This window comes from Ictalurus furcatus, chromosome 11 (genome assembly GCF_023375685.1).
Source record: "Ictalurus furcatus strain D&B chromosome 11, Billie_1.0, whole genome shotgun sequence".
Taxonomy (NCBI): domain Eukaryota; kingdom Metazoa; phylum Chordata; class Actinopteri; order Siluriformes; family Ictaluridae; genus Ictalurus; species Ictalurus furcatus.
In genome coordinates, this window is record NC_071265.1 from 19,938,551 (window position 1) to 20,082,729 (window position 144,179).

Here is a 144,179-nt window from a genome sequence, read left to right on the forward strand (position 1 = left end):
CACTCACAGACCAACATGTATACACGCTTAACTCGCAAAGTGTTCTCCCACAGTTAATAATAATAATAATGATTTATTAAATATTATTTTTTAATGAAATTATGACTGAAGTTCAACCCCCCCCCCCACCCCCCTTTCACACAATTTCTAATTCATCACAGACCGTAAAAGACAACTCCAGGGAAATTATATATCTATTTTATATATATATATATATCAATAAAGCTCTGTAGCACTATGTTTTAATTTCATATTGGTAGTCAGCTAAAGTTTGTAAAAGTCCAGTTATATAAAATCCATTTCCTTGGAAATGTCTGGGAAAGCAACTAATATGACCAGGATGTGGATAGAAGTTACCCTGATTATGAAGTTTGATCGTTAATCGTTATTTTATGGCTATAAATAAGACAATTTGATGTGGTTCGGTTTTGTTTTGTAGTAGCACCGTACATTATGAATTTGACTAAAGCCGAAAGTTTAAAAAGAGACTTTCCTTTTAAACAAGCTACGTCAGTATTTCACTAATCAGACCACCGAGGCGAAATAAAATGACAGATCTGTGGTAATATGAAAATCCATCCCTTTCTAATGTTTCTCACTCCTGTAGCTAGTCTCTGATCCCTTGAGCTGGCTTCGTCGAAATAATCGACAGAAATGACTGGATAAACTGCGTCGGAGGATCTGATACACAAGTGGCGTGGTTCATGTTTGGGAAAACAAAGGTCATTTAACGTCATGCTGCGATCATCGGCTCTGCTACTGTATCCGCCACTTAATGACCCCTGGCCGGTGTCTCTCTCTCAAAAAACTTCTGAGCGGACTTTAGATTTAAGTCGCGAGGCTTATTTGATTACCCGGCTGTAAAAATGTGTCACTGTGCTTGTTTATATGGCACTAAATAGTGAGATAACAGCATGTATTAGGTGTTGTGAAAGTATTGTTTTACTATGCTTGGCAGCAGTGAGAGGTACGATGGTGGAAACGTGAAGCAAGACGGAATTTGTCCAGCAGTAGAGATGCTGAAAGGGCATTTCTGCTGTGGGTGATTGTGGCTGAGAAAATGCCTGATGATAGAAATATTCATCGTTGGATATGGTTCTTCTTCTGAAACACAACAAGCTGTGATTGGTGACTGCGTATATCTGTGGAGTATACATGTCTGTCTATTCTCCTGTGTGAATTCAGCCATAGCATTGAGAAAAATAAGAGAATAAACTAAACCAAACTTAAATAAAGTAAGAGGATACGCTAAACTGTAGTTCTGTGTCCTTCCTAGAACCGTGATCCCAGTTGCATTCTGCCACTCAAACGTTCTTACTGATATGTTTTTATAAAGTGTGAGGTATTGCCTTGCTGCCCAGCCCTTGTGTCACGTTGTATATCAATTGCAGTTTGACGCTTTGTTCAAGATGCACATTATATCATTTTTAAAGACAATAAAACAAGCCAAACCTATACCGAAAAAGCCATTTGCTTTCCACGGAAACAATCTTCAAGAACATGCTTGGAACAAAAATTGAAAGACCTTTTTTTTTTTTTTTTTTTTTTATAAAATTCCAGTCAGATCAGTGTGTTGGTGAAAAGTGTGCTGAATCAGACACAAAACCAGCATGCTGTGTTGTCTGTGATTTTCATTTTCAAAACCCTTTTGAACCCCTTTATTTGTGGAAGCGATAGTTCTCTAAGCTTTCTGTGACCTGTTGTTGTTTTTCCAGTATAGATCCAGTGGTAGATCACAGCTGTAGTGAAACGCGACTCTCCTGATTGTTAGGACCGTGTCAACCCTCCTATGCGCAGTGGAGGAAAACATTCCTGGCTCTTGCCCAGATAAATTCAGATTATTACTTGCTGTAAGTACAAGCACCACCTCCATGAATAATTTAGATCAAATTGATTTTCTCATATTTCTTCTTGTTTGCTAAAATGGTGAGTCCCAGTCTCATTGTGGTCAGCTTCTAAAAGTGTTGTGCTTAATGTACGACACGGGCTCGAGACTGCACAATAAACTACTTCATATTGCAGTTAGGTTTTCAATGGCATGAGATTGACTTTGACTTGATATTAGTTTACATTATCACATTTTCTCCGACTCATTTAAAGCTGCTTTTTTAAAAAAAACAAAACAGTTATAAGTGAGTCAGTATGTTTACATGGACAACGATAATCCGATATTAACCCGATTAAGAAACTAGCATGTAAACAGCGATTATTGATGACCTTAATCCAATTAAAGTCATACTTGAAGTAAACACAAATGGAATTAAGACATGTGGAGTATTCCTGTTTTAGTCGCATTATCGAACTGCATTACAGAAATGTACACACCTTAATCACACTATTAACATCGTGTAGGAGTTTTCACCGCATTTTGCGACAGGACACGATCACACACGGCAGTGCTCAACCGTTTGATGGCAAACGAGTGAGGCTGCATCCGAAACCGCGTATTTACCTACTATAGAGTAGGCGAAATACATGTATTTCTATATATTATATAGTAGTAAGTAACCGGTTTCGGACGCAGCCCACGGCTTCAAGCACATGTCTCTTCGCATGACAAATAATTAACTGTACTTGAAGCTTTCATAAAATGAAAAATAAAAACACACAAATCTGTATACGGTACCATAACGAAGACGAACTGTATGTTTGGAGGGAACGTCGGACGGCGTGGAGTGGGGACGTAATGACGTGTGATGTTAATCGAGCTATGTTTTATAGCATGTAAAACCCGAACGTGAAAGGAATATTCTAAACGCGACTCATGTAAACACCTTAATCACAATATTGTCTTACTCAGAATAAGGTCAGTAGTTAGATTATTGTTGTCCATGTAAACGTAGTCAGTGTGGTAACATGTAGGGTTTAAGGGTTTCAAGCGAACTGCTTTCTTAACTTTTTTTTTTTTACTTTACTTCCTTTCATTTTGTCACCATGGCCAACCTCGATGAGCATAGCACTTACCTTGCGTGCACTCTAGCGAGCGACAACGCGACAGGCAAGCGCTCAGGTTCTACGCACGTGTGCGTAAGAGCCGTGATTTCAGCGAAAACGTGATGAACGGTTTAACACGCACTGCTCTCATCAGCAAAAGAAACCCAAGGAGGTAAAAATCTGTCTGGATGACATTTTTAAGATTTGTACCAAAATACGTTTTGCATTAGCACGTGTCTGTTTTCTCCTCCTGATATATTTGTATTTCCTGGAACGTGCACGTGCAAAACAGCAGATGTACATGAATGCCTCCATGTGCTATATAATAACACATTAGGTTCAAATTTTGGTGTTATTGGCCAGCACGTTGGCTGGGACGGTCACAAAGACTGGACATATTTTGTTAATGGCTTCTCAGATGCCAAGAGCATTTCCCCCACATGTAGAAATGTAAAAACAGTAATATTAATAATAACGACCTCTCCGATTGGTTTCACGACACCAGAAGCAGTCTTTCTCCTATTTGAGAGCACCCAGCTATTTTCTCTGATATTTGGCCATGAGAGCTTGGTGTCAGCTATAACAATGTGCAGCTTTATTTGGTGCGGTCCTCCCACATACAGCAGTGAGTCATAGACGCCGGTGATTCTGGCTCATATTTAGCAGGAAGCACTGCTCAGATATTGATGAGGGAGAATCCACAGTATTACGTCTTAACGCCGTTTGCACCTAACAAACTCGATCATTTACTCAAGTTAAGCATAAGCTATATAAGCACTTATTTATTTATTTTTTAAGGCCAAACCAAGCAAGAAAAAATCCCCCAAGGTTTTGGTAAAGCTGATTTTCTTCTTACTGACATGTCGATAAATGCCACGTAACCGTGAAGTTCCGGAGACGCACACTGACTCTTGGTCATTTTAAACGGCCGGCGTTTTTAGTCATGATTTGAACTTGAAATAAATAAGCTGTTTAAACCATATAATCTGTATCTAGAATTACAGTGTGTCGTGCCAGTTATATGATTTATACGTATCAATCAATTCACATTGGTGAGCTTTTGTAGCACGTTTTCTTTTTTTTTTCTTCTTCTCCAAACTAACATGGTTTTCATGAATACTGTTCCTGTGTATATGCTCCTGCAAGTAGATTTATGTAGAATTGCATTTGCTTCGTAATTGGGTCACTGCCGCTCTAAACTCTTGATTGATCTTACTGTAACATGCATATGCAAATGGAGACGTACATTATTCGTGCACATTCTCTTCATGCTTATTTTCTTATGGTTTGGTTTACAGCAGAAGCAGAATAGCGCTCTTTTTTTTTTTTGCTTCAGAGATTGGAAGTGCTATTTATAGATACCTACTGGAGCACCAAGTGTGTGGTGCTGCTGCATCTCCCTCCTTCTCTCTGTCACGCTCACCTCCAAGCTTTCCCACTTTCCTCCCATATTTACCATGCTGTTCTCACCTCTCAGAACTTCATATCATTTGATCGAGTTCCTGTCTGTATTTCTATTTTGGGTCTTCTCCTTTTGTCTTCTGCATCCTGGTCTATTTTATTTATTATTATTTTTATTTTTTACTTTGCTGTCGTTTTCTGATGCTTCCATGCTCTCGTTCTATGCTGTTGTCTCTTTCTTTCCGCCATGCTCCATTCTTCTGTTCTGCACCTCGCAGTCTATCGCTTTCTTTCTCTCTCGCTCCTTTTTTTTTTTTTTTTTCCTCGGGATTGTTGAATGTTAATTATTGATGGTTGCTGGAGGGTGGGGATTGCTGTTATATATCAAGTAAGGAGCCTGGTTTCTGATTGGACATACAAGCCTTTTCACACATCTAAAAATAAAGGTGGCCAAACTCAGACAAGATTGTCTATGTAACTTTAGGATCATTTGGGGGTGGGGGATGCGTTTTGCAGATGAATATGACTGAGAGATGTAGAGACAAGCTTATTGAAACACGAACACGCACAGCTCCAGTTCTGTTTAATCTCCACTAAACAGTGGTGCAGTGTTAATGTGCTACTGCAGTTGGCACGACTGGAACGGACTGTTCTTGTTCCCTAAATGAACGTGAAGCTTTCCAAACAAAGCAGCTTACTTTGGAAATACTTACACTCAAATTATAGTAGAGAGATGTACCGTATTAGCTTTCACAGTAGCTGCAATATCTCTACCAACGTTTCAGACTTAATAATAATAGTTGCTAATAGTGGAATTAAATTTGTGTCAAAAATATTGAATGTCACTTTTCAAAAAAGTAACAAAAATATACAATGAGAGAAGAAAAACAGTCTGAAACTGAAAACGGTGAACTCAGTAACGTGGTCTTTAAATAATAAGAGAGTGTTCTTTGTTAACAGTTTTCTAAGCTTTGTTTTCGCTCCTCAAGTTTACGTTCGCCATTCTGGCACAAATCTCTTGTGTGGGCGGGGCTTAACAGTGATTTACTCTGATTGGCTGGTGAGATTTGGATCGATAGCTCCCTGACCAAGAAGAAGAGACTTCAGTGTTGTGAATTTTGGAGAGCGTTCTGGATGCGGTTCTCTGTATAGTTATAGTGTTTGTATTTTGTAGTGGAGATTACTTACTTATTTAGTCAGTATAGTAGTTTGTAATGAATATTTGAGGTTTGGGTAGTCTCATGCGACTATTTTTTTTTTTTTTAGATGAGCCTCCAGGAGAAGCACGGAGCGTCGTCATCATCATTATCCTCCTCGTCCTCCTCAGCTAGGCACTCAAAATGTCAAGCCAAATCTCACTAGCCAGTCAGAGTAAGTCACTGTTATGCCCCGCCCACATATGAGATTTGTGCCAGAATGGCGAATGTAAACTTGAGGATGGAAACGAAAACTTTGAACGTGTAAACGAAAGATCTGGCAACGCATTCATAAACCATGATTAGCGAAAATCCATCCATCCTCTATAACGCTTATCCTTTTCAGGGTCATGGGGAAACCTGGAGCCTATCCCAGGGAGCATCGGGCACAAGGTGGGGTACACCCTGGACAGGGTGCCAATTGATTAGCGAAAATGAAGCTTAGAAAACTGTTAACAAAGAACGCTGTTTATTTGTAGACCATGTTACATTTTTTCCACCGAGTTCACCATTTTCCGTTTCAGAGTGTTTTTCTTCTTTCTCATTGTATATTTTGGTTCCTTTCTTGAAACGTTACATTCAATCCTTTTGGCACAAATCTAATCCCATACTGTCCTGTGTAGCTATTCGGTATCATCCATATAAACTATACTATCATGTGTCTCCACCAACTTTCAAAACAAACCTACAGTGAGGGGGGAAAAAGTATTTGATCCCCTGCTGATTTTGTACGTTTGCCCACTGACAAAGAAATGATCAGTCTATAATTTTAATGGTAGATTTATTTGAACAGTGAGAGACAGAATAACAACAAGAAAATCCAGAAAAACGCATGTCAAAAATGTTATAAATTGATTTGCATTTTAATGAGGGAAATATGTATGGCAGCTTCCGAACACGAAAAGCACTCGCGCTAGCATCACGAGAGCTCGAGCTCAGATCCAAACACTGCCGCTGTCATCCAGAGTGGGAGGGATGGCGTGCTCGCTCCCTGTCAATCACAACGACACTAGACTATCGTGGACTCCTCATCTAGATGGAAGAGGGTAGATAGTGTTCTCCTCCAAGTGTTTTACTCTGCCCTGTGCAGCAGTATGAGCAGCAGTTCAGTCTTGTAGGAAGCACATTTGCCTGAACATCCCTGGTTGATAGCTGTTTATATGTTTTATGAGCTGATTTTATTCTATAATTCAGACTAGTGATCCTTGGGTAAAGCTACTCAAATCTAAATGAATGTAAATCTAAATGCTTGATGATGTACAACGTATTTTTGTAACAACATAATATAAAGTTCTTTTATTTTCTCATTTATTGTAGAAGACAAAGCAGGGATTTAAAAGGTATCTGAAACAGACGACACACTGCGCTCTTTAGTTTACTGTAATTTACTGTAAATGGCAATCTAGGACTTCTAGTGAGGATCTTGTGTCAAAGTGCATGATGTCAACAAGTATTGAGACTAGGCTACACATGTACTTGCATTGCTAACCATTGTGATCAGCATGGAAATTACTAAAATAAAGCACCTACTTGTGAAATGTAACACCTTGTTGTCGGGTCTGTGATGTCCGCTGTATAGCGCTCCAGTGTGGTGGCGATGCTGAACTCATCACAGCCAAGCCGATGTGGCATCTACGTAGGTATTTACTTTGAAACTATTGGAACAGCAAGGCAAATTCATTTGTTTTTGCTGTAGACATTGAGTTTGAGATCAAAAGATGAATATGTGAAGAGTTTAGAATTTGAGCTTTTATTTTCTGGTATTTATATGTACAGTGCCCTCCACTAATATTGGCACCCTTGGTAAATATGAGCAAAGAAGGCTGTGAGAGTCCACGCTGGTGGACTCTCCTCTTCAGTTCCCTCCACAGGTTTTTTATGGGTTTCAAGTCAGGGGACTGGGATGGCCATGGCAGGACCTTGATTTTGTGGTCAGTAAACCATTTTTGTGTTGATTTTGATGTATGTTTTGGATCATTGTCCTGCTGGAAGATCCAACCACGGCCCATTTTAAGCTTTCTGGCAGAGGCAGTCAGGTCTCCATTTAATATCTGTTGATATTTGATAGAGCCACCACCATATTTAACCGTGGGCATGAGGTACTTTTCCATATGGCTACCTCTCTGTGTGCACCAAAACCACCTCTGGTGTTTATTACCAAAAAGCTCTATTTTGGTTTCATCTGACCATAGAACGCAATCCCATTTGAAATTCCAGTAGTGTCTGGCAAACTGAAGGATGAGAGTAGAGGCTTTTTTCTTGAAACCCTTCCAAACAACTTGTGGTGATGTAGGTGACTTCGGATTGTAGTTTTGGAGACTTTCTGACCCCAAGACGCAACTAACTTCTGCAATTCTCCAGCTGTGATCCTTGGAGACTTTTTGGTCACTCTAGCCATCCTCTTGAGACAATATAGACACACATTTTCAATGCTTGTGCTAGTTTCTTATAGCAACTTCCCATTTTGTGAAGCTCAACAACCTTTTGCCGCACATCACGGCTATATATGTGACGGACATGTGTTTCTTGTTACCCAGGTGTGTCCTGTTAGATTGATTGTTTAAACAATTAATAACTCTGAACATCTACTCTTGGTTTTACCCTTCAGTTTCCCCTGTGAAGACATTTGACATGCATGTTACAAAGGATAAGCCAACGTGAAGATCAGAGAGCTGTCTCTGGGTGACGAGCAGACCATTTTGAAGCTAAGAAAAGAGGGAAAATCAATCCGAGACATCGCATAAGCATTGGGCATAGCCAATACAACAATTTGGAATGTCCTGAAAAAGAATGAAACCACTGGTGTACTGAGCAACAGACAGCGAAACATTGTGAGAGCTGTGAAGAAAAACCCCAAAATAACAGTTAGTGACACCATCAATAACCTCCACAGGGATGATGGTATCACAAACCACCATTTGAAGAAGACTTCAAGAGCAGAAATGTAGAGGCCATACAATTCTATAATATGAAAACCACATATCAGCTGTAAGAATCTGAAGGCCACATTGGAATTTGCAGAGAAATACAGAGATGAGCCACAAAAGTTCTGGAGCCAAGATTAACCCCTACCAAAGTGTGGGGAAGGAAAGGATCTGCTCATGATCCAAAACATATAAGCTCATCTGTGAAACATGGTGTTGGTAGTGTCATGACTTACATGACTGCTTCTGGAGCAGGATCACTAATCTTTATTGATGAAGTAACTCATGATGTTAACAGCAGAATGAATTCAGAAGTTTACAGGAACATTTTGTCTGCCAGTTTACAGAGAAATACATCCAAATGAATCAGGAGGAGCTTTATCATGCAGCGACAATGATCCAAAAACACACTGCCAACTCAACAAAGGACTTCATCAGGGGGAAAAGTGGAAGGTTTTAGACTGGCAGTTTCAATCACCAAACCTTAACCCTATTGAGCACAGCTGAAAGAAGCTGTGGTAAAATCCTGGAAAAGCATCACAAAAGAAGAACCCCAAAAATCTGGTGATATCAATGAGTCACAGACTTGATGCAGTTATTGCAACCAAGGGATACGCAAACAAATATTAAGTGTTATTTAGTTTAATTTACTTCAAAACTTGTCTGTTTCTATAATTTTGCTCACCTAAAAATTGGGTGGTCTGATCGAAAAGGTTCCATGTTTTATGTTGTTTAACACATCTAGATTTAAATGCAAGCAAATAAAAGCTGAAATCCTAGACTCTCGTCTCGTATCCATCTTTTGATCTCAAACCCAAACGTCTTTGGTGTACAGCGCAAACAGATGAATCAGCCTTGCTGTTCCAATAGCTTTTGAGAGGACCGTATATGTCTATGCCTACACCCACTGTCGGAGAATTCTGTACCCATGTTAGATCTTGAAATCTGTACAATTAAAGGATTTGATCATACAGCACAAATTCATTTTCCCTTTTATAAAAATGTGACTTAATCAGATTTCGTAGCTCCGCCTTCATCACCTCCGTCTCCTGGCCACTGAATAATGCTTGTGTGCTAGATGATTTCCTGAATTACTTTCTCACCAGCAGTTTTTTACTAAGTCAGTAAAAATCAGTCTAGTTGCCTAGATCTAAGGAAAATCTGCATTTGTTTAAGTGTTTTGAGATGCTGTGATTTTTTTAAATTATTTTTTTCCGCCTAGCTAACAGTGCAGTGGATTTTTATTTATAAGATGCAGTACTTGTTACATGATATAACTGTCTTTTGACATGTGAGTGTAGGTGGGTGTAGCCAAAATTTATGTCTACTGCTATTATACACACACACACACACACATATCTCCCTCTTTAGCCTCTGCAGAATTGGGTATTATTAGTACAGGCTCTCTTTCGTTATCACGTGACGCATATCCGATCTAGCCTGTCCTAATACACACACACATGATCACACACCTGCTCACAGTGGTGCTGAATACTAGATTTTGTTTTAGTGAATCAAAATGAAGGAAAGGTAGTTTGGTTGAATATTCAGACCAGGCAATAAAATATTTAAATATTACAATAGAAGAAAATTACACTAAGAAATATGGATATTTTGAACATGAACCTTTTTTTAAATATTTGTTTTAGAGCTGAAACATCTAATCGATTATGAAAATCGTTGTCAATCTCATTATTGATTAGTCGGTCTGCGCATATTTTCTCACTGCGTTAGTTCTGTTCCGAAAACACGCTTAGGAGAGTAAATACTAAAGTTGTGTCTCCAATGAAGTACTGTACACTTACACTACGCACTATGTACTCTACCGTCTATTGTATGAATCTTAGAAAGGTAATGTCCTCTCAAATGGAACACGAGTGAGTTTTTACTAACTGGAAGTATAAGATGTTTCCCAATCGGTGGCGGATGACGTCAAGTGCACGTAATACGACACAGCTAGTTTAGCAGAATACCCAGAGTCAACGAAAATAAATTTATTGTTTACTGTTCATCACTGTTACCTTTTATTCCCAACTAGGGATGTCACGAGAACCGATACTTCAATACCAGGTCGGTACCAATATTCTTAACACGTGACTGTACTTGTTTTTCTGGAGTAGCGTTGGAACGATAGTATGATCAAAGTAAACATAAGTAAAACAATATGTCTAAAGGCAGTGAGTAACAGACACCATAAGGTGCAGTGAAAGTGAGATTTTTATTATTAATTTAGTACTGTAGTTTAATTATCGGTGCTTTTTTGTTAAATCTGTTAAAATATATAAGTATTTAAGCATTATAATATAAACTTGCATATATATAATATAATTGGACAAACAGTTGTGTTCATGTAAAGTTTTATAAGTTTTATGTGAGTGTTAATATTTGTAATTTGTGTGGAATTTATTTTAAATAAACGAAAAAATGGTACTAAAAGTTTTCGCCCCCCCCCGATTAATCGAAGGAAAAACAAAGTAAAAAAATCGGCGATTAATCGATTATGAAAATAATCGTTAGTTGCAGTCCTAATTAGTTTTTTTTTCCCCCTCTGTTCTTCAAATTACTGACTGAATGAAGACAATGTAATATATTCTAGTCTGCTGACATGAAGAGTGTTCCTTAACAATCAAATAACCACAGAGATGTGAGCCGGTGAGATTGACTACCTGCTCCCTCGCCTCAGTCCTAGAGTCAAATCATCCAGATGGCCGAAACCTGTCAAGAGTGTACGGGAAACGTGATGACGCTGAAGCGCTTGCGTTTTCATATCCAGGTTTCCGGAACAGAACAGTATATGAATGTGCATGAGTAACAGTTCATTAGGATTCATGTGAGACTTGTGGCTCTGCAATGCTTAAAAATGCCACGCCATATTTGCAGGTAATGGCGTGCCCTCCAGAATTATTGATGCCCTTCATGAAAATGAGCAAAATATAACGTGCATGAAGTGATATTTTAAACTCACGCAAACAGACACATTGTGAAGTGCTCTCTCTCTCTCTCTCTCTCTCTCTATATATATATATATATATATATATGTGTGTGTGTATATGTATGTATGTATATATGTGTGTGTGTGTGTGTGTGTGTATGTATATGTGTGTATATATATATATATATATATATATATATATATATATATATATATATATATGTATATGTATATGTATATATGTGTGTGTATATATATAGTTGGATACCAGCTGCTGTAATAAGAAACAGGATTAACTAACTGTGATGTAAAAGTTTTTTTTTTCTGTTTCTGGTTGTAAGCTAATAGCTACACGGTAAGCACAGAGATACAGCGGTGAGAGCCGGAGAAATAGCCTGCTGGAGTTTACTGCAAAAGAAAAGTAGCTCAAGGTGTAGACTTTCAGCATGCGAAATTTCTTCAGCGACTGCTGCGAATATGCGCGGCAACCGGACATGACCTCACACACCAACGTTAAAATATACCATCTGTTCCCGTATGTAGCGACATCGCAATCCAGGCAATTTCTTTTTTTTTTTTTTTTTGATGATGTACATTTTTAAAGCCGTCATAAAACTGGATTATAATCGGTGCTTCCTAAATCTTGGATTTTCTGCAACGATCACGCTGTGACACGCCGGTCTTCTGTTGGTCACATGTCTTCACCTAATACAAATTTTCAGGTCAGAGTTCACCAAATTTGAGCTTTGGAACGCAGAGAAATGCGAAACTTTATGCATTTCCGGTCTCCAGCATTCGCATGCGTACGTGCTGTGTGAATGGAAGTCGGTGGAAATTCTAGTGTGTAAAAAGTCTAGTGTGACATGCGCTTAAGAAGACAATCCTGATTTTATATTTCCTCCTCCCACTGCAATTCACTTCTGGTTACGCCACTGCCAGCATAACCCACAACATGCTTCTGAATAATTTCTAGATGCGTGACTTGCATCAAGCGCAGCACTCAGCTGTTAACCCGTATGTGAGACCTTTGGGGCGGGGGACAAAACAGCTTCCACCTGTCGGTTTCAATTAAGCATTATAAGGTGAGCTCATGCGCGTTGTACAGCGGCACTCGCTACGCTGCAGATCTGCTATAAGTTTTGGATTGCGTGAAAATGTTGAACAGTAATGTTGTACAGGACATGTCAGTATTATTTAGAGATGCACGGATACTAAATTTCTCAGCCGATACCGATAACCGATTATTCAGAGTGATATCGGCCGATCCTGATAACCGATACCGATAGTTCTGCCTTTTATGCCTTCTTTTAAATGAATAATAATTAATTCCACAATTCTGAAGGAAATGCAAATAAAAACTTTATTCTCTCCATTTCAACAAGTTGTTTCACAGTAACTGGTCTCATAAACACAAAACACATTACTCTAATTAACATTTACACATGAACTCAATTCTGAAGATTAAAGTAAGATTATTAATTTATTGAATGTTATTAATTCATATTAACATTGACTGAATTCTAAAAAACCTCCTGTTAGTCTCACATTCACGCTCCACTAACAAAAGCATTTCTACTTCATCACTGACATCAAACTGATAATATATAATATCAACTTTTTTATATATTAACATTAACTGGATATGAAATATACTACTCTCCAAATATATTTTTCTGTGCTATATATATATATACACACAAACTTTTTTGTCAAGTCATCTTCATTTAAATCTTTCAACAGTGCATTGGCGCTTTAATTCAGCTCGAGCAGCTCGGGAGAAAAAAAGTTCTAATTAGGGATGTGCGATATGGAGGTAAAACCGTATCACAATATTTTCTGGTATTTATTGCGACGATATCAGTGACGATATAAAATATAATGTGTCACTGTTTTCGGCTACAAGTGACAGCTGCATGCAGTCTTATGAGTCTCAGAAACACAAACATTGATCTAAAAGTAAAAGTGATTTTCTGTAACTAAACCAGTTCCAGATTGTAGAGGTAGCTCTTCGTTTAGCGATAAACTCCTCCTCGGCTTCACGTCCACCTTCCGCTGTACTCCTGTTCGCTCTGTACGTGAGCTGTGAACGGGTCTCGCACCGTCACACACACAAATACGTCATCATGTATATCGCAAACGATAAGATATCGCCCATCCCTAGTTCTTATTTTCTTGGAACAAAAAAAAATTCACCTATTGAGTGAGTGGAAAATTGGAAATTTTGTATGTAATTTTTATATTATATAATCATTTTCCCTCATGTTTTGACGCATGTTGATAATTCTGGAGGGCTGTGTATAGTAAAACTAATTCCTACATAATTATTTTTATTGTAATCTATTTGTAGTGTTGCTGCGTGGGTTTTTTTTTTTGTGTGTGTTTTTTTTTGTTTTTTTTAAACGACGATGATTTCCTAGAAGTAGTTCTTTTTAAATGTCAGTGTCTTATACTCTCATTATTTCACACATCCTGCGCTGACGAAAATATTTTGAATGAGAGCAGGTTAGTGGAGAGAATGAATGAGCGCATGCTCGTAAGTTGTGAGGAGAGAGAGAGGGGGAGTTAGAGAGAGCTTGAGAGAGAGAGAGAGAAAGGGAGAGAGAGAGCGAGCGAGCGTGCAGTTCAGTTCTTCTTGCGCTTCATTCAGAAAAAGAAAGGGGGCATCAGAACCGAAGCATCCTCCGTTCACGCTAATCGTAGAGGAGGAGAGAGGAAAGAGCCAACCGTAAAAGAGGGAAAAAGAAGGTGAATATTTGTCTCTTTCTGCAGGTGAGTGCAGCAGTGAGGTTTTGCAGCTGCAGTTTTACGATTGCTGCTGTGCACTTTGCTGTCAGTCTGTGCTTCAAGCACGTAACACTGATCGGAATCCCCGAGAATACGCAACTGACGACAGTAAGGTGTGTGTGTGTGTGTGTGTGTGTGTGTGTGTGTGTGTGTGTGTGTGTGTATGCAGTGTCAAGGTAATTGCGAACTCTTAATGCTTTGTTTTTATACAGTATTGCATCTCATTCATCGTTTGTTTGAGCCTCGATCTTACCTGCAGCTCTCCTGCAGTCTCGGTTTACTGCGTTACTTAGTGGGCTTTCTGTTTTCCTCTAAGCTCAAGAAAGAATGTTGTGTGTTTATTGATTTATCGAGTTAAAATTTTTTTTATGAATTAATCTGAATTTAATATGCTGATGTTAGTGTGTAACTATGATCGCCTTGCATGAAGCAGAGTGTGTAGATGGCGTCTGGAGGATATAGTGGTATAAGTAACTCATGGGTGAATCTGTGTATTAGTGTGTGTGTGTGGGGGGGGGTTTCTGAACTTGGAGTAGATGATTATAACATACCCACCTGCCTCTACAGCTGTTATGCTTATGAAGTCACTTTGTACTATTGACCATTCTGGTTCATCTCAATACTAAACTGTGCTGTGGATTTGTTAGTAGGCTGTTGTGCGTATGTTGTAGACATTCACATATTGTGTGTATGTGGCATTGAGAGAGGTCCCTGTGTAGCCACCAACTCATAGAGAGAGAGAGAGAGTGAGTGGAGGAGGAATGGAGGCAGGGCCGTTTTCTGAGGTAATGAGGAATTCCCTTTTACTGCGTCCTTGCACACCACGCGCCAGTGGTGGAGGTGGAGAGTTGGTGGGAAACATGCCATGCTCCTGTCACCTACACCGGCACGCACAGTTCAAGGAGTGTGTAACGGTGTGGGAGGTGAAGGTGGAGGATGGATAGATTAAGAGCATTAAGAGGAGGTGGTGAAAAAAACCCATGTATTAAGAGAATTTTCAAAGACTTTGTTCATAAGGATGTTACCCCAACATCCACCCCCAACCCCCCGTCCGTCCATCCCCCCCTACCCCGTGTTCTTCTATTTCTTCATCTCTCGCTCTTCCTTCTCTCTTTCTCACTCCTCTCTCTCATTTGGTCTCACTCGGCCCCTGCAGAGCTGCCTCTGCCATCAACAGCTCTGACTGCACCTCCACCTGAGCCTTGTGCATACACACACACACACACATGCGCACACACATTTTCGAATGTTGTTTGTTGGAAGTCAGAGGAAGGATTAAGTAGAAACAGAGAGTAGGAATTGGAAACGGGGATGTAGAATAGAGAGAGAGTGAGGAACATCGCCTGAATTAAAAAAAAAAAAAAAAAATCTGGCGCTATAAATAGCCGACAGTCCTCATAGCCTCGACACTCTGCAAGTTTTTTTTCCTCTCTCTCTCCTCACTCAGGCCTATTTTCTGTCTTCCCAGGCTCCGAACATGTCAGGTCAACATCTTGTTTTAAATGGTTGCGTTATATGATAATTTTTCCACAGTTGGGCCAGCTCTTATACAAGGTTTTTAAAAATGCACGAGATCTATTTATTAGGGTTGCGGGGGGGAGCGCGCTTTCACCTGAAAGCAGTGATTTATGCACTCGGTGGAAGTTGTGTAATTTGTTTTTAAAGTCAGCGAGTTCACACTCATCGGAAATCACAGCATCAGAGTCTCCATGCACACATCAGTCAGAGTCATTACAGAGGCAAGGCTCTAGATGATGGCTGTGTTGAAACCCAGCAAATGTATCAAGCCCCCCCCCCCCCTTCATTAGCTGATGTTTTTGAGGAAGGCTTTTTTCCCCTTGTTTGGCCATTTTAAGTACAAGTAGCACATTCACACAAATGCCAGATCATTAATTACAAAAGAACATTAAGCTGAAGCAGTGGAGAAAGTTCTTCTGGGCATATTCAGCCTACACACATCTTTTACACACCATTCACATGTCGTTTAGGGCTCATCTACGTTCGTTCATCTCGTGCTCTTTTGGAACCACATCCATCTCTAAATCTTCCGTCGCTGATTTATAGATAGACGCGTGAAAAGGTTTTACTCCATCCACCATTATTTGAGCTTTGGATGCCTAGTCTGCTAAAAATCCTAGGAACGATAAGACCTTGCTCAAAGAACTGAATTTGTACCTGTGACCTAAATGTTGCTGTTATTGCAGTTCTCTTTCATATAATATAGAATTTTCTTTTGTTGCTGGGTCGAAACGAAGCTAAGATGCCAAAAAAGTGGGTTGGGGGTTGGGGCCTGTGCCTGGTCATCTTCGCTTCCTAAAGCTGCAGTATCCTGTATCCTGGAGTGGCTGTTGCTCAGGTGGTAGAGCGAGTTGTCCACTCATCGTAGGGTTGGAGGTTCGATTCCCAACTCCACATGCCGAAGTGTCCTCGGGCAAGACACTGAACCCTAAGATTCTCCCGATGGCAAGCTAGCGCCTTGCATGACAGCTCTGCTACCATTGGCGTGTGAGTGAATGAGAAACAGTGTAAAGCGCTTTGGAACCGCTAAGGTTAAAAAAAAAAAAAGGCGCTGTATAAGTGCAGACCATTTACCATTATCCTCTGCCTGTGCCGAGCCTTCCCTTTCAGACTTTGCATAGTTAGTGAGTCATTTGACTTGTGAATGGAACTTGATACCAAGCTGATAATAAACCTACAACACAATTATTACTGTAATAAAACATCATATATTTACTGTATATTACCTGCTTGTAATTATTTCCATAGCAGGTTGTATAAAATGCCAACACGGCATTTTAGTAAACACCTAGACCTGACATCGGTTATTGCTGTGTAATGTTTCCGCGTGTGGGAATCAGATCAGGTATCCGAGTTGTTGGGCTCCTCTCACAGTCGTTCTCTGATGCTCGGAATAAAATCTGGATACGATATCGTACGTGAACAGCGCATGCAAATTCATAGGGAATTGCTGACAAATAATATTAAACAGTTTACTGTAGGACATGAAATGACACTGGCTACATCATGAGCCATGTAGTTATAAAATAGTAAACATGCTGTAGAACATTTATAAAGCTAACCCACATAAAAGCTGACTAGCTTCTGCTAGGTGTAAGACCAAATATATAAATATCCTGCACAACAGTGTAAAAATAGCATACAGTTTCCTGAGAAGATCATAATTTTCTGTTGGATTCGTTCTGTACCGTGATATCCCACCAAAGAATAAAACGAGAGGTATTACTGGGATTCAGCACAACCGTGAAAGCCTGCACCCTGAACAGTTCAATTCTGAAGCGAATTAAATCTTTTTAACTTGGCCACACTGGTGCGGTAATTTATGAAATGTGTTGGAAGTTATGCATGTTATCAAACTATTATGATTATTATTGTGCTGTTATATTGGCCTTTCTGTAACAGGGCTGCCCCGCTAAGCGCTTAGCTGCTTAGGTTGATTATGCACTGCTGGCATTGGTTAGAATGATGTGCCACAGCAATTTAAGGGTTGCCAGGTCCTTTTTCGGGGAGGGGAAATTAAAATGGCTCTAATCTAGCGAAAGCAAATAAGTCAGACGGCATCTTTTTAACCACTAACCCTAATGAAATTGTTTGTAAAGTGTTGTCACACTGTTTGCATATTCAAGATGCACTATATAGTCAAAGATTTGTGGACACCTGACCGTCATGCCCATGTTCTTGTTGGAAAAACTCATTCCAGGTTTAGTCTCCCTTGGCAGTTCTAGTAACCTCCACTCTTCCGGGAAAGCTTCTCGCTAGATTTTGGCACGTGGCTGTGAAGATTTGCTTATTCAGTCAGAAGAGCATTAGTGAGGTCGGGTACGGACGTTGGACGAGGAGGACTGGCGAGCAGTCGGTGTTCTAGTTCATCCAAAAGGTGTTCAGTGAGGTTGAGGACAGGGTTCTATGCAGGCCACTTCGGTTCCTCCACTCCAGCATTGGCAAACCATGTCTTCATGGAGCTTGTTTGTGCACAGGGTCATCGTCATGCTGCAACATGTTTAGGCCTTTTAGTTCCAGTGAAGGGAAATGGTAGTGCTACAGCATACAAATACATCCTAGAAAATTGTGTGCTTCCAACTTTTACAGTCATACTGCTATATCTTCAGATACCCGTTCATGATCACAGGGGTTTCATGCCCTTTTACATTCATGCTGCTATAACTTCAGATACCCGTTCATGATCACAGGGGTTTCATGCCCTTTTACATTCATGCTGCTATAACTTCAGATACCCGTTCATGATCACAGGGGTTTCATGTTTGAAAAATACTATCTTTATTAAATGCTTGTTCCACTTAAATAAGCTCAAAGTCTTGCTGACTTTACAGCAATTCTATCATGTGTCCTAACATGCAAAACTAAAAGTCTGCAGTCAAAACTTTTTAACCTCAGTATCATTTCCACGGCTGTTGCCCCATTATTTTATTTATTTATATTAAAAAAACAAACTCGTAAACTCAAAGTTGACAGTTTGAAGAAGCAGTTTACTGTGAAAAAATAGTTACCTATATGACTGTTTTGGGGGCCTCACACGGAGCACGTTCGCCTCACACCGCCAGGGTCGGGGGTTCGATTCCCGCGGCTCTGTGTGTGCGGAGTTTGCATGTTCTCTCCGTGCTGCGGGGGTTTCCTCCGGGTACTCCGGTTTCCAGTCCAAAGACATGCATGATAGGCTGATTGGCATGTCTAAAGTGTCTGTAGTGTATGAATGGGTGTGTGAATGTGTATGTATTGTGCACTGCAATGGACTGGCACCCTGTCCAGGGTGTACCCCGCCTTGTGCCCCATGCTCCCTGGGATAGGCTCTAGGTTCTCTGTGACCCTGAAAAGGATAAGCGGTATAGTAGATGGATGGATGGATGGATGGATATGATTTTGTCCTTCGTCTTACATCGCTGATCCTAGGAATGCCTGCGCCAAAAAAAGAGAGAAGTATTTTGCACATGTTCAGTCACCTGTAATTTTTTGTAAGGAGGTGTCTTTGCCACACCTCCAGAAAAGCCTATTTTACGTCACAGTACTGAAACCCCTGTAGTTTAGTGAATACCCTGGTTGGGCACTTTATTCAGTAACACTTCATTTACACATCATGACTACCACTCTGAAGGTGCACACAATAATTAAGACAAAACCCCCCCACAGAAATCTTGTGTATGTATAAGTATTCACGCCCCCGCCCAAAGGTAATACTTCATAGAGCCACCTTTTGCTGCAATTCCAAGTGTCTTGGGGTATGTCTCTATTGGTTTAGCACATCTAGCCACTGGGATTTTTGCCTGTTCTTCAAGGCAAACCTACTGCATCTCCCAAGTTAGATGGGCTGTGTTGCTGTACAGCAATCTTCAAGTCATGCCACAGATTCTCGGTTGGATTGAGGTCTGGGCTTTGACTAGGCCATTCCAAGACATTTAAATGTTTCCCTTTAACCCACTCCAGTGTAGCTCTAGCAGTATGTTTAGGGTCATTGTCCTGCTGGAATGTTGAACCCCTATATCCCAGTCTCAAATCTATGGCAGACTAAAACAAGTTCCACTCAAGACTTGCCCTGTATTTAGTCCCGTTAATATTTCCTTCAATCCTGACCAATTTTACAGTCCCTGGTGACGAAAAGCATCCCCATAGCATGAGTCTGCTGCCACTGCCATGCTTCACTGTGGGAATGGTGTTCTCAGGGTGATTTGGAAGTGTTGGCTTTGTGACACACAACACATTTCCAACGATTTCCCACGATTTTGTGGAGTGTACGTTTTAAAATAGTCCTATGGATAGATACTCCCATCTCTGCTGTGGATCTTTGCAGCTCCTTTGTTGTTATCTTTGCTGTCTTTGTTGAATCTCTAATTAATGCCCTCTTTGCTTGATCTGTGAGTTTTGGTGGGCAGCCACCTCTTGTCAGGTTTGTAGTGGTGCTATATTCTTTCCATTTTGTTATAATGGATTTACTGATGCTCAAAGCTATTTATTTATTTATTTATTTATTTATTTATTTATTTATTTATTTATTTATAACCCTACCCTGATCTATACTTCTACACAACTTTTGTCTCTGACCCGATTGGATAACTCCTTGGTCTTCATGTTGCTTGCCTAGTTGAGTTGCAGACTCGCGTGTCTTTCAGAACTGGTACATTTACAATGACATCATGTGTCAGATCATGTGACACTTTGATTGATTGCATGCATGTGGACCTTTTAATCGACTAATTATGTGACTTCTGAAGTCAATTGGTTGGACCAGATCTTATTTAGGGGGTTAATAGCAAAGGGGTGAATATATGCGCACTCAACTTTTCAGTTTTTAATTACAATTATTATTTTTATAATTTCTTTTTGCCAAGTTTTTTTTTTTTTCTTTTTTCATTCCACTTCAACAATTTGGACTATTTTGTTAGGTCTGTTCCATAAAATCCAAATAGAAATCCATTTTAATTCCAGGTTTTAATGCAACAAAACAGGGAGAAAAAAACCCCCACCGAGGGGGTGAATACTTTTGCACGGCACTGTATGCTATTTTGAATTGGTGAGCAGTAATCTAACAATAAAACTGACCCAGTTCAGGAGCACAGAATGTAATTCACCTTCCCTACCATCTGTTTAGTAACCCAGTGTTCCTTTTGTGGGACATTTTGTGCTGTATTTTAACTGTGCTCAACTGCTGGCAAGTCCCTTATTCAAATATCTGTTGAAGATATTGTCCAGTGTAAGTGGATACGGCAGTGGAGCTAGTAAATTTTCATGCGCTATGATATTTTCTAATGCATCCCTTCGTGCTTGCTAGCAAAACAGACGGAAGTGTGCTGCGACCTCGCATCCAGAAGGCGTCGTAACGCCGATCAAAAAAAAAAAAAAAAAAAAAGGCCATGTGTGCAAATCTGGAGAGTAATTTTCACCCTTGTGGTAGATGAGTACTACCGAGCGATGCGTGTTTCAGCCCTTATACATAGTCACTCGTCTCTCCGTGTGTACACTATTCATTTTTCAGTCCATAAAAGATTCATACTAGATCTCTCAGGCTTTTTGTTTCAGTGCGAGCTACAGTTAAAGCCGCAGGAAGGCTGGATTAAAAATAGCAACATTTTTGCGCAGAGGAGTGAGCGAGAGGTAACATTCGGCGAGAGAATAATAGAAGGGACTATCGGGGAAGGGTACAGTGTTTATTTTGTGCCATCCTGTTGGAAAGTGTAGAACCTGAGCAGATGGCACGGCTCAGTGTGAAACGGGCAGCGGCAGCGCTCAGAGGTTACTTACGTCACACAGAAGACTCCGACTCTGCAACGCTGAAGCGCTCGTGAGCCACCCGTGTGCAAATAAGAGACCGCTACAAGCCCAGGATTACAACCTCACTAAGTGGTAAAGTGGTAAAAATGTCTTTAGTATACTGTCTGATGTGTACTGTCAGTACAGAACCCAGCCTCGACGGTCCCGAAATACTTAGTACTGGTTATCTATTTGTTTAGGCCAAATAGTTATCTATAAATTCTATTCTATAAATTCTTCAGTGAGCAAATGCACCTTTGTGAAGAAACAAAGTGAATTCATTGAATTGAATATTTTCGGTCATAAATAGCAAAAGTGAACATGTTTGATGAATCATCTGTGTTTGATGAATGAGATGCAAAATTGGTGTTTTAAATCTTTTGCTGTTGGACCCAATGAAGAGAAATGAAACAAACATCTCCCATTCAATTAAAAAAAAAAATTCTTTACATTTGATACTTTTCTGGAAAATGGCCAATTTTACCAATTCATCATGTACATACATTTTTGGGGGGCATTTCCCTCTATTTTCTCTATGATTTGGTCTTCCTACAGATTAGCTGGTGTTGCTGTGATTGACACGAGAGTGTGAGAGAGAGCGAGAGAGTGCGAGAGAGAGACCTTCCCACCCAGAGATCACAGCCAGTTTTGCTCTCTTGGAACCCAGCCTATGGATGTCTGTCGTGTCACTGAGGTTTTAACTCGCGATCTCCGTACGATAGAGCGAACTCTTTTCTGTGCCGCCACCCCAGGGCCCAATTCATTCAATTTGTGTCAAATCAAATGAGAACATGTGTCCCACCCCTGTAAACAAAATGCTGCGGGTCAACCCGAAGCGAAGTGCTTGTAGACATGTGCTCTAGAAAACTGACCACAAGTCACAATGAGGGCGAGGGGGGAATGGCAGTGAGAAATTTTGCACAGCTGAAAATGAGCTCTGTTTAAACTGTAGGTTGCATTATTATCCTCTTTGCTAAGCCACTGTTGAGTCTGGTGACCGAATTGACAGGTGGCGTGGCGTAGCTGAAACAGTGTTGGCGGTTGTGGAAATCACCGAAACCCATTTGACACGCTCTATCCTTTCCCTTCCCTGAAAAGAAAGTGTGTAAACAAAAGCACAGCTTTCAAGCCGTTTCATGAACACTTTAAGGAAGTGATTTAACCTAATCTCCAGCTAATTGAAACCTCATCCGATCACATCTGTAACACCTGGATGATTACCAGAGGGAAGAATTCTGACCGGTTTAGCAGAACTAAGAAATTACTAGAAAACTGTTTCCTTTATAATGGCGGAAGTCTAAGGGCAGGTGTTGGAGCAGGTCACTGTTCATGCTAAAAATGCTTTCATGCATTATCCAGTGGTATTTAAGTCAATAGTGCAAATTAAATATCTAATTGTATAAATTCTCTCTGACATTCTATTTAGTAGTATAGATAGTATAGTAAAATCTGTTGGTTCAGAGGGTGGAATTTATAGTTAATTATGCATTAGTAACGAAGCCGTGCTGATTTGATTGTGCATGGATATCACAAAACCCATTGGCATTAATGGCATATTTTTAATATTTATTGACAGTGTTTTTGAAAATTTTCTGTCAATGGGATTTCTTTTCCTTTTTTTTTCCTTTCTCCTGTGAAAGCAAACTCAACAATAGCAGTAAGACAGCGTCTTACATAATTGAATAAATTAAAACTTATTAAAGGTTGAAATGTAACACACACTTCCTGGATAATATTACCAAATAGACTGAGAGTTTGTGACCATCTTAATTTTCCAAGGTCCTTGTTTATTTATCACCATATTTTCTGAACTGTAAGTTCCTTCTGCGTTTAAGACACAGGCCTCTAAATTCTGTCTGGTTCATTCAAAATCTGTATATTCATATATTGCTCAAAATGGATGCAGAGCTTTACTGATATGATTGCCAAACTCCAACTGGGTTCTCAAACACCAGCATCTGTTGATACAAGATGATAAAAGAAGTGATGATAAAAGAAGCCCCTTATAAATACAAGTGCTTACAAAACACGGACTCTCAAATGCTAAACTCTCAAACAAGAGTGAATTTAAAGTTGATTTTTGTCACAGTTCAAAAGCTCCACAAGTAATCGTAGGAGACGCTATCGATGAGTACGTTTACGTGGACAACAGTAATCCGATATTAACCCGATTAAGACGATACTCTGATTAAGAAGCTACCATGTAAACAGCGATTATTGATGACCTTAATCCGGCTAAAGTCATACTAGAAGTAAACACAAATCGAATTAAGACGTGGAGTATTCCTGTTTTAGTCGCATTTTCCACGTGTATTACAGACATGTAAACACTTTAATCACACTATTAACATCGTGTGGGAGTTTTCACTGCATTTTGCGACAGGACACGCACAGTGGGGGAAATAAGTATTGAACGCCTCAACATTTTGTTCAGTAAATATATTTCCAATGAGGCTATTCACATGAAATTTACACCAGACTTTGGTATTAACTCAAGAAATCCACTCATATAAAGAAATCCAAACATTAAAGTCCATAAATGCAGTTTAGTGTGTAATAAAGAGGAATGACACAGGGAACAAAGTATTGAGCACACTAACTGAAATTTATTTAATACTCAGTGTAGAAGCCTTTGTTTGTAATGACAGCTTCAGGCTTCCTGTATGAAGAAATTAATCGGCCGCAGTATTCAGGTGTGATTTTGGCCCATTCTTCTAAACATACTGTCTTTAAATCTTGTTCAGCTGGATTCGAGTCAGGTGATTGACTGGGAAATTCTAACACCTTAATTTTTTTTCTCTGAAACCAGTTGCGTTTCCTCTGCTGTATGTTTTGGATCGATTAGAGTGGTGTGCAGTGCCATTTCTTCTCCAAACATGGTTTGTAGTATAACAGACAAAAAGTTAAATTTTGCTCACGTCTGGCCAGACTACACTCACCCAGTATTTCATAGGCTTGTCCAAATGAGTTGTAGCAAACTTTAAATGAGCCTCAACATGTCTTTTCTTTAGTAATCGAGTCTTGTCCTGCTCTTCTGACTCCCTGGTCAGAAATCTTGCAAGGAGCACCTGTGCGTGGCCGGTTGACGATGGAGTGATGTTACATCCACTTGCGGATAATGTTCCCAATGGTGCTTACTGGAAGATTCAGAAGTTTTTGAGAGCTCTTTGCTTTTGTCCATCATGAGATGTCATCATTTCTTATGTGACACCTTGGTAAAGAAAAGCCTTTTTATAGACCATCAATTTACTAACCCAGCTGATATTAATTTGCACGGATAGGGAGTATAACTACTTGCTCATTTCAGCTGGTTCCTCGCCGTACCTTACCTTGGAGAACTGCTTTTTCTTAGCGTGTTCAATACTTTTTTCCTGTGTCATCCCACTTTATTACACACAACTTTATTTATAGACTTTAATGTTGTGAATTCTTTATATTTCCTTATTTCTTGAGTTAATACTGATGTCTGGTGAAAATTTCATGCGTGTAACCTGATTGGAAATATATTTACTGAAAAAAATGTTGACGCGTTCAATGTTTGTCTCCTACTGTACACACACAGCAGTGTGTAATTCGTGAAATTCTGGAGGGAACGTTGGACGGCGTGGCGTGGGGACGTACTGACGTGTGGCGTTAATCAAACGATGTTCTATAGCATGTAAAGCATGAACATGAAAGGAGTATTCTAAAAGCGACTCATGTAAACACCTTAATCACAATATTGTCTTATTCAGAATAAGGTCAATAATTAGATTACTGCTGTCCATGTAAACATAGTCATTGTCTTATTGGTGTGATTTCCACAGCATTCCATTTTATCTGTTAATAGGTATTGTACTGCCTATAAAAGGTCAATTAGGGCATGTCTATAAGTATAGTGTTGCTTTGATGTACCTCTTTGCTGAGCTACAAATCCTCTATTGCCATCTCAATCCCTGGGGCAATCCTGTAAATCCACCCTTACAAAGTAAATTATGTATCAGTCTGTATTTCTAAAACTTTCTAATTAAGCAATGTCACACAAACAAGAGTTCTTCCGAATTTCAGAACAGCTGTGATTCGGCCGCAGGCAATCACAGCCTTACTGATATTCAGTACAATAGCACGACTGTGAGTGTGATATTGCTATTATACAACAGTTCTATAAACAAGAAATTAATATCAAGTAATTCAAATTAATATTAACAATATGGCCAAATATTTAGTTTTTCTGTGCTCCGTCAAAATAATTCCCAAAGAAGCCAAAGCTGGGGTAGTGTGTTGGGCGTTGCCATGCCAACACACAGACTGATTGACAGCGCATAGAAAGTGTAGTAACGGTTTCAATGCAGTGAACTATTGCTAGAGCTGGAATTTTATGTAGTGATCACAGACAAACAGTGAAACATACTGTACCAGGACTGTTGTTCTAAACATCAGCACTCTTGGAACACCTCTAGTCCAGTCAGATTAGTAGACCAGAACTAACGGTTGTGTAATTGGACCAAAAAAAGCTTCCCATGATCACCATCATTCCTGCAAATGATTTATTTTCATCAGTGCCGCAACTAACTACTATTTGTATAATTGATTAATTGTTCCATTATTACTTTGTTAATCTGGAAAAGTATACTATGAGTCTGTTAGTAACAGATATATTAAATGTGTAACATGGTTACAAAATATATTGTATTCAATGTTTTATTCAGTATAGTTGAGCTCTTGGGCTACTGTGTGCTTAGGACGAGCAGTATCGTGCATGCACAGCGTTCGGAGGCACAGAGCTCTCTGCACACTCGGGAAGAGATTTCCGATAGGATTTGAAGGCAGCCTACGTCTGTTTGCACAAGCAAACCTGTTTTGTGCTAACAGCTAACCAGTGTTATGTTAGCTCCAAGATAGTTCCAGTGTAATTTGCGTACATATGAAGCCAGATATGGACTACCACTGTTCATTTTTATGTTATAGCATTTCACCAGAGATTTCTACTGAAAGTGAATGATTTCACACATTCTGAAGTAGCACATTAACTGTTCTGAAAAAACACTAACAAATGATTAGTGCAATGTTAAAAACGCTGACAAATGTCCAGCTTACTGTAAACACGCTGACGAACGACAACCTTACTGTAAAGACGCTGACGAACGACAACCTTACTGTAAAGACGCTGACGAACGACCGGTGTGGTGCAAAGACGCTGACGAACGACAACCTTACTGTAAAGACACTGACGAATGACAACCTTACTGTAAAGACGCTGACGAACGACAACCTTACTGTAAAGATGCTGACGAACGACCGGTGTGATGTAAAGACGCTGACGAACGACAACCTTACTGTAAAGACGCTGACGAATGACCGGTGTGGTGTAAAGACGCTGACGAACGACAACCTTACTGTAAAGACGCTGACGAACGACCAGTGTGGTGTAAAGAAGCTGACGAACGACAACCTTACTGTAAAGACACTGACGAACGACTGGTGTGGTGTAAAGACACTGACGAATGACAACCTTACTGTAAAGATGCTGACGAACAACAACCTTACTGTAAAGATGCTGACGAACGACCGGTGTGGTGTAAAGATGCTGACGAACGACAACCTTACTGTAAAGACGCTGACGAACTACCGGTGTGGTGTAAAGATGCTGATGAACGACAACCTTACTGTAAAGACGCTGACGAACTACCGGTGTGGTGTAAAGACGCTGACGAACTTCCGGTGTGGTGTAAAGACGCTGACGAACGACCGGTGTGGTGTAAAGACGCTGATGAACGACAACCTTACTGTAAAGACTCTGACGAACGACTGGTGTGGTGTAAAGACGCTGACGAACGACAACCTTACTGTAAAGATGCTGACGAACGACAACCTTACTGTAAAGACACTGACGAACTACTGGTGTGGTGTAAAGACGCTGATGAACGACAACCTTCCTGTAAAGACTCTGACAAACGACTGGTGTGGTGTAAAGACGCTGATGAACGACAACCTTACTGTAAAGACGCTGACGAACGACTGGTGTGGTGTAAAGACGCTGACGAACAACAACCTTACTGTAAAGACGCTGTCGAACTACCGGTGTGGTGTAAAGACGCTGACGAACGACAACCTTACTGTAAAGATGCTGACGAACGACTGGTGTGGTATAAAGACGCTGACGAACGACAACCTTACTGTAAAGACGCTGATGAATGACAACCTTACTGTAAAGACGCTGACGAACGACCGGTGTGGTGCAAAGACGCTGACGAACGACAACCATACTGTAAAGACACTGACGAATGACAACCTTACTGTAAAGACGCTGACGAACGACTGGTGTGGTGTAAAGACGCTGACGAACGACAACCTTACTGTAAAGACGCTGACGAACGACAACCTTACTGTAAAGACGCTGACGAACGACTGGTGTGGTGTAAAGACGCTGACGAACGACAACCTTACTGTAAAGACGCTGACGAACGACAACCTTACTGTAAAGACGCTGACGAACGACTGGTGTGGTGTAAAGACGCTGACGAACGACAACCTTACTGTAAAGACGCTGTCGAACGACAACCTTACTGTAAAGATGCTGACGACTGCTGACTTTACCTTACTGTAAAGACCCTGACGAACGACCGGCATGGCGTAAAGACACTGACGAACGACCGGCGTGGCGTACAGACCCCGACGAACGACCGGCGTGGCGTAAAGACCCTGACGAACGACCGGCTTGGCGTAAAGACCCCGACGAACGACAACCTTACTGTAAAGACGCTGTCGAACTACCGGTGTGGTGTAAAGACGCTGACGAACGACAACCTTACTGTAAAGACGCTGACGAACGACTGGTGTGGTGTAAAGACGCTGACGAACGACTGGTGTGGTGTAAAGACGCTGACGAACGACAACCTTACTGTAAAGACGCTGACGAACAACTGGTGTGGTGTAAAGACGCTGACGAATGACAACCTTACTGTAAAGACGCTGACGAACGGCCGGTGTAGTGTAAAGACGCTGACGAACGACAACCTTACTGTAAAGATGCTGACGACTGCTGACTTTACCTTACTGTAAAGACCCTGACGAACGACCGGCATGGCGTAAAGACACTGACGAACGACCGGCGTGGCGTAAAGACCCCGACGAACGACCGGCTTGGCGTAAAGACCCCGACGAACGACCGGCATGGCGTAAAGACCCCGACGAACGACCGGCATGGCGTAAAGACCCTGACGAACAACTGGTGTGGCGTAAAGACCCTGACGAACGACTGGCGTGGTGTAAAGACCCTGACGAACGACCGGTGTGGCGTAAAAACGCTGACGAATGGTACACATTTTCATTGATTTGCATTATCAGTTAAAGCACTTCTTGTATTTATTGAAGAGCCAAAATAAGCTGATGAAGTGTGTATGAGAATTTGCTTACAGCTTATTTTTGTCGTGAATGACCAGGTCACAGACTACTTAACGGTCCCTCCAGGATTATGCGATCACAGACATGAAAGCAAAATCAAGGAAACTCTGCGGTATTCAGAGGAGCTTGCAATTAAAAAAAAAAAATTACTGCGGATTTTCCGCAGATTTGGGCCAAGACGTGTCGTGAGATGTCATCACAGCACACCTTCAGCCAAAGACCCTCTTCAATTCATTAATACAGATAAAAGGTCTCATTTACCAACAATAATCACTGTGAAAGACAATTTCATGCAATTCAAGTAGTTTTCCACAAAAAAAAAGCACAAAAAACTTTGCAAGTTGCATCGCACATTTTGGAAAATGCTGCAGCAAAATCGAACATTTTTTGGCTGCAACAATCACAAAAAAAAGCTCAGCGGCATCCTATATGGTCTGGCTTACACCTTTTTCTTTTTTTTAACTTGTTTACATAGTCATTTTTTATGTATTCTACTTAACAATTTTACTTACATTGTCCAAAATATTCTGAAATTCAACGCTTATTACAGTTTGTCCTGATGCACGATTTTGATTCTGTTGCCGAAAACCATTTTAGCAGTTTTATAGTTACATATTTGTTACTATAACCATCATACTTGTTCATGCAGGACTATTAATGGGGAGAGCACATTGCCAGAAGAATCATGGGATGGTCAGCTGACAGTACAATACGATATGTAGGATATAAGAAGAAAGACGCAGCAGTTTATTGAGGAAGTTCCACTAGTCCGCTAGGAGTCAGGGATTATATCGGAATATTTGAAGGCTAAAAAGTTTAACTCCTGGCAGAGGGACTTCTTGAACAGTATCGGGTTACTATCTGCTCTGCCTGATGTGTGCAAATCAGCCCTACCAGCAAACAGGCCCCTGATAGGAGGATGCAACACCAGCATGGACAAATGGGTCGTCTCCATGGAGCCTTTAGTATGCCACACCCCATTCTGTGGTGTTGGCTTGCCTGCCTCACAATACCTTTAGGCAAGAAGGACCACACTCTGAAGCTATTAGAAGACTTGTGAGTAACACACATCTACTCTGCGCGGTGGACCAAATCACAGTATGCAGAATAGAAGTACAATGGTAAATGGTCTGCACTTATATAGTGCTTTTATCCAAAGCGCTTTACACTGTGTCTCATTCACACACACACTCACACACCAACGGTAGCAGAGCTGCCATGCAAGGCGCCAACTTGCCATCGGGAGCAACTTGGGGTTCAGTGTCTTGCCCAAAGACACTTCAGTATGTGGAGTCACGTGGGCTGGGAATTAAACCACCAACCCTACGATTAGTAGACAACCCGCTCTACCACCTGAGCTACCGCCACCCTTAATACAATACACCACACCAATACCACAGATGGCCAAAGTTTGTGGACACCTGAGTGTCATGTCTATATGTGCATGTAGCTGACCCTGATTGTGCTAGCTGACCCTTATTGTGCGAGGTGACCCTGATTGTGCGAGGTGACCCTGACTGTGCTAGCTGACTCTGATAGCAACTAGCTAACAACAGAATAAGAGATGCCCCGTGCTTCAGACACACCAGTGAATATTTAGCCTTATTTAATTTTGTTACATTCTAATACACAGGTTTTATTTATTTATTTTTTTATATGCTTCTGAATGCATCGCACAAACACTGTCAGTATTATGTTTCACTTATTGTACTTTTATAATGTTTAATGTTTTAATCAATTGAAAATGGACACCTAAGGCACGTAGCCTATATAGGCAATGCGTATAAAAAATGTATCATATCGTATCGAGACACCACTGTATCATATCATATATATCGAGTTTGAATATCATGTATCGTTACATCCCTAATATGTAACTGGATATTTTTCCATCATCTAAATTGCAATGGAAATTTTAGACGTATATTTAGACAAATATAAATTGTGCTTGATGGATGTGCACAGGTACAAGTTGGAGAACTGTCAAAATAATATAATCAGGTGTAGGTGTTTTGCATCAGTCTGCAGGCATGCATGTGTAGATCTTGGTGGTGTCATGGTGACTTTTTGATAATAGGGATCACACCCCCTTTTCGTAGTTCACACAACACTTAACAGCGGCATAAACTGGTCTTAAAGCAGTCTGCATATCTGACGCTCGCCACATCCTCAGCCATATGCTACAGTATATACTGTAGTTACAGTACACACGCGTAGCAAGAATATTTAAGGAAAATACACCAGGTTGCCTTTGTAGTTTTGCTCAATTACTATAGAAACACTCATTCAAATTGGAACGCTACTGCGGTCTCGTTTTTGGCTCATATAATGTCTCCTATTGATCGTGGCATCACAATGTGCTGAAATATTTTCATATGTTGTCACTAAACTCTGTGGAGAAAATGCACAGTGGAGCAAAGCAGCATTGCGTCCGTGTTCTTCTGCATCCATTCAAAGCCATTACTACCTGTCTAACCGGAAGGGGAGCATTAGGACTGGGGCAGGATGTGTGTTCGAGTCAGAGAGAGTGAGTAAGCATGCTTACTGAACTTCTGTCTCAAACATGGATAATTGGGGGGATGCAGAAAGGTTTGTGTGTGTGTGTGTGTGTGTGTGTGTGTGTAATTGGGGGACAGGGTTGAAGTGAGATGGATGGGAGGTAGAAGGAGAGATGTTCTCTCTTGGTGACAGAGCCTGTTGCCATGGAGCTGCCTCTCCTATTGGCGAAGGCATCAGCCAATGGCACCACTGCACTCACTGTTTCATCATTGAGAATTTTTCCCTTCTCTCCTGCTCTCTCTCTCTCCCTCTCTCTCTCTCCAGTTCTCAAACGCTCCCCAGCAGGGAGTAGTTGCATAAGGTTTGCAGTGGCATCCTGGTTTTTACCTGACACACTTATTTTTAGAGCATCGAACTTGAAGAGAGAACAGCAGTGATTCTCACCAACTCCATCCCCATTCACACACTCACACACACTCTTTTCCTTGATAGTGATTGACACATGAGCATGCACACCCTCAGTTATTCCCTGCTAAGTCTTACTCTGAATAGCTGAGCAAAAAGCCTTAGAGTTATGGACTTTTTGCATGTTGTCAATCTCTGTCTCGCTCTCTCGCTCTCTCTCTCAATGTCTTATTCTCACTCTACTTCGTCAGAGAGAGGATCCCCTTCTGCAGCCTCACCCTTCCCCTCCCTCTCCATCTATTCCTGCTTAGATGAAGCTGTGTGTGTGTGTGTGTGTGTGTGTGTGTGTGTGTTGCTGACGCCATCCTCCTCCTCACATTCTACTCAGTCCAGTGGGACTAACTCTGACTCATACTCATCCCCCCCCACAACCTTGCTAACTCTCTTTCCATATACCTCTTTTTTTATTATTATTATTTTATTATTATTTTTTTTTTATAAACCTATGTCATTCTTGAAATCTACCGCTGTAAGCTTGAATTAACATTCACCTCGCAATCCCTCATTCATATTCTCACAACCGAATTCATACTTGTTTACTAGTTTGATGGCCTGTGCTCCTGGACACACTCACGTCACGCGAGTGTAAACTCTGTGAACACCTGCTCAACACGTGCACAGGATTGTATACAGATAAAAACGCCGGTGGTAAATTCACCCGTTTCAAACTAATTTAACTCCAGTCCCCATTTCAGGCACTCTGATGTACGTTTTAAGCAACAATAGCGTACAACGTTCTCATTATTATTATTATTATTATTATTATTATTATTATTGTTTAAAACATGAAGCAGGCGTGCGCAATACAATGTTTAAATGTCTGCGTAATTTTACACGGCTGTAATATTCCGTGATGCTAATGACTGTTATCAATCGTTATGCCACAGAATGGTTGAATTCTTCTCATATTTGGTTGGACAGAAGGTACGCATGATTTTTTTTATTACCACAAGTACAGGTTCGTATTAATGCGCTCGTTCTAATATGTTAGTGTTTCTATAGTAACAGCTCGTGCACAGGGATCGTATAGTGGACACGCCACATAATCAAAGATGAATAATAAATGAATTGATAAAATGTGTGATAGTTTAACAAAGAAATTCATCTAATGAGTCAGCACGTTTACACAGACAACAATATTCCGATATTAACCCGATTAAGACGATACTTTGATTAAGAAGCTAGCATGTAAACAGCGATTATTGATGACCTTAATCCAACTGAAGTCATACTCGAAGTAAACACAAATGGAATTAAGACATGTGGAGTATTCCTGTTTTAGTCGCGTTATTGAGGTGCATTACAGACATGTACACACCTTAATCACACTATTAACGTTGTGTGAGAATTTTCACCGCATTTTGCGACAGGACATGTACACACACGACAGTGCTCAACCGTTTGACGGCAAACAAGAGTACACAGCTGCGTCCAAAACCGCGTACTTACCTACTATATAGTAGCTGAAATACACGTATCTCGGCTACTATATAGTAGGTAAGTACACGGTTTGGGACGCAGCCCACAGCTTCAAGCAGTCGTCTATTTGCACGTACAGCATGACAAATAATTAACTGCACTTGAAGCATTCATAAAATTTAAAATAAAACACCCGAAACGGTATACGGTACCATAATGAAGACCAACTGTATGTGGATACGTGAAATTCTGGAGGGACGCCGGACGGGGTGGTGTGGTGACGCAATGAGGTGTGACGTTAATTGATCTATGTTCTATTACATGTAAAACGGGAACATGAAAGGAGTATTCTAAAAGCGACTCGTGTAAACACCTTAATCACAATATTATCTTATTCAGAGTAAGGTCAGTAATTAGATTACTGCTGTCCATGTAAACAGAGTGTCAGGTGTCGGAGCTTTGTAACAGTCACAGTGCTTTCTGTAGTTTCTCATCACAGGAAAGTCTTCCGGAGAGTGGATTTTCCACTTTCCACTTACTTTTGTAAAATGCCATCCAATATTTTTTTTTTTTTTTTTTTTTTTTTTTTTTTTTTTTTTTAAAAGTCCTATTAACTCTGTCCATACAGGATTTCAGAGTTTATTCATTTTTTTGTGATTGTTGCAGCCAAAAATGCTTGATTTTTCTGCGGGTTTTTTCAAAATTTGTGATACAATTTGCAGAGTTTTTGTGCTTTTTTTTGGTGGAAAGCTACTTGAATTGCATGAAATTGTCTTTCACAGTGATGGTTATTTGGTAAATGAGACCTTTTAGCTGTATTAATGTTCAATGCATGTGACTTGAAGAGGGTTTTGGCTGAATGTGCGTTGTGATGACGTCACACCTTCACCCAAATCTGCAGAAAATCTGTTGTAATTTTGAAAAATTGCAAGCTCCTCCAAATAATATGGAGTTTCCTTGGGTTCGTGTAAATTTCAGCGATCGCAAAATCCCGGAGGGACCGATGAGCTGTTTATTATTGTTGTTGTTGTTGTTGTTGTTATTGCTGCATTTGACTAACTTTGGAAGTGGGAGGCTGGAACTGGGAATGACGTCATTTTGGACGAGTTCCTGAGAAGGAGTTCTTGTCTCATTAACTATAAACTGCTGAAAACGTGACGTGTTGTTGTTTTTTAAGAAATTAAACATTGTCCACGGCGGCACATCAGTATTTATGTATGCATATTACGACCTGAAGCGTAGCATACCATCCCGGAGTGCATCACACCATCCCGGAGTATAATATTTTCATATAACGGCAGGGTCCATTGTGTGCTATTGCTTACATAAGCGCTAAATTGACCATGAAACTGTAAGTGTATGTATGTAACATGTATGATGGTTTCATTTGAATATGTATTTTCCCTCTGTGATGTGCCAAGGATGCGCAGTCACCTTGTTTTGAACTCATCTGTTGTGACTATAATTGCAGGAAGAAAATTCTAGTCTGTTGGCATGACTATCCCGACTGACGTTAACACATACTCACTTGGAAAAACAAAAACCCCTAAGCTCTGAGGAAAATCCACTAGTTTGGTATGGAAATCCGCCTGCGTCTGCATGCCAATGTAGACTCCCTGTCCACTTTAATAGGAACACGTGTACACCTGCTCATTCATGCAGTTATCTAATCAGCCAATCATGTAGCAGCAGCACAGTATGGAGAATCATACAGAACAAGCACTTCAGGTAATGTTCACGATTGGGAGAATTTAACCGTGGCATGGTGTTTTTTTTTTTTTTGCCAGGGCTGGTATGAGTATTTCAGGGATTTCTCTAGGGTTTACACAGAATGGTGCAAAAAACAAAAAGCACTGAGCGAGCGACAGTTCTGTGGGTGGAAACGCCTGGTTGATGAGAGAGGTCGGAGAAAAATGACCAGACTGGTTCAAGCTGCCAGGAAGGATATGACTCATATAGTCACTCTTTACAACCATGGTGAGCGGAAAAGCATCTCAGCATGCACAAAACACTGCGTTCCTCTCCTGTCAGCCAAGAACAGGAACCTGAGGCTATCAGGAGTGGAACCTGATGTGGTCTTGTGCTGTTGTAGCTCATCCACCTCAAGGTTTGGTGTGTTCTGAGATGCTTTTCTGTTCAGCGTGGTTGCAAAGAGTGCTTATTTGAGTTACTCTAGAATTCCTGTCAACTCGGACCATTCTCTCTCATCATCAAGGTGTTTCATCCTGCAGACTCTCCACTCTCAGGAGGGGTTTTTTTTTTTTGCACCATTCTGTGTAAACTCTGGAGACTGCTGTATGGGAAAATCCCAGGAGATCAGCAGTTTCTGAAATACTCAAACCAGCCCATCTGGCAACAAGAGAACCATGCCGTGGATAAAGTCACAGAGATCACATTTTTTCTTCATTTTGATGTTTGACGTGAACATTTAAGTGAAACTCTTGACCTGTATTTTTGAAATTTTTGCTACTGAGCAAAAAAAAAAAACAAAACTCCACTCTTTAGATCACATGTGAGAAATGTAATGCTATAAGATTTTGTGTAAATAGCCCAACTGGGTCAGTCACGATTGTTGTTTCCTAGCCCAGAATAATTGCAGCTGAATTTAGCACACTCCGTCCGTCCTAACCATCGTTCGGGAGCTAGGTCTGAGATTAAGGATGAGTAGTAATGTAGTTTATTCGATGCTGTGGTGAATCTCATCTTGAGCGTGCCTCTTTCTAAAAAAGAAGGGGAGGAGAGAATAAAAAGACCTTGCAGAATTTGTGTATTCTATTTTAAAAAGTACATTATGTCTGAGAAGTCAGGCTGCATGGTGTAACTGGAGCCAGGACTTTCTGCTGAAGCGAAGGGCGGGAGCGTAGAACGAAACAGTCGAAAATAGGCACAGTCGAGCAAAGTGTAGGAGGAGAGGGTTAGCAGTCGCACTGCTGGGAGAGACAGTCTTTCTCTCTCTAGCTCTCTCTCTTTATCTCTCTCTATGTTTCTCTCTCTATCTATCTATGTCTCTGTATCTCTCTCTATATATATCTATCTCTATCTCTATCTCTTGCACACGGTATGGCATGGAGTGCAGCACTAATGGCAAGTGTGTAATTTTACACGTGACTAACACGGGAAGTGGAAATACATGTGTAACTATACATCATGTTGTCAGTGTTCCTATTGTCAGTGTATTCCTTCTGACATCCCCCACCCTCCGAGGAGAATACACAAGATCACGTTATATACTCTGCAGCTATTATTAGTGCAAAATTAAGAAGTTAATTCGTAATTCTGCCTCTCGTAGTGTGCAAATGAGCATTCTAACTAGGGATGGGCGATATCTTATCGTTTGCGATATACCGGTAGAAATTCTCCCCACAGTAAGAATTAGGCTACGCACGATAATAACGATAAAGCCTAGTCGATGAGGTATTTGTGTGCGAGACCCATTCACAGCTCACGTGCAGAGCGAACACGAGTATGGCGGAAGGCGGACGTGAAGCTGAGGAGGAGTTTATCGCTAAACGAGGAGCTACCTCTACAATCTGGAACTGGTTTAGTTACAGAAAATCACTTTTACTTTTAGATCAATGTTTGTGTTTCTGAGACTCATAAGACTGCATGCAGCTGTCACTTGTAGCCAAAAACAGTGGTGAACGATGCGATATTTATATCGTCACTGATATCGTTATCGCAATAAATACCAGAAAATATCCTGATATAGTTTTATCTCCATATCGCACATCCCTACTTCTAACTAGTAACTTAATGTTTTGTTCTTGCACTGTGCTCCTCCTGATCGTCCCAATGCGTTTCTGTGGGTGTTTTGATGAATCATGGCGGTCCCACGATCAAACATAAACTTAAAATAATACCAGCCAGACTTTAACCATGACACATCAATGGTGTGTGTTTATATTATGCAAGGTCTATGGCAGTTAGTGTGTTGCATATAACTTCACATCGTATGATATTTTATCTTGTACAGACCTGCAGTGTTTTCTTTGAGGATGGTGGCAGTGAATTGGTACTTTCGGAATGATATCGCTGTTTTCCCAGGATGCTGAGCAGAAAGATGACCTGTAACATGGGTTAGCTATACTAGTCGAAATTAGGGATGGGCATTTTGTCTACTCGAAGTAATCACTCGAGTATGTGTCAGGTACTCCGGTGAACTACATTGTTGTCTATGTTGTTGTACCGTATGTGTAATACGGACGTCTTTTGCTTCTGCAACGCAGAATCTTGTTGTTTCAGTGTCTCACTGGAGCAACATTATAATGTTGTTTTGTTAAAAAAAAACAGCATAATAAAAATACAAACGTCATATATTGACATAATAATAATCTTCCTTTTTCCTGGTTACTGTAATTATAGTAGTATGCGCTCAGTGCTGTTTGCGTGAAGCAAAAGCGAATGGCTTGACCGGTGTTGTGCCGCAGAGTAGCCATAAAGATCCCGTTTTATCCCCCCCCCCCCCAAATTTAAAATAGTTACTTTAAATAACCAGCCATAAACACTAAAAACTGCACAGTCATCATTTTAAAGTGCACCTATTATGGTTTTTCAAATATTACCTTTCATGTGGTGTGTTATGGAGCTGTTTGTGAATGTAAAAAGTCTGCAAAGTTTTTAAAAAAATCAAAGGGCACGACGAACAGAGTTATTGACTCCCGAAAGAAAGAAGTGATTCTGAACAGCTGAAACGAGTCGTTAGTGATTCCAGACTTTACTTCCTGTACTAACCTACGTAGGTCTGTTATAAAAAGCCCCGCCTCTGGTCTTCATCGGCTGCTCGAGAACAGACGGAGCTGAAACTCGTTATAGTAGTGGGCGTTTCCTTTTTGAAACACGCTTACAGCGGACCAATCACAACAGACTGGGACGACTGACCAATCAGAGCAGAGTATGCTCTCTGAAAGGAGTTTGGAATGAATCCTTTAGAACGGATCATTGAACGAGTCGTTTGTGATACTGGGGGGAAAGGTAATGCTGCAGTTTAAATTATGAGCACAATAAAGTGTTTTTTGGCCTTGGGTGCGTGTAAATCTGTTGTATGAGACCTTTAAAACAAAACTAGACACGTATCAAAACCATAATAGGTGCGCTTTAATGGTCGAGCATTGATGTCTCCTTCGAGGACTTGGCACAATTTTATACCAAATTGTCTTGCTTGTACAGTGCTCAGCATAAAAGAGTACACCCCAACAAATGTCTCAGAAAATTATCTGACTCTTTACAATGAATACTGTCTATGGGATCTTATACAATTAAAATATTCCAGCAACTCTGGTTTATTGGTTGCAAATGAGATTAGTCATTACTGAAACTTTTTTTAACAACATGATTTTAAGACCATGGTGCAAAAATGAGTACACCCCAACGAAGCTTTTAGAAGTGAAACTTGGTAAAATGCTAATTAACTGGAATTCAACAACAGCCGAGTCTAATCAATCATCACACAGGTGGCTGCTATATTATTGACAATTAAGGGTGGTGTTTAACCTATAAAATCTCCTCCCATTCACTGCTGACAATTATGGCACCACACAGAAGAGAAATGCCACGGGTTTTGAGAAAGAAAGTAATTTCTTTACACAGTAAAGGTCAGGGCTACAAGAAAATTAACAAAGCATTGCTAAGCAGTCGGAATACAGTAGCGAAATTGATTCATTTACATTTACATATCTTCATTTAGCGGACGCTTTTATCCAAAGAGACTTACAAATGAGGAAATACAAGCAAAGTGATATATCAAGCGGAGAACAATACAAGTATTGCTACTATGCAAGATCTTTTATTGAGTTCTAGAAGAAGCAAAGTGCTCAGAGTCGAGGTGTAAGTGCCAGAGCAAGGTGTTTTTTATTTTTATTTTTTTTATAGGGGTTAGTCAAGTGTTCATGGAAGAGGTGGGTCTTTAGCTGTTTTTTGAAGATGGTGACAGATTCTGCGGTCCGGATTGAGGTTGGAAGTTCATTCTACCACCGAGGAACAGTTAGTGTGAAGGTTCTGGAAAGGGACCTTGAGCCATGCTGAGTAGGAACTAGTAAGCGTCGGTCGTTGATTGATCGCAGATTGCGTGAGGGAACGTAAACCTCAAGGAGAGTATTGAGGTAGGAGGGTGCTTTTCCAGACAAGGTCTTGTACATGAACATCAAGGCCTTGAATTTGATACGGGCAGCTACAGGAAGCCAGTGGAGGGAGATGAAGAGGGTGTGACATGGGTTCTTTTGGGCTGGTTGAAGACGAGATGTTCTGCTGCATTCTGAATCATCTGAAGGGGTTTGATGGAGCTGGCTGGGAGGCCCGAGAGTAGTGCATTGCAGTAGTCCAGTTTTGAGATGACAAGAGCCTGGACTAGTAGCCGTGTAGCCTGGTCGAATTAAAAAATTCAAAAACGATGGACTTGTGGCAAGAATTCTGAGACGTCCAGGCCGTCCGCGTAAGCGAACACCTCGAGATGAGCGTTTTGTCCTAAGAGTTGAGGAAAATCGCCAAGCAAGTTCATCACAGTTAGCTAAAGCTGTAGAAAGCCAAACTGGGTTGACTGTTTCACGTGACACGATAGGACATATGCTGCACAGGAGTGGCATGCAAGGGTGTCGTCCACGAAGGAAAGCCACTGCTAAAGCCCATGCACAAAAAAGCCCGTTTAGTATTTGCCAGGGCCCATGTTGACAAAGGTGAAGAATATTGCAACTCTATACTTTGGTTTGATGAGACAAAGGTCAGTCTTTTTGGAATTGATGGCATCTAAAATGTATGGCATTGCAAGGGGGGAAGATTACAATGAAAAATGCATGGTACCCACAGTAAAGCATGGCATTGGCAGTGTTCTTCTGTGGGGTTATGAGTGCTGCAGATGTCGGGGGAATTGCACTTCATCGACGGCATCATGAATTCACAGATGTACTGCGAAATACTGAAAGAGAAGACCCTGGGACACCGTGCACTCTTTCAACATAATAATGACCCAAAATATACATCCAAGGCCACTGCTGCATTTCTGAGGAAGAACAGGGTGAAAGTGATTCAGTGGCCAAGCATGTCACCCGACCTCAACCCAGTAGAACACCTCTGGGTTCTGAAAAGACCGTTCGAGCATCATTCTCCATCCAGCGTCCAGGCTCTGAAAGAGCTCATTCTCCAAGAATGTCCGGAAGAGTTGGTGTTATTCTTAAAATCATAGAAGCCATACAAAATATTATGTTTGGGAGAATATGTTGTAGTGTGTACATATTTTTGCAACACCTCATTTGAATAAAATGTATTATTTTCTTATCCTAATGATGTTGGTGAGCAGCCTTTTACGTTCTTAATAAAAACAAACGTTTAGTAAAACTCAGTTTTGTCAAAATTCATAATTATTCCGGTGTTCACTGAGAATTTGATGATGCCATATCCATGCAAAGATGATGCCATATCCATGCATACATCACAGAGCAGTTAGTGATCTCCTTACGACGTTCAGTGAGCGGCACGTTCAAAAAGTGTGGCGTCTCTGAGGAAGCTAAAAGTATGTTAGACTTGAAGAACACTGCAGCACTTCTGCTACCTGCGCCTCGCGTTCTTTTTGCTTTCCATGCTAGTTCTGGATTAGGTCCTGTCCCGACCGTATTGGATGTGCTTCCTTGACCCAGATGCGCGCACACATTATTTCTGATGAAATTGAGATCAGGTGTAAAATTCTCTCGATACTTCCGCGTTGTTTGAAAATGGAGTGCCAATTTTGGGGGAAAAAAAAGCACAAGACCAATTGTATTGTTTTTGCTATACATTGAAGATGTTCAGGAGACTGATGGGAGAAAGCCCCAGAACAAACAACAACAGAAAGAAGCTGCAGTACAAGCCTGGAAGAGCAACACAGAAGTAAAATGCAGCAGTTTTGGTGATTGTCAGTGGGTCATGTATTACAGTCAAGGGATAATCAACCAAATATGAAGTGTTATTTACCTTAAGACGATCTGTTCCAGTACTTTTGCTCACCTAAAAAATCGGTTGGTCTGCTGCCAAAGGTGCAATGTTTTAAGTTATTTAACAGCTGAAATTCTGATCTATCGTCTTGTATTCATCGTTTGACGTCCAAACCCAAATGTCTTCAGTGTATAGCGAAAATAAATGAATTGGCCTTGCTGTTCCAGTACTTTCGGAGGGGGCTGTATTTTCTGGCATCTCCTAGTTTACGGTGCACAGTTTGGACTTGACCATCATTTAGATGAGCACGTGTTCACACACACACTCACACCAACACAGAGCCCTTGCACGCACACAAAATATGCGACCCATAGTCATGCACGTTTACAGGATCTCAACGCGAACCAGCAATTGTTTCCAAGAATCATTCCTGCCCTCCGATTGTCATCAGGCCCAGAAAATAGAAGTTGAAGTAGTGCACGGAGATGAACACGGTAAAGTGTTTGTGGGTGTGTGTGTGTGTGTGTGTGTTAGAGAGCCAGACCTTATGCTGCCCATGCAGGGTCGTTTCTACGCATAGGCGAAGTAGATGGTCACCTAGGGCTCCAGCAGATTGGGGGTGCTGATGAGCGTCCTCACCCAACTCACCCACCTACAAGAGAGCAGCTGGCCTGGGCATTCAGGGCTGTAGTCCCGAAGACTTTTTCTTTATCCCTGAATAATTCACGTAGTGAGCAGTTTGTCGCTACGTAACTGAACGTCAGTAAAAGAAGACCGAAGTGTTGTAATTTTATATCTTCAGTGAACGAAGGCGAGATCAGTCAGACAGGGTTTACATGAAAATATGTGGAAATACTCGTGTCTTATTGGCTGACAGATCTCAGTTCTGCCAAACGCTAACTCACACAGTTAGTTGGGGGGGGGCTGATGCTGAGCAGGAAAACAAGGTGTGTAAATGTCTATATGAGTTCCAGTTTACGTGAACTTGATATGAGCAGAGCACAAGGAAAGATAATGTACTCTCCATGGCTCTGTAGCAGCTAAACCCATACAATGATCGCTTAGATGTGCCTCCCCTTGCCTAGCGTCACCAAGCTAGCCTAGTCTCGTATTAAATAGTCAAAACGTTTTCCATTTTATCGGTCTGGTAGTCCTGCAAACCGTGAGGCAAGTTTTATGATAAATCCAATTTTTTGTCTGATCATGTTATATATTGACAGGTAAATTACCACAGCTTCTTAAAAAAAAAAAAAAAAACATTTTCCTTTGGGTTATTATCTGAGCTGAGAACGTTGAGCTGGAGGACTGACTATTATTTTTCTCAAGTTTTAATATCTGTACCATTTTACTACAGTACCTGTACCATTGAGGTGGGAATTGTGGTTCATATCAAGTAGGTCCATCAGCAAGGTTTTTACAAACAGATTAGGAAAGTTTACTCAGTCACTTTGAGTAGTTTTCAACTCTCATTCATGAAATTATGGGAACATTAAGAGAACATTATGGGAATATTAAGAAAACATTATGGGAACGTTAAGAAAACATTAAGGGAACGTTAAGAAAACATTAGGGGAATGTTCTGCAAACCCATTTCCATAAAGAAAATTTTCCTGGCTAGCAAAAAACATGCCTTAAAAATGTATGTACTGGGAACCAAACGTTGTTAGCCGGGTAGAGATTTAGACGGCTTTTCCGTGGGTTTGGGGGGAGGGGGGAGGGGGTAACCAAGAGGAATCTCGCCTTGGCCGCCAAAATGGCCAGAAAATGCCCCGTGCCCATGTGTTTGCCTGTACGCGTGTGTTACTCAAGCTTGCGTCCATGTCCTTGCTCAGGCTGGTGTTGTTTAGGTTGTTTTTGAACTGGCCAGTCCAAATGAGGCCACATGGTTTCCGTGGTTACCAGCGCAGAGCCCAAACATGCTGTTTAACATGGTGGGATGTGGTGTTTATCTGTGGTTGTCTGCAAAAAACAAAACAAAAAAAACCCCCCAAAAACCAGATGACTGATTTCCACTCTCCTCAGTTTCCTTTGCTTCCACTTTCATGTGATATTTATTTTAATTTTTTAATATCACCCTTTAGCCTTCGCTTGCATTCATGCAAATGGACACAGTTGTGAACGGTGTTATCGTTTCCTTGGCAACCCTGGCTCCCCTGCGATAAAGGGGGAATGTGTGCAGCGAGACAGGGGAGTGAATGAAAGACATCGTTCATTCATGAACATTCTTTGCTCTCATTCATCGCCACTGGAGTTTAGTTCACTTCTGATTTCTGAGTCTTGTGTTACACTCACCATATGGGTTACATAACAGCAACACTGTTGCACAGTTCTGTGTGTGTGTGTGTGTGTGTGTGTGTTTATGTATATGTGTGTGTATGAGTATGTGTGTGTGTGTGTGTGTGTGTGTGTGTGTGTATATAATATAATATATATGTGTGTGTGTGTGGTTGCTGGAAAGGGTAGGGTGTGTGTGGGTGACTGGTCAGCAGTGTCACGAATTGCTGATGACGTCTTTCGGCAGTTGGGAATCCCTCCTTTGTTCTCTCTCTCTCTCTCTCTCTCTCTCTCTCTCTCTCTCTCTCTCTGTGTGTGTGTGTTTTGCTGCCTCTCGCTCTATCGCTCACATACGCACTTCCCCCTCCCTCTGGCAGCTCCTCTCTCTGCAGTATGACGTCATTACTGGAGGTTCCTCTCTCCTTGCAGCACTTGCTGTTCTGCTTCTTTCACTTACAAAGCCTCAGCCTATGTGACTTCACTTCCGAATGATACATTTTCCACCTTTTCTGTACGTGTGCCAATGTTTTGTGTGTTTATATTCATGTGTTGGTTTTTTGGTGGCAGATGGTTAGTTTCTCAGCCATGGCACTTTGTGTTTGAACCGTTCCTCACCACACAGGCACATCCTGCTGAACTGAGTGCATGAATAAAAGGATGGCCTTTAGCTTATCATATGACATTTTCTGTATCTTAAGGACACAAGTCATACAATGTCAGTCATTGAGCATATACAATACTCATTCAGTCCTGTGCAAATGTCTTTTTTTTTTCCTCTCTCTCTTTTCCCTGTGCATCTTTTTTTTTCCTCTCTGGATGACTCACTCATTAAAGTTCTCCCACTCTGTGTGCCTCCAGCAGGAGGGGTTTATGTGACTGTGCTTGGAGAACTGCAAGATGCAGGAGCACTGAGGACACACAATCTCACCATGGCGTGTCCCCCATCCCCTTCCCCTGTTTAAGAGCACCATCTGTCCAACATTTTGTCTCTGGGGCTTCAGAGTGGAGCCCCACACACCAACACACTACAGTTTCAGGTAGTGACCTTGTTTCTTATCAATAGCTGTGATTCATTACTCTGCACAAGTATATAAGCTATGCATTTGAACAGATCTCTCTCTTATTTCTGCCTCTGTTTCTCAGTCTTCTGTGTTCTTGCGTGCAGAAGGTGTGTGTGTGTGAGAGAGAGAGTTGGGTTCTAGCCTCTCTGCTGAAGGAAGATGTCTTTGGTATTGCCCCTGGATGGGGTGAGAGAGGGGGAGAGCGTGCTGGTTACTGAAACTCCTGCTGCCAGCCGCTGTAAAGGAACCTCTATCACACTGAGCAAAGACAACAACGCTGAGAACAACTGTGCAGAGCCCGATGACAACCTCGCACAAGACACACAGGTAACATCTGCTAGCATACAAACTGTCAAGGCCAGGATATCATTATGAACTTCTGTAGTAATATTACACACAGAAATCATAAACATAATCTTACCTTCTGCTCTAGAGCACACTAATATACTGTTGTATTTAGAGGTTTACCCATAACTAAGTTGGGCAGAACCTGCCGATAACCGGCTTAATCAACCGATTATAATAGTTTTTAATATTGCTACTGAATGAAAACACAATACTCAAAGTACAATAATGCTAAACTTTATTATAATTTATTTTTTTATATAAACTATTAATAAATATTGAAGTAAATAAAATATATTCAGTACTGTCTATTTTTTTTTTTTTAGTACAAACTTTGTTCTAGATTTTTTTTTAAATGTATTTTTATGACTTCTACATTATCGAGTCAGTACAAAACCATTTTAGATTCCAAAACATTAGTTTTCCAGCACAAAATTAAATGTTAAAAGAAAACCACAGCTGAAGTATAATCTCGTGTGTGAAAAACAAACCCACAAGGCATTAGTGCTATTTTTTTTTTGTTTGCCTAGAACGCACCTTTTCAAACTGCTGCTTGCGCTACGTTACAGGGCAGCATAACAAACTGAGGAAAGCTCTCTCTGCCGTCTTCCATATACATGAGCTCACAGAAGCCAATGATTGGCTAGTGCTGCTGTGATTGACAGGGAAGAGAGAGGATGCAATCCCTCCTAGCCAGAGAATACAGGATGGCTTACGACATCATCGGCAATCAAACTCACAATCTCCGGATCTGTGTGTGTGTGTGTGTGTGTGTGTGTGTGTGTGTGTGTGTGTGTGTGTGTGTAAACACTCTGCTTACAGTGCGAGTGGCTGTGGTATAACAAAAGTGCTAACTGAACAAGCAGGGATTAAAAGAAAGCACCTGGTACTAGGGATGGGCGATATCTTATCGTTTGCGATATACTGGTAGAAATTCTCCCCACAGTAAGAATTAGTCTACGCACGATAATAACGATAAAGCCTAGTCGATGAGGTATTTGTGTGCGAGACCCATTCACAGCTCACGTGCAGAGCGAACACGAGTACGGCGGAAGGCGGACGTGAAGCTGAGGAGGAGTTTATCGCTAAACGAGGAGCTACCTCTACAATCTGGAACTGGTTTAGTTACAGAAAATCACTTTTAGATCAATCTTGGTGTTTCTGAGACTCATAAGACTGCATGCAGCTGTCACTTGTAGCCAAAAACAGTGGTGAACGATGCGATATTTATATCGTCATTGATATCGTTATCGCAATAAATACCAGAAAATATCCTGATATAGTTTTACCTCCATATCGCACGTCCCTACCTGGTGCTAATTACTTAATGGCATTATTCCCATTAGACAACTTCTCTGACATGCAGGTCAGAGTGCTGGACGCTGGGATGTACATGTACATGTGATGTAAAATAGCATTCACTAAAAAATACAAATGTTCTCTCAGGGGAGCATACTGTATATACAGTATAATATATAATATACAGTACATGTTCAGTTTGTAATAAATCTCCAGCTTCTGTTCATGTACATGTTCATATCAGAATGGCTTTTATATCTCTTAAATCCATTGAACAACTCCACTGCCTTTGCTCATACCGCAGAACCCAATAGATGTGCAGTCTAGATTCCAGTCTGGCGCTACAGCAATGCAACTTGTTAATCTTCAGGTTCCATCAACATGGAGAAGTCTTGCTATAGAAGGACCCAGTTGCTGTAGCGACCTCTTGCAGATTTGCTTGTGGTCACTTTTCTTTGACATGGAAGATTTGTCGATATAAACCGTACACTGTTCAGCACAGGTGGCGGCGGCATTAACGTTCACTATCTATATTTGACTTGAGTTCATTGGTAGTGAGGAAGTTCTAGCTCATTTAAGCAGAAATGTTTGTGGTCCTGTCAAAAAAAAAAAAGATCGCAGGTATTACCCATCTGCTCGGACATATCATACACCGCCATCTCGTTCTCCAGTAGAACTTGGTTTCTTTTTGGAATGGTTGAAAATGATAGGATTGAGCGTTCCACTTAACACCGGCTCCTGTAATAAAACAAGCTACTTTAAAGCCCTCGTGGAAGGCAGACTGAGGAATTTGGGCAGAACAGCAGACTCGTCGTCACTCTAAAAAGCTCTTGCTTACATGCCGCTGAAATGTTGGCCATGTTATGGACTTGAGCTCTGGCCTTCGCACTGATGGTATGACTGTAACGCATGTGTTGCAGGATGAGCTGGAAAAGTTGTTCATCAACGCTACACATCTATAAAATCTTAATATCCAGGTCCAGGTTTATATAATAGAAATTTTCCCTTCAGCTTTTATGATGTTCCACTAATCCATTGCTAGAGAGATGCGAGTATTTGTGAGACTTTTTCTATTTATATTCGTACCTATTCTCAACCTTAAATGCAGTGAGTCTAATCACTCGTGATATGTGATCAGTTTGTCTTTGTGATCATTTTGTAATGCATAAATATTGTACAAATGTGTCCCTATCTTTCATTTGAGAACTGTTAAATGTCCTGTATTTGAGTGTTGTATGAACAGAGATGTATTTGTCATTAGAAGTGATCTAAAAGCGTTTTTCTTTTTTTTTTTCTTTCCCGACAACGTACCACAGAAACGCTGTCAAAACCATGGCCATAGCAGGAAAAGAGCCAAGGTAAACACTGCTGCATGATGTACTGTTGGGCGGCTGTGGCTCAGGTGGTAGAGCGGGTTGTCCACTAATCACAGGGTTGGCGGTTTGACCCCTGGCCCACATGCGCCCACATGCCGAAGTGTCCTTGGGCAAGACACTGAACCCTGAACAGTGAAACAGTGTAAAATGCTTTCTAGAAATACTAAGGTTAAAAAAAAGGTGCTATATAAATGCAGACCATTTAATGTAGTACCATGTTGCCGTGAATGGTGTTTGTTAATCCTCCTGGAAAAATTCCAAGTGTGGCGGTGGAAAGACCACACACACACACACACACACACACACACACACACACACACACACAAACATTTCAGGGAGCTATGACTCGCAGGCTTTAGATGCGAGTGTGAATTAAATGTGTGTTTCCCCACATCATTCACTGTGTTCATTTGAGAAAACGTTGTTTTTTTTTTTATGCATAGAAAATGTCTTCAAAAACTTCTAAATATGGAAGAGTTGAGATTTAAGTGCTTTTTGTTGATGTGTTCATTCTCTCAGTCCAATGCCAAGCTGAAGCTGGTGAGGAGTCTAGCAGTGTGCGAGGAGTCCTCAGGCATGTTTTCTACCGATGGACCTGCCGAGAGCCAGGTACTACACCATACCTCACCAGCCCTTCTAGAAGAGTTTCACTCTGTCCTGCGTAATTGTGTACCGATTTATTTTCTTTTTTCTCTTGCCATTCGTATTATAAACTCTTTAGGATATTATTCAGCTCCACATCAGCTGTCCGTCAGACAAAGAGGAAGAGAAGTCTTCTAAAGATGAGTATGAGAGCGAGGAAAGGGAGAAGGACAAAACTCCACACAAGATGCTCTCACGTGGTAAGAGGTCCTGAGAGTGTGTGTGTGTGTGTGTGTGTGTGTTTTAAAGGTCACTCTTTCAAATTCACTAAGCAACTTCTACTGTTACCTCATCTCCCGCATCTCTGAGATCAACTACCACATCTCAAAAACATCAACGTACCTACCTGTGCCCACTGTGACAAGGCTCCAGTTGTGTAGAATTAACGTTGTGCCAAAAGTATTGAACGCAACTTTTTTTCAAGAAAGTGATTATTGATGACCTTAATCCGGCTAAAGTCATACTCGAAGTAAACACATCAAATTAAGTCATGTGGAGTATTCCTGTTTTAGTCGCATTATCCACTTGCGTAACAGACATGTTAATCTGTTTAACACCTTAATCACACTATTAACGTCGTGCGGGAGTTTTCACCGCATTTTGTGACAGGACACGTACACACACGACAGTGCTCAACCGTTTAACGGTAAACAAGAGAGCACGGCTGCGTCCGAAACCCCGTACTTACCTACTGTAAAGTAGGTATAATACATGTATTTCTATGTACTATATAGTAGGTAAGTACGTGGTTTTGGACACAGCCCACAGATTCAAGCAGTCGTCTGTTTGGACGTACAGCATGACAAATAATTAACCGCACTTGAAGCTTTCATAAAATTAAAAATAAAACACCCAAAACTGTATACGGTACCATAACGAAGACCAACTGTATGTGGATACGTGAAATTCTGGAGGGAACGTTGGACAGCGTGGAGTGGGGACGTAATGACGTTTGATGTTAATCGAGCTATGTTCTGTAACATGTAAAACCTGAAAATGAAAGGAATAGTCTAAAAGCGACTCATGTAAACACCTTAATCACAATATCATCTTATTCAGAATAAGGTCAATAATTAGATTACTGCTGTCCATGTAAACGTAATCATTGAGAGAGAAGAAAAACCCTATGAAGCTGAAAAACATCCAGAAGATTATTCTAGCACAAATCTCTTATGTGGGCGGGGCTTAACACTGATTTACTCTCATTGGCTAGTGAGATTTGGATCGACAGCTCGAGTGTCCAGCTGAGGCGGAGGGTGATGATATCGATGATGAAAACGCACTCCATGCCGCTCCTGAGAGCTCATCTGGGGGAAAAAACATAGGAGACTATATATGAGACTCGTATGAGATTACCCAAACCTCAAATATTAATTATGAACTAATATACTGACTAAATAAGTAAGTAATCTCCACTACAAAATATAAACACTATAACTATACAGAGAACCGCATCCAGAACGCTCTCCAAAATTCACAACACTGAAGTCTCTACTTCCTGGTCAGGGAGCTGTCGATCCAAATCTCACCAGCCAATCAGAGTAAATCGCTGTTAAGCCCCGCCCACACGAGCGATTTGTGCCCGAATGGCGAACGTAAACTTGAGGAGTGAAAACGAAAGCTATGGCAGCGCATTCGTAAACCACGATTAGCGAAACCTAAGCTTGGGAAACTGTTAAAGAACGCTTTGTTATTATTTAAAGACCACGTTACTGAGTTCACCGTTTTCAGTTTCAGACTGTTTTTCTTCTCTCATTGTATATTTTTGTTATGTTCTTGAAAAGTTACGTTCAATATGTTTGGCACAGATTCCATACAATTGTGGACACTTGAATATTAATTGTTGACGAGGTCTGATCTGAACTCTTCGAAGTGTTTCTGCCCATTTCGAAGAGAAACACGTAACATTAGTATGTATTACTAATAGCAGACAGTTGGGGAGCCAATAGATACAGCTTGCGTTCACGGTAAGACAAGGTATTAACAGACCAGGTTTGGTCTAGGCTGTTTATTGCAATAGGAGCATTTGAACAGATCATTTGAGCAGCTGAGCTCTGATGTTCCTTAATGAACACTTGGAAAGCACTCGGGATATCCTAATGACCAGACTGGTTAGTTCTCCGGTCACTTCCAGTGTAACAGAGAGTTGTTTACCCTGAGGAGGACCCACTCCTACAGGCCTTGACATTCCTTATTTATTTCAGTTGGATTGCTTGCAAATTGCGTGCTGCTCCAATTAAAATCACCTCTCGCTTTTGAGGATGCAAAATCTAGATATTGACATGGTGTCCTGTTTTCCTCCTTCCTGCAGACTCCAGTCAGGAGTACACCGACTCCACAGGCATCGACGTGCATGAATTCTTGGTGAACACACTGAAAAACAACCCCAGGTACAAATGACACAACACATGCAGCGCAGCACGGTCTAAACCTCAAACTGATGCCTCAGAGTGTGTGACTGCAACTTATCACCGTGAACTGTTTAGCTTTGGAGTAAACTGTTGTCTTATGGTGCAGTATGTAAGGAATGACGCACTTTGGGACGATGGGCGGTGTGTTGTGCTCTGACGAGAATGGACTTGCTGTTAGGTATTTTCTAGGAATGCAGCGAAATGAAAATTCTTGGTCGAAGCCGAAACCGAATATAAAGAAAAACTTGGCTGAAAGCCGATGGCCGAAACCGAACACGTTTTTTTTTGCGTTTTTTCCATTTATTTTGACATTTTTTCACCATTGCATAAATTAAATAATCAAAATGTGCTTTTTACCATTTTGTCTTGCTTTTCAAAGAAAAAAATCAATTACAAAAACTACAATTTCAAAATATTTATTTAACACTGAACATTTTTTTTTCCATTCCAGCAGGCATAGGCTACCAACAAGGCACAGTATAACTTTAAATAAATAAATGAGTAAAATAAAAATATTTTTATGTGGTCATCTTTGAGCCCCCCTTGAATAGCCTATGTTAGGACTGTAACTGACTGCTGAAAGAATGTAACACTCTGTAGCCTACAACTAAAAAGTGCATTGACAAGAGTGGAAAAAAATGGTTCTATTCGGTTCTATACGGCTGATTATATTGGGGATATATACCGCTCACGTCCCTGTACACCTCGCGGAGTATTATAGTAGATATAGTATAGTTAGATACGTTGTTAATGTTATGTTCCTTTTAAATAAATACGTCTTTACCTGCTTCCGTACTCTACTCCCTTACGTCTCGCGACGTGACAAAATACTCCGGAACAGAAATAAAACAAACGTGCACGTGTCCACAGTAAACAATGTCACGGTTGTCAACATCTGAAGAGCATGCGCTCGTGCACGTAGCACGTGCACGCGTGAGCGCGCTGCCGGAAGTGGAGGTCATGAAATTCGCGCATCTCATTCTGGTTGCTAGGCTATTTGGCGCGTCATCAAACACGTCATTGTTCGGTCAAATTTATTCGGCCTCTTCACAAAATAATTTCAGTTGCCGAACATTCGGTGCATCCCTAGTATTTTCCAATAACAGCCTTATACCACAGAAATGTTGTATTTATTGAAGAATATGTCACACTTGATATCTGTGTATAGTTATATTTAATGTTGGTTAGTTCCCATTAACATTTGCATATCATAACATTACAGCAGCTATAAACACGTCTGTGTAAGCTGTTACTAAAGAAACAGTAACCTATTGGAAGGAGTGCATTAATATAAACCTGGTAGCTGGCACGCATGTCAGAAGTGTAATGTACATAGAAAATGAATCAACCTTCTGATCGATCCGATTCAAGCATTCAACAGTGCTGTCATCTAACTTTTTGTGTGTATTTATATATATATTTATTTATTTATTGTATAATAATGATTGTTTGCAGGTTATGGTTAGACACATTCTGTTGTCAAATGCTGGCTCAAATTTAGCCTATTACCCAAAAACACTTAAAATTCAACATAGAAGCCAATACTCACATCTACCTCTGAGCCCAGTTGGAGATAGAAAAAAAGACACCAGCCGTGAGTGAGAAGAAGCAAGGGTCCAGCTTTATTGGTTCCGTTCCACCACACGAGATCCACACCGATGAGAATTCTCAGAAGTGATCCGATACCCTGAGCTTAAGCTCCAGTATTTATTCTGTGTTTACACAGTAAATAACCCATATGTTTCAAGAAGACTATATCAATACCAATAGAGTTAAAAAAGAGCTGATCTACCTTACTATTATGTTAAAAAAAAAGGCTATTCCACTTACCAATAGCTCAAAAAACAGGGCTTTTCAACTTACACATAGAATCAAAACCAGGGGTTTTCAAATTACACATAGAATCAAAACCAGGGGTTTTCAAATTACACATAGAATCAAAACCAGGGGTTTTCAAATAACCCATAGAATCAAAACCAAGGGTTTTCGAATAACCCATAGAATCAAAAGTGGAGAGACAAAACAATCTAGAGTGACCTTGGTCTTACTATTATCTCGCGGGGGGGGGCAGCTTGACTCAGCTACCCTTATAAATGGCTCCTCATGGTTTTCTCTTAAAATTAAGGCCTTAACTCTAAAGTGTGAATCCAATTCGTCAATTTCCGCCTAATACCGCTTCTGTGTGTCTAGGTGCCTGTCGTCATTTTTCCTTCTCTCCTTTACTGGAGGGGCTGGATTTGAATCTGACCATTCTTCCCTCTTCTCACCTGTCAGTCCGCCCTACTCTCAGTGGTCTCCTTATTTCACCTTTGCTGACTATCCCATGTCCCCAGGACACACCCCATTTTCTTCCCCCTACTGCTCTCCTCAAGATTACGCACCCACCAGTCCTGTGAATTATCAATAAAATTACATATTACTCATACTAGGTCTCCCTCATGTTTATTTTATGTCATTTTTATCCACAACACAAACCATACACTGTTTATGTATGTAGATATTCCTATACATATGTTTTATGAAGATTTATGAAGATCTGTTAGTCCTTTGTTATTTCTTCTTTACTGACCTGTCTCTTGTCATCCTTTACTCGCTGTGGCAGGGACAGAATGATGCTGCTGAAGCTGGAACAAGATATACTGGAGTTTATCAATGATGATAAGTGAGTGTTTGTGTGTGTGCTTGCTGTGTTGCTCACATGGGCTACAGAGGTATTTACCAATGTGGTACTTTGTTGCTCAACAAGTCAATAAGGTCATTATTGAAACTGAAAAACATGGGTGACGTGCAGAGGTGTTAAAGTGTGTGTGTGTATGTACAAGGTCGCAATCAAAATAATTCAACCCCCATTGCAAATCAGGTTTATTGTCAAAACTTTCTGCTGTTTGCAGTGAACAAATCAAACAAAGTCAATTGAAATAGTACAACACAATGAAAGCTTCAAGCGGTTTCCCCAAATTCAACTGAAAATGCAACTTATAATGATTTCTCCAGTTTCAAAATTATTCAACCCCCTGAATAGAATCCCTCACAACAGCACAAATATGCAAAACGTGTTGTCTCAAGTACACCTGATGCAACTAATCACGGGCTTCATTAGCTGCACCAGGAGTGCTTGAGCTGGAACACATGAAATACCTGAACTGGCTAGGGGTAGAAAGTATATGAAATACATGAACTGGCTAGAGGTAGAAAGTATATGAAATACCTGAACTGGCTAGGGGTAGAACGTATATGAAATACCTGAACTGGCTAGGGGTAGAACGTATATGAAATACCTGAACTGGCTAGGGGTAGAAAGTATATGAAATACCTGAACTGGCTAGGGGTAGAAGGTATATGAAATACCTGATCTGACTAGGGGCAGAAAGTATATGAAATACCTGGACGGGGCAGAAAAAGGAAGCAATTAACATCTGACACCAGATTTCTGAGTCTGTAAATTCTGACAATACACCTGATTTTGCCATGGGGGTTGAATAATTTTGATTGAACTGTATACACTACTGCTCAAAAATTTGGAGACACGTGACTGGAATGTTTCTTTTTAAATGATACTAAAAAGCTTTTTATCTGAAGGTGTATGATTAAAGGTTTGAAATCGGTGTTGTAGACAGAAATATAATTGTGCCGACAAATTCATTTCTTTCATTAGAAAACTATCATTTTATTTACAGAATTATTATCTTTTTAAGTGGATGACTTATTTATGCCGAAATATTCCGACAAGCAGTCAATAAGTGTCCAGCGTAGGTGGAACTCCTTTAATGCTGTGTAAAAAGCATCTCAGGGGGATTCCTCAAGAAATCGGTTGAGAAAACGCCAAGAATACATTTCTGGAAATTCTAGGCAAAAACGGGGTCTACTTTTGAAGATGCTAAAATACTCAATTATTTTGATTTTTTTTGGACATAAAAATAACATAATTCCCATAGTTCCATGTGTGTTATTCCACAGTTTCGCTGAGTTTATTATTATTCTAAACAAAAACAAATAAAGAGTGAGTGTGTCTAAACTTTTGACTGTGTGTGTGCGTGAGATATATATAGATATAGAAAACTGAAAAGAAGGTAATTAGCATGATATGTCATGAATCTGCAAAATTTGGCTATAATATTGAAGTAAAATAAATAAGTGAATGCTTTTTGGACAAAAGTCCAACAGCTGTGCAAGCAAAGTGTTTCTTAGTCGGCAAAACGGTGTAAACCAATGGATTTGGCATGAATCGTAAATTTGCGCATCGGTAAATTTGTCCTTGTTGCACCTCAGTCACTTAAGTGTTGCTTATGCTGTCTCGAAGTTTTGCTTTTTGATTTGTTTCCTGAAGTTTTAAGAGGATTTTAAATGTATTCGAATGTTTTAGAAGTTGACAGTTTCCTTATTTATAAAGGAAACTGGTAATCAGTTGTACATAATTGTTGTTTGTTTTCATTTATTTTTAGCAATCAGTATAAGAAGTTCCCCCAGATGACCTCATACCATCGCATGCTGCTACATCGAGTAGCAGCTTACTTTGGCATGGACCACAACGTCGACCAAACCGGCAAAGCGGTCATCATCAATAAGACGTGCAACACCCGCATGTAAGAAGTTTTCATCCAATTTATTAAAAAAAAATTTAAGCAACATTTGACCTGACTGCTGTAGCTACCTTTAATTTTTAAAATATGTGAAATAAATGAAGTGAACAAGTGTAATTCATTTTATGAGTATGGTTCATTAGCTTTATGTAAAAATGGCACACATTATTAATGCTATTATTAATTATTAGTAGATCTAATTAAGGTATGGGGTCTTGTGGTATTAATTATAAGGTTAAAAAAAAATAAATCACACACTGACTTAACAGACTGAGTGTCTCTCTTTCTCAGCCCTGAGCAAAGGTTTTCTGAGCACATTAAAGATGACCGAACCATGGATTTCCAGAAGAAGTTTATCTTGAAGAGGGATGATGCAAGCATGGACAAAGATGACAACCAGGTGAGCCTTCCTTCAGTCCTATAAATCACAATGAACACTTTTTTTTTTTTTTTGTTCCCTTTTCTGTTTTTTTTTTTTTTTTTTTTTTTTTTTTTTTTTTTTTTTTAAGCCTAATGGGCTGTGTATGGTTCTTTTCAGATTCGTGTTCCTTTGCAGGACGGCCGTCGTAGTAAGTCCATCGAGGAGAGAGAGGAGGAATATCAGCGTGTCCGAGATCGAATCTTTGCTCGGGAAGTAAGTGCACAGAAAATGCAGTAGTGTCAGTAAAAAGAGCTCTGGATTGCCAGTAGGGCTCATGTGTAGTAGTAGTAATAATAATAATCATAAATAATAATAATAATAATAGTATCATTAACAACAATAATAATAATAGTTACAAGAACAACAAAAATAATAATAATAGTAACATTAACTACAACAATAATAATAGTAATAATAATAACAACAACAACAATAATAAAAACAATAATAATAGGCTCAATCATTTAATATTTCCCGTTTTTGTGTTCCAACCCCATCATGGTATCATCAATCTAGTTATAAAATGAAATATCAGTTAATTTTGTTCCTTTTACATGGGAAGTGTGAATATAATAAAATTGTAAGTTTGGAAAGCTCTTAGACCCAGCAGCAGCAGCGCACACACACACACAGACTATGGAATTTCATTACATTACATTACAGCATTTTGCAGACGCCCTTATCCAGACCGACTTACAATTCTCATTTGTACATATGAGCAGTTGAGGGTTAAGGGCCTTGCTCAAGGGCCCAACAGTGGCAGCTTAGCAGTGCTGGAATTTGATCTCATGACCTTCCGAGCTGAAGTCCAACTTCTACCACTTCCCTCTTTGTGGGCCAGTATATACAATTTAGTAAGAGGTTGTTCTTATTAAAATAAGTCCAAATACAATGTTTTATGTTGTCTGTAGAGTTAGAAATGCTAGCTGGTGAAATACCCATGCATAGTCTGGGTTAGCTTACACTTCCAGCGCGACAGCAGACAGGACGGGGTGTCCGTCTAATGCAGCATTTAACCTAATGGGATTTTTTTTTTTTTGTTGAAAACATTTATAATACATTTCAATTACTAATAAGTTGCTAGGCCACACGAACAGCCCTCTCAAATTGTATTAACCGCTAACAAAGCTTTCAATTTAACATTTGTGTTATGATTACTGTATGTTTCCAGTTGTGTCTTTGTTCTTCGCGAAAATAAGAAGCCCTTATTGCCAGTGCGTTCTTCCCAGACCATGATATTTGTTTCTAATGTACATCAGAAGTTCTTTGAAGGACCAAAGAAACCACCTGTTACCAAAATTACTAGTCTGATCCCTCAGGTGTTCCTTCAAGCTGTGTAGGGACCAGTAAAGAGGGAAATCAGACCCCGCCACTTACATTACAAATGTGACTCAGTTGACGTGCACAATTCATGTTAACAATTCATGTTAAGACGACCTGGGTGAAAGCGTCCATTTTATAAATTAGTCGATTTTTAGCAACCCCCCAGGCTCTCTATTCCTTCCCACCCCCCCAGCCCAATTTTTTTTTTCTTTCTTTAATTTTTTTTTTTTTTTTTTTTTAAATTTGCATTTGTAAACAAGTGTTTGGGGATTGAGCTTAGCTGTGGAGCTCTTCGTAATGTGCAGGTGTTTTTTTCTTCACAGTCTTCTCAAAACGGATACCTCAACGACAACAGGTAAGACACACCTACACTGGTGAGCAATGCAGGTTTGAGTCAGTGGGGGTTTTTGTAGGCACAAATAAATAGCTGCTTGTGTGCGTTCAAGAGTGATGTGGGTACATGCATGAACTACTTCTGTGCTGTAGTTAGTATCCTTATTCCGTTTAATTATCTGATTTAACCGATTGCCGTTTCTTTAGCTCTAAAGCGGTATACCGAAATCCTAGGATGAGTTCATATAAGATGATATATAACCCTTTTTAGTTTAACTTTATTTGGATTTTGGTTGATTTTTTTAATTATTAATGCATTTTCTCAACCAAGACCTCTTGTACTGAACGAGTGTACACACACCTTTACACATAAGATTATGGTTATGTTTTAAAAGCACCACAGAGCACAGTTTTTCAAAGTTAAGCACTGTTTTACTGAGATGAGGTGGAGGTGGAGGAGTGCTGAGACAGATAAACAGGAATTCTGCGCTGTTTGCATTTCCTCTCTCCTCTACACAGCCAGCGGTCCGTGATCAGATCAAACAAATCCACTTAAAATCTTAATTTAATTGTGTTTTCCTCACCCTTGGTGTGGAAAGCAGCCTGGTTTTGGCCTGTTTTCTGATCTCTCTCTCTCACACACACGCGCACACACACACACACACACACACATTGAGTCACTTCCTTCACCTCACACAATGCAGTAACTTGCAGCCTTTCTCTTCCCAATGTGACCCCACAGACTTTCCACTGAAGGCTACTCCTCTTCCTCCCAAAGGAGGAGGCAGATCTTTAGGTACTTAGTGTTTGCTGTGTGTTCCCATACGCGTTCCGTGACAAGCGTGTGTGTGCTTAGCGTGAGCTCGGTGCATGGCTGCAATGTGGATTTGAAACACAGCTCTTTAAGGGGGAGGGACTTGTTAAGTCACGACCATTCTTGCACTTTTCTCTGATTGTGCACTTGCACTTTGGTGGGTGGGTGATTGTGTGTGTGTGTGTGTGTGCGTGTGCGTTCATGTGGGTCCAGGCTAAGCCTGGTTGCTATGGTTGCTGTGGGGAATGTTCTGGAATTGTCATTTGCTAACTAGCGCATGCTATGGAGTTATTTGTCAGGTGTCTTGCTGTTCTCATAGCAGTATGCTAGTGGTGTTAGATTTGGTGTTGCTTTTGTTTTTGTAAAATGTTGAATAAATTACTCATTTATTGCTTTATTGTATTGGTGTGAAAGGGAGGAATGGTCGACAAAAGAGAATGGAGGAAAAATGTTCTCTCACTCTCTGTCTCTGTCTCTCTGCAGTAAGTCTGTGTCAGTAATGGGTTGTGTAGGCAGCAGCTCATTCATTAATTGCATACACAAATGTTCGCTACATTACTGCACCTTTTAAAAGCACACCCTCTTACAAATATAATCCGATAGTTCTTTATATTCACTTGTGCATGTGAGATTCCAGACTTCATGTATTCTACTGTGATATATTGGTGGTGTCCTACCCTTATCACACTGGGTTCATTTGCTTCACAGGACAAAAATGAGTCTTTTTTTTTTTTTCTTCTGGTGTTAATGGGGAATTGTTTTTTTTTTTTTACCCCACGCTAGAATTCTGTGTTTCTTACAAGGGTTAGAACAATGATTTATAGCGGGCTGTTTTGGGTCAACAATTTTTAAAAGAGGGTTTTACTAATATTGTGTAATGATTAGTAAATTAATAGTAAGGTAGCACTTTAATGAACCAAGAATATTCAGTTGCTGATCGATCATCGATCGATCGAGTACATCGATCAGCCATAACATTAAAATCACCTGCCTAATATTGTGTAGGTCCCCCTCGTGCCATTTAAACAGCTCTGACCCGTCGAGACATGGACTCAAGACCTCTGAAGGTGTGCTGTGGTATCTGGCACCAAGATGTTAGCAGTAGATCATTTAAGTCCTGCAAGTTGTGAAGTGAGGCCTCCGTGGATTGGACTTGTTTGTCCAGCACATCCCACAGATGCTTGATCAGACTGAGATCTGGGGAATTTGGGTCAACACCTTGAACTCTTCGTCATGTTCCTCAAACCATTCCTGAACATTTTTTGCTGTGTGGCATGGCACATTATCCTGCTGAAAGAGGTCAGTGCCATTAGTGAATACCGTTGCCCTGAATGTGTGTACTTGGTCTGCAGCAATGTTTATGTAGGTGGTATGTGTCAAAGTAACATCCACATGAATGCCAGGACCCAAGGTTTCTCAGCAGAACATTGCCCAGAGCATCACACTTCCTCCGCCGGCTTGCCTTCTTCCCATAGTGCATCCTGTTAAGTGACGCACATGCACCTGGTTGTCCGCATGATGTGTAAAATATATATATATATATATATATATATATATATATATATATATATATATATATATATAATATATAAAATTCATCAGATATGGCCATTGAACCATAGTCCAGTTCTAATGCTCATGCGCCCATTTGGTGGTGGACAGGGGTCAGCATGAGCACTCTGACCGGTCTGCGGCTACGCAGCCTTATAAGTAGCAACCTGTGATGCACTGTATGTTCTGACACCTTTCTATCATATCCAGCAATTTTTTCAGCAATTTTTTCAGCAATTTGTGCTACAGTAGCTCTTCTGTGGCATCGGACCAGACAAGCTAGCCTTCACTCCTCTTACACAGTAATGAACCATGGGTGTCCTGTCCCTGTCACTGGTTCACTGGTTTGGTAGGTACTGACCACTGCATACTAGTAACACCCCACAAGATCTGCTGTTTTGAAGATGCTCTAACCGTGTCGTCTAGCCATCACAATTTGACCCTTGTGAAAGTAGCAGAGATCCTTACACTTGCCCATTTTTCCTGCTTCCAACACATCAAGTTTGAAAACTGACTTCACTTGCTGCCTAATATATCCCACCGCTTACCAGGTGCCCGTCAGTGTTTTAATGTCATGGCTGATCTGTGTTTACTGGATACATCTTCATACCATTGCTCTTTATGATTATACTTAGAATTAAGGCCCAGCACATATCTCACAGCGCAGATGAATCCTCGAATCCGATGTAGATGTGCATTATTGTCGTATAACAGCACGGCTCAGAAAGTCCCAGCTGTAACATGAACGACTGGTTTATATTAATGCACTTAATCGCATATGTTATTGTTTCTATAGCAACGGCTCATACACAGGGACTCGTACGGCGGACGTTCCACACAATCCGAGACTAATAATAATCTGATTTTAAAAATGTGTTGTTTAACAAAGTAAAACTTATAATCATTGACTTTTTTAGAAGACATTTATTTATAATTATTATTTTTATGGATAGAGTTTAGGTTGTAATTGCTTTGTAACAGTCAAAGTCTCCCAACACGGGAAAGAAAGTCTTGAGGACAGAGGAGTTAACACTTTCTGGTTTCTCAGTAAAACGGCAGGCTTCATTTTTTGAGCGAGCGAGTGGCTGTGTATTGCTGGTACGTCATGAGAAAAGGAACTAGTTTGTCCCTCGGACATTCCCCCAATGTTAAACCTAACTGTAAACCGTTAAAATGTGTGACGTGACATTTCTTCATCAATTAAATATTGCAATCGTAAGGCAAATTGCTGTGGTATAAGCGGAATAACACACTCCAGACAATACTGTTATACAACGATGCACTTCTGCTCTGCACATCGAGCTGCATCGTCCTGTAAAAGAACACGTTGTGTAAGAAGCCACTCTATCAAACACAGTAAATCTCTTCATGAAGATGTCTACAACCTTGCTATCTAAATGTGCTTTCCTCACACAGTGAATGCCAGGCTTTGATCAAGCTTTGGATAGCGAGGTACCATAGTGAAACGTGGATAAACATAATCAGTTCGGTTTGTAATTAAATACCGGCTGTCAAAATATCTGTGACGTGCCTGCCGTATAGCATTACTTGTGGTTGAGAAGCATGCGAAAGGGTCGAAGGGTTTCCCCAGGCCTCAAGACATATATATTTTTCAGCTTACATAGCTTGTTCATGCAGCGCAAAGGCCCGTGCAGTTTGTAACTATTAAATCGCAACTGTTTTGGAATAAAAGCATGCGACATAAACATGTGTCCGAACTGAATCTGTAGTTTATTTTATTTTCTAGGGTATCTATTTTATACCGGTAAATAGTTTGTGCTTTAGAGGTTTGTAAATGTGCGTACAGTGGCCCCGTCACCAAGCTGTAATACAAGATAGACGCTAAGCTTTGGGGAAACAACGTGCTATAAACTCTACCAACTTGCACACATAGTAAGTTGATATACAACCAGTTGATATACATATCCTGATACATATTCTGTACTACAGAATGTAGTATGCTTTGAGTAGAGAATATTGACCCTTTTTATGGCCAATTCCAGGAGCCCTAAGCGCACTAGGATAAAGACCAGCAAATGAGTAGTCAGATATTTTCAGGTAAGTGTGTTTATATGATTGCAAGTTGCTTTTAGGGGATACGGCAGCTGGTCTCTGTGTGAGAACTAAACAAATTGGTTTGCAAAGTGTCTTGGTCTGGGGAAAGTGGGGACCATGATCAGAAATGAATTGATTTCCCAGTTATAACAACATGACCAAAAATGACAATGGACTGATGAATTAGGTGTGAGCAGGAAAATCACCAAACCCCAGACAAACACAGGCCTGGTCAGTTCCCCAAAAATAATATAAGATTGTTATCTGGCTGTTGGTAAATTTCATACTATAATTATTATTTTTTATTTTTGGATTTTCAAATTATATACTAGTTAAATCCAAGTGTTGTGATTAGGTAACTCTCATGATTGAAAAATGACGATTGATTATTGGCTTTCATGATGGCTGCGCCTGTCTAGAGAGACAGTGTAGCACACAGACAATGAGTGTGTATCCTAGCAGTGATATGTGTGAATGTGTCATATTGTTTCTATCTAAAGTGTTTAAAGGGCATGAGTTTGTGTCAATACTCAATTCTGTGCGTGCGTGTGTGTGTGTATTTGTTTTCTGTCTGTGTGTGTTTGAATATTTGTTTCATGTTGTCTAGTTTGTGTTGCTTGCTGTAACAATACTCAAGGTATTTACCAAGTGTGCATCTTGAGTGGTTTGTGTGACTGGGGCCTTGTTGTCATAAATATTGTTTTCAGGTATTCCTCTGAGAGGCTGATACTTCACCTTGTTTTTTATTTTATTTTATTTTTTATTTGTACTGGTGTGTGTATGTAAAGATGTATATTGTGTACTTGTATGTCTGATTTCTTCTGCTTTAAGTGAAACGTGGGCTTGATTTTGAGTATTTTATTTTGTAATCCTTATAAATAAGGTTGTCTCGTTTCTTTCATCTTGTCCCGTTCTGCTTTTTGCTTCCTCCTCTCCCTTTCCCACCTGTTCTCTCTCTCTCTCTCTCTCTCTTTATCTCTCTCTCTCTCTCTCTCTCTCTCTGTTCTGCTGGCCCGTTCTGCAGGGGGAACAAAGAGTGCTCGAGCCGGCCATCGAGCAGTCGTCAAAGCAGCACTGACAGCGACATGAAGAGTTTGGAGCCACGGCCATGGAGCAGCACGGACTCGGACAGCTCAAACCGCACACTCCGGCCTCCCGTTACCAAGGCCAGCAGCTTCAGTGGCATCTCCATCCTCACACGCGGAGATAGTCTGGGTAGCAAAGGCTCACAGGGCAGTGCCAGGGGCTCACGCACAGGTACACACACACTTTTGCAAAAGTTGGTCAAAGCATAAAGACACAATACTAGTATTTTGCTACAGTTCTTTCTGCTTGGTAATTTCTGCTAAACTCTAGAGCCCTCTGGTGCCTGAGAGGTGAATTGCAATTGCAGGTATGGAGGGATCCTTTTCATCCCCCATTGAGCATTCATTAATATAACATCTAATGGCAGTATGTAAGGACCTACAGCCCAGTCTTGCATTGAGTGAAGTCAGTGTTCATGAATCCTCCATCAGGGAAACAATGAACAAGAATTTTGTGTATGGCAGGATAGTAGGGAAGAAGCAAAAATCCGAATTCCAGTTTCTCTTTTCAATCAAGACGCAGTTGTCAGTTCATAATGCTCACAAACCGGCAGACCTTCAGCCTGCCCACTTTTCTCAAGACAAATGCGCATGTCAGGTGTGCGTGACACTGCGGTTCAGTTCGTGTGTCAAAATTCAAGAGGAAACTAGCAGCGACAAATTTTCTGAGGTACAGTAAGTTAACTTTTTTCCTAACTCCATAATAAAAACACCACACTTAGCAGTTTGTGTATTGGATGCCTAAAAAAAAAAGAATGTTTAAGGAACAGTTTATCCTTACCTTGCCACAAATCAGGAGACTCAATTTTATATTTCGACAATTCCTCATACCTGTGAGATCGATAATGGGGGAACAAGCAATCAATTCTCACTCAGTCCTAAAGTGTAAAAATTAAATATCTTCGTCACATGTCCCAACCACATGTTACACAGGACTAACAAGGCTAGCCTACACACACGGCACGTTAAACTAGAAATAAAACGCATCATTTTGAATACAAAACAAATATACAACACGTTTATCAATCATTTCCCCTGAAAATTGAGTGTGTGACCATAATTTTATGAAAATAAAAGACTAATTTTTAGCACTCAGTCCGTTTGCTAAACTCTTCTGCGCCTGCTGCTGCAGACAGTCATGGAGCCGACACTTTGTCTATAATTGTAGTGTCCATCGTCCAACTAAGTATTGATAACACGCTATATCAATAAGCATACCCGTACAGACAGGTGTTGGAAAAGTTATTTTCCAAGCCAAGGAAAATTAAATGCCCCATCAAGCAATGCCAACTGTGCAAATAGGCACATTTAAAAATGTCTTCCAAAATGTAAATAGTTATTTATTTAGATATGTTCATCAAAAATCTGAATCTTTTGTTCTTTAATACATTTTGAAAATGTATTTTAATATGTAGTTATTTATTTCTTAATAGTTATTTATGTTGAGTAGTTATTAGTGTGCAATAAATAGTTTTATTCCTAAACCTTTGTTTGACTAGTTTATTACTGAACCCGCACCGTCACATGCCGCACCAACCACCACCACCACAAGGAACTTCTCAACCTGTGGGAAACACTGCAGACCTTAACCCTTGTGGAAGAACCTAAAAAAAGAGCAGTTTGTGCAAGGAAGCCCAAAATCATCACTGAGTTGAAGCAGTTTTGTAAGGAGGACTGGGCCAAAATTCCTCCAACCCATTGTGCAGGATTGATCACCAGTTACCTGAAAATTTTGGTTGAAGTTTTTGCTGCTCAAGGGGGTCACACCAGTTCCTTAAAGCAAAAGGTTTACATGGTTTTTCTGACAGTGATATTTAATGTTGGATAATTTAGCTCAAACAAATAATATTAATGAATAATGTATATTATATAATAATGTACAGTATCTCACAAAAGTGAGTACACCCCTCACATTTTTGTAAATATTTGATTATATCTTTTCATGTGACAACACTGAAGAAATGACACTTTGCTACAATGTAAAGTAGTGAGTGTACAGCTTGTGTAACAGTGTAAATTTACTGTCCCCTCAAAATAACTCAACACACAGCCATTAATGTCTAAACCGCTGGCAACAAAAGTGAGTACACCCCTAAGTGAAAATGTCCAAATTGGGCCCAATTAGCCATTTTCCCTCCCTGGTGTCATGTGACTTGTTAGTGTTACAAGGTCTCAGGTGTGAATGGGGAGCAGGTGTGTTAAATTTGGTGTCATGGCTCTCACACTCCCTCATACTGGTCACTGGAAGTTCAACATGGCAGCTCATGGCAAAGAACTCTCTGAGGATCTGAAAAAAAAAAAGAATTGTTGCTCTACATAAAGATGGCCTAGGCTATAAGAAGATTGCCAAGACCCTGACACTGAGCTGCAGCATGGTGGCCAAGACCATACAGCGGTTTAACAGGACAGGTTCCACTCAGAACAGGCCTCGCCATGGTCGAACAAAAGTTGAGTGCACGTGCTCAGTGTCATATCCAGAGGTTGTCTTTGGGAAATAGACGTATGAGTGCTGCCAGCATTGCTGCAGAGGTTGAAGGGGTGGGGGGTCAGCCTGTCAGTGCTCAGACCATACGCCGCACACTGCATCAAATTGGTCTGCATGGCTGTCGTCCCAGAAGTTAGCCTCTTCTAAAGATGATGCACAAGAAAGCCTGAAGACAAGCAGACTAAGGACATGGAATACTGGAACCATGTCCTGTGGTCTGATGAGACCAAGATAAACTTATTTGGTTCAGATGGTGTCAAGCGTGTGTGGCGGCAACCAGGTGAGGAGTACAAAGACAAGTGTGTCTTGCCTACAGTCAAGCATGGTGGTGGGAGTGTCACGGTCTGGGGCTGCATGAGTGCTGCCGGCACTGGGGAGGTACAGTTCATTGAGCGAACCATGAATGCCAACATGTACTGTGACATACTGAAGCATACTGTGTGGCCATATACTGGTGGCCACACAAAATATTGACACTCTGGGCCCAATTTGGGCCCAATCCCCTCCCTTCGGAGACTGGGCCGCAGGGCAGTATTCCAGCGTGATAACGACCCCAAACACACCTCCAAGACGACCACTGCCTTGCTAAAGAAGCTGAGGGTGAAGGTGATGGACTAAACCCTATTGAGCATCTGTGGGGCATCCTCAAACGGAAGGTGGAGGAGCACAAGGTCTCTAACATCCACCAGCTCCGTGATGTCGTCATGGAGGAGTGGAAGAGGACTCCAGTGGCAACCTGTGAAGTTCTGGTGAACTCCATGCCCAAGAGGGTTAAGGCAGTGCTGGAAAATAATGGTGGCCACACAAATATTGACACTTTGGGCCCAATTTGGACATTTTCACTTAGGGGTGTACTCACTTTTGTTGCCAGCGGTTTAGACATTAATGGCTGTGTGTTGAGTTATTTTGAGGGGACAGCAAATTTACACTGTTACACAAGCTGTACACTCACTACTTTACATTGTAGCAAAGTGTCATTTCTTCAGTGTTGTCACATGAAAAGATATAATCGAATATTTACAAAAATGTGAGGGGTGTACTCACTTTTGTGAGATACTGTATATTAAATACATTATGTTAAACTTGAATGTTTTTGCATAAATTGGGTCCTCTTTATCTAGTTTTAGGACTTGAAGATCACAGACTTTCTAGCAGCACTGTACATTGTATAACGAAACCTTTTCTCCAAACACCTCGAGTGTTAGTAAGGCACTGTATAAATGGAGCTTTGTATTATAAGCTAAAATAAACGTTGTCATTCTTTGTGTCGGATTTCATAAGAGTAAAACGCTAACTAAAGATTGCTCCCATCGTTTATTTTGCAGGTCTTCCTCTTGTAACCACAGAGGCTTGTACCCAGCCGCCTCAGCAGAGCCGCACTCTTCTGCCCTGCCCTTCCAGCTGCCCCTCCAATGTTCCTCAGAGCCAGGCTCCTCCACCGCCTCCACAAACGGCTCTGCTGCCCACCCCTACTCACACTCTCACACACTCTCACCCGCAGCACCCCATCGGCAGCCACAGCCATAATCACATGCTGCCACAGGTGAGACTGTGGGCTTTTAAAAAAAAAAAAAAAAAAAAAAAAAAAAAAAAATTTAAATTATAAATCTATGCTGAATTCACTGTATGAGTTCACTGTTAGTGTATTTTATATTTTTAAGAGGTGTTCGCTAACAGAGTATGAAGAGTTGCTTAAGTTAATATATTTCGTTCTTTACTTCCTGCGTTTTCAAATGTCTTTTTTTTTTCTTCTTCTTCTTTTGTGACTCCTCCTTTGCTGGTCCCTCTAACATTCATTTTTTTCTTCCTTCTTACTGTTTTTTGCTGTTTCTTTCGCTCTTTATCTCTGTCCCTCTCCTGCACTTTCTTTCACCTGACTGAATTTAGCCGGTGGCATCTCTTCAGCCCACTCCGCAGCCTGTATCATATTCCAGCACCTCCTGCCCTCAGGTCATCCTGCCTGTTTCTCCTTCTCAGCAGTATAACTTGGTACTAATTCTTCTTTCCTGCTTTACATTTCCCTGCTTTCTTCTTCTCATTTCACATCCTGGTATAAGCTCTTAGCAGTACAATAGTTTTGCAATCAGCACAACACACTGCCTGCATATATATATATATATATATCACATTCACCGTTTTATTCGGACTCTTGCTGTCTCTCTTTGTAATGGGTCATAGTTTTTAGGTTATTAGATTAAGTTGGGTCTGTGAAGATTTAGCTTACTGCATGCAGGTAGCTATACATATTCAGATGCTATGACTCTATGGCTGTTTATAATATCTCAGCAATACTTAGCAAGTAGTGCCTTTAGTATTGTAAGGCTCCCCCCCCCCCCAAAAAAAAAAATTAAAAATTGCAACACACTTTATGGTTTTCATTTGTTGTTGTTTTTTTTCCCAAACATTTTATTTTTATACAGATTGTACTCTTATTGCTTGTCTGTGATAACATTCCAGTACTGGTACTTTGCCTAAATAGAACCTACTTAGTGTATGTATCACCCCCCCTCCCCCTCTCAGGCTGATGAGTTGACTCCAGGTTTTGGACAGATGTCTTTGAGCCGTCAGGGCTCCAGTGAGGCTCCAGAGCCACCAGGACTCTACCAGCCTCCACCTGCCGTGTTATCCCAGCATCCTCCGCCACAGCCAGGCTACATCATTGCCCCACCTCCGTCCAGCTACCAGCCACCCACAGCCCATCCGCACCCCCCTCCACCAGCTCCACCCCCGGCTCAGCCAGTACTGCAGACAGCTCCTCCCGCACAGGGCTACATGCAGCCCCCTCCACCACCTCAGCAGGTGCGCCATAAACATACAGTTTTAGCAGTGTAGACATTTTAAAATGCATGCTTACAATTTGTCTTTAATCCTGTAAAAAAATTCTCTCCAGTAGAACTCGGTGTTGGTGATGGCTTTCAAAAAAAGCTGTATAATACATTTTAACTTTGATTTTCTCAATTTAAAAAAAAAAAAAAAAAAGGATATTGGTCTGGTCTTTCTGTTATTTTGTGTGAGATTGCTGTATGTCACAAATTAAAATGTACAAATATGAAAGCTGCCAGTTTGCATGACTAGATTAAACTGCACAACCTTCTAGCACTTCTCAAATTGTAAAATGCTCGGTTTGAGTGTACCCACTGCTTATTAGGAGGAAAGAAGGTAGCGGCAAACAAAACGAGTGAAACGAGACCGAAATATGCATTCTGCACTTATTTACTAAAACCGTGACTTCTGTCATCTAGAAATGTTCAGCCATTCCAATGAAGGAAGACCTTGTTTCTTTTTGGTTACCACCCAAAAAAGTCTCTAGCTTTTGCTAAGCGCTAAAGAGAGAAAGATGTGTAGCTGCTATGTTAGATAATGAGGTGCATGTGCAAACAATCAACAGTTCCTTCATTCAGGAATTAACATGAACAATGCACTCTGGTTGTGTGTGTGTGTTGATGGACACATCTTCCTAATGCAGCAACAGAGGTTTACATGATTTACTGCATGGTAATGGTATCGGGTATTAGAGCTTCTCTAATGTCTTTGGCTCTTTGGGAATATCCTATTTAAAACTACACTTGCTATATGCGTATGTATTTGTGCAGAACGGCAGCAGTGAAGGGTGTATCAGCTGTTACACACAATTACTGAGCATCAGCAAGTCGTAATCTCTCTCCCTCTTTCTCTCTCAGATCCAGGTGCAGTATTATTCTGCTGGTGGACAGTATCCAAGTTCAGGACAACAGTACAGGTCCATGTCTCACCAAGTGTCATACCCTGCTCAGCGCTCTCAGCCCATGCCACCGCCAGCACAGCCCTCTGGTCAGTCCATCCCTCCCTCCCTCACTGTCTTCCCTTTCTGTCCATCCTAAGCATCTGTTGTAGTCTTTCCCATATTTTTTACATTTAAAATGTAGTTTTGTTTTTTTTTCATTAGGGACCAGATATGGTTTCATGCAGCCTAATAAAATGTTATAATACAGCTGATGGTATAATCAAAATTAGAATAGGGTGAACCAGTTAAGGCCGATGTGCGCAAGCATCACGCTCCATGCTGACCAACATGTTGTGGACAAAAAACAAACAAAAAAAAACACTCCTCTAAGAAAGAAAAGTTGTATTTCACTCCTCATCACCACCAGGGGTAGTGTGAATAAACTCTGTACGTACTATTCCATGACACATGATGCAGTATTTCCAATAAATATTGCTGTCCTACAGTCATGCTTCCTTTATGCTTCTCAACTCATACACATCAGGCCATGTGTACACAATAAGGAGCTATCTGCCTAGCACCTTGTGATTGCAGTCGTAGGTACAGGTTCTTCTGCTTGCCAAAGCTGGCCAATCTGCCACTCTGACTGCATAGTGATGCTGATGTCGAAATGCTCAGCTGGCATATTTGGACCCTGCTTTGGAGTTGAATCTGACTTGAGACCTGCAGATACAATGCTGTGAAAAAGTATTTGCCTGATTTCTTCTGTTTTTGTGTACATCTCATGCTAAATTGACAACCTGAGTAAACACAAAATACAGTTGATGTTAAATAGTTAAATGACATTAAATGATAGTTAGTTATTTATCGAAGCAAAAAAGTTATCCAATACCAACTGGGCTTGTGTGAAATTGTATTTGCCCCTGTAGTTACTAATTCCCCAAATCTATGAAACAACATTCATAATGGGGTTTCGGCCGGACTAGATACAACCAGACATGATTACTGCAAACGCTGTTCAATCTAATCAACTCTTAAGTAGAAATTTTTCAACAGCATGAACTTTGATACGTACACACACACACACACACACACACACACACACACACAGTGGTGGCCAAAGCCCACACACCAGTTAGGTCCCCCCCAGTCATAGGACTCATGTCACATGCTTCCCCTGAGACATGAAGCCAGCCAGAGAGAGTACTCCTCCCCTCCCACCCTGAGAGGACAGCCAGTTTAGCTCTGTTGGACTCCCGGCCACGGATGACTGGGGCATTGTTGGGATTCGAACTTGTGATCTCCGGATAGGGCTAATGCTTTTCTTTTGCATCACTTGGGAGACCCAAACAGCAGAGCATTAAGCTAAAATAGTGCCCCTTCAATGATGAGTGATGTGTGGGGAGCTGAGGGAAGTACTCGCCCTGTATACAGTTTGCATGTACAATTAAACAGCATCAATTCATAGAGTTGGTCTTTTGCTTGTTTAACATCTGTCTCTGTTTTTAACACCAGTATTTATTATAATCATAATTCATAAGCATGTTAGTTCAAAATTAGGCTATGTGAAAAATTAGACTATTAATTTGTCAGCTGTGAAGAAAACCTATTGTCTCAAGCTTCATTAGTCACTACACAGGAAAATCAGTTAATCATATGCCTGAATTAAACTAAACTAAAATGTTTTGCCTTATAGTGTGCTGAATCTGTGTCTAGCTCACAATGCTTTTCAGCCAGATTTCTCACCAAATTATGTTTTGTCTGTTAGCTGCCCTTCTTCATCAGCAAGGTAAGGAAATAATATGCCCAAGTCTTGCTTTCCCCCCACCCAAGTTGAGGTTGTTTTCATTTATAATTGCATCTGCTGCATCTGTGCATGCCTCACCCATCACCCAAATGCTTACAATTTGTTTTGTCTACACGCCAAATACAGTGCCAGATTAATGTTGGTGAATTTAAATGCAGCATCAAAAATATTTAACTTTATAGACTAGAACCATTTTACCATATTGTAATATTAAAGGTATACTTTGTGAATACCTTGTGGAACTTTAGTCCTGATTAAATATTTTGCAGGGATGTAGTTCTTCCACTGACTTCCATTCTTCGCAGTGCTCAGGACCTTGTCAATACCAGACCCCAACAAAAGCTATTACTCTGAACTAAAAAGTTTGTTCTATCTTGGGCAAAAGCATGATAGTGCCCAGAACGAGTTCAAAATAATGGGTCCTACACAGCTTACGCCCTTGTAAGAGTGTTTTTCGTTGAAGTCTAGCTCTGAGAAGTTCTTAAAGGCCATTCTCTTTAGTATATTGAGGATGTTGGAGATAGGTTAAGTACAGCAATTGCAGGACTGTTTCATGTTGGTGAATTTGTACAAGGCTTATTTGTATGTCCTCATTGTCCAAGAACCAAAATGTTTTTGTTTTTTTAAGGTTTGCCTTCCAAGTACAGGCATTCCTATTCACAATCCTGCCTTTCTGCATCTTCCTGATGCCATGGCTGCTTTAAGATGTGTGCAGGGGGCTTCTTTCCCTTGATGTTCAGTGGCATCAGGATATTGCCTTTCTTGGATTACTGGCACTCATGTGCTCCCACCAAGGAACCAGCCATTTGGGACATGTACACCTTCCACACCATTCTGCCTCAGTGATTCACAATTCATTAGCATGAAGCTAAAAGCAGGGTGAATGCTAGCTACCCCAACCCCAGCTTATGGCAGATATAATGCTTGCCAAACACATTCGGTTAGGCTGCCAAGTGCAACACCATCTTATGTTGAGGATGCCAGGACTGATGATTGCAGCCTTCCCAGCAAGTCCCCTAGGCTTGCTTTAGCTACGGTCTTTTCACAATTGTGTTACAGCTGGATTCCAAAAGCTACAGATGGAAATGTGTCCTTTTCTCAGCAAGAGAAACCCAAGCTCTAACTTGGTGGTGCTTATGGCCCTGAGGTTGCCAGCAAAACCTTGGTTTCCAATTCTGCCCTCGCTAGTGGTCACAGCACCTTGGTGACTTTCTTGAGCAGATATGATGTCCCAAAATGGACAGAGAGATTTGGCAGCCTTAGTGAGGTCCCCTGTTTCTGTGGGCCTGGCCCCATGGTCTGCATCTCCAGTGGAGGACTGCAACATAACCTTTAATTAAAAGATGTTCCTCAAATGGTATGCACGTCATTAGCTGGATCCAGTACGTTGCCAGGTTCCCATACTAACCACAGCACCCTGGTTGACATGTCTCTGGCTAATAAGCTTACTACATCCTTTTTGAAAGGGGTGAAACATTTTCCATAGGAGCCTCACATAGGATCTCCCCTGGTGGTAGAGTTCCTTAAGACCTCATCTTACATGGTAGGACGCCGAACTGAAATGGGTGTCTCTGAAAAGTGCCTTTTGCTAGCGGTCTCTTCAGAAAATAGAGTGAGCCTGCAGAATGTTCCTTGCTGTGCCCTGTATGTGCCCCAAGTTATTGAATGTAGACAGGACTGCAGACATCCCATCCTCAGACCAGCTGGTGATCTCCCATGCACTAAGAAACAAGGGGTTTTCACATCTCACAGATACTGGTCAACTGAGTGGCGGAAGTCATCACCAACACAATGATGTATAGACAGGCTGATGTCAAGCGGCACCTGTGACATGCCGGTGTACAAGGAGCATCTCATCAGCATGTGTATTATTTAGAGGTGTGCCGCACCAGGGAGTCTGTAGTGCTGCTACCTGGGTGTCACCATGTTTCTATGTTCTGCAAGGTTAGCATAGCCCTTCTCAATATTGTGAGTTCTGCAATCATCTCTGAGCTCCTTTCCAATTATTCCAAATTTTTAGTTCTCATGACATGATTGGCATACATTTTCCAGGTGATTCCAAACACCCTGATTTTTAGGAGGGTTTCATAGAACCACATTTATATATAGTTTACTGTATTATAGTAATAAATAAAAAAACAACATGAGATTTTTATGATCCCTCTTATTTTGTTAACAGTATTAAGATTTAGCAGATCCTGCAAGGGGTATGCAAACTTTTGGGCAACTGTATGTGGTTATTAGAACTATTGTTCATGCTACACATTTGGATGAATGGAAGTTTTTCTTTAATTGTGGCCTTATACTAAACACACCAAACTGTTTACAATGTTATGTGCAGCAATAAAACTGCAGAAATGAATTTGAACTTGGCTGTATAACATTCTGTGGAAACGCAACAGCAGAGCTGAATAGTGCTTTTTATAAATAGTGCTCTCTGTCTGCGGCCATTGATTTATAATGTGTTAACTCATTCAATCAGTTACATACATACTGAAATGTAACTGTATAAAAGACTGAGCAAAGGGAAAAGATTAATCTACAAATATCAGAGTAAGGATGCAAATACACCAGATATCCAGTTTTCAAGCTCTAATTACCTGCCTCTGCCTGCTTTTATTCTTTATTAGACCTATATAAAACATAATTGTTTACTATCTTTAGCTTATGTTAACTCATGACTCAGAAGTTTGTTTTCTTATTCAGTCTGAATTTGGTCATTGTCTTTGTCCAATCAGCTCCTCTCCAGCCCATCATGGCCAGTCAGCAGCCAGCATACCAGGGAATGATGGGAGTTCAACAGCCGCAGAGTGCCAGTATCATGAATTCTCAACGTCCAGGAATGAGTGGACAGATACAAGGCATGGTGGTACAGTACACACCTATGCCCTCCTATCAGGTACTGTAAGTGTGTGCCATGTGCATGTGGAAATGCTCTTAACAAGTATACAGACGTTTTATGTACCAAACACCTCTGTGCTCACCCCAGGTGCCCGTAGCTAATGAAACCCAGCCTGTGGTGCAGCAGCAGTACCAGCAGCCTGTCATGGTGCCCGTTAGCCAGTCTGTACAGGGCGCAATGCCACCCGCCCCACCCATGCCTGTCTATTACAGCGTCCTTACGCCGGCACAACAGAACAGCACAAGGTAATGAAACCACGATACAGAACATATACACAAGACTATACACTTCTACTGGAAAAACAAAGCATATGTCGTATGTTATACTATGTATTCTGAATTTTTGTATGTATACGTGTGTACATATTTCAGTCCATCTGTGGGCTACCTGCAGCCTCCCAGTTCAGATCAGTACCAGATGACTCAGTCCCCTTCCCCCTGCAGTCCTCAGCAGATACAGCAGCAGTATTCAGGTACCTGAATAATTTGGCACATTTTAGTTGGTTAGTTATTGTTGTATTTCTCATAAGGATGTTTGATAAGGGCAATTTATTTGGTTAAACAAGGGCAAACATTATATCCAGAGGAATTTTTAAATAACCTATGACATTGCATCTGGAAAGTATTCACAGCGCTTCACTTTTTCCACATTTTGTTATGTTACAGCCTTATTCCAAAATGATTAAATTCATTATTTTCCTCAAAATTCTACAAACAATACCCCATAATGACACCGTGAAAGAAGTTTGTTTGAAATCTTTGCAAATTTATTACAAATAAAAAACAAAATAAGTACATGTACATAAGTATTCACAGCCTTTGCCATGACACTCAAAATTGAGCTCAGGTGCATCCTGTTTCCACTGATCATCCTTGAGATGTTTCTACAACTTGATTGGAGTCCACCTGTATTAAATTCAGTTGATTGGACATGATTTGTAAAGGCACACCCTGTCTATATAAGGTCCCACAGTTAACAATACATGTCAGAGCACAAACCAAGCCATGAAGTCCAAGGAATTGTCTGTAGACCTCCGAGACAGGATTGTATCGAGGCACAGATCTGGGGAAGGGTACAGAAACATTTCTGCAGCATTGAAGGTCCCTATGAGCACAGTGGCCTCCATCATCCGTAAATGGAAGAAGTCTGGAACCACCAGGACTTTTCCTAGAGCTGGCCACCCGGCCAAACTGAGCGATCGGGGCAGAAGGGCCTTAATCAGGGAGGTGACCAAAAACACGATGGACACTCTGACAGAGCTCCAGCGTGTCTCTGTGGAGAGAGGAGAACCTTCCAGAAGAACAACCATCTCTGCAGCACTCCACCAATCAGGCCTGTATGGTAGAGTGGCCAGACGGAAGCCACTCCTCAGTAAAAGGCACGTGACAGCCCGCCTGGAGTTTGCCAAAAGGCACCTGAAAGACTCTCAGACCAGAGATTGAACACAGATTGAACTCTTTGGCCTGAATGGCAAGCGTCATGTCTGGAGGAAACCAGGCACCAGTCATCACCTGGCCAATACCATCCCTAGAGTGAAGCATGGTGGTGGCAGCATCATGCTGTGGGGATGTTTTTCAGCGGCAGGAACTGGGAGACTAGTCAGGATCGAGGGAAAGATGAATGCAGCAATGTACAGAGACATCCTTGATGAAAACCTGCTCCAGAGCGCTCTGGACCTCAGACTGGGGTGAAGGTTCATCTTCCAACAGGACAACGACCCTAAGCACACAGCCAAGATAGAAAGGAGTGGCTACAGGACAACTCTGTGAATGTCCTTGAGTGGCCCAGCCAGAGCCCAGACTTGAACCCGATTGAACATCTCTGGAGAGATCTGAAAATGGCTGTGCACTGACGCTCCCCATCCAACCTGATGGAGCTTGAGAGGTCCTGCAAAGAAGAATGGGACAAACTGCCCAAAAATAGGTGTGCCAAGCTTGTAGCATCATACTCAAAAAGACTTGAGACTGTAATTGGTGCCAAAGGTGCTTCAACAAAGTATTGAGCAAAGGCTGTGAATACTTATGTACATGTGCTTTTTTTGTTTTTTATTTTTAATAAATTTGAGATTTTAAATTTTAAGATTTCAAACAAGCTTCTTTCACGTTGTCATTATGGGGTATCGTTTGTAGAATTTTGAGGAAAATAATGAATTTAATCCATTTTGGAATAAGGCTGTAACATAACAAAATGTGGAAAAAGTGAAGCACTGTGAATACTTTTCAGATGCACTGTATGTGTGTATGTATATATGTATGTATATGTGTGTGTGTGTGTGTGTGTGTGTGTATATATATATATATATATATAAAATATGCACACACATATTGGTTATTTAAAAATTCCTCTGGATATAACGTTTGCCCTTCTCTGCTTTAATTTAAAAAGCCAGCACATAAAAAATTCCAGTAATCAATTACCCTTATCAGACACCCTTATCAGACACCCTTATCAGATAAAGGGTGTTCTTACAAGATTTTGTGTACATAGTGAGAACAACTGTTTACTTTGGGGTGTTTTTTAACAGCAAAATGTACATGACCTGCCCTACTTACTCCATATTACTACATCGGAGTGTGAGCTGAAAACAAAACCTAAAGAAAGATTTTTAATATAATTAAATGCGAAACTGAAGTTTACCCAAATCAGATTAGGTACATCAGCCAAAGTCAGCCAATGTACAAGCTAGACCCTAAACGGTTAAATCTGCTCATTATTGGTTGCTGGACACAGTGTCAGTTTTTTTTTTTTTTTTTTTTTTTTTTTTTGACACATCAGACAGCACATGGCGCACATGAAGTGTTTTGCAGTAGGACACTCTGTCCTTCATCATATTGAGCCTGAGTTTTAAACATACCTAAACACACAGTCAGCCTTCAACTACAAATATGATGGCAAGTGTCATGCTATATGTAACAATATGCGTAACACAGTTGTCATAATTTCTTCCATTTGTCTTCTTGTATCATGTTAAAGCACCTCATAGTTATGGTTTCTTGCAAATAAGAAGTAAGCATTATACCCTTGTGTAGCTGAATCTGTGTACAAATCTGTATACAAATATCAGTGCCCATTATCCATTCACCAGGGTTTACACATGCTTTAAAAATACATACGAGTTACTTAAATTGATGTCATAACAATACCCTGTATTGAACTGACTTTTTTTTTGCTGTATACGTTTTAAAATGAAAGAATTTCTGCAAACTACTGCAATCTAAATATCTAAAACAGTATTCCAGATTGGAAGCCAGTGGCTGAGGGATCAACATAAATATTTACTGTGATCTGGTGCTGTGTTATCATTGAACCTGGTACAGCACCTAATGACCTCGTAAGGTCAACGTAGTAATAGTGGACACTGCCATGATCTTTGCCACAAATAGATATTCTTACCTTTCACCCCCTTTCATCTAGTTTAGTCAGCTCTCTGAGAGCAGGGATGTTCCTACCCATACTTCCACAGGACTGTAGTTAGTGCCAGTTCTGCTTATAGCACTGCCTAAATGATACACCATTAGAGTTTTATTTTTACATTGTTATCACCATTTTGTCTATTCAAATTAAAAGAGTTTTACACAAATAAACAGACAAGGGAGCACTGACCCAGCCATGTGTGGTTGGTTACTGATGTATTCCTCATGAATGTGATTTGCTTTCAGCACCATGCTGACAATTATGAACAGGATTTCTCTAATGTAGTGTCAGCATTAATGGCGTGTGTGTGTGTGTGTGTGTGTGTGTGTCTGTGTGTCTGTGTGTGTAGGAGTGCCACCTCCTGGTCCAAGTGTTATGGTGATGCAGTTGAGTGTTCCGAATGGGCCACAGCCTACCCAGAATCCTCCCATGGTGCAATGGAATCCCTGCAAGTATTACAGTGTGGAGCAGAGACCCAGCAAACCTGAGCCACAGGTATTATGCATGCACACACAAACACACACGCAAGCTCTCATCATGAATTTTAGTCTTCAGAAACCATAGGTATTTTCATAATACTTGCACGTTTAATAACGAATTTTTAATTTTTAAGATCCCTTGTTCTTCTTTTAGTAGAACTTTTCACCTATAAGTTTTCCTAAATTTATGGATGAATAATTCCTGTCTCTTTGATGTGGAATGTATAGAAAGGGCTTATTTGTTATTAATGTTAATGTGGATACTTTGCTTTCACAGTGTTTTAAATGTATACACACATTTTCTAATTAAACATATCTACTGTATATATGTACTTGAAATGACGCTAAACAGTGTGTCAATAGGTACAACAAGCACTGTCAGAGACATGCTTTCTATGGCACAATATGCCATTATGTTCTACCTTATCTAATCAACAGAACATCTGGCCTGACTGTGCTGGGGGCTGCACCAGAGTGAAAGCTCACTTGCTTTTATTTGTAGCCAACTATTCTAGTTTTAAATGTCTGCCTCGCTGTCTGATTCCTAAGAGAGTAAAAGTGACAAATTGTTGACACAATATACAAAAGTGAATGCTGAACACTACAAACAGTATATACCACCATTTATCTGATTCAAGACGGCAATTTCGCAACCGAAATGATGGAAAATGGTTTTCACACATCAAAAAGAACACAAAACATTATGATTTAGTTTGTACGTAATGGGGAAAATGATGAAACGTGATTATAGGAGATCAATACAGAATGCAGATGTCTTACCAGAAGTAAACAGATGTGTAAATTTGAGCGCAAATCCATTCTTATAGCCTCTTTGGGGGTTTTTTCTTTGTGTTTATATGGCATGAACCATGGTAGATGAAAATGATCACTTTCTATAGCAGTCTTTAATTCAAAATCAACATCTAAGGGTATTTGACTATCTTAATACACACACTGATTAGTGGGACATGTATTTGTGATGTTAGTACTTCTAATCTCATCTTTCACTCTTCCACTCTTTGTGTCTCTGTAGGTCAGCACTCAGTTGAGTAGTCCACTAGCATCTCCTACTCAGTCACCCACTCCCACTCCATCGAGCAGTGGAAACAATGTGTGTCCTGGGCTCGGCCCACTGCCTCTCATTTCCCAGTTTCCGCGGCCTGGTGGACCCGCACAAGGTAACACCAACGTACTGTCATTTTTGCACCCCAGTGTGAGAGCATTTCATTTTTACCTCTGTATAGGAAATGTATAATTTTGCATTAATTGGTTCAGTCATGTTTCCAAACACTGTCTGGAGGGGGGGAAAAAAGGTCATTTAATAGAAATAATTCTCTTAGAAGATAAATAATTAAATAAATATACACAAAAGGAAACTCAGTCTGATTCCAAGCTTCAGAGCTTTTAAATAACATATTGCTATGTCAAGATGAGGGAATTTGTTTAACTGCTCGATGTAATGTAATGGCATGTTCATTACACCTTTAGAAATCAGTTTGCTCGCTCAAAGAATGTGACACGACTGCCACCTAATGGTCTTGTCTCGCCAGTGCTGACTGACTGAGTGACGTACCGCGGCGTACCGCGTACTGCAGGATCACGTTCTCTTTCTCGCGCGTTTTTAATGGCCGCATCTGTATATAACCGTGAGGGAGAGGCATCGAATAATTGAAATGTCAGCTCCAACTGGAGGACACAATGTATTGTGATACAATAATAAAACAGGTTCATTTGTATTTTCATACACTTGTAATATAACAAAAGTTCTACATATACCTCTATATCGCTCTCTGTTTTTTTTTTTTCTTTTAAACCATTTTTTAAATAGGGAACTAGTTGAGGTGCTGATGACATGAAATAAAAATATTAAATGGCTATGGCAAGATTATAATTGTGGTATTTTTTTTGTTACATTTATGTAGCTGTTGGTTTGTGAAGGTTACAATATTAATTTAACAGATCAGTGTTCAGTTTACAATCGCAATTTCAAATCTTTTTTCGATTGAGTTCCTTTATGGACTTGGCCTGACTCGATTCGGACTCGGCTATTAAGGACTCGGACTTGAGTCCGACTGGGCTCATTTTGCACTCGGACTCGATTGGTTAAGGACTTGGTCTCGACTCGAACTCGGCAATGGTGGACTCGAACCTAACACTAACAGTCCTGTTATTGTCTGATAAGAAGCATTTTATATGATCAAATCTAACTGTATTTGAATCACAGCTCATTGTCTTGCAGATGCCTTACGGGGGAAAAATGAACATATGTATATATGTAATATATGTATCATTACACCCCTAGTGCATAAAGACAGTAGTCAGACACATGTGCACACACAGACACACACCCACAAGTAATTCTAACTGTACCTCAGGTGGTACTAACTGTCACATTACTACTTAATATTAAGTGTTCTATTCAGTATGTGTGTTATACGATTTTTATGTATGGACACAAATAATAAGCTGCTAATTGCATATCTACAGAAATTTTAATACACACTGTAATCAGCTTATACTTAACTGTAACCGTACACATGCTGCGTAGTATGCTTCTAATGTTTTGCTTAATATTTTTTGGGACAGCTGTTACAAAAATGATATCTGGTGCATACCTGTTTAATAACACAACATGTGGAATTGCTGCAACAATGTTTTTGTTACTCATTTGTAATTTTCATAGCATTATGGCTTGGTAGCTACATAAAAGTAAGTGCAAACGTCTGTAGGTGGTTACATGCGCACATGGTTTTAGTACAGTTAATAGTCATTAGTCATTTGCATAATATTCGGCACTTTATATAAAGAAGAAGCCTTGATTTGTCACATATGCCTTACAGCACGGTGAAATTCTTTTTGCGTGTATCCCAGCTTGGTAGGAAGCTGGGGTCAGAGCACAGGGTCAGCCATGATACGGCACCCTTGGAGCAGAAAGGTTTAAGGGCATTGGTGGCAGTGGCAGCTAGGTGGTGCTGGAGCTTGAACCCTGGCTTCTTAACTAATGTCATCTTTGCAGACAGATAGCCAAAGCAAGATTCAAAATAACATTTCCATGTAGTTTTTAATGTAATATATTTGATAGGTTCTTACAGTTGTTGCATCAGCCACAGTGATATCAGATGAGTTTTCCCAGACCGCCACGCATAGAGGCATGCACAGAATGATGTCTGAGACATCAGTTGTGTGTCAGTATCTCCCTGCTAGCCAGCAGATCAGTGTGACCTGACTAAGTTCGACTGTACACATACAAACAGGGATCTGTAGGGATCTGGATTCCCTACTGATCTACTGGTAGTGTGACCTGAATATGTTGCCTTTGGTCCTGCTCCAGAAACCCTAAACACGTTGCTATGTGTATGATGCAGGGGATGGCCGCTATTCGTTACTGGGGCAGCCTCTGCAGTACAGCTTGTGTCCTCCAACCATCATGCACAACCATAGCCAATCCTCATACAGCTCCCACCAGGTGAGCATGCATGCATTCACATGTTTAGTTTAATCTATGCACACACACTAGCAGCTTATCCGGCCATCTCTCATGCTCTCCTCGTCATCGCTGGTCTTTCCTCTGTGAGAGCCATGTGAGATCACTGAACTTGTGTGTGTCTGTTCACAGAGCTCAGGAGTGATAAAGCATGGAGCCCGAGGAAAGAAACAGACACTGAAATCTGCCTCTACAGATCTAGGCACTACTGACGTGGGTATGGCCCACACACACAATGTAAATGGGAATTCATTTCAGAGCTCAACCTACAGGCTGGGCAACACGGCCAAAGTTTCAGATCACGTATAACAATAATAATGTTTTTCATATATTTGATATTTGATTTATTTTTTTTATTATTTCATTATTACTTTGACATTGGTCATATCTCATAACTGCAATCTGTTCTGAAAATGAAGGTCTACACTTCATCGGTGTCTATACCTCTGCCAATCATTGAATAAATTTTGTCTATATTTTATGTCGCTGAGTGACATGATGCTGTGTTCCACCTGTGATGCACAAAAAAAAATTATATATATGTATGTATGTGTGTGTATGTGTGTGTATATATATATATATATATATATATATATATATATATATATATATATATATATATATATATATATATATATAATGTATGTATCTTCACTGGATTATCACTGGCTACTCGATGCATGCCTTCAAAATGTCAACCCATTTCTCTGTGCAGTGGTGAGTCGTGTGCTGGAGGTTACAGACCTGCCTGAGGGCATCTCTCGCCCAGAGGCCGAGAAGCTCTTCAACCAGCTCTCGATGTGCGGGGCCAAGATCCAGTGGCTGAAGGAGCCGCAGGTATCCCGGGGAACTGGCAGTACCCCAGCGCATGGAGCTGGAGGGGGTGGGTCAGTAGGGACGGGTGACCGCCACGACCCAGCACACCTCTACACCGTGGTGGCAGTGTTCCCCAACACCATGGCTGCACAGAGCGCTTCCTTTAAGCTCAACAACAGCGGAGGGAGCCTGTTCAAACTGCGTGCTGCCAAAAAGAACTATGATCTGCGCGTACTAGAGAGAGCTAGCTCACAGTGAGGAAAGAGAGAGAGAGAGGGAGAGTAGTGGGGTGAAAGAACGGAGAGAAGAAAGAGATCATACTGATTTTTCGAGTCTCTTTTTTTTTTATTGTATCATTACGCAAAGAGGACATAACACACGTAAGCATGTGTACCTCTGTTGTACCTTTGTATATATAATTCCTTATGTACACACAGACGCGCACACACTTACACACACGGCCATGCACTGGACAGAGGGTGTTGGACAGGCTCCTCCCCATCTTTTTCTGTCTCTCTTTTCATCCTGTCTTGTCCTTCTCTCCCTCTCTCTGGCTCATATTTCCTCTATCACACTCTTTTTCTGGCGACGCTCTCGCCCCCACCCCCTGCATTTCTCTGCACTTTCAAGACGGCTTTCTCTCTTTCTTTCTCTCTCTTGCTTTCCGTTTGCCTTAATGCTGTTGTGGACTTCCGTATTGCGCTGTTCTTTCTCATATTCTCTCTCTCTCTCTCTCTCTCTCTCTCTATCTTTCTCTCTCTCACAGATGAAATATTGTTCCTCTTTTGTTCGATATATTTATATAAGTGATGTAAGGATTATAAGAAATCTATATATTCAGTGATTTTTTTTTTTTTTTTTCCTCCCTCCCCTGGTGGATAAGTTAAAGTTCCTTTACAACCTGTCCCCATCCATGTCTTTCCTCCCTGTTCCTAACCCCCACCCCCTCGTCCCTTCCTCCATAATCATTGTGTTTTGCATCTTTTTTTGTGACAGCTGTGCAGAAAGTTATGAGGTATTTAAGTGCACAAAGATTGCAAATGTCTACTGTAAATTCCATTTATTCTGTTCTTTTGTTTGTTTTTAAAAATATAAAAGAAGACAAAAAAAAAGAAATCCCTTTCTGTGTGTTTTTGAACGAAGAGGAGTTTGTAGAGAAAGAGCAGCGAGAGATGCAAGTGTATAATGATTTATAACAACATTGGACATCATATTACTGATGATTGTTATTTGAAATACGGAGAAACCCCCTCAAATTAAAGAATTAAATTGAGTACATGAGTCAGATTGACAGTAGTGTAATTCAAACCGCAGGTTTATATTAATGCACTTGTTCTAAAGCATTATTTTTTTTTCTATAGTAACAGCTCATTCAAAGGAACTTGTATGGCAGACACGCCTCCTAATCCAACAATTATAATAAACTGATAAAGATTGATATAGTGGAGATTTCTGTAAGGACACTCCAGTGTCAGAGTCTAAAGGTAAGAGAAAATGATTGAGAGAAACAGAGTCTGGTGAAAGAGTAACTATATAGCTGCTATCAGGTGATAACAAAACCTAAGAATAGTAAAAGTTTTTAAATAATTATAATCATAGGCAGATTGTTATGATAAGAGGAATACAACAGCTTGTGTTGATCACGCATTAGATCACCCCATCACTGATTATTTTCTTATACAGCACGCCCTACCGTCTTCTATACTTACGCAATGCATATACTCCAACACTCAGTTTCAGTTTACATGAACTGAAATAACATTAAGGGTGTTATCATCTGCTCAGTCCTATTCAGAAAGGATGATGAGTTAAGAGGATTTGAAAGAATTGTCCATTTGGCTTATTCATTTCTTTCAGTGGGGTGTAAACTCCTGACAGGTGCAGCTGTTTCAAATACTGTTTGTGGTCCTCACACAATGACTCACACTTCCAAGGGGACTGGTGCAGAATTCCCCACCTGTTGGGAGTGGGTGAGGGGTTTGGGTTCAGCTCTGAAGACCGCTCACTTTATTAAACCCCAGCCAGTGTTCAACCAAACCGGTGCATACTGACTAAGGTAAGATTGCATGTTTTTAAATTGGTGCAGAGATTTTTCATTGGTAAAATGGATCGGTTTACTTGTAAGTGATTTGGAAGAACTACAGACAGGGTTTGTAGTTCCGTTTTAGATGATGTTTTATAATAGTTGATGTATGCGTTTTCCAGTAACTGTTGATCAGTCTTGTATGTCGTCTTGGAGGAATTTTAGCCTGTTCCTCAGTACAGAACAGCTTCAACTCTGGGATGTTGGTGGGTTTCCTCACATGAACTGTTTCCATCAGGTCCTTCCACAACATTTCTATTGGATTAAGGTCAGCACTTTGACTTGGCCATTTCAAAACATTAACATTATTCTTCTTTAACCATTCTTTGCTAGAACAACTCATGCTTAGGGTCGTTCTGTTGCTGCATGCCCCACTTTTCTCATTGAGATTCAGATGTCCTGACATTTTCCTTTAGAATTCACTGGTATAAGTCAGAGTTCATTGTTCCGTCAATGATGGAAAGTCGTCCTGGCCCAGATGTAGCAAAACAGGCACAAACCATGATACTACCACCACCATGTTTAATAGATGGGATAATGTTCTTATGCTGGAATGCAGTGTTTTCCTTTCTCCAAACATAGCAGTTCTCATTTAAACCAAAAAGTTATATTTTGGTCTCATCCATCCACAAAACATTTTTCCAGTAGCCTTCTGGCTTGTCCACGTGATCTTTAGCGAACTGCAGAAGGGCAGCAATGTTCTTTTTGGAGAGCAGTGACTTCTTCTTGCATTCCTGCCATGCACAACATTGTTGTTCAGTGTTCTCCTGATGGTGACATGAACATTAACATGAGCCAATGTGAGAGAGGCCTTTATTAGCTTAGCGGTTACCCTGGGCTATTACACGTCTTGCTCGTGGAGTGATCTTTGTTGGTTGACCACTCCTGGAGAGGGTAACAATGGTCTTGAATTTCCTCCATTTGTACACAATCTGTCTGACTGTGGACTGGTAGAGTCCAAACTCTTTAAAGATGGTTTTGTAACCTTTTCAGGCCTGATAAGCCTCAACTCTTTTTCTGAGGTCCTCAGAAATCTCCTTTGTTCACGCCATGATACACTTCCACAAACGTGTTGTGAAGATCAGACTCTGATAGATCCCTGTTATTTAAATAAAACAGATCACTCACTCACATCTGATTGTCATCCCATTGATTGAAAACACCGGACTCTAATTTCACCTTCAAATTAAACTGCTCATGCTAGAGATTCACATACTTTTAGCATTTACAGATATGTAACATCGGATCATTTTCCTCAATAAATAAATGACCAAGTATAAAAAATGTTGTCTCTTTGTTTAACTGGGTTCTCTTTGTCTACTTTTATGACAATCTGATGTTTTAGGTCATATTTATGCAGATATATAGAGAATTCTAATTGATTCATAAACTTTCAAGCACCAATGTATAAGGGAAGGCTTTTTTATGTTTTGCTTGATGGTTAAATATGCTTTTCATTCAGAATTATCAGGTAAAAAAAAAAAAAAAATTAAAGATGCCTTGAATTAAGACAAGAATTAAGATGCCTTGATGTGTTTAATGTTACAGCGCCCTCTGCTGGTTGTACAGAAGTTTTACAGCTTATCTGATTTTCAGTCATGTCCCACTTTGACCAGTAAGTGTCCAACATATGACTCATTTTTTTCCATTCATATTGCACTCTATTGCAATATTCCATTTTGCAACCTAATCTCTATCCAATGTGTCTGTAGACTATGGACAATTACCCAGTAATAGAATTTTTACACATACACACCAACACAGTAGATGGGTTGTACTGGTGTACTCATTTGAGTTCATGTGACCATGTTGTTAAAGCCCAGTCTTAGATTATCAGAGATTATGCATCAATATTAAGCATCACCAAATACACTATAGTATCCTTTGACATAAGTCACTGTACTTCATCTTTTTGCTGCCCACAGATTGGATGACAAGGATTCCCTGGACCTCCATGACAATCCTGCTGTTCCTGACAACATAGTGAAGGAGGATAACACCACAGTAGGTTCAGTTCTCAGCCATGATGGCTTGTTTTACTTCTATGGTCTGCAGCATGGGCTTATTTAAATCATTGTTGGGGGAAATATTGTTGAAACGTTGTTGCTTTGAAATATATTAAATTTAGAAGCAAAATCAAACTTCATTCCTGTAATCTCTACTTACTGTAGATTGATATCAATCCCCGTAAGAGTTATTTCTATATTCCCATGTGTGGGAGCTCTGCTGTGAAGGAAATATCAAGTCAGGTACTGGACGGCATACTCGGGAGGTGAAAACAGATCACGGGCAGCAACAAGACTTCTTTGTATATTAGTCATCAGATGGCCTGGCCAAATCTCTAACATTTCAGGTTTAGTTCGAGTGTTCTATATCTGGGGTTCTCAACTTTTTGTGGCCAGAGACCCATTTAACAGTAAGATACATTGCCTGGACCCCTTCATGTGTTCCCATGAGCATTATTTAAGTGGGTTCAATAAACTTTTGAGATACAGAAAATATAGAGCTTTTTTTATTATTATTCCTGAACATTCCACTGACTCACTGACATTAAGTTGACATTATTTACAGGCTACTTGTTTTTGCGCTATTGAAGTTAAACCCATTTAATTAAAGTGAACAGTCTAACATGCAAAACTATAAGATCTCAATGGTACATACACTGTCTGGCCAAAAACAGTCACACACACTAAAACTTAGTTGCATCACCTTTAGCTTTGATTACAGAGTTGCATTTATTTTGGCCAAGATCTTGTATTGAGGATCTCCAGCACATCCCAAAGACTTTCAATGGGGTTAAGGTCAGGACTCTGTGGACTCTGTGTGAAAATGATTCCTCATGCTCCCTGAACCGCTCTTTCACAATTTGAGCCAGATGAATCTTGGCATTGTCCTCTTGGAATATTCCTGTGCTGTCAGGGAAGAAGATAAAAATTCAGTACTTTCAAGCTGACTTCATTTTATTGCTGCATAATGTTCTGAGCCTAGACCTGACCAACTGAAGCCATCGCTTCATGCGCTTCCTTTCTTACCCTGATTCAACCATGGCTTTGGAATAGGGTAAATCTGGACTCCTCAGACCACATGACCTTTTCTCCATGGCTCCATAGTCCAATCTTTATGCTCTCTAGCTAATTGAAGTCATTTTTATTTGATTAGCCTCGCACTGATTAAGCCACACAGCTTTTTGGTCTCAATCCTGTAAGTTCTCATCGCATTGCGCATACGGAAATGCTTTTACTTTCACTATTAAACATACCCATGAGATCTACTGTTGATTTTTTACGATGTGACTTTACCAAGCGTTTTAAAGATCTCCGATCCCCATCATTCAAGTTCATTTCTTCCTCAGAGTTGACACTTCACCGCTCTCCTTCCAGGTTTTAATAATGTGTTGGACAGTTCTTAACCTAATTCCAGGGATTTCAACAATCTCCTTGATTGTTTTCTTAGCTTGATGCGGGCCAATAATTTCCCCCTTCTGGAACACAGTAACATCTTTTCCATGACCACAGGATACGTCTTCCGACATGGTAGTTTAAGAAATGAGAAGCTACACACTGCATCAGTTAGGGTTAAAAGAATTGTTGCCAGCTGAAACATTAATCACTGCAATAACGATCCAATCATAAGTATTTGCTTATTTAAATCCAAACAGTGACCTTTGTTTTGGCCAGGCAGTGTATAAATTCACACTATAGGTTGTACTACGTGGTGTCCCAAAAGTCTCATATATAAGGGACTATGTTTTGATAGCACCACATCGCCATGTGCCTTCGTCAGTGGATGTTTGTGGACGTCCACTTCTCGGGTACACCGCAACACTTCCTGTCCTTGCCAGGCTTCCTGATATCAACCTTGCGACAGCTTCCTGATCCAGCCATGAGAACGATCTCAATACGTTCTTTTTTTTTTCAAAGACATTGTTAAAGTCTATCTGAAAAAATATATATATATATATATATATATATATATATATATATATATATATATATATATATATATATAATATAATACCAACTAAGTATGAAAAATTTTGGAAGACATTTTGCTAATAAGTGTTAATTTCCCCTATGTATGGAGACTTTTGGGACGCCCTTTAGAGGTCTGGACTTGTTGCATTTCTACTTTGAACAAGTCTTCCATGTTCACACCATGATGATTATTTTTCTCTCTCGTGTTATTTCTTCTTCTCCTATAAGACAGCAAAGCAGATTGTATCTTATAATAGAGAAGTTGGTGTTAACGCAGTCTTGTAATGGCACATGTGTGGCAGTGGGTTTTCTTCACAGTACAGTAGAAATAGATGTCACGCCTCTCACGGAGTGATTTTTTTTTCTCTCAGGTCTATTTTATCTATGATGAAGAGGTAGAGGAAGAAGAGAAAGAGAAGCCTCGCCCTCCTGAACCAGTTAAACCCATCAATGATAAACCACACAAGTTTAAAGATCACTATTGCAAGAAGCTCAAATTCTGTGACGTGTGCGCACGCATGATTGTTCGTAAGTGTGCTGGCTATGAACCAACATGGTATTGCTGTATTGGTTTGGCTCAGAGATGTTTACTTACCATTTTCTGTTTGCAGTTAACAATAAATTTGCACTGAGGTGTAAAAACTGCAAGACCAATGTTCATCATCAGTGTCGGAGCTACGTCGAGTTCCAGCAGTGCTTTGGGAAAATTGTGAGTAGTAATAATATGCTTGTTTCATATACACTAAATTTAATAATAAATGATCTCTCTCTCTGCGGGCGCACAGTGGCTTAGTGGTTAGCACTCACATTCGCCTCACACCTCCAGGGTCAGGGGTTCGATTCCCACCGTGGCCCTGTGTGTGCGGAGTTTGCATGTTCTCCCCGTGCTGCGGGGGTTTCCTTCAGGTACTGCGGTTTCCTCCTCCAGTCCAAAGACATGCATGGTAGGCTGATTGGAGTGTCTAAAGTGTCCGTAGTGTATGAATGGGTGTGTGAGTGCGTATGTGATTGTGCCCTGCGATGGACTGGCACCCTGTCCAGGGTGTACATCGCCTTGTGCCCGATGCTCCCTGGGATAGGCTCCAGGTTCCCCGTGACCCTGAAAAGGATAAGCAGCAGATGGTTGGATGGATGGAACTCTCTCTCTCTCTGTCTCTCAGCCTCCAGGTTTTAGTCGGGCCTACAGCTCTCCTCTCTACAGCAGTCAGCAGAATGCCACGGTTAAAGAGCTGCTTCCATTCTGTAATTGGTTTACCTTCTCAAATCTCAAACAGTCTTAATTTCTCTCACCTAAAGCCAGTCTGGATGTCCTATACTGTAGATGAAAACTGGCAGTTTTTTTTTTTTTTTTTTACTTTTTCTACAGCACAGTCTAACCGCACTGACCCCGTCTTTGAGACGCTGCATATTGGCGTTATAATGGCCAATAAGGAACGGAAGAAAAGATCAGAAGATCAGAAGAAAAATGTAAGGTGTCTAATGGCGTGAAAGACAGTGAAGAAGTGTTTGTAATTCATACACAACACTAGTGTGTATACTGGGAAACTTTTCTACTGTCCTAGATGATGATCATGGAAGAAGAGGAATCCCAACCTAAAGCCGAGGAAGGGGAAGGAGAGCGCTGTGAGTAATGATTACAGGTTGTAATTTGATGTAAATGCAAACAATGTTTAAATAAAAAGCTTATTCAAGTGTGCAAGTAAGTAAGTACGGGTACATGAGTGTGTTAGTAAGTGTAACGACATACACCACTCTGCCCAGGGAGCCAAGAGATGGAAAAGAAGGAGAAAACCACGGATGATAAGGTGAAGCCCAGTGCTTTGGGACAGCTTTATATTACCTGGGATGATGACATTTGTGGATTTAGGATCCCAAATGTAGACATAAATTCCGATTTCCCTGCATTATGGTGTGTTACAGATAAAGAAGCCTCAGCTGGGTAAACTTGGAGTCTTCTCTCAGTCACACTACTACTTGGCCCTGTATCGTTTTAAAGCCATTGAGAAAGATGACTTGGACCTGCAGTAAGTGAAAATGCAGACCAGTCTAGAACCCAGTGCACAATATTAATCCTGTTTTAATCCTATATTTAATATTGGCATTGAGTCTGCTGTGTGTGTATATCAGTATCAGTGCTTATCCTTGATTACCTGTGTGTATGTTTGTGTGTGTGTGTATGTGTGTGTATGTATGTGTGTGTATGTGTGTGTTTCAGTCCTGGGGATCATGTCACAGTGACAGATGATTCCAATGAGGAATGGTGGAGAGTAAGTATTTAATTACTGAATGTTAAACATAACACCATGGCCCTGTTGAATTCTCAATTCAGATTGCTCAGATGTTGAAACATTTTCTGTAACAGCAGCTCTGACAGTAGTTACAGCAAATTACAGGTTTATATTAATGTGCTCATTCTAATCTTATTGTTTCTATAGTACTTGACTTTTTAAATCAGTTTATGTGAAGCCACAAACAACCCCCCCCACATATATACAATATACACAATATTAGGCAGGTGGTTTTAATGTTATAGCTGATCAGAGTGGATTAATGCTCTATTTTTAGAACTCAAGCCTTTAGGTCACAGTAATGCAGTAGCCCTGGTTTGGAATCCAGTGCCTATCTAAGATCTACTATTATGATTAGGGGTGTAACAATACATTGTGACACGATGCGAAAATGTGTGATTCACATAGTGTATCTCAGTTTTCAATTAATAATGCATCTAATGCAGTTGCACTATTTGAACACCAGAGGTCCCAGTCTGCACAACCCATAAAATATATAGAAAGCATGCTGACTGATAGCTCTAGATTGCAACAGCTGACATGCATTATAAGTTATATGTTTACATGACCACGCTATAACGGTCAAAAAGAGCTCTTCGGTAGCTTTCAAAGAACACCATCCTCATGCCACTACGGTCTACAGTACCCAAGAACGAAGCAGCTGAACTACGGCATTTTAGCCGACTTTGGAGCTCTAATTCTGGTTCAGGCACTACTACAGATCTCTTCATGTTTCAAACAATCATTTCCATAAAATTTCTGGGAGAAATTATTAACAGCATGGTGGTGTGCAGGGTAGAAATGGAGAGAAATCTGGATTCTTCCCGGCAAACTACATCATCCGTGTGCGTGCAGGGGAGAGTGCCTACAAGGTGACACGGTCCTTTGTGGGGAATCGCGAGATGGGCCAAATCACGCTGAAAAAAGACCAGGTCGGAATTCTCTCACACATACCATACGAAACGTGTACACCCAAACCATACAAAACATGTACACCCAAAATACTAATAAGTTATGTAATGCTTTCTAAGAAATGCTGTTCTATCTACAGCATTGCAGCCTTACATTTTCTCTGCTGTGCATTTCACTAATTTAATATAAGAATTTGCAAGGCATACCAACTAGCCCTACCTGGAACGGTCAGTGACGCAGTTAGTTTTTGTTTTTGTGTTTCATTGTTAATGCTGAAACCACTGTACCTTCTGCAGATTGTGGTGAAGAAAGGAGAGGAGGTGAATGGCTATATGAAGGTCAGCACTGGGCGCAAGCTTGGCTTCTTCCCTGCAGACATTCTTCAGGAGATCTGAGAGTGTGTGTATGTGTGTATATGAGAAAGAGAGACGGTGTACCTGTATCTGCTTCTCTCAATGATTAGCATAATTATCTTCAGTGACAGGCTGCATGTGTGCTTACTTTGGGATTTGGCTAACATGGGTTTAAAAGCAATAAAGGGTTGATTAAGCTTCATTTGATCAGTTTTATGCAATTAGTCATGTCTTGTTATTTGGTCAGCAAATTTATAAACAGGTAAACACAGTAAAGTGTGTGTGTATGTGTAGAGGGGACAGGAAATGCAGTGGTCAGTGTAAAAGAACACAAAGTGCTGTGGTGGTTTTTGTCAAAATTGGCTTATTACAGTACTTGATGACACAATGTAGCACTTCTGCCTCATAACTCCATGGTCACTGATTTGATCCTGATCTTGGTTTACTTTCTGTGCGCATGTTCTTCCTTCCACTGTCCAAAACCTGAGTTTTATTTCACTGAGTTTTATTTAATGTAATTGGATGTAAAATTTGGGGATTAAGAGATTATAATCCCTCTCTGGTAGAAAAATGCTATTGCATTTACATTTATCTCATTTGGCTGATGCTTTTATCCAAAGCGACTTACAGTGGAAGGTTGTGGCAGCTTGGTGATGTTGGGATTGGAACTCAAGACCTTCCACTCATAAACCCAGTGCCATTCAGCCACTAGAGTGTTAGTGAGATCCGGCACTGATGTTGGGTGAGAAGACCTGTTCCAGTTCATCCCAGTGGTGCTCAGTGGGGTTGAGGTCAGCACTCTGTACAGACCACTTGAGTTATTCTACTCCAACCTTGGCAAACGATGTCTTCATGCACTTCGCTTTGTGCACAGGGGCATTGTCATGCTGGAAACAGGTTTGGGCCCCTTTAGTTCCACTGAAAGGAAATTGTTATGCTACAGCATATAAAGACATTCTATACAATTCTGTGCTTCCAACTTTGTGGCAACAATGTGTCCACAAACCTTTGGCCATATAGTGTATATATAATGTATAATCAGTTATGTAATAACTTTCTTAACTTTTTCAGATCTAAAGTTGACAATGTCTGGAAATACATCTCTAGCTCTCTGGTACCACCTGCTTTTATCAGTCTCTTCACCTAGCTTTTCGGGTCCATCTTTTTCTAAATTTCCTTTACTAGATCCCGAGTCACTTTGTAGGCAGGGATCATGTATGAAAGCCACCACTTGCGTTTTGACTCCTTGTGTCCGGCTGTCCTCAGCATAATAAATGACTCCTTGTGCCAGCAGCATTAAAAAAACTTAACATAATTCCAGTCCTAAAAAAGCAAAACACTGATCTTAATAATTTCAATCATTTTCATCCTGTTTCTAATCTTACATTTTTGTCTAAAAGTTTAGAGCATGTCGTTGTTTTGCAACTGCACAATCATCTTTCGGTTAATGATCTTTTTGAGCCCCTCCATTCTAGTTTCCAAAAACTTCATAGTACTGAGACTGCTTTGGTAAAATTCACTAACATTTTATTAGCTTCTGATTCTGGTCTGCTTTCAATTCTTATTCTTCTTGACCTAAGCTCAGTCTTCGACACTGTCGAACACACATTATTACTCAATCGATCTGAAACCGTCTTTGGTGTCTCTGAGACTGACCTTGATTGGTTTAGATTGTACTTTATTGATCGCAGTCGGTTTGTATTTATAGGTGGTCACAAGTCTGAGATTGGGCCTGTTCGCACGGGTTTTCCACTTGATCAGGTTTTAAGATCACGGTCTTAACTATCACTATTATGCAGATGACACTCAGTTTTACATTCATTCAGAACCAGATCAACATGTAGCTGTTTCCTTTCTTTCAAACTGTATGTCTGAGATCAAAATATGGTCAACAAACAATTTTCTTTGCTGAAACAGTTCCAAGACTGAAGTCATGCTTCCTGGTTCTCCTCAGTAACTGCGTAATGCTGGTTCTCTAACTTTGTCTGTTGATGGCTAGGTTCTGGAGTTTCAAAGTAAATTGATGAGCAGTTGAGCAGTGGTAGCTTAGTGGTTAAGATCGGAAGGTCATGAGTTCAAACCCCATCACCGCCAAGCTGCCTCTGTGGAGCCCTTGAACAAGGCTCTTACTCAACTGCTCAGATGTATAAATTAGATAAGCATACGTCGCTCTGGATAAGGACGTCTGCCAAAATGCTATAAATGTAAATGAAGAACTTTGCAGTTATTTTTGATGCCAGTCTGACATTTGACCCTCATCAATACTGTCAAAACTTCCTTTTTCTAGCTCAGAAATACTGCATGCTTACAGTCCATGTTGTCCTTTTCTGTTGCTGTTTGTTTTTTTCCCCCACATCGACTACTGTAATGCACTTCTCACTGGAGTTTCTAAATCCATACTCGATAATCTGCAAACTAAGGCAGCTAGGATTCTGACCGGTACTAGGGCATATGATCTCATAACCCCTATTTTAGAGTCCTTGAACTGGCTGCTTGTCAGGTACAGAGGATTTTTGATTTTAAAATCCTTATGCTGACATATAAAGCATTGCATGGTCTGGCTCCTCAGTATTTGGCAGAGCTCTTAACTTTGTACTTACCAAATTATACTTTGCGCTCCTCTCTGGTCTTTTAGCTGTTCCTCATAAACGTCCGTCTCCATGGGAGACGAGCTTTCTCATCCTACAGTATGCCCCTAAACTGTAGAACACACTCCTGGTTGACATTAAGGAAGCACAGTCGCTAGGAACTTTTACATCTCGTCTTAAAACATTTTACGTTAGGATAACCTTTGCTATTATATTTATATTTTTGCTGTTATTATTATTACATGCTGTCATCATATCCACAGTATTATGGACATGCAGTAAAAATGTCTGTCTGTCATTTACCTAACATTAGCTGTGTGAGCTTTGCCTTAGATCCTGCGTGTGTGTGTATCATTTTGTACCTGATCACTGATGTCATGATGTAGCTGTGCTCGTTGGCCAAAATCAGAACACATCACAGAATATAACGGCTTTGAGCTACATGTCCAAATCTTCCATTCTTTTTGAAGAGGAAAGACAGGGTAGAGAACAAACTTTCACAACTGGTCACTTCCAGAGTGTTTATTACCCTGTTAGTGTTTCCGATCCGCGTATTTTGTCATTCAAAAGATTTGTATGTTCTCCCTGCCTTATACTAGCTTTGGTATTCTTATACTAGCTGCCGGTATCTGGCTTGCTTGTTAACATCGACTCCCTGTAAGAATGATGTGCGATGACGTAAATGTTTAAGGATTCCGTTCTGACTAATACATTTATTATCTAAAAGCAACTGCTCTTTGTTGATTTGATTTAAATTGTAATATTATTATATGCAATAAATAATGATACAGGAATGATAATATTTTATATGTGAACAATTTTATCGAAAACATTTATGCTCATCATCATCATCATCAGAAGTTGTTTTCTCTAGTCTTATCACCTGAGGTAAGTGACTTGGCATTTAAACTGACTTCTGTCCTCAGACTGGTAGACGATCTGTTAGAGAGCTTCTACAAGTCTGTGGTGGCCAGTGCAGTCTTCTTTGCAGCAGTATGCTGGAGAGGCAGCATTAGGTGCCAAAAAAACCAACTCAACAAACTGATCAAGAAGGCTGACTCATTCTTGGGCTGCCTCTCTGGACAGTTTCGAGGTGGTGGTAGTGGTAGTGGAATAGAGGACACTCAACAAACTCTCAGCCATTCTGGACAATAAACAATATATCTTAGGATAAACCCATTGGATGATAGTTGAACCATCACCATCCATTATCCGTATCCGTATGTATATGCACTGCCATTGCACTTCAGTGTTTTTCATATTTTGCACTGCCATTTTAATTCCACTCAAATCTCTTGCTGTATCTACAATGTTTACACCTTACTGCACTACCACATCACACTCACACTATACACACACACACGTATATTTATTGTTATTTGTGTTCAATCACATTTTCATTTATAATGTTAAATCATTTTCAGTATATACTTCTAACTCTCTGTGCTGCTGTAATTGGTGAATTTCATACATACATATACACACATAGCTATCCATCAACTTTGGATTTCAAATCAAATTGTGACACTCAGGAAATCACACTAGCAATGTTTTAGACATCTTTTATTAGACCATGTTAAATATTGGTTCCTTACACACTGTGATCTTTGGGTATTGGTAATATATCTAGGTTTTCTTACAGTAGAAATGTCAAAGTACATTCCAGGCCAAAAACCTACATTTTGGTCAAAATCCATTATTTTCCAGAATTCAGTCACAGCAACATCCAGGGTTTTCTTTTTTGTGTGTGTGTGTGTGTGTGGGCTGTCTGACATCTTACTTTAATGTCTCATAAATCCATTTTTGTTTGTTTTTGTGAAAAAACAAGAAACATTCTGTACATACGAGTTAGTCGTTTCAGAGTACCATTCATTTCATTTCTTTATTTAACCAGGTTAAACTCATTGAGATTAAAAATCTCTTTTACAAGAGTGACCTGGCCAAGAGAGCAGCAAGAAATCCCAAATACACAAATTTGCAGCATCAAAACACAATCAAGGATCACGACAATAATTTACCAGGGGATAAAACACAGAATCTGTTAGAAGTACTTTAAAGTCATTCAGTGATGGAAGCATGGTCAGCTTTAAATTATGTTGTAGATTATTCCAAGTAACAGAAGTGTTATAATTAAAGTCCAACCCACCCGTTCAGACTCTGTTCAGACCTGAGGAGCTTTAAGATACAACAGGTCATCTGAACAAGATTATAGCAAACGTTTGTATTATATCGGCTGAGAGACAAATAAGATGGTGCTAAACCACAAATAGACTTGTAGATAAAACAATACCAGTTAAAACCTCTCCGCATATACAGAGATGGTAACTCAGCCTTATCATATAACATGCAATGATGTGTTTGATAGCTATAAGCAGTAATAAAACGTAAAGCATTATGAAAAACAATGTCAAGGTGTGTTTTTATTTTTATTTTTTTAGATCATGCACCGGAGCATTCATATAAAGCAGATCTCCATAATTCAATAGTGGTAAAAAGGTTGCAGACATTTGTTTGCACTGGAAAAAAAAAAAAAGTTATTTTTTCTGAAATAAAATCCTAATTTAAGCTTCAGTTTAGACATTTATTTATCAATATGAAGCTTAAAAGATAACTAACTATCAAATATAATACCCAAATACTTATAACTAGCAACACATTCAATTATTGTTCCCTGGAAGGATGTATTGGAGTCAGTGAATGTTATAAATGTAGTGACGAAAATATCCGCCCCTAAAATATCTCAGAAAAATCTCTCTCTATCTCTCTCTCGTCTTCTTCTTTCTTCTCTATTTCAGCCTCCCTCTTTTTTCCCTATCATGATTTCCATTATCGCGGTCTTTTTTTTCCTGCTTTCTCTCTCTCTCTCTCTTTTTTTTAATCCCAAAAATTTGTCAAGTTTTAACCAGTCTGAATTGTATGTAAAAATCCTGTGCACATGTGCATGCAGATACAGAACCACACAGCTCATCTTCCTGTGAGTAGAAGGACATGAAGCGTGCACAGGTAACTATTAAGATTCAGAAGTCGCATGATTGGCTGACAGCAGCCCTCTTCAGATACGGGTCACATCCTGTTGATGGCTGGCTTCGTGCTGTTCGGCAGAGGACATGCCAGAGTGACCTCAGAGCTGCTATGTCATAGTTGACTTATGACCTCTGTCTGCCAAGGTAGACAGACGTTAAGAGGCAAAGTGAAGATAAATCAAGAAGAATGAAGAGCGAGAAGTAAACAACTCAAAATTGCTTTATTATTGTTATTATTATTATTATTATTATTATTAGTGGTGGTGTTGCGATTATTTTTTATTTCAGAAAGAGCAAAAATATATACATATTTCTTAATATTTTTTCTAATTTCCATACATGAGGTGCACTTACACTCACCAGCCGCTTCACTATAGAATACGATACTAATTCTGGGTAGGGCCCCCCCCCCACACACACATGATTTGCATCACATAATTTCTGCATCTATGCTGCCGATCGCTCCCGTTCTACCACATGCCCGTGGTACTCTGTTGGATTAAGATGTGGTGATTGGGAAGGCCACTGAAGTACACTGAACTTACTGTCATGTTCATGGAACCAGTTTGAGATGACTTGTGCTTTGTGAAATGCTGTGTTATCTTGCTGCCATGATAGCCATAATAACCGTTATACTGTAAGATGGGTAAATCGTGGCCATTAAGGGCTTTGGTATTCAAATCATGCTCTATTGGTATTAAGGGGCCCAAAGTGTGCAGAGAGAACATTCCTCACAGCATTACACCACCTCCACCAGCCTGAGCTGTCAACCAAAAATGGTTGCGTCCACGGATTCATGCTGTTGGTGCGAAATTCTGACCCAACCATCTGCATTTCATAGCAGCAACAGAGATTTATCACACCAGATGACGCTTTTCCAAACTTCGTGCACAGTGTAGCCTCGGATTCCTTTTCTTTGCTGAGTGGAACTTGGTGTAATTTTCTGCTGTTGTAGCCCATCCACCTCAAGGTTCAGTGTGGTGTTTGTTGTCAGATGCTTTTCTGCTCACCCTGGTTGTAAAGAGTGATTATTTGAGCTACAGAAGCCTCCCTGTCAGCTTGAACCAGTCTGGCCATTCTCCTCTGATCTCTCTCTCTCATAAACTAGGTGTTTCAGCCCACAGAACTGCAGCTCAGTGGATGCTTTTTGGTTTTTCCACAGCACTCTCTGAAAACTCTAAACTGTTCTGTATGAAAAGCCCAGAAGATGAGCACTTTTGGAAATGCTCAAACCAGTTTGTCTGACACCAACAACCATGTCACGGACGGTCACTGAAATAAAAGATTGTAACACTAGATGACGCTGTTGTCTCTTGTTCTCCACAGAGCTCCTCTGTCCATTCACCTATCCAGATCCCTCTTTCTCTTGAACACAATCTCTCTCTCTCTTGCTTTTATTTGTACTCTAACTATAACATCTTTCACCTTCCTTCTTTCATTTCCAGAGCAAATCTATAACCTGTTTGTTCAGCTCTTGTGAAACATCGCTCCTGCAGGTTTCAGGTGAACGGAACAAACACACGCTTCTCACTCCTGCGATCTGACTCCAGTCATGTGTTTCTATACCTTGAACCCGAACTTGAACAAAACAGACTTTTAAGTTGTTAATGCTACAGAGGCACTGCAACTGAATATAAAGGCAAGGTTAGCTTGTTAAAGTGAGGCTACACTACTCTGTGACTATTATTAATTGTTGGCTCGCCTGATTTATCAAGACTGACGTGTGGGTTTGGAAATCTTGTGTGAAAACCCAACACTTATTTGTTCATACACGATGGGAATGATGCATAATTACAGTGAGCAGATGAGGTGTTTAAAAGGATGTTCAATAATTAGCAGGTTAGTATGTTAAGAAAAAAAAAATGTAAATGGAAAAACAGCTTAATAAATCACAGTGGTATTTTGCTCTGCAAAGCTGAGACACTCCAATTTGGCTGATCAAATTTGCTTTCCCTCGAGTTCCAGAGTTACACATACTGTGATGCTGGAGAGATGTAAATGTTATCTGGCAGAGGTGATGCTTGCACTCTTTTTCTTTTGGATAGCTATCTTCTTAAAGGTTGGAACTCTGTCTGATAGAGAAACATTCAGTTGAGCGTTCTCCACAGAACTTTTAAGGGCTCCCCAGAGGGACAACCACAGAACCCTTAAGGATTTTCGAATTTAAAATTTTTTTTTTTTTTGCGTACTGCAGCAGTTGAGGTCAGAATCTTTGCTGTGCCATGATCTATCCATTCTAAATGATGGATAATCTTAAATGAATGAATTAACGAATGCGTTCACCGACTATATTTAATGTTTTCCGCTCTCAAAGCTGTGTTTATATCATAACTATTTCTGGCGATTCTTGTCCCATGTTGGGTCGCCTCGGCACGTAAACTTAGGTACATAATGGATAATGCGTTTTTATGCTCAAACATATCATTGAATCATTGAAAAGCCTGTCCATCCATTGGTGCGTCAAATCGTATTACGGGTCAAAACAAAATGCATCCATCTATGCTTTGAGCTACTTTTAGACTTTGAAAAATGCTACAAATGTGTTTAGAAACTAGGCTAATAGAATAAAAGTATTTCTCACGGCAAGATGTGGGATCGAGCTGGTATTGATTTTAGCACATTGTTTCAGAGCCTCTTGTCCGCTCCATTAATGTTTCTCTTCTCCAGTCCCTCAAAGCCACCAAACTACATTATGGCATTAGAGAACAGAATCAGTTATTTTTACATGCACTTTTTTCCCTTACTTCTGTTGAAGCTGTTGCATTATCTTTATGCAAGTGAATGTGTATCCTACGAGCCCTCTCTCTCTCTCTCTCTCTCTCTCTCTCTCTTTTGTGCTCTCTTGCTCTCTCTTTTCTGTAGCTGTTTTACCAAACCCTGTAATGGTTGAATCTATGAGGCATAATATTAAATCTGTGACACGGCTCTTTGGGAAATTGTTGGGGGGGTGAGAAAAAAAGAACCTGTTCTTATTCCATCTCATTTTTCACCGTGGCTGAATTCAATTATCTAATATGATTTGTATGCTTATTAATATTCATTATTCATATATTCCGACTGGCTTTGCAAATGCAGGCACGTTTACAAAATTTCAGAGTGTTCGTAGAGGGGAGGTAATGACATTGAGTTTCATTAGATGACCAGAGAGAGCGGTGGATGTTCTGCTGGTTGCGAGGTGAGTCACCTGAAGTGAAATGACACCGCAAATCCAGCGGCGCTGTGACAGTCTGCCGCTCCAGTCCATACGCTGAGACATGGAGGATTCAATTCTCACCCTGGGTCACACTCTCTAATCTGTCTCTCGGTCTCTTCCAACCCCCCAATCTGTCTGTCTTTCTGTATCTTTTTCTGTCTCTGTCTCTCACCCAGACACACATACACTTACTAATGAGCCTCAATAATAACATCAGTATGATCAAGACAGAGGAAGTGTTAACTGTAGGGTGAAGACAGAAGTTGCTACACACACCGTACTGAAGAGGCCTGTAGGGATGAAGACCTGGAGAGAAGGCTGCAGGGATACGAGCAATTAAGAGCACCGGAGTCTCACACGTTCACCGTTGCAGAGACTACCACACACACACACACACACACACCTGCCCGCAATGTGGCTTTGTGCCCCTGAGGAGTGCCGGTGAGAGTTTGTGTGACAGTGTGAGCGATTGTCATCATTAGCATTATTTATTCGCTAAGCACAGGCTCACTGCAGGGCCAGAACTAATAGAATTCAGGAATTACAATGAGAACGTGTGTGTGTGTGTGTGTGTGTGCGCGTGTGCATATCTGTGAATGTGCGTGCAAATATGCCTTCGCCTGCCTGCTGCACAACCCTGTCAAGTAAATCTACCATAGTGAAAATACATCCTCGATTTTAGTGTCTCTGCAAGATGCTAGTTTTTGGGGTAATATTTCGCCATATTCATATTTTGTATTATTTGCATGGCTTTGTTAAGGTTATGTAGGCTATAATCTTCATTATAAGAAATAACTAGTTAAAAATTAATTAGAGAGGTGTTGAGAAGTCAAGTGAAAATATCTTGAATATAGTCAAACTGATCTATTATTTCCTATTATAAGATTACATAAGATACATAAAATATAAGAAAATTAAACCTGTTTTGTCCTAATCCTAGATATTTATTTTTTAAAACCAATTCCAAACTTCAATTTTTCTTATTCTATCGGCAGATTATTTCACTTATTTCTAGAAATGAATGCTAAAAGTGTGCAAAATTATCAGCCAATAGAACAAGACCATTCCAGCTTGAAAATAATGTAATACTAAAATAATTAATTGTTATACTAATAATTCAAATATTAGATCACTTTGACTATATTCAAGGGATTTCCACTAGCTAAGAGTCTTTTTTTTTTTTTTTTTTTTTTTTTGCAGTGTGGTCCTGTTTTTTATATTGACGAGGGGGGAAATGGCTCCACTACAACAGTATGTGCAGTATTTTATGTATTACAATGTGTAAGTGCAAAATAGTGCTAATGAAATTTACAGAATATTTACAAATACAAAATCAGTAGATACAGTGCCCTCCACTAATATTGGCACCCTTGGTATCCATCCATCCTCAACCGCTTAGCTGTTATTGAGTCGGGGGGCAGCAGCTTCAGCATGGAGCAAACTTCACTTTCCCGAGCCACATTAACCAGGTCCGACTGGGGGATCCCGAGGCGTTCCCAGGCCAGTGTGGAGATATAATCTATCCACCTAGTCCTTGGTCTTCCCCAAGGTCTCCTCCTAGCTGTACGTGCCTAGAACACCTCCCTAGGGAGGCGCCCAGGGGGCATCCTTACCAAGTGCCCGAACCACCACAACTGGCTCCTTTCAATGCAAAGGAGCAGCAGCTCTACTCTGAGTTCCTCTTGGATAGCCAAGCTTCTCACCCTATCTCTAAGGGAGAAACCAGCCACCCTCCTGAGAAAACCCATTTTGGCCGCTTGTACCCGCGATCTAGTGCTTTCGGTCACTACCCAGCCTTCATGACCATAGGTGAGGGTAGGAACGTAAATTGCCGGTAGATCGAGAGCTTTGCCTTCCGGCTCAGCTCTCTTTTCGTCACAACGGTGCGGTAAAGCGATTACAATATCGCTCCCGCTGCTCCGATTCTCCAGCCAATCTCCCGCTCCAATCCCCTCACTTGTGAACAAGACCCTGAGGTACTTGAACTCCTTCACTTGGGTTAAGTACTCATTCCCTATATGGAGTAGACACTCCATCGGTTTGCTGCTGAGAACCATGGCCTCAGATTTAGAGGTGCTAATCCTCATCCCAGCCGCTTCACACTCAGCTGCGAACCGATCCAGTGAGTGCTGAAGGTCATGGACCGATGATGCCATCAGGATCACATCATCTGCAAAAAGCAGCGATAAGATCATCAGGCCACCAAACCGCAACCCCTTCCCACCATGACTGTGCCTCGATACCCTGTCCATGAATATCACAAACAGGATTGGTGACAAAGCGCAGCCCTGGCGGAGACCAGCCCCCACCGAGTCCAACTTTTTGCCGAGAATCCGGACACAGCTCTCGCTTTGGGCGTACAGCTATTGGACAGCCCTAAGAAGGGAACCCCTCACCCCATACTCCCTCAGCACCTCCCACATTAAACCCCTGGGGACCTGGTCATACGCCTTCTCCAGATCCACAAAACACATGCAGACCAGATGGGCATACTCCCAGGCCCTCTTTCCCTTGTGAGAGTAAAGAGCTGGTGTGTTGTTCCATGACCAGGATGGAATCCGCATTGTTCCGCTTCAATCCGAGGTTCGACTATTGGCCGAACCCTCTGTTCCAGCACCTTGGAGTAGACTTTACCAGGGAGGCTGAGAAGTGTGATACCCCTATAATTGGCACACACTTTCTGGGCCACCTTTTTGAACAGGGGAACCAGCACCCCGGTCTGCCACTCCTTGGACACTGTCCCCGACTTCCACGCAATGTTAAAGAGGCGTGTCATCCAAGACATCCCCTCCACATCCAGCACTTTCAGCATTTCTGGATGGATCTCATCAATCCCCGGGGCTTTGCCACTGTGTAGTTGTTTGAATACCTCAGTGACCTCCACCAGGGAAATTGACGATGATCCCCCATCAGCCTCCACCTCTGCCTCTACCATAGAGGGCGTGTTAGTCGGATTCAGGAGTTCCTCAAAGTGTTCCTTCCACCGTGTAATTACCTCCTCAGTTGAGTCAACAGTGTCCCATCCTTACTGTACACAGCTTGGATGGTTCCCCATTTCCACTTCCTGAGGTGGCGGATGGTTTTCCAGAAACCCCTTGGTGCCGACCGAAAGTCCTTCTCCATGTCCTCTCTGAACTTCTCCCACACCCGCTGCTTTGCCTTTTTCACGGCAGAGGCTGCAGCCCTTCGGGCCTGTCGGTACCTTGCAACTGCCTCCGGAGTCCTCCTGGATAACACATTCCGGAAGGCTTCCTTCTTCAGTCGGACGGCTTCCCTGACCACCGGTGTCCACCACAATGTTCGAGGGTTACCGCCCCTTGAGGCACCTAAAACCTTGAGGCCACAGCTCTCCGCCGCAGCTTCAGCAATGGAGGCTTTGAACATTGCCCACTCAGGCTCAATGACCCTCAACCTCCACAGGGATGCCAGAAAAACTCAGCCGGAGGTGTGAGTTGAAGATCTCATGGACAGGGGCCTCCTCCAGACGTATCCCAGTTATTATTATCCCAGGCCTCCTCCAGACGCACCCTTGGTAATATTGGACAATTGCAAACACAACACAGGTTTATCAAATAAAATCTTTGTTAAATATAGGCATGCAACAATTACTGGCACCCCTATGAATTCATGAGAAAAAATGTATTTAAATTATATTCCCATTGATATTTTACATTTTCTTTAGTACAGCTGGGAGATTAGGAACAGGAAATTGTTCAACCATGACTTCCTGTTTCACCGGGGTATAAATATGAGGGAACACATAGGCCAAATTCCCTTAGTCATTCATAACAAGGGGTAAGACCAAGGAATATAGCTGTGATGTGTGGCAAAAGGTTGTTGAGCTTCACAAAATGGGAAGTGGCTATAAGAAAATAGCACAAGCATTGAAAATGTGCATCTATATTGTCTCAATGCACTGTGAAGAGGATGGCTCGAGTGGCCAAAAAATCTCCAAGGATCACAGCTGGAGAATTGCAGAAGTTAGTTGTGTACTGGGGTCAGAACGTTTCCAAAACTACAATCCAAAATCACCTACATCACCGCAAGTTGTTTGGAAGGGTTTCAAGAAAAAAGCCTCTACTCTCATCCAAAAACAAACTCGAGCGTCTTTAGTTTGCCAGACACTACTGGAACTTCAAATGGGATCGGGTTCTATGGTCAGATGAAACCAACATAGAGCTTTTTGGCAATAAACACCAGAGGTGGTTTTGGTGCACACAGAGAGGTAGCCATATGGAAAAGTACATCATGCCCACAGTTAAATATGGTGATGGCTCTTTAATGTTTTGTGGAAAACCTGACTGCCTCTGCCAGAAAGCTTAAAATGAGCCGTGGTTGGATCTTCCAGCAGGACAGTGATCCAAAACATACATCAAAATCAACACAAAAATGATTTACTGACCACAAAATCAAGGTCCTGCCATGGACATCCCAGTCCCTTGACCTGAAACCCATAGAAAAGCTATGGGGGGAACTGAAGAGGAGAGTCCACCAGTGTGAACCTCGAAATTTGAAGGATCTGGAGAGATTCTGTATGGAGGAATGGTCTCAGATCCCTTGCCATGTATTCTCCAAACTCATCAGGCATTACAAGAGAAAACTCAGAGCTGTTATCTTGGCAAAGGGACGTAGCACAAAGTATTGACGAAAAGGGTGCCAATAATTGTTGCACACTTATATTTAACAAAGATTTTTTTGATAAACCTGTGTTTTGTTTGCAGTTGTTTGATATCCATGAGAGCAGAGTATTTTTGTGAATTTTTTAAACAAAAGATCAAAAGGTTAAACAATAAAGACAATTTTCACAGCCGCCTTTGCTCATATTTACCAAGGGTGCCAATAGTAGTGGAGGGCACTGTATAACATTCTACTGATTATTTACATAAATCTCCAGCTCATTCCACCAATACGGGTAAGCTACTATACATCCAAAACCTTTCTTTAATTCTAAATGCTTTATCATGGTTAGGGTGAACTCAGAGCCTATCCCTGGAAAACTGGGCACAAGGCAGGAATACAGCCTAAATGGGACAACGGTTCATCTTGATGCCAACGTTCCCTGTAATTTTTTTCTTTGTGAAACCTATTTCTATTGAGCAGACCTTTGTGCCATTTGAGCACTGGATTAAATTTTTTCTCACACAGTGTAACCCAAGATCATGATCAAGCCTGCGATCCTGGAGCTGTGAGAAGGCAACTACGACTGTATCTCGATGAGCTCCATAGCTCCCTAGGTAGTGAATCAGTATATCATGTACACGAGTTCAGGCACTGGTAATGACCCTGGCTCACTACACATTGGAACACTGATAACTCAGTTTCCGGTCAGTTGTAAAATGTCACCAAAAACTAAAAACTTCCTTAAGTTGTATATGTCAGTAATAATTTCAGAGCTACAATAACAAGCTACTTACATTTGTAGATGAAGTTGGTTGAGAGAGAGTTCGTCTCCCTTTTTTTTTTTTTTCTTCAAGCTGAAAGGCTTCAAGCTGACATGATGTCATTTCCAGTAAGGGAACATAGTGAGTGTCGATGCGCCCTGGTTTTTGCGGTGCATTGTGGGATTTTTAGGGAACTAACTTTCCAGTGCACTGGAAAGATTTAGCAATTTGAGTCAGCCCTTAAAATGGCTGACTCCCTGATCAGTGCTCTGCCTACTGAACTACGGAGCTGGTTGAGACATACTCTGTGTCACCTGCATATCCAGAATGAGCAGAAATATTAATATTAATTCACATGAATAGTATTTATAACATAAGATTTGTATTTATTAGAACACAATAATGATAGAAGGTAATTTATGTATTATTACATGATATGGTGTTTTTTTGTTTGTTTGTTTGTTTTTTTTTTTTTTTACATTACAGATTATACAGATTCAGCTAACAAGTTGTGCTGTTTGTGAGCAGATCCGTGATTTGTAGCTCATCATGGCATTTCAGGGTCTGTGTGTGAGTGGTAGAGCCATATACACACACACACAGCTAGAATGTTTCTCTTCTGTACAACATGGTTGTACAGAATATCGGAATATCACAAAGTAAATAAACAGTTCAGTTCTTTTTTTGCACTGTAATCGTTCATTCACCTACACAGTGTCGTATGCTAATACAAATCGAATTAGGTGAATAAATCTTCCCCATTTTTTATAAGGTAATGTGAGGAATTGCACTTCAGGGTGTGCGCGAGTCAAAACTGTGAGTTGAGTGTGATTTAAATGTACACAGTGACCAGAGGTGTTGAAATATTACATAGCTATAATATATATATATTTTTTTTAACTAATTCGCAGTACAATGGATGACAAATGCATAGATTACGACATTACGTTACGTTTAGTACACTAGATTCTCAAACATTGTGCTTAGTATACTTCTAGTCAAGTGCTTGATGCTGACATGCTTTATAGTTACTAACATAAATCGTGGGGAGAACACTAGATGCTGAAGTGCTCTGAGGTTCGTACACTAGATACTAAAGTGCTTTATGGGCAGTAGACTAGGTGCTGAAGTGCTCTGTAGTTAGAGCATAAGTCATGACTCTGGAGAGGCCTCAGGGGCCAAACTCCAGCCGAGAGACTCGATCTTTTCGTACACTTAATCGATACTGCGGCCTCGATAGGTGAGAGTGGAGGAGCGAGCGGAGAGGTTGGGATTGGGGGATGAAGGATGAGACTGGGGTTAGCTTTAGTCACACAGGACTCCTGCATATCACAGCTGACTTGGGTTTTTCAGAAAACAGCAGAAAAGAGAGAGCGAAAGAGAGACACACAGAGAGAGAGAGAGAGAGATAACGAGGCTCGGAAGGAAGAAAAGTCAGAGGAGAGCTGCTGCGCTAGACCACAAGAGAGAACAGAGAGGAGAAAAGAAGTCTCTCCCTGACCAGGTCAGCACACACCAAACACAACTCAGCTTTTTTCCTCTTTTGTTTTCATTGCTGTTCTCCTTTATTTTTGTCCATACAGTGCTCTGTAGTACTCTTTGACTTGAATCCAACTTCAGTCACCAGGTTCATTGACGTCAGGTAATTATTTCTTTCAAACTGTTCTTCTTCATCCTACTGCAGTTAATTAGATAAAGACCTCTGTGATGATTCAAAATCAGTGCCAACATGCCTACAGCCTCGACTGTAGCAGATCAGGGACTTTAGACTTGACTTGGATATGACAGTGAGTTGACTTGGACTTAACTTGGACTTGTGACTTAACTGTAGTGTAGACTAGATGTGTGCATCTGGACTGGGATCCTGTGGGACCCAACAAAAAGATGCAGAAGTGGGCTTTCTTGCAGGAGAGGGACTGATATGAAGCTTGTGTATCTAAATAAAGCCCACGATCAAATGCCTACATTGTGAATTCAGGCTCTGGCCGTTCCTCAACCTCAGCTATATTACTCGAGTTCATAAATGGTTTCAACTAGAGATGTAGATTGGATTGAATTTTAATATCTGGCCATACTCTCGTACCCAGGCCCGGACTGGCCACTGGGAGCACCGGGAAAATTCTCGGTTGCCTGATGACTGATTTAGCCCGCTGCCCTGCTGTTTTTATTTATTGATTTATTTATTTAATCGTTATTATGTTATATTATTGCATGCCCTATGTGCTCAAGTGATCCTTTCCGAATTCGGCATTCGAATATAAATCAATAATAAACCATGAATCTGTGAGCCATCAATGCACAGAGCGAGGATGGAGAGGAAGCAGCCAAGTGGAGCAGAGAGGGAAAGGGCACCTAAAAAGAAAATCCTCTAAAAAGAAGCGGTGAAATGTAACAAAATTACTGACCTGTTCAGGGCTACAAGTGCAGCTCAGTCTCATCTGTAAATACTGTAGCTTTGTGCTCGCTAACTTAGTAATACACAAGTATTAACCACGGTTTCACTACTAGCAAACGTTAGCATGATTACTATCATCACTCAAAATATGCTGTATAGTTATAATACTAAGTTATTTAGCAGACAAATATCCAGCATACAGTACACTTAGGGAGCGCTCCATGTTGTAAATGTTGAAATTACAAATACAGCTAGGGTAAACAACAGCAACAACAATAACACCAACAAGAAAAAACACTTTTCCAAGCTATGTATCATAAAAGGCAACATCATGTTCAATATTAGGATTTTTCGAAATAGATATTGTCATGATGATGTTAGTATTGTTCTAACAGATATTTAGGCAAGTTAGAAAATTATGTCTGCCCATATGTGAGGTTGGAAAAAAACAACAACCCTTTTTTCCCTCCTATTTTTCACAATAAGGTGACGAGAGTTAACCTGGCACTAGCTTTGCTGCAGTGGTCACACTTCAGGGTCAACCTGAGATGACCGATAGGGGTCAAATAAGATCAATTAAATATGCTTTAATATATTTGTATGGTTAAATAGAAGTATTTTTAAAATACCTGAGTATTTAAGTTAAAAAAACAAACAAACAAACAAAAAAACACATTGCCTTAATGTGATGCTGTAATTTTAACTAAAAGAAATGTAGATTCTGTGCTCCCAATTTACAGTGAGGTTAAAAAGTTGCTGTTTTCCAACAGTGTGGAGACGATTCTGTTCATAGCAGTAGACCTGGTAAAGAAGTGACAGGTACATGAAAAATGGCAACAACAACAAAAAGTGTCTTTTGTTTACCTCTCTCCTGCATTTAATGTACTTTTGTGAGTGAAAAGTAGAGAGTTAGTGGCAGCTTTGCACTTCTGGTGTTTGTTAAATGCTTGGCATGCCCATTTAAGCTGATATAAATTAGGACTGCTTCACTACCTCTAGGTTGCTTGTTTATGTTTTTATGCGATGGCCACACTGTGTGTAATTAATTGAATTTAGGAAAGAAAAAATAGGCTTGTCAGTGCTTTCAGAAATTTTGTTGTGGGTGTATGGGGTGGCCTGGATGAGTGTGAGACTCCCGGGTTGAAATTACGTCCCAGTCCGTCCCTGCTCGTACCTGTATGAAAGTAAAACCTCCAGGTCACTTTAGCAACTTTTTTGTTGTTTCCCTTGGGGTCTCAGCGTGGGCGTAGATTTGGTTTGAACATTGGAAGGGTTTGTGTGAATGGGTATGCATCCTGATATTTTAAATAAAATTAAAAAAATAAATAAATATATTGGAAAAAAAAATCAGCTTTGTTCTATCTGCAGCGTCATTATATAATTTCCCTCTGCTACATAATCTGTCGTTCTATCTATCTACCCATCCATACATCCCATCTATCCATCATCCACGAGCATTTCTGTTCAAATGATTGTTTCATTAAAACAAATTACACGGGGCATAATAACAATCCAAATGAATGCACACTGTAACTGATTAAAACTTATATACATCATTTATTGAGAGATTTTAACATGCTACTGTAGTGCAGGCAAGAGAACATCTAAATACATACATATATACACAATCTTAGCATACTCTTAAAGATCTGTATATTGTATATCATCAAACATTCTTCCCTATCAGATGCTTAATTCTTAGAGTACCTGCTCATCTGAAATGGCTGCCTGGCTGCTGTCCTCACCCTATCCCTCACTGTGACTTATACACATAACCAGACAAAAAACAACAAACAGTCATCTATTGTATTGTAGTAGTCGTAATTGCTAGTTCTGATTATTTGGGGAGTTACCTCACCCCGATCCCCCCCAGAAACTACGCCCCTGGATCTCACAAAAATTCTGGATCTCAGAAGATATCACAAGGAGGTGTGTGAGTGGGAATTAAAACAACAACAACAAAACATTCCTGCACACACCTCTAATGCAGACCACTGCAACAGTGAAACAGTGCCACTGTTTGGGCTCCTTCAAGCTCATCAAAGTTATAGATGTAAAACAACTTTCCACTGCCAAAGTTTCACTTCCTCCTCACGTTTAAGCTAAAACACGGCCTGCTCTTTGCTACGAAATCCCGGCCCTGAAGAGCTCAACTAGTTCAGCTCTCCTTTTTTTTTTATGAACCAAAATACACACTTCACATTTCTCAGACCTCAATAACGTTCCATCCCCACCGCTTGTTTGTTTCTCTTCTAAATTCATAAATAAATGCATACATTTAAAATCTATATCCTGAATTGATATATTTCTGTAAAGCTGCTTTGGGACAATGTCCATTGTTAAAAGCGCTATACAAATAAAATAAAACTGAATTCTTCGAGCACTAAAGATGTGTGAGCTGTACTTTGCTTATCATAACAGCAAGGCAGGTGTTACAGTGTATGTATGCGTGCACGTTCCTCTCCTCTCCTCTCTGCGTGTCTCTCTGTGGCATCACGTCACACAGCCTTTCCTCTCTGTGCTGTCAGAGCGTGTGTGTGAGTGATGGTGGAGTGCTGATGGTGAGTGTGAGCGGTGACGGATGCCTGTGACAGGCAGATGGTTTTCGTTGTTGTCTCTTTAATCACTGCGACTAGGCTGGGGCGTGAAGGCAGGGGTTTGTCTCGTCATGGAAACACAAACAGGAGACAAATTTATCCTCGACTCCCTCTCACTCATTTCTTCTGTCTCTTGTTCCATTTTTATATTTTTCATCCCCACCCCCTTCCTTCGTACGTGAGACGTGAGCGAGAGCCAGAGAGAGAGCAAATGATACAGGACAAAATGGTGTTTTTAGAGAAAGGAGAAGGCGAGAGCAAGAGAAGATGATGCGCCTTGTAAAATGAGAGACGGGTGGAAGTGAAAGATGGTTCTAAGTGGATTTTTGAGACTGGTGCTTTTTCAATATTTGATTTGAAGAGAGATTTGGAGTCGAGATTTTTGAGGTTATTGACTGTAGTATTGCACTACACTTCACCAGCACTTTATTAGTGTGCGTTTCTGTTTCTGTTCAGGTTGTGATCTGATCTCTGTGTGCTGGAGGCCAACCTACAACCAGGGCTGGGCAAAGATATATCAGAATGTACAAAATTTTAAAGCATTAAAAAAAAAAACAAACCAGTAAATATTAATGCATGAAAATAAACTATACCTCCAACTGAAATGGAAAAATATACAACATTTTGGATTTTGAAAAAAGAAAGTCATGTTAACAGGCCTACAGTCCACCGCAATCTATGGGAGCCCTAAGTGACCATGCATTATTATATTTTTCCTTTCTTGTTTTCTGGTGATCTCGACATGACAAAAAAAAGCTGTTTTCTCACCACGTCATTTTATCCCGGGAAAATCCTGCGCCTTTTGAATGGGACTGCAATGGTTACGTGCACGTTGGGATCTTCGCCGCAATAATTGCTCAGTGTAGAGATGGGCGTTTATCTCCATATTAAGAGAGAGGAGTGTCCCCTTCTCGAGTGTTGGACAATCACTAACAGACATAGAGCAATTTCAGCTTGATCAAAGTAAAATCGCATTTCTTCATCCATGATGCTGCGGAGTTGCTTTTGCTGCCTCGGGAACAATTAAAAAAACAACATTTTGTTATGTCGAGATCACGAGAAAATGAAGTTTCTTCCTTGCATCATGCTCGTCACTAAGCAACTGCATGTAATGTAAGATGACGTACAGGACTGGGCCAGGGAGCGTTAAATGAGTATCATTTATAACGTTGTTTTTTTTTTCTGTAATTAATCACACTAAATTCACGCGTTAAATCGACAGCCCCAGAAAAGAATAAAGTAATAAAGGGGGTAAGAGTATTGCGTTGGAGCACATGGATGGAAACAAGTCAGTCAACACATTGCTACTCCACCATTTTCTCCATGACATGGCTACACTGATCAAGAACATCACAAACACAAGCTTATTCTGCGTTTCATAAGTCTTTGGCGCTTCAGATAATTTCTAACCATGTATTCGAGGGGCAGTTTATTTATATGAAGCAAACACAAATATTTTCTTTACTTATTTTTTTTTTTTACTTCAAATGACATATTTCAAGTATGTTCATCAGAAATGCTTTAAATATGTCATGAGTAAAGAGCACTGACGTGGAACACACTCCATTCCATCTCGTGTCACTACAGTACAGCGAGAAAGTCAGGCTAAGCTTGCTCTTGCTCCTTCCTCTCGAACAGATTTGTGAAGATCATAATATTTGATCACTCCCCCCTGACTGGCTTTCCCCCAACACACATGCTCGCTTTCTCTTTCTTTCTATCTTTCTCTCGCTCTCTCTTCTTCCTCATATACACTCTCACATGCTCTGTTTCCCTCTCGTGAGCTTTGTCATGATGACTACTGTGGAAGTGTATCTCAAGGTGATTCTGTCAAGGGGAAATTGACTTTAGATGAATTAAGTGTCAATTACAGGGCTAATTGTTTCACAATGTGGTCAGCCCCGGGGACAAAGATGTGAGTGATCGTGGACGGCACTGTCAGCCTCGCTTTACTGTGTCCATATAGACACAAACACACACTCGGATGGTACAAACACTCGGATGGTATTTCAAACATGAGGTGAGGAGATTTAGTAGATGAGGGAAATGAAATAGAGGCATTGAAAACTATTACAGAGATCGAAGCGGTATAAAGTGAGGAGGAGAGATGAAACGTGCTATAGAGAGATAAAGGGAGAGGGAGAGGGTGTTGATGAAATGGTGATTGCCTCTTGTCTTTAATGGTTGGCCTGGAGGTTTCCTGCACAATGGAGTTCATTCATTCTCTCTCTCTCTCTCTCTCTCTCTCTCTCTCTCTCTGTTTTGCAGTCAGGTGTTGTCAGACAAATTACCAAACTGTTTCCTAAATAAATAAATCTGCACATTCTTTTCATCTTTTAAACTGCGTGCTACCACCTCAGTCTATCGAAGCGTTCCTTTCTCTTTTTTCTTTCACGCTTTCACACTTGTATCATTTTGTTGTTAGTTGTTTAAACTGCTAATGTTTGCAGGAAAGAAAAACTGACATCAACATTTATAGGTAATACTACTTAGCATATTGTGGGAGGGGTGGGGATTTGGTTTATTTGCACATTTTGCCTTCAGACACAAAAAGTGTGACTTTCTGAAAGGAAGAATAATACGAATGCTTTAACAGTATCATCGTTAACATATGATGAGTTCTAAAATAAAAATGTTTAAGTTTATTTTAGTGGATTCATTTTTTATTTTTTTGGTCTATTGCGTAATGCTTAAAATTTATTCTCAAAACATAATTATAGAATAAGCTTCAATTAACTAATGTTACGCATCGGTGATCTGACTTTAATCGTATCAATATGATGTTGCCTTGAACCTGGAAATGATGCTAATATGCAAAAATGATTCTGATCCTGTTTCATCATGTGTGATATTCCTAAAATATACAATACAATAAAATTTGATCAATAGCATCCATTCGCAAAATTAGCGAATACCAAATAATGTTTCATATGAATGATCTGCTATGGTCAGTAAAATGCTTGTTACCTTCAGGTATTCTTTAACCGCATAGAATGAATATGCTTAAAAATATCTATAGAAGTAAAGAAATGAAGGCAGCTTCAAAAAAGAGTTCTACTGACCATAGCAGATTTTAAAAAAATAAATAAATAAAAGTATGAGTGTTAATGTTCATGCTATGTGCTTCACTGTGTTTTTGTTTAGTTTTGTTTCTGTTTATGGATCTAGTGTTGCAATGGTCCATGTAAAATGTGCTTCTATAGACACAAACCATGTGCAGCTCCGATCACATTTAACACTAATCTATTGTAATTAATGTTGGAATCAGTGTCGCTGTAATGAGTTTAAGGTAGAAATGTTGCTCTCTGGCTCTTTTGCTAATTGCTACAGGACTGCAATGGCTCGCTGTGTGGCCTGACTGTGTGCTTCTTCCATACATTTAATTATTCCTCTGTTTTCATCCTTTTGTAAGTAAAGCAATGTGGCCGATTGCGCCCGTCCCCCCCGAGCCATTCTTGCTCAGACTGGTCATATAGTTAGTTCAGCATTGATCTGTATACATCTGTTAGACAGTTTTTTTGTGTGCGCATACCTACTGATCTCTTTATACATCTGATTATTGTTGTTTATTTGTCTGTTTGTGAATTAAGAGTCAGCTCCTCTTTGTCCCTTTTGCACTTGCGACCCCATTTGACTCTCTTTCTCTCCTTATTCCCCCTTTTCTCCTTTCTCATTTTGCAGGAAGTTGTTTTCCTCGCCGCTCAGCAGATGGCTTGGACACACACTGTTGCTTTAGTCTGAGGCAATGGTGTGACGTGAGAGAGGCTTCTGTGTGTTGGTGTGCATATGTGATTTTCCAGCATGGCTTAGATTTGGTCACCTTTCCCCAAACACACTCGATCTCCCCGTCCTCTTCTCCTACAAAATACCCCTCCCCCTCTGTCCTCCTCCTCCGCTTCAGTGACACCACTGAGCTCCATAACACTTTTCTAACGTATTGATTACAGCCTTAGTTGGAATTATAGAGCTGATCGTCTGTTATCAAGCTCACAGCAAACGCTGAGGTTCAGACAGAAGAGAGGCACATTAGCGCAATCACCAGTCTATTTGAAATAGATGTCAATACGTAAGCACTTTTCCTGACTATGGGAGGAAATAAAGTGCGTTTTGGGAACACTTGACTGTTATCGCACTTGTCTGGAAGCCATTGTGAGTCTTAGATTGAAAAAAGAAACTGGTTCAGTTTTGGGGAATTGCACATTGCATCTCATTTAAGGATGTGAAAAATTCATGCACGTAAGCTCTGAAAAGCACACACACACACACACATTCAGCTGCTTTTATTTATTCAGCTTTGACCTTCCTTTTGTGTTAAAACCTAGTCTTTCTGTTGACTCCATGATGATTTTTTTTTTTATGCATACATGTAATGAAGGTAGAAGGCATTTAAATACGCAAATATTATAATACTGTGGGCTTGCATCCGCTTAGCACTCAGACTAAGTTTGTGTCTTATTGACAGACAAGAGGTCTCTGGAGTCTTGAAAATAGGAAACACACAGGAAGAACATACAAGAAAAAAAAATATGTTCAGTAAAGTGCTCCTGGAAAGGCTGCAGTCACCAGAGGTGGGTTAAGTAAACAAAAACCTCACTGCTTAAGAGTAAAAGCAGTGCTCGAAGTGTGCCGGACCTCACCGGAGGAGATCAGTCTTTCACTTACTTGTAGGACTAGGAATTACTCCTATGCTTTGGATCATTGTCTTGCTGCAGAATCCAGTTGCGCTTGAGTTTCAACTTACAGAATGAACCTTTAGGATTTTTTGTAGAAAACAGAATTCATGTTTTCCACAATTATTGCAAGTTACCAGGCCCTGAAGCAGCAAAGCATCCCAACATCATCACACTTCCACCACCATGCTTATTGCTTGACTGTAGGTATGATGTTCCTTTTGTGGAATTCTGTGTTTGGTTTACACCAGATGTAACGGAACCCGTCTTCCAAACAGTTTCAATTTCGACTCATCAACCCACAGAACATTCTCCCAAAAGGTTTGAGGATCATTAAGGTGTGTTTTGGCAAAATTCAGACAAGCCTTAATGTTCTTCTGGGTTAGCAGTGGTTTTCACCCCGCCACTCTTCCACGGATGCCATTTTTGCCCAGTGTCTTTCTGATCGTGGAGTCATGAACACTGACTTTTATTGATGCAAGAGAGGCCTGTAGGTCATCTGATGTTGTCCTTGGCTTTTCAGTGACCTGCTGGATGAGTAGTTGTTGTGCTCTTGCAGAAATGTTGGAAGGTTGGCCACTTCTGCGAAGGTTCACTACTGTACTGAGTTTGTTCCATTTAGAGATAATGGCTCTCACTGTGTTTTTTTTTTTTTTTTTTTTTTTGGGAGTCCCAGAGCCTTTGAAATAACTTTTTTTTTTAACCCTTTCCAGACTGATTTCAATCACCTTCTTCCTCATCATTTCTGGAATTTCTTTCCATTTTGGCATAGTGTGTTACTGGTCTTATGACCTTTTAACTAACTTCATGCTGTTGAAAAAGTATTTAAGTGTTGATTTGATTGAACAGGGTTTGCAGTAATCAGGCCTGGTTGTGTCTAGTCCAGCTGAACCCCATTATGAATGCAGTTTCTCAGATTTGAGGAATTAGTAACTATGGGGGCAAATACATTTTCACACAGGCCCATTGGTATTGGATAACACTTTGTTTTGATAAAAAAAAGACCCTTTTACTCAGTTTGCCTTTGTTTTAGCTTAGCTTTTGTTTTAATTTCTGAAACAATTTAGTATGAGATCTACAAAAAAACAGAAGCTGTATATCTCCTTTTTACACACACATAAAATAATAATAATAAAGCTAATAGTATATACTATATCACACAGATATTGCATTATTATATTATTACATTATTATAGTAAAATACAGATATTACATTATTAAATGATTATATATTATTCTGTATTATAAAATTAGTAGTTTGGCAAATGGTTGTCTTTTTGAGTAAATAAATTTATATTTTATCTCCTAGTATATTTTATGTACTGTAGAAGTTCAGAGTAATACTTAATGACAAGCCGATACACAAACATGTGACTAAGGGGAGTGCTGGCACTTTTGTTTCCACTTCAAGCACTGAGTAAGAGTAAGAAAGTATCTAGTGAGACTTTTCAGGTAACACATTATTCATTACACAGGATATAATTTACATTTAAGAACACATGGTGATGATATGGCTAATATTGGCAGTTAGCATTACTACATCAACAGTGTTTTCTGGAGATTCCTGAGTGACTCAACAGAAAAGCTCTATCATCATTCGCTCTATCATCGGGAGATCACAAGCTCAAATCCCGACAGTGCCACAGCCATCTGCGGATGGGAGCCAAGGGAGCAAAATTGGCCGAGTTCTCTGGGTGGGAGGGATGGCGTACTCGCGCTCCTCTGTCAATCACAGTGATATGAGCCAATCATGTGCATCTATGAGCTTGTGTATGCGGAAGAGGGCAGATAGCGTTTTCCTACGAGTGTGTTATACCGCCCTGTGACACAGCATGAGAAGCAGTTCAAAAAGATGTGATAGTTGAGGAAGCACATGTAATCCCTCACCCTGCAAAGATATACAGTGCATCTGAGAAAGTATTCACAGCGCTTCACTTTTTCCACATTTTGTTATGTTACAGCCTTATTCCAAAATGGATTAAATTCATTATTTTCCTCAAAATTCTACAAACAATACCCCATAATGACACCGTGAAAGAAGCTTGTTTGAAATCTTTGCAAATTTATTAAAAATAAAAAACAAACAAAAGCACATCTACAGTATGTCACAAAAGTGAGTACACCCCTCACATTTTTGTAAATATTTGATTATATCTTTTAATGTGACAGCACTGAAGAAATGACACTTTGCTACAATGTAAAGTAGTGAGTGTACAGCTTGTGTAACAGTGTAAATTTACTGTCCCCTCAAAATAACTCAACACACAGCCATTAATGTCTAAACCACTGGCAACAAAAGTGAGTACACCCCTAAGTGAAAATGTCCAAATTGGGCCCAAACTGTCAATATTTTGTGTGGCCACCATTATTTTCCAGCACTGCCTTAACCCTCTTGGGCATGGAGTTCACCAGAGCTTCACAGGTTGCCACTGGAGTCCTCTTCCACTCCTCCATGATGACATCACGGAGCTGGTGGATGTTACAGACCTTGTGCTCCTCCACCATCCGTTTGAGGATGCCCCACAGATGCTCAATAGGGTTTAGGCCTGGAGACATGCTTGGCCAGTCCATCACCTTCACCCTCAGCTTCTTTAGCAAGGCAGTGGTCATCTTGGAGGTGTGTTTGGGGTCGTTATCATGCTGGAATACTGCATACTGATCATGCTCTGCTTCAGTATGTCACAGTACATGTTGGGATTCATGGTTCCCTCAATGAATAGCCGTATGAGTGCTGCCAGTATTGCTGCAGAGGTTGAAGGGGTGGGGGGTCAGCCTGTCAGTGCTCAGACCATACGCCGCACACTGCATCAAATTGGTCTGCATGGCTGTCGTCCCAGAAGGAAGCCTCTTCTAAAGATGATGCACAAGAAAGCTGGCATACAGTTTGCTGAAGACAAGTAGACTAAGGACATGTATTATGAGACCAAGATAATCTTATTTGGTTCAGATGGTGTCAAGCGTGTTTGGCGGCAACCAGGTGAGGAGTACAAAGACAAGTGTGTCTTGCCTACAGTCAAGCATGGTGGTGGGAGTGTCATGGTCTGGGGCTGCATGAGTGCTGCCAGCACTGGGGAGCTACAGTTCATTGAGGGAACCATGAATGCCAACATGTACTGTGACACTTGTGTCATGGAGGAGTGGAAGAGGACTCCAGTGGCAACCTGTGAAGCTCTGGTGAACTCCATGCCCAAGAGGGTTAAGGCAGTGCTGGAAAATAATGGTGGCCACACAAAATATTGACAGTTTGGGCCCAATTTGGACATTTTCACTTAGGGGTGTACTCACTTTTGTTGCCAGTGGTTTAGACATTAATGGCTGTGTGTTGAGTTATTTTGAGGGGACAGTAAATTTACACTGTTACACAAGCTGTACACTCACTACTTTACATTGTAGCAAAGTGTCGTTTCTTCAGTGTTGTCACATTAAAATATATAATCGAATATTTACAAAAATGTGAGGGGTGTACTCACTTTTGTGAGATACTGTACATAAGTATTCACAGCCTTTGCTCAATACTTTGTTGAAGCACCTTTGGCACCAATTACAGCCTCAAGTCTTTTTGAGTATGATGCTACAAGCTTGGCACACCTATTTTTGGGCAGTTTCTCCCATTCTTCTTTGTAGGACCTCTCAAGCTCCATCAGGTTGGATGGGGAGCATCGATGCACAGCCATTTTCAGATCTCTCCAGAAATGTTCAAACGGGTTCAAGTCTGGGCTCTGGCTGGGCCACTCAAGGACATTCACAGAGTTGTCCTGTAGCCACTCCTTTGCTATCTTGGCTGTGTGCTTAGGGTCGTTGTCCTGTTGGGAGATGAACCTTTGCCCCAGTCTGAGGTCTAGAGCGCTCTGGAGCAGGTTTTCATCAAGGATGTCTCTATACATTGCGGCATTCATCTTTCCCTCGCTCCTGACTAGTCTCCCAGTTCCTACCACTGAAAAACATCCCCACAGCATGATGCTGCCACCATCATGCTTCACTCTAGGGTTGGTATTGGCCAGGTGATAAGTGGTGCCTGGTTTCCTCCAGACATGACGCTTGCCATTCAGGCCAAAGAGTTCAATCTTTGTTTCATCAGACCAGAGAGTTTTGTTTCTCATGATCTGAGAGTCCTTCAGGCGGGCTGTCATGTGCCTTTTACTGAGGAGTGGCTTCCGTCTGGCCACTCTACCATACAGGCCTGATTGGTGGGGTGCTGCAGAGATGGTTGTTTTTGGAAGGTTGTCCTCTCTTCAGAGACTCATTGGGACCTTCAATGCTGCAGAAATGTTTGTGTACCCTTCCCCAGATCTGTGCCTCGATATAATCCTGTCTCGGAGGTCTACAGACAGTTCTTCAGTTCATTGACCAGACAGTTGGAATGAAAATGTTTTTTATATGCCACCATCATGAGTACATGCCAAGCAAAAGAGAACCGAATAAACTAAAGAACTCTATTAATCAAAATGAATAAAATATTAAAGAAAAAAAGTAAAGAAGCAGAAGAAAGAAACAAACATGGCCCCTAAAACCACCTTCCAGGATGTGCACGTTAAGACAGTTAACTAGAACACCCAAATAAAACACACGGACACTGCACACAGACAGAAACCCGAGTTCCGGATCAAAACCTGCACCGTGAGGCACCAGCACTACCTCCTAGGCCACTGTGATCCATTTGCATAATTTTTTTTCTTTATTAATTTACTGTAGTATCGACCATTAAAACTACCCTTAAAAGTGCACTTTATTCTATTTACTAAAAAAAAAAAAACATGCATCTTATCAAACCGGACCAGTTCATCTTCTACTCGACACGATCTTTCACTCCTTTTAGACGTCACGGTCATGGCTTCTGGTGTGCTTTAGTGAAGCCCGACTGAATGAGGCCTAACCAATCAAACCCATATCAGTTCTGAAATGATGTATTCATTTGCCATAGGGACAAGTTCTCCACTCAATCAGAAGTGCAGCCATAATCTAATGGAGACAGCTGTCATTGATAACACACACTTACCGTGCATGCCGTGTGCAGCATGACAGCCTGCTATAGAGCTATATGAAGATGTATCTGCTGAAGCATAATGAGTAAGTGTCTTACATCTCTGCGTCGGGGGGGGGGGGGGGGGGTGCTGTTGGCAGAGTGGGAATAAAACAGTGTCTGTCTCTCTTTTTTGCGGGGGGTCAGGGGAAAAATAAATTACGGAAGAGAAAAATGAATTAGGGATGACGGCACGATGGCTTTGAAAAATTGGACTGTCAGGGTGAGCAGTCGCAAGAGTCGGATAATGGAAGAGGATGAACTTCTCTCTTTGCTTTGATTCGGGAGTGTATGTGTGTGTGTTTGTGTGTGAGCGAGAAAGAGCAAGACAGGGAGAAGATTGTGTCCTGCATATTACTGCATTATTAAAAGCACAAGGAGGGAGATCATTAAAATCCAGTCTTTTTTATCCATTGTGTTCTCAATACAGGCAAAACTGAGAATATTATCAACGAGACAGCACGTCTACAGTCGCACGCTACAGCTGAGTAGGATATGATTGTAGGGCTCAGTCCTCAAGGGATCTCTAGTGTGTTAAAGATCTGTGTGTGAATGTGTGACTGTGTATGAGAGCGAGAGAAAGAGAGAGAGAGAGAGAGATGGCAGTGAGGTCTAGTGCTGTCATTTAAGTTCTGCCACGTTGACGGCCAAAGCAGAACGCTGACATCTGGAATATAAGACACTTACCAACCACAAACACACACCGAGCGTTTTGTTTCTTTTTCTTTCACTTGAAGGCACACACACGCACACACACGCACACACACACACATACACACTCAGAGTCAGATAGAAACCACACATACACAAAGATCACTCCCACTTCTATTCTTTCTCACCTGAGTAAACACACATGTGCCATACTGTCACTCCACTCACTATCTGGACTCTTCTCTGCAAGCTGTAATCAGGATACAGCAATTCACCAGACATCACAGGGTGTCTCTGTCTCTCCTACACAACCTGCTTCACTTCTCCTTCCATTTCTCTCTCTCTCTCTCGCTCACTCTCTCCTTTTTCATTCTTCTCTCGTTCATTGTTTCAGACATGGTGCCCCTTTCCCGGGTGGCCACTGTCTCTGCACTGTTACCTGCCTTCACAAATAAACACACACACACACACACAGGGTCACCTTTTCGCCTCCGTCTGTGCAGGTTATATCACCCCTGCCAACTAGTGCAGTTCTGTCTTCTTATTTACAAACGCACTGCCATTCATTTTTTCATTTCGGTTTCTGTGATGAACTTGTGATTGTGTAAGAAATCCGTCAATATCCAGTTACCAATCCTGCTGCTAATATGCATGAGCCAACTATGTTTCCATGCACAGAAAGCTTGTCGATTTGGTTCTTAGTGTGAAGAGAGTACGAACAGGAGGAACTATTACAGGTGCAGTTAACTTTTTTGGTCTTGACCAGTTCTCACCTAATAGCCAGCTCTCCTCTATCATAGGACAGCTACCAATGCTGCAACACAGGACAGAGTAACATCGTCAGATAAAATCGCTCTCTGCCCTCTTCCACATACTGTACATGAGCTTGATTGGGTAGTGTTGCTGTGATTAACTCGAGAGAGAGACAATAATGCCATCGCACCCACACAGAGAGCAAGGCCAGTTTTGCTGTCTTGGACTCCTGGCCATGGATGGCTGTGGTATCATCAGGATTCAAACTTGTGGACTGTGGATGATAGGACAAATGTATGGTGACATTTCAACGCTGTCTAAGAAGGTTGATCAGAAGCAGATATTTGAACCGTGTGTTTTGTGTAAACCCATTTCCCTGGTCTTTAAAGCATCATGATTTTTTCAAATTTTTTTTTTTTGCATTTTTTGAGCAAAAAGTGATGGAGTTGGATTCCTGTGAAACTAGACCAGAGTGTTTGACCTGGGTTACTGATCGGAAGGTCGGGGGTTCAAGCCCCAGCACTGTCAGGTTCTGGGTTACTGGGTTATAAATTGTTAGTAAGAAACTGATAACATATTAGGACTGCAATTACCACATGCAGTTTTGCACTCGAGTCTCCTTTGGTGAACAGTAGACTAGTTCAACAAAGACTTCATGTACAAACCATAATGAACTTTCCTTTACTTTCACACTATCCGTTGTTACCCAGATGAGGACGGGTTCCCTTCTGAGTCTGGTTCCTCGCAAGGTTTCTTCCTCATATCATCTGAGGGAGTTTTTCCTTGCCACCGTCGCCACCGGCTTGATCAATAGGGATAAATCCACACACTTAAAATCTGTATCCTGAGTTTTATATTTCTGTAAAGCTGCTTTGAGACAATCTCCACTGTAAAAAGCGCTATACAAATAAAACTGAATTGAATTGACTATTGCATTAATATAAATATGTGCTTTGCCTCACACTATCTTCAGGGTTGTGCTATTAAAGAAAATGAATCGAAACCAGTCGGTTTTGTGAATTCGGCAGTGCTGAGGTGTAATTTAAAGTTAAACAATAAATGTTAGCATGCGCTTGTTACTATTCATTCCCATTTAAAACCCTGCCTTAACAGGAATCAATCTGATGAGTACTCATGTGATTAATTGATGTAATGTCACTGACAAGATCCTCCTGATGTCTTCATTTCCTTCCCTGGATATTGAGGATGTGGAAACCGCAGCATGTTTGTACAACTACCGCATAGTATTGGGCTTGTGTACACAAAGCATTTCAGTACACGTGAGTTCACACTGATGCAGGATACTGTATGGTGTCTGCAACAATGTGGTGAAAATCCAAAGGTTCACTGCTTGTACTCAGATATTTCCTTTGGCCTCTGTGTGTGTGTTTGATGGGAAATTCTCCACAGGCAATCTTAAACATTCCATAACCATAGTCGCTCCCTTGGTGCTGGTATTTCAGAGGAAGCAGTGCATTCAACCAGAAAGAAATAATATCCTCTAGCATCTCTGCTTGTCATATCCCGGACTACATCTTCACTTAATGAAATGCCCTCTTGTCCCTCGATCCACACACTCATTCTGTCTCTCTTACACACTCAGAGCATCCACTTTGCCCTATTGTAATCACTGTGCTGTTGCCATAATGAATTGTATTCTTTATTCCTAATTGCTTTAGCCAGTGGCTTATTGAACCTTTCCTTCATAAGTCAGCATGGTGAGAGGTAAAGAAAGCGCTGAACCTGCTCGGGTTTGGGAGGTTTTGTGACTGCTTGTCTTGCCTGGCTAACATTAGTGTCTCTGTGTAGTGTAGACTAAACACAGACCTGTCTGGAAGCTTCCATTAAAGTGTCATTGTTATAGATGCCTGTGCTTTGAGAGGGACTTGATCTATATGGCAGCACCGCAGAATAGCATTCATTCATTCGTTCATTCATTCATTCATTCATTCATTCATTCGTGCATTTATTCCACCTGTGCATTCACCTGTCAGTTTTAATTCTCTACATGATTAAGACCCACCTCTTCCGTGAACACCTAACTAACCCCTTAAACACCAACCCCACATTATCCTACATATAAAAAAAAAAACCTTTCTCGGGCACTTACACCTCTACTTTGCACACTTTGCTTTTCTGGAACTCAATTAAAAGATCTTGTATAGTTGCACTACTTGTATTGTTCTCTGCTTGATATATCGCTTTGCTTGTATTTCCTCAGGTGTAAGTCGCTTTGGATAAAAGCGTCTGCTAAATAAATAAATGTAAATGTAATGCTGTTGTCCTCTGCACAGATGTGTCCAAAAGCTTTAAAAGGAGACTCTAGCTTTACTAAAATGTCCTCCGTCCATCCGTCCATCCATCCATCCATTTTTCATAATGCTTAACCTATACAGGGCTGCGGGGAGCCAGGAGCCTATCCCAGGGGATAGGCGGGGAACACCATGAATGAAGTTCCAACCCATCACAGGGCACAATCACACACACACACACACACACTCATTCACACACTACGGACAATTTAAAAAGGCCAATCAGCCTACAGCACAAGTCTTTGGACTGGGGAAGGAAACTGGAGTACCTGGAAGAAACCCCCAAAGCACAGGGAGAACATGCAAACTCCACGCACTCAGGACAGAGGCGGTAATCGAACCCCCAATCCCAGAGGTGTGAGGAAAATGTGCTAACCACTAAACCACCATGCCAACCCCAAAAAGGTCCTATTTGTTTAAATGAAAATGATTTCTCAGAAGAGAGATAAGAAATGGTGTGAGTCTTCCTCTCAATATGCTCGACGGTGTCGTGGACCAGCATCTACACGTTATTGTGACCTACTTCCATGTTATTACTTAGAACAGGTTACATAAGCCTCAGCTGTCAATCAGGTGTAAGCAGGTGGCACGACCATACTGAAACAAAAGTGTGTGTCTGTATGATATAAAGTGAGTTCTCCTAAAGCACTTAAGCACCCCCTTAAACTCCAGCTCCAGCAGGAACCATCAGCTGGTAGAAAATGTCTCGTTTAACAGGTGCTGTGCTGCTGTCTAATGGCTGCAGTCAAAGGTTTCACGCTTTTTGTCGTGGGCCCAAAACATTCTCCTCTAGTTTCGAAAAGGACAACTTGTACTACAGTGATTAAAAGGGGACAGAACAAAGCTAGAAATGCTACAATGTGGACAAGGAAATACAGTGTGTTGGAAGGTATGTCCAAAATTATATTCAAAGGGCCATTGTGGCTGTAGGTTTTCATCCAACTAAGCAGGAGTCACATCTGGTGGTAGATTGAAGGCTGAGCTTGACTGATTAAAAAGGTGAAATCAGATGTGACTCGTACTTGGTCGGAATAAAAGCCAGCAGCGACACCAACACCTTTACTACAGAGCCTCTGAGGTGGTATTTTTAACACGCTGTGGCCACAAGTCTTATAATCTACTTCATGGCTATGTACAGTAGTAGTTCACTTGGGCAACTACTGTATTTTCAAATGAATGACGAACAGAAATAAATTGAATTAGACCATTGTAGTGACAGCATGAAGGCGATGAATAATATTACACTTCACTACAATTTTGGAATTATGCATAAAGACGTACTGGAGCCACTGGTCTTGCAACATGGAGCAAATAATTAACTGGACGCCACATTTTGAGTATGACGTTCACACATCATATTATGTTACACAATCCCCTCATCCCATTGTATTCACTTTTACCTACTTTTCTTTATCTGCTGTCCTATATGAGAGGTATAGGAGTATGTGAGTGCAATAAATGTGATAGTGTGTGTGTGTGTGTGTGTGTGTGTGTGTGTGTGTGTGTGTGTGTGTGTGAGTGTGGGGTTGTTGAAGAGGCCGCTAACCCCAAAGGCAATTCCAATTTGTTGGTGAACATTGTGGCGTTATGATGCTGTGTGTGTTAGTTAATGAGGCGAGCGTGTGAGCTCTTACTCATCCTGCCAGCACTGGCCGATCTCTCTCTGATTACTATAATGAAATGGTCAGAGGATTATTAACCAAACACATAGCACACACACACACACACACACACACACACACAGGGAAACACACTGTTTCTCACACGCTAAAAGAAACAGAAGGATTGTACCCTCAGGTTGTCACTGAGCCATTTAACCCATTTGTCTGCTATTTGTTGAGAGAGAGAGAGAGTATGTGTGTGTGTGTGAGAGAGAGAGAGAGAGAGAGAAAGAGAGAGATCAATGCCAAAACACCATCTGCCCACAGTGACCTGCCACAAAGAGGGTGGCCTCGAGCCACCGTGGTGTATGACTTTCATTAAACTCAGATAGAAAGAGAGACAAAGAAAGGGATAGAGCGAAATAAGACCAAGGGAAAGCTATCTTTCCTGACAGACCAATAGGTCAAAGTGTGTTCTAATGTAGATTTCTGTAGAAAACAATGCACTGGAGAAAGCCTCTTTCATCCTACGCATAATGAATCATGTTCATTGACACATACAAGTGTGCAGTCATGCAATCTCAGACTGACTGGAGCAACCCAGACATGTGGAACATGCATTATACAGACAACATGTTTGCTTGATGGTGTATTCAGATCTTTAACATGGACACATCCAGCCTCTCTCTGCCACAAACCATTAAATCTCACATGAGACTCAGACATTGAAGCAGGTGGATTTTTTCCCCCCTACTTTTGATGCGATTGCTATGCAAACAAGTGATCAAGCAAAAAAAGTGGATGAACCATAAAGTTTTTTTTTTTCTTTGTACAAGTCCTTATAAGTGGATCTTATTAACAGCAGAATACTGTTGTGTGGGCACTCTGGCCTGATGCAGGTATTTTTCCACCAAATTATCTCCTATAATGAGCAGGCGGTGTAATTAAACCTTTGATTAGGAGTCTTTCTTAAGCACCTTATAGGAAATTAACTACAATCCATTCTCAGTGGCAGCTTGTAGGTAGAGATATGCTGTTGTTCAACTGCTCTAGCCTCACCTTCTAATGTTAAAGGGCTCTGATTCGATTTTCTGGGCAGTGGATGTCATGGTTACAGAGTGCACATTAACACTAAAACATGATAAGAGGAATATACTGAAGTCTCATTAAAAGAAGGTCTCAAAAAAAAAAAAAAAGTTGACTTAGGAGTACATACAGTATAAGTGGGGGGAAGAAATCATTGTGAAGTGTTGCCTATTCTCCAGCATATTTTCTCCAGCATATTTTGTAAAAATGTGAACTCAGTCATTACGCAATCAAACGCCGCAACGTCAACACATTGCCATCCACATCAAATCATGTGTACAATGGTGTTTAAAGAAGGGAGAAAGGATTGTATCTAGATTTTATATACAGCACAATAATCCCAAAATAACTGAGAAAGCGGTATAGAATTGAGAAGAATGTCCTAATGAAATGAATATCCAGAAGATTTGGAAATGGAGAATTTCAGTACTTTGAGGAGAAATTATTATAAATATACACTTACATCATATAATATTATGGGATCATTAATATATATTAAGGTGGCTTAGTGGTTGCCATGTTTGCCTCTCATCTCTGGGGTTGGGGGTTCGATTCGTGCCTCCCAGTGCTTCAGGGGTTTCCTCTGGCTACTCCGGTTTCCTCCGCCAGTCCAAAGACATGCACTGTAGGCTGATTGGCATCTCTAACTTATTTGTAGTGAGTGAATGGGTGCGTGAAAGTGTGTGTGCAATTGTGCCCTGTCATGGAGTGGCACTCTGTCCAGAGTGTCCCCCACCTTGTGCCCTGAGTCCCCTGGGATAGGCTCCAGACTCCCCACGACGCTGGTGATTGATTGTATTAACAGCCTCAATAAAGTCTATAAATAATATGGCTGTAAACGGTAAATACTGTAGTTTTAAAGATGATTTTGCACTTACAATGTGCTACAGGTAAACATAGAATTCTTACTGATGTTTAGACCTAAGTACGTGATGATCACTCTAATGCTGAGATGATTCGTGGCACTGTGACTGGTCAGAATTTATTAAGACAAAATATCCATAAGTAACTGATACTGCACCAGAGATCAGTTTCCCAAGAGTGAGGAAGCACTTGGAACCAACAGCAATCCAACCCACCATGAGACTGGAGCAAAGCTGAGCAGCCATTTGAACAATGGCACAGCTGGATGTGAGAGCTGGATTACAATGCTCATGACTGTTCTCAAAGTGAGCATCTTTGAGCTAATTCTGTGAGCCAAACTGGAAGCCATAATAATTATGTTACATACTGGACAAAAAGGCACTTGTACAGTATGTGGGCACAAGGAGAGGAGCTCAATTGTCCCCATGGGGCCTGCAGGAATAGAACTTGCTTACACATAATTACACAACAACAATATGTGCGCTCAACTGTACCTTATGATGCGTAGACACTTGAATAGCTGATGGATACCAAGCCTTTGGCGAAGGAGGATTTGATGGTGTGAGAAAAAACTAGCCATAGATACCACAACTGGCACGTAAATCTGGATGTAGGAACACCTGTACAGTACAAAGCAGCAGTGGACTGAGAAAATGGAAAAACATTCTAAGAGGTGATCTACAGGTGAGCAACACAAAGCCTCCTTAATAAAAATGCTCAAAAATAATTGTACAAAATAAATATTACACATGATAATTCACATTTTCCACTCAAACAACAGGAACAATAATTTCTCTTTGTTCTAAAACTTTTTTTTAATCTCATTAGAACTACAGTCCTTTTTACTACTACTACTACTACTACTACTACTACTACTAATAATAATAATAATAATACCAACAACAACGATATATTCTCTCAAAAATATATGGCCCAAAAATTATTGACACCCCTTAGAAATATTTCACATAAATGCATGTGCATTATGGTTTATTTGCTCTCATTCCCCAGAAACTCAGTTGTTGCCTTTAATCATGTCCAGTTTGACTGCGGGAAAAGAAATTTGAGGTTGCACACATGTAAAATCCCCCCTTGTCATACATTATTATGGAGAATAATGTCATATAACAGCAAACCAGTGACTACATTTCCTATCCTGCACTGCGGCCTACAAACATGGCCACCATGGACTGCAAGTCCCAGAACACTCATTCATTCTAATCACGCACACCTGCATCCAATTCACAGCACTCACAACCACAGTATAAAGAGACTGTTTGAACACAATGACTTTGCGGCGTATTGAGTGTTATCACCATACCAAGCGTTTGTACCCTGTTCCTCATTTTGTTTCATGTTTATTGATCTTGCTTCTTGTTCCCCGTTCTTGATTCTTGCCTTGCCTAGTTCATGCCTGTTTACAGATCACCTGATCCATTGCCTGTTTTTTGACCACGCTATTGTCTCATGATTTGGATTTATCTGCCTGCCTCTCTGTATTAACAGCTCTTATCTGCACTTGCATCCGTCCTCAACTCCATTACGTGGATTACGTGACAAATAATAACAGACTTCCCAGATTAGATCCATTCTGGAAACCTGAAAATGTTAGACTGTTTGCAAAAATATATGGTTTAAAGGAGCATCAAATGCTCTGCATGGAAAATGGTCTTTGGAAAATACTTTCTGTATATGCTTGGCCTTAAAATATCACTTACTGTACATATACATGTTAGCGTTTAGTTTTTATGAAGAGTCCTAATAATTCTGGATCACACTGTATCTTATGTTCAGACTCATTTGTTTTCTCTCTCCTTCTCTAATATCTTTTTAATTAAAGACTCAGTAGCCTCCTGTTCCTTTACCCAATTACTTCCCTATCACTCTCTATAAAGAACACTATAGTTCTTAGTTCATTTTGGCACTCACTCATGCGGACACCATAGCGGGAGGCATCAGAAAAAAAGTCAGCAATTACACCAGCCTAATTCATCCCCACGTCACATTCAGAGACATTTTGTGACTCATTTTGTTACCATTCACTGAGCTGATCTACTTCTGAGAAAATCAATCGGAAGAATTATCATGCGATCTGGATGTGTTGTAAATTATAATCTTTGCACACTGATGGTTGTGTTTTGTAGACTACCCAGAGTTGTGCTCAGAGCAGGTTTGCCAGTTGTAATGGATTTTTTAACGTGTTTTTAAAGGTGAATTGTGGTGTTTTTTGCCATGTTATGGATTAGTATCAGAAATGAATTGCAAAGAGATATTTCAGTCTTAAAAGCCAGCACTTATTACAAAAGGTAGGGGTAGGGAAATGGATGGCACTGGTGTTCATACCTTTGCCTATGGCTTTATTTGTATGAAGCGGAATGAAATATGCTTCCAGAACATTTATGCTAATTATATGCAGTTATTAACAACAGCTTCTTTTCATTCTAATTGTGACCGAAAATAATGGATATTTCCTTCCAAAGTTTTTCCTGAATTTTTCCTATTTCAGTGTGTATTAAAAGTATAGCTATATCTGCTTGTTGACTAAATATCCTAAAATGTCATACAGTAGTGAGGTTTTTTTTTTTTTGGTATTTGTTTATCATGTTGACCAAGATACAGTATATAGCGATTTTTTTCAGCCGTTAATTCTATTCCACTAATTTATTATTCGGGGTTTGTTAGAATCACTTCATTGATGATAGATGTATGAAAATTACTTTTGAACATGAATTCGAGTTCAGTCACATGCCCCATTATAACTGTGTGTGCAATTTTTTTTTTTTTTTTTTTTTTTGTCTTCCCTTAAAATGTTCTTGTTCACTTGAATTTGTGCTGGAAAAACATCTGGCATGATTCATCTTGATTTTATTATTATTTTTATATCACAAAAACCTGTCATTTTAACCAAGGTGTGTAGACTTATTATATTCACTGTGCTTAGTATAACAGCACTGGTACATTGAACGGTTTTGTATCACTCCACTTGTCTGTGTTGTGTGTTTGCTAGTTTAAAATTACAAATCCAGCACTAGTTTGTTGTACTGAAGCTGTTACTACACTTACTATGGGCTGTCAGTCAGTCTGTATGTTGACATGGCAACACTCTCTCTTGCTGTGGTTTCTTTGGGAACTATTTATTGTGGCCAAAGCAAAAATAAACAAAATATTTGGCCAAATTGTGTCTGAAACTTGAATCCGTTACTCGATATTAATTTCTGGTTCATAGAACTGTTGTATAAAAGCAATATCATACTCATATTTGTGCTGTCGTACTGAACATCACAGTCATGGTAAATAACTTCCATTCATCCATTTTCTGTACCGCTTTTCCTACATAGAGTCAAAGGGAGCCTGGAGCCTATCCCAGGGAACTTGGGGCACAAGGCAGGGGACACCCTGGATGGGGTTCCAACCCAATCACACACACACTCTGGGCGGCTGTGGCTGTGGCTCAGGTGTTAGAGCGGGTTGTCCACTAATCATAGGGTTGGCAGTTCGATTCCCGGCCCATATGACTCCACATACCGAAGTGTCCTTGGGCAAGACACTGAACCTCAAGTTGCTCCCGATGGCAAGTTAGCGCCTTACATGACAGCTCTGCTACCATTGCTGTGTGTGTGTGTGTGTGTGTGTGTGTGTGTGTGTGTGTGTGTGTGTGTGTGTGAATGGGTGAATGAGACACAGTGTAAAGTGCTTTGGAATCGCTAAGGTTAAAAAAAGCACTATATTAGTACAGACCATTTACACTCGCACACCCATTCACACACTACAGACAATTTGGAAATGCCAATCAGCCTACAATGCATTTCTTTGGACAGGGAGTGCCAAGAGGAAACCCACAAAGCATGAGGAAAACATGCAAACTCCATGCACACAGGATGGAGACAGGAATCAAACCCCCAACTATGGAGGTCTGAGGCAAATGAGCTAATCACTAAGCCATATGCCATCCCAGTTAGTAACTTTCACTGTAATATTCTGGGCAAACCATACTCGAATACACAGAAAAACAACACACTTTGACAGGCAATCCACAAGGTTTGTTCCATTACATGAGAACATGTGTGTGTGTGGTTGTCTCTCTCCTTCAGTCCCAGGATGATTCTGACATTTTACTGGATACCATCTAGGTTGTTGCTTTTATATTTTAACTATGAGGCTAAAATGAAAAGCTGTCAATTAAGCTTTTTAAGTCACATCTTAACTTTGCCAGATGACAGTAATGAGAGCGTGGGAGAGAGAGGTTTGGAGACAGACAAGTAGAGCTGCTTGTACGGGAGACTTGAGCTGCTACTTCTTAACCAGGTCACATCAGAAATCTAGTGAAACCAAAAGGTCAAAATTCTTATTTTTGCATACCTAAAAGGTTTCAAGTAAAGCTAAAAAGATGAACATGAGGCAAAGGACAGATGATATAATCTGCCATATTTTTGTATATCTCGGGGCATTTGTGCATATAGTGATGGAACCGTTTCCAACATATTTGAATCAACAACCTTGATGAAGTTAATGTATAAAAAGGGCTGCGATTCCTATATGATTTACCCAATACAGAAGTAAATACCCTGTAATTAAAGCTGACAGCCACAGAAGAGATCACCTATATCTGTACATGCTAAGCTCAAAACATCACCATCTGAGTCAATACATATGGATTGCATTGTAATTTATTGTATTGGATGTTAAAACAGTGTTTCTGTCAATGCTCCTCATAAATATTTTTTGTCAGTGTAAATCTGGGACAGATGTGCAACTAAAGATGGGCTATCACACCATGAAACCCACAAAGAAGAGAAATGTTTTCATATTCACCAAGAAGTAAACATGTCAACTCCTACTCAACATCAAACATCAGTTGAACCATTTCCATAATCGACTACCAAACATCTGATAAATGAAATAATTATCATTCTTTATTGATGCATTACTGTTCATATGTATAATATGCATAATTACATGTTCATTTAATTGTTCATAAATAGTATATAATAGTCAGATAATATAAGATAATAATACAATAGTATATAGTATACCGTATAATCACATGCATAACATTATAAAGCATGCATTCATAATTCGAACTTCATAATGTCTGTTCATAAGAATATTGTCTGCATTAACATTATAATTCACTGTTATAACACGCATGAAATTATTAAAAGTTTAAAAGAAAAACAAAACCTCACTTCACTTAAACCTGTAATGATCTGGTATATTCATTTCATTTAATTTTATGAGCACTATGGATTGAGTATCATCTGTATCTTTAGTACCAGTTAAAATTATACTATATTACATTATACGTTAAATGTACAACACCAGAGCCCTGGTTTTAGTTCATTTCACCATTAGTGACTGCAATATTATTATGAAAAGATATTCTAACAGCTACATCATCTGTTTTAATTGATCTGTTATCTATATTTTTACCGTCTGATTTTATTTCTGTAAAGCTGCTTTATGACAATGTGCATCGTTAAAAGCACTATACAAATTAAACTGAATTGAATATACAAATATATATAAGAAATATACACATTCTTTATATAGTTATATGCATGTAACAACTGACAGTATATGCAGAGTTGTACCAGGTATTTAAAGGGATTATGTATAATATTTAACAAATTATAAGTAAAAGACAGAACACTATGTCCTGCTGTTATAGGAAATGCAGGGCATGCTGTTATAGGAAAATAGTCAGCTGCGTAATAATTTACTAAAGAATGACGCATCATACGTAACTGTTTATTGTCACATTTACACAAGTCAAGTTAGTTCCTGTAATCACAAGAGCTGACACCCAAGACTCCCTCCAAAAATGTCCTATAAACGTCTCCCTACAGAAAATTTCATGTTATCAACCAGTATTATTGTTGTTGTTGTTGTTGTTATTTTGCATAATAACAACACATTTTTACCCCTTTATTATAAGCTTTAGATTATGCGGAGCATCTGATATACAAATACTGTTACTATAGAAATGATAATGCATTAGAACAAGTGCATTAATATAAACCTGTGATTTGAATTACTGCCTTCACTACCATCAGAGCTGTGCTGTTATAGAAAAATGAATCCACACATTCTGACCAATCAGATTGGAGAATTCAACAGCGCCATGGTATAAATGCATTATGATTACAAGATTTATAGGACGTGTTACCCTAAGCTTTGTTTGCTGAATTCACCAGATACTGTATATCTCACATGATAAATGTATTTCTTAGCCAGTCATGGCAGATTATTTAATTCATGTTCCTGGCTGAACTTATGTAAACATAATTTAGATTAGTGAGTGTCTGTCCTCATTTCATTTTGTTGGCAAATGTGAAAGGTTTATATAAATCTGATGGAAATATGACTGCAATACTTACAATCATTCATTTTCACTGTAATCTAATCAGAGATTAGATTGTGCTATATGTAATCAGAGTGTTTTCTGAAACAGGGATTTAAAAAATATATGTCATTTTAGCTTTTAGTTCCTGAGGTGTACATGGCGTCTAAATGGTCTAATTCATTATTTATTCTTGGGTCCAGCACTGGGCTGCTAACCAGTTTAGAAACTGTCCGCAAAGTAGATCCAAGAGAGAGTGTGCCATGCCAAGCCCTCGGGACATTCCCAGTGCTGGATCGGTTCTGTCTGGGATCAGGTGCACGCTGTGAATGAGGCTGAATGAATGATCAATGAGTGAATCAGACTGCCAAGTCTGCGCCTGATGCAGCCTTTTTAATTCAGATCTGGTAAACAGTTGTAGCTGTGTTCATATTTATATTGATGTTTTTGGTGATGATAAATGTTGTGGGTTACTGTCTGGTACAGAGCATTGAGCATTTCTGCTGATGCAAATTTCCTTTAACACAAGATGACTGTGTTCACACATGTGCCGATATTGGGATATGGGATATAGGATTTGGTGTCTGGTTTAGGCTCTGATTAGCTGTCAATTTATTAATGCACATTAACAGATATCAGGGTATGAATGTGCTGAATAAAATTGAAAGGTATCAGAGAATTTTACTATATTGTAATGTATATGTGCCAAATAAAGGCTTCTTCTTATATGCTGTAGAATTACAATTTCCTTTCATTGGAAATAAGGGGCCCAAACCTGTTCCAGCATGACAGTGCACAAAGAAAGCTTCTTTGCCAAGGTTGGAGTGGAAATACTCGAGTGTCCTGCACGTAGCCCTCAACCCTCAAGCCCACTGAACACCTTTCGGATGAACTGGAACACCAACTGCACTCCAGCCCTCCTTATTCAACATCAGTGCCTGACCTCACCAATGTTCTTGTAGCTTAAAGGGCACAAATCCCATCACATATCTTCTGGAAGGCCTGGGAACAGCTCCACATTAATGCCTAGTTTTGGGTATTCAGTTGAAGTTGATGGTTGGATCATAGATAACTCCCAGGTAAGGAACTACTACTCACTACTCATTCCTATGTTTTTTATGGTGGTTAATGATTGGATGGTTAGGCATTCAAGCCCTTGAGTTGGGCCCTTGAGCAAGATTCTTAATCATCTCTGCTCTATTTCTGCTGTATCATGACTGACCCTGCGTTCTGACCCCAACTTTCTAAGAAGCTGGCATATGTGAAGAGATGAATTACTGTACTCTAATGTATATGTAACAGATAAAGGCTTTCTTTCTTTCTTTCTTTCTTTCTTTCTTTCTGCTATCATGAAAAACTGAACTTACATTAGCCTTCAAGATATTTAAATAAATAAATAAATAAATAAATCCGCTATGTTGCAGGACACTTGTCCTATTAACAGTAGACAGAGCAGCTACAACTCAGGGGCCGATGAGAAAATTCAAATTAGCAACTGCAAAACAGTGCTGTCGGCTAAAGTACCTATCCCATCCCCCAACACACTGCAACATATATCTAATGTCTTTTTTATATATATATATATATATATCAGGTTAGTTTCCCTTCGTTTCTCCCTTTCCTTCCAGTCCATGCTTGATGACGGTCCCAAAATGTGCTTCCTTTCATCATTTGCTAAGTTAAACCGCTTGCACATGTTAAATTCGTCTAAATAATCCAATTTATCCTGATTAGTGTGACAGATTGCAGTGCTGTTCAAACGACTGTTAAATGCAAACCGTGATAAATGCAAGTTTAAGAAGACTGGCTAATGCAGATTTCAAATTCAGTAGCATAAATGCATTTATTTTTATTCGTTTGGCAGAAACAGAGCCGAACAGCCGAGGGTTTGAGGATCTTGTTCAGAAGTGTGTCTTTGGCGAGCCTCGGATTTAAACTCACATCCTTTCTAACACATGAGTGAGGTACTACTCACGAGTGACATGCTCGTACTCACAAGTGACATGCTAGCCTAGTTCATTAAGTTATTCAATTAAACAGATACTTGGGTACAATGGAGCTCATCAACTCATATCATGATTAAATGGGGCAGTGGTGGTTTAGCGGTTAAGGCACTGGGTTACTGATTGGAAGGTCGGGGGTTCAAGCCCCAGCACTGCCAAGCTGCCACTGTTGGGCCTTTGAGCAAGGCCCTTAACCCTCTCTGCTCCAGGGGTGCAGTATCATGGCTGACCCTGCACTCTGACCCCAACTTCCTGACATGCTGTGGTATGTGAAGAAAAGAATTTCACTGTACTGTACTGTAATGTATATGTGACCAATATCATTTCTGTGTATCACTTTCATAATCAAACTATGCATTGTGACTATGTGCATCACGCAGAATTCTTCCAATTTTGCTGGAGATATTTTGGGAAAACCCCATTTTGTGCCAGGGAACTTTAAAAAAACAACAATTTGTGACAGGTAAGTTTTAAAAAAAATAAAATCAAAGTATTTTTCTAAAATAATTTCCCCCTTATATGTTTAAAAACTTAAATCTATTTTCATTTCTATAGCTTTGCACTAACTGTTAGCATAGTTTCCAGTATGTGCATGCTACTTTTGTTTGCAAGAAGGTGTGAAAACATGGGTGCAACCTGTGGTACATATTTAACACCTGTCATAATTATACAGCATCTTACTTTACAGGTGTCTTGCACTGTTAACTGTAGCAAAAGTGGCAGCTCATAGTTTGTCAAGACACACCCTCTAATTTCCAGTGATATGGGTAAACTTGCACTTCACAAAAGAAGCAAGCATAGTGTGTGATGTGGGAAGTATGAAGCCTGTAATTTAAATCATTGTTGAGTCATTTAACTCAGACTTCTACTGTATTCTAACTAAAAAAAAACATACTAACCACTTCTTTCATTGGATGCCTGAGAAGTGTACCAACCAGTGTACGTTTTATTACATGGAGTTCTCAACAATGATATCTTGGAGCTTGGATATTTTTTTTCTCTGCCACATCTTTTCAAACTGCTTATATCACAGGGAAGAAGAACGTTCAGAGGAAAGTGCTAACTGTCCTCTTCTGCATACACGAGTTCATAGATGTCCATGATTGGTCTAGCATTACCCTGATTGATAGGGGAGAGTAAAACAAGTTATCAATCTATCTGATTCTGTCTCATGGACTTTAATTTAATGATCTACAACAGGGGTGTCCAATCTTATCCAGAAAGGGACGGTGTGGGTGCAGGTTTTCATTCCAACCAATCAGGAGCCACACCTGATTCCACCTGTTTAATCAGTTGATCTTGGCCTTCAATAAACCCAGGTATAGCTTCTGCTTGGTTGGAATGAAAACCTGCACCCACACCGGCCCTTTCCGGATAAGATTGGACACCCCTGCTCTACAATCTGACTTCAAAATGATATGAGATCCTTTTCTGGCAGTGATACATGACAAAAATGAGCAACTAGCATAAAATAAACAGTAGCATCTTCATATTATGCAAATATCCAGTTAATGATCATATCCTCTGACCATCTGTATCTGATTTCAATCTTTAGTCTGTTAAGTGTGAGATGGAATTAGTAAGTGTAATCTCCACTGTAGTCTAACTAGCTTGGCACAACCTGATAGCAGAATCAGAAAAATGTTAAAACTTGCATTTATTGTTTTATGTAGTACTGTCCTGAATAAGCTATTTCATATAACAGATGTTTACATACACAGCAAAATCACTAGTGTTGATTTAACACCCACAGTGTTGAATTCACACCCTACAGTGTTTATATAAGTCTATTGGACTCAAATAAACACTCTGGGTCTTAATTCAACACTAGAGATTTTACTGTGCATAGTCCACAAAACACAATAATACTGCAATAATTGTTATCATTTTGTTTAAAGATCGTATTATTTTCATTTAGTACTGCCCTTCAGAAGCTACATAAGATTTGTTTTGTTTCCAAGTTAATTCCAAAATAACCATTTACAGCGACCATCCTGTTCAAAAGTTTACATCCCCCTGGCTCTTAATGTATTGTGTTGCCTTCTTGAGCATCAGTGAATGTTTGCACCTTATGTAATAGTTGTGTACGAGCCCCTGAGTTGCCCTCAGTGTGAAAAGATGGATCTCAACATCATATAGCCGCTGTTGGAACGGGGTCAAATATGCAGAATGTGCTGGAAAAGCCAAAAATGTGCAGGACCTGGAGGGTTTTTTAGAAGAACAGTGGACAGTTTAACTGCTCAGGACAAACAAGGGACTCATGAACAACTATCACAAAACATAAACACAGTCGTGGATCATCCAGGTAATGACACACAGTGTTAAGAATCAAGCATATGTAAAATTTTGAACTGGTTCATTTGTGTAAATAATAAAGTTATTAGTGTGTCTTGTGGACTATGTAAACATCTGTTACGTGAAATAGCGTCTTCAGGGCAGTACTACATAAAAAACAACATGCAATTTTTATGATCCCTATTATTTAAAAAAATAATAATTATTAACAATTTGCAATTCTGCAAGGCGTATGTAAACTTATGAACTGTAAATGAAAACAGTTTTATTTAACTAGGAGTCTCAGTTGCTGGGTAGATAGCTAGCTACGCATGTGACATAATGCTTTGGAATTATTTTGGATAACATTTAGGATGTAAAAAAAAAAGAAAAGGAAAAAAAAGACACAGCTTACAAAATAGTCAGGATGAGATTCATAGCTGTGAAATGCAGTGCTAAAAATTCTACCTGCATCTACTGCATGCTAACTTTTCTGCTGTCTGAATTGATCACATCAAATAGTTAAATGCTTCTCACAAAGATTGCATCAGAAAACAATTACATTTCCATCAAATTATTGCACCAGCATTACTTCACTAAACTTACCATTTACTTAAACGCAAAAATGCCAAAACTCTGCTCCTGTGTGCACCAAATTTAACCCTGTTTTCAGCAACTACAAGAATGAAAGTTGATAGCTTGTAAAATAAAGTACAGCCTCATAGAATGTATGTAATCTGAGCTACTTACATATGCATCATTTACATTAGTTAAATTCTCTAATTTGATTTATAATCACTCAGCTGTATACTCCGAAAAAAAAGTCAAAATGTAAGAGGAAACAGGGCTTCTATAATGTAGAGAACCATTTCTATTCTAATATATATTGCAAAGTGAGACAAAAAGGCAGATTATTGAGTGGATAATATCTGTACATCAACCATACATGTGAAATACTTGTTTCCCCATGCAAAGGCTGAGAAAAATAAGAATAAATATGGCTCCCTTTTTTGGGGCAGTTTTTTTGTGTGTGGTTTTTGAGATGATGTTGGGCTGGAAATGTTGTTGAAACCTGTCAACCCTGGTTAAATGACTTCAAACACAGTTGAATAACGGTACGCCGGAAACTGCTCAAAATGAGCTGCTAGACTATATGCTGGATGATGGTATGTTGTTGAATCTCAACTGCCTATAATGGGTTTACGCTGCGTTCACGGCATGTTGGAATTACCGTAATTACTACATGTCAACCTGGACGTTCTACCCGGAGCAGTTCACATCCTGGGACTCGGAATGATGTGTTTCAATGCGCCAAAATGAATCCGAGAGTCTAGGAATACCGACGAGCACAATGAAGAACATCCCGTCAGATTTAACGGCAAAATAACACACCTTAATATGAGTAACCAATAGACAAAACCACAATACAGCAAATAACAGTTGTTATGCAAATGCATTATACATTAGATGGTTATCCAACTCTGTGCTAGCTACATTAAACTTTATTGTATGTCTTTTGTTTATTTTCAGATTAACCTTGCATGACTAAGGCATTAACAATAGCCAATATACAAATTATTACACAGAAATATTATGAGATAACTATTTAACTACATTTGACTACTGAATCTGCCGCCATTTTAAATATTTCTGCATGATGTTGCAGCGGTCAGATGGCACACGTCGACGCTCTCAGAAAATTCCTAGTTTACAAGTTGCAATTATGAGTTCTATTAGGACGTGAACGTTTTGTACAAGTCAGAGTCTTGTAATTACAGTAATTACGACATGGCGTGAGTGCAACTTTACTCAAAAAATTCACTAGACAGTAGCCTATAGCATAAGCCAAGTGTGCTAGGCTGTCAAATGAATTTTGTTTGAGACTATGTCGTTATTATTGTCGTCCTTCCCTACCAAAAACTATAGTCACAAGCCGCTGCTGATTACTGTTCACTAGTAGTACAAAACACACTGAGTAAAAGTACCGCTACTGTAAGGGAAATACAACAACAACAACAAAAATATACAATTGACACATCTAATCTGAAAATATTCTATATCTGAGGAATGCATTTTTGAACAATTATGTTAACTAAGCACGTGAGCTATGCTGAAGTGAACACTCCAGTATATAAAGAAAAGTAACATTAGCTGGATAGCTAACAGCCAAATGCTGTTAGGATTTCAGGACCTTGCTAGATTTGCTAGCTAGCTCACGTACAAAACCTTGTCTGGAACAGCACCTCCTACTGTACCTCAACACTTTTCTTGAGGTTTATTTTCCCTCCGGCAACCTGCGATCAGTTGCCTGGTAGTGCCGACTCAACAAGGCATGAGGTCCTTTTCCATAACCTTCAAACTCAATGTCCCTCGGTGGAATGAACTTCCAACCTCAATCCAGACCACAGAATTCGTCATCAAAAACGGCTAAAGACCCACCTCTTCCATGAACACTTAACTAACCCCTAACTTGTCCAGACTCAGAAAATAAAAAACAAAGCCTGCACACTACTCTGTGCACTTTTGCTTGTATTTCCTCATTTGTAAGTCGTTTTGGATAAAATCACCTGCTAAATGATAAATGTAATGTAAATGTCATTTTAATTATCATACATGTTTCTAGCTACTGAACATTGAAGAGACATCTGAAGTTGTCCTACTGTAAAACACCTAAATCTCGGGCTAGCTAGTCTAGCTCAATCAGCTTGCTAATGGCTTACCTGTACATGTTTCCACAGCTGGATGTTGAGCTGTGAAATGTGAATACCTCCATGGGTTTTGGCTCACGTAATTCGCAGAACATTATTATGCGGTTTCCTTTGAAACATTTAAAAATACCTTATAAATTGTTCCAGGAATGCTCATTTGTCTCCACTGTCTCAGACATTGCTGCTCATACAGTAACTACACATTTATGCCGAACTGAGTTATGCCTGTAACTCTGGACTTCATTTCCCAGCAGCCAGTGCACCATATTACTGTCACATGACCACCTGCACCTGTATCACGTTTTTTGTTTAACGAGCACTCATATATATAGCCACTGTTTGCACTGCTTCTTTATCTCACGTAATTGTCTTTCCATGCTTTTGTCCACGCTTCGATGGTTAGTTTTGCCACAGTATTTTGCCTTGTGTTATCGTGTCTTTGTTTTTTTGTCTGGTTGTTTATTAAATGTTGGAAATCTGCGATTGCTTCCGCATCCATCTTTGAACCGTGACAAAGACTTTTTCGTCAGGAAACGACTTTATTTGGATTGGAAATTCAATTATTTAATTATTTACTTACCGTGATTTATGTATACTGCCTTTTAATTGGCTTACAGTATTCGAATGTTAAATGCATTAGTCATTATTATTATTATTATTATTATTATTATTATTATTATTCCTCTGTAAAAAAAAAAAAAAACAACAAAAAAAAAACTCTGAGCTGAAATTTTTGTATTTTTTTACTCAGATAAAACTACTATGATTTAATTATGCATAAAAACTGAACTGTTGCAGTGAACCATGGACTCAAGTGCATAACCGGCGAAAATAATTTTGCAGCAAAGCTCCAATGCCCGGAAAAGGAGGTTCGATTAGAATACAGACGTTGGCATCTTAACATATACCGCTCACCTAATAGATATTCTGTCTCAATTAAGGTCTGGTATAGATGCAGCACAGCATGGCGTATCCAAGAAAAGTTCATCAATCTTAGCAGCAGCCATCCAATGAAACAGAGTAAGGCAAATTTTTTGCATTTAATTAATGCAGCAGTTCTGTTACTGCTGCTCAGCATCTTTCCATTGGCAGTATGGAGAACTAATATTCATCTGTGCTGTACAACCGCAGAACAAGAAGGAGAGATTAAGTGAAGAGCAGAGGGATGAGAACAGCAGGGATCTGCAAACTTTGTGATGAATGTTTAAGTTTGGCACCTATGATGGATGAGGACCGAATGGTGTTTGTCACAGTCGCAACACTCTTTCTGGGCTTCATATCCATCCTACAATGCTAACACAGCACACTTAGCCTAGCATGCTTAACAGTTCTGTGCCATTAAAGCTGCTGTTTTCTATCAATTGCAGTTGAGTAATGTGTAAAAATGATACTAATGTTAATTGCTTGTATTTTGAGTCAGCTAGATGATAAGGAGCGAGCTATGTTGGTATGGTTCTGAAGGACTATAAGAAATTAGCACCAACTCAATGGATACAAATTCTTTTACATCAGGGCACAAATATATTTTATTGAAACGCTGTCACAAAAACTGGGAAATAACAGACAGAAATGAGTAACTAATGCCAGTTAGCCTGGTGAAATGATTTTGCATTTTGGATTTTGTGATCAATGTTATTATTTATTTAAATGTTAACATATGTTGCTAACTAACATTCATTCAATGTATATTACATACAGACCAAAATGTTTTTATTATTATTATTATTAATGCAAATTCCTGAAATTCCTCATGAGCCATCTGGTGTGAAAGATTATTATTGGTTAAAGGCACTGTTAGGAGCCAGATTACTTTCTTATGACTTCATGAAACCCAGTGAATCCCATGCTCTCATTTCATTAGAATTCTGCTTCTTAGTTTTGCACGAGATCAGGTTTATTCCTTCTGCTTTGAGTTTCTGTGGCTCAGCCTTACCTTCCATATGTGTCGTATACATTATATATAGGGGCACTACAGATGATTTATATTCCCATCTACTTTAAATAGAATGAAATTTACAAGAAAAAAAAGAAGAAAATTTACATTCTGATAAGTGGGCAGGCCATTCATTCGTTTTCGGACAAAAGAATGAGCGAGAATTCTCGACTTGATAAAGAGCGAGAAAGAGAAAAAAGTGAACTGTGAGGTCGAGAGGAATCAAAAGAACCGAACGGAGAGCAGAAATGTAAAAGTACATTCATACCATACGAGTGGAGTGTAGAAAGTGGGAGGATTAGAAATAAGGAGAAAACGATGACAGGAGGAGAGGACAATGAGAAAGACAGAGAGAGACAGAGAGAGGTGTTAACCTTGAGAAAGCTCATCTATTATAGTGAGGTTGCTACTCTCTCTGTCACACTGTCAGAGATACGCCACCTCTACAGCACAGAAAAGGTCACCTACAACTCCGCTCAACTCCAGACAGCCACCACACACACAGGCTGTGCAGCCACGTCAGACATAATTACTCATTCACGTTACATAGACGCTACACAGGCTGGCCTTATGCACAGACCCGAAAAAAACATGCACATTATAAACTCCTTGGTGAAGCAGTGAAAATGATTTGAAGGTCAGAAGTGAAATATGTAGCGGTGCCTTTTTTATTATTTTTTTTTCTTATCGCTCTGTAGAAATCTTGCACGTCAACAAAGCATTTTTGTTAAATGTGTAGCAATTCTTCAAAAAGATCGAAGGTTTAAAATAGCTCATTCTCCTGCTCACTTGCTTTATTTTCCTTCTAAGAGTTATTAGATGACCAAATTACATAATGAGGTAAAAAAAAAAAAAATCATATCTATAAAAAAAAAATACAATAAGTAGTGCAGTATTTTTCTCAGTGGTTTATTTAAAAAATAATAATAATAATAAAAAGGTTTATAATGCTGTAAAATTACAGCAGGATCCTAGGAGGACTGCAGGCAAGCGACCGGAGCAGCACTGACCTCCTCCTAAGCTGACTGACGCTGCTGGCCTTTTCTAAGCTATGAGGATGAGTTACAGCTTCCCTGGGACTCGCAAATCCTCCGCTGTCAGCCTGAACCCTTTGACTCACTTACATCTCATTATATCACACGTATTATTTGATGCTACAAATGAGTGTTACTCAGACCAGCATGTAACTGCCGTTTTATTGACTCAGTCTGATCTAAGGCCTGCAGCTTCAAACTAATCGTAGCTTTTACCATTTGAAGAGAAAATTTGAAGACAGTTTTCTTCTGTAACAATGAAGTTAGTAGTGTCTACTCAACGTGGGTCAAGATCCCTTTCCAGAACCTTCAAACTAACTGTTCCTCAGTGGTGGAATGAACTTCTAACCTCAATCCGGACCGCAGAAG

The 144,179-nt window shown here is 40.3% G+C and overlaps 2 protein-coding genes across 2 annotated transcripts; both read left to right on the top strand.

The window, feature by feature from the left end:
- Positions 1-252: 252 nt before the first annotated feature.
- On the top strand, positions 253-83,059 carry LOC128614448 (R3H domain-containing protein 2). The gene is made up of 26 exons (XM_053635729.1): positions 253-5,706; positions 44,247-44,425; positions 44,532-44,776; positions 47,410-47,451; positions 47,989-48,078; positions 48,191-48,311; positions 50,423-50,501; positions 53,125-53,184; positions 54,965-55,105; positions 55,394-55,502; positions 55,641-55,736; positions 57,170-57,201; positions 57,922-57,975; positions 62,624-62,856; positions 66,495-66,712; positions 67,057-67,158; positions 67,690-67,968; positions 68,850-68,979; positions 73,418-73,578; positions 73,669-73,826; positions 73,953-74,053; positions 77,345-77,490; positions 78,508-78,652; positions 80,840-80,940; positions 81,091-81,175; positions 81,674-83,059. Exons 3-26 carry the CDS (start codon positions 44,609-44,611, stop codon positions 82,030-82,032), a joined length of 3,210 nt encoding a protein of 1,069 aa, XP_053491704.1. The 5' UTR covers positions 253-5,706; positions 44,247-44,425; positions 44,532-44,608; the 3' UTR covers positions 82,033-83,059.
- A 2,396-nt stretch (positions 83,060-85,455) lies between these two features.
- LOC128614557 (SH3 and cysteine-rich domain-containing protein 3-like) lies at positions 85,456-91,930 on the top strand. Its single transcript, XM_053635959.1, has 12 exons — positions 85,456-85,472; positions 85,783-85,861; positions 88,203-88,359; positions 88,443-88,540; positions 88,992-89,073; positions 89,198-89,298; positions 89,394-89,454; positions 89,593-89,646; positions 89,783-89,855; positions 90,047-90,098; positions 90,914-91,051; positions 91,328-91,930. The coding sequence occupies exons 1-12, from the start codon at positions 85,456-85,458 to the stop codon at positions 91,424-91,426; spliced, it is 1,011 nt and encodes a 336-aa protein (XP_053491934.1). The 3' UTR covers positions 91,427-91,930.
- The last annotated feature ends 52,249 nt before the right edge of the window (positions 91,931-144,179 follow it).

What these genes read in the sequence shown, in the direction of transcription:
- LOC128614557 (XM_053635959.1), top strand. An exon ending in TGAAGGAGGATAACACCACA is followed by an intron (nt 85,862 to 88,202) that starts GTAGGTTCAGTT and finishes TTTTTCTCTCAG; the next exon opens with GTCTATTTTATCTATGATGA. An exon ending in TAAAGAGCTGCTTCCATTCT is followed by an intron (nt 89,074 to 89,197) that starts GTAATTGGTTTA and finishes CTTTTTCTACAG; the next exon opens with CACAGTCTAACCGCACTGAC.
- LOC128614448 (XM_053635729.1), top strand. Translation starts at nt 44,609, where the DNA reads ATGTCTTTGGTATTGCCCCTGGATGGGGTGAGAGAGGGGGAGAGCGTG. An exon ending in GGATACCTCAACGACAACAG is followed by an intron (nt 57,202 to 57,921) that starts GTAAGACACACC and finishes GTGACCCCACAG; the next exon opens with ACTTTCCACTGAAGGCTACT. An exon ending in GATACAGCAGCAGTATTCAG is followed by an intron (nt 74,054 to 77,344) that starts GTACCTGAATAA and finishes CTGTGTGTGTAG; the next exon opens with GAGTGCCACCTCCTGGTCCA.